General features: G+C 42.2%; 3 pseudogenes; all 3 read left to right on the top strand.

The window, feature by feature from the left end:
- Positions 1-27,442: 27,442 nt before the first annotated feature.
- On the top strand, positions 27,443-38,164 carry CYP3A208 (cytochrome P450 family 3 subfamily A member 208; annotated as a pseudogene).
- A 4,352-nt stretch (positions 38,165-42,516) lies between these two features.
- Positions 42,517-88,684, top strand: LOC105868221 (cytochrome P450 3A8-like; annotated as a pseudogene).
- A 435-nt stretch (positions 88,685-89,119) lies between these two features.
- LOC105868335 (FUN14 domain-containing protein 2 pseudogene) lies at positions 89,120-90,152 on the top strand (annotated as a pseudogene).
- Positions 90,153-106,860: the final 16,708 nt, after the last annotated feature.

Raw genomic sequence — 106,860 nt, 5'->3', positions numbered from 1 at the left:
CTGGTCTTCATAGGGCAATCTCCATCAACTCCCAGTTATTTCCATTGACTCCCTCTCCACTCTCATACGAAAATAAATATTTATCATCAGTTTTTATCAAGAATTGTTGATGAAAGTAAGAATTATTGTGGTGGCTATAATCGTGGCAGTCGTGCCACCTTTTCTATTTCTAATACGATATAATAAGTGTTATACTGAGCAAAAGAATAAACATTTCTTTACAAAATTATTATCTGACGGCTTCATGCACATTAAGGAAGAATCTATAGGACTGAATGATTGAGAACCAGCAACTAAGAATTTTTTGTCATCATAACCAGTGGTTCCCTGGGCCTATTTCAAAACTCCAATTTGATTATTAACATAGGTGAGAGTTAAGCCATTGTGACTTTGTCCATTGCTTAGAATGTATATTCCTGGTTTATTTTATCTTTCAAAGTGCAAATTTTTGTAATACTCGCAGGAGGAATTTATTATTATACTATTAGTTGTGATTTAATATCTTAATCCCATCTCCCCTGATGCTTCTGGAAGGCAGGAAGAAAGTTTTCTTATATCTCTTGTAGTCCATCTTCCACTTCCAAATGACTAAGCACAATAAACACTGAATAAGATTGTCAGTTGGTCAACTGGTTTGGCAGGAAGACTAAAAGCACTCATCAATTTCAACTGGTATCAGACAGTGCACAGTGTTCTTACTTTTCCTTTCTGCTCTTTCCCTCCACTTTCTTCTCTGAGGAATTCACTCCCAAAGCCATTAGGTGTGTTGCAGCAGGGTGGTGGCCACAGGTTAAGGTAGAGGATTGAGTCATCGTGGTGTCCACATGTGGGGGCAGCCTGGCCTAGGTGCAGGAGCCAAGCAAGGGGAAGAGGGGCCCATGAAGAGAGGGCTCAGCAAGAGCAGCCAGAACCCACATAGGGTGTGGAGAGCACAAGTGAGTTGAGGAGACATCTGTGAAGGGAAGGGATGGGTGGTGGCTATGTAAAGGATGCTGCTTCAATAAATAAATATATTAAGGATGATGGAAGCCATGGTTCTCACTATTGGGGAAGCCAGCCACTGATTCAGAAAGGGAGAAAACTACAATGAATCCTGTTCAGTATGATTTGAATGAAATATATCAGAGTCAAGAATGCCTACTAGAGACAAAGCTTCTCAGACCATCCTGGCAGAAGAGCTGAGGATTGGACAGAGGAGAGTGGAGAGTGATTACTGCTCAGAAATGGAGCACAAGGGACAGGCAAGAGTGGAGTCCAGGATCACCACCAGGAGCAACTGAGCAACAGAGAGGGAGAAGGATAGAAGGTAGTAACTGGCATGAAATAACTCCAGGGCCTTTTGAGCCCATGAAAGCCTAGGGGTTTTTTCTTCTTCCCCTAACCCAGATGCCTCAGACCAGCAAGGGACACAGGGCTCTCTTCTCATGGGGGATTGTCACGAGTGACCAAAGAGTTGGGATCCCTCATCTGGACACTTCCTCCTCTGCACCTCTTCCACTCCTGGCATCCCAGGATGTAATTTTGGCTCAAGACACTCGTAGCTGCAGGGCCACACCCACCCCACAGCAACCACCAAAGTGCCTTATGCTGAGGGCCTGGGCTCCCCACAAGGACAGTACACTTGCAGCTGAGCCTGCCTCAGTCAGCATAGCTGCCACAGAGGCATAGAGAGGAGGTCGGCCACGCTGCTGTGACTGGGGTTTGGAGAGGAGGGCAGATGGATGCCCACCAACTCAAGAGCCTTGCAGGAAGTCCACAGCCTCCAACCAAAGCAACCGGTAGAGTTCTCTCTGCTACATAACCTACTTTCACCAGTGACGATGTGTCTCCATCTCCAGCTGGCAGGGCAACCTCAGTCTCTGATCCTCCTGGCACAGGCATGTGGCAAGTTCATCTGCTGACAGCACAGATGGCTGGTGGTTTAATGTGGGAGTGAGATCCCAGTTCCAGGGTTGGCTGGCAAGTGAGAGCCTGTGCTCACCTGCAGGGTGTGAAGGAGCTCAAGAAAGCAGGGATCTGTCAGTGAGGTCCATCCCCCCTCCCCTGGTGGGAGCATCTGCCTTGCGGAGACTTCTGGGGATAGAGAGGCCTACCCTCCTTGCATTGGGTATAGTGGTGGAAAAGGAGTGCAGAATTGGAGATCCCCTATCCACCACTGGCATGTGGATATTATGTCAGGAGGCCAACACACAAACTGTGAGTGGAGAGGAAACATAAGTGGACCTATCAGAGGGGAAAGTGCCCAAGTTTGTGGAGAGGGAAGGAAAAACCTGGCTGGATACCTCAGCAATTGCATAGTTGATCTCTCCCAGCACGAGCAGCTCTCCAAGCTTGAAGAGATAACCCTGAAATACATATTAACAGCTCCATCTACTGGCTGTATAAGCAAGCATAGAAGCTCACACACTTAGGCTTTCACACTTCAGCTATGATCTGTCTTGCTCCTAACACCACCTCAGGGGGTAGCAGGGTCCAAGCAATGCCTGGGAGCCACAAGGTCTCTCCCAAAGATTGGGGCAGTCATATACCCGACCTAGGGGATGAGAGCCTACCACGGAGACAACAGATTACCTCGATAACTGGCTTTACCACACAAACTACCATCAATAAAAGGGGGTACAACCCAAGAGCTAAACATATTGCCTTCCAACTCAAGTTAATACAGAGCAGTGTATTCATACTGACAGGTACAATCCTCCAGCTTGGGGCTTAAGCTGGGAGACAAAACTCACTATGCTCTACTAGGAAGAGGTGAAGACAACAAGTCAGACATAACCCAAAAGGTTCTTCAAACTTGCTAAAACACCCCTAAGGCAATAGGGGACCTGCACTCCTCTCCATGGTGCTGTCAAGAAATGAACCTTGGGGACTTGGAGATAGGGTAATAAACCAGCCCTAACACCCCCAGTTCTTGACCAAGAAGACAGATGAGAAAGAGTCAGTGAAAAAACTCAGAAAACTAAAAATCAGAGTGAAAAGTCACCCCAAAAGAAATCATCAGCTCATTAGCAACAGATACCAACTTAAATGAAATGATTGAAATGACCTATGAAGAATTCTGAATATGATTGAAACAAAACTCAGTGGAATTCAAGAGAAAAGAAGAGGCCAACATAAACAAGCCACAAGAACAATGCAGGAAATGAAGGAAAAATTCTCTAAATAAATGGAAGCATTAGGAAAAAAAACAGACATAAATACTGAAAATGAAAGAGGCATTCAAGAAACTACAAAACACAGTGGAAAGCCTTAAGAATAGAAGGGATAATGTATAAGAAAGAATCTCAGAGCTTGAAGATAACACCACTGTGCTAGACAAATCAGATGAAGGGAAATAACACACAAGGAAAAGACATGAACAAAGCATACAAGAAGTGTGGGATTATGCAAAGAGATAATATAAGAATCATTGGCATCCTTGGGTGAAGAAAAGATTGTAGAAGTGCTGGAAAATCTATTTCTAGGAATAATTGAGGAATATTTCCAAGGCCTAGCCAGAAATCTAGATATCCAGGTACAAGAAGCATACAGGATTTTCAGTGACTCTGTGAGAAAAGGTAATCACCATATCACATAGTTATTAGGCTGGCTAAAGTAAACACAAAAGAAGAACTCCGTAGTGTGGTAAGGTAAAAATAGCAGTCAACTTACAGAGGAAAATCTATCAGACTGACTGCAGGGTTCTCAACTGAAACCTTATAAGCCAAAAGGGACTGGGCACCCATCCTCAGTCTTCTATAACAGAATAATGGCCAACGTAGAATTCTTTCCACTACAAAACCAGGATTCTTATATGAGGGAGCAAATAAAGACTTTCCCAGATGAGCAATAACTGACAGAATTTGCAAAAACCAGACATGCCCGACAGAAAGCACACACACAAGCATTATACACTGACTGACACAATAGACACATACCAGTGTCAAATGACAAAAAAGTTAAAGTTAAGAATGCTGATTCCACAATGGCTTGAGAGGTAAAGCAAAACAATCAGAGTCTACCCAACCGTATCATAAGAAATCTACCCCAAATATCAAATCTCTCAATAAATGTTAATGGCTTAAATTGCACAAAAAAGTGACATAGGCTGCCTGAATGGATAAAACAAAACACAAGCTAAGTATCTGCTGTCTACAGGAAATGCACGTTTCCCACAAGGATGCATTCAGACTCAAGGTGAAAGGATTGAAAATAAATTTCCAGGAAAATGGAAACCAAAATAAAGCTGAGGTAGCCATTCTTATATCAGATAACATTAACTTTAAAGCAACAAAAGAAAGACAAAGATGGTCACTATGTAGTGGTCGAGGGAAAACTCCAACAAGAAGACTTAACAATACTAAATAGGTATGCACTCAACACAAAAGTACCAAGATACATAAAGCAAATCCTGATTGATCTAAACAACATGATACACAGAAATGTCATAATAGCTGGGGATTTCAACACCCCACTGACAGAACTGGGCAGATCCTCCAAGCAGAAAACTAGCAAAGAAACCCTGGACTTAAGTAGAACTCTAGATCAAATTGGCCAAGATTAACAAAAAAGAAAACTTGGTTCTTTGAAAAGATAAACAAAATTGACAGTCCTTTTCTAGACTGACCAGAAGTAGAAAGGAAAGGATTCTAATAAGCTCAATTAAAAATGGAAAAGAGGTCACGACTGATATCACCTAGGCACAAAACATCATCTTTGAATAGTATCAAATATCTATGTCCAAAAACTTGAAATGGGGAGGAAATTGACAAATTCTTTGAAACACATGACCTCCTTAGGCTCAATCAGAAAGAAATAGAATTCCTGAACAGACCAATATCAAGTACCAAATTTCAAGCAGTGATAAAAAATCTTTTGAAGAAAAAAGTCCTAGACCAGATGGTGTTGACACCTGAATTTTACAAAACCTACAAAGAAGAACACATGCCTATACTGCAGAAATTATCCCACAAAAATGAGAAGGGTAGGATCCTCCCAAACTCATTACAGAAAGCCAGTATCACCTTCATACCAAAGTCAGGGAAGGACACAACCCAAAAAGAAATCAAAAGACCAATATCCCTAATCAATATAGATACAAAAATTCTCAATAAAATCTTAGCAAATCAAATTCAATTGCACGTCAAAAACAGAATTCATGGCCAGATGTACTTCATCCCAGAGATGCAAAGAAGGTTGAACATATGCAAATCTATAAATTAAATTCACCATATAAATAAAATTAAGAACAAAGACCATATGATCCTCTCAATACAAGCAGAAAAAGCATTTGAGAAAACTCAGCATACTTTTTTTTTTTTGAGACAGAGTCTCACTTTATTGCCAAGGCTAGAGTGAGTACTGTGGCGTCAGCCTAGCTCACAGCTACCTCAAACCCCTGGGCTCATGCAATCCTGCTGCCTCAGGCTCCCAAGTAGCTGGGACTATAGGATGCGCCACCTTGCCTGGCTAATTTTTTCTCTATATATTAGTTGGCCAATTAATTTCTTTCTATTTATAGTAGAGATGGGGTCTCACTATTGCTCAGAGCTGGTTTCAAACTCCTGACCTCGAGCAATCCGACTGCCTCGTCTTCCCAGAATGCTAGGATTACAGGCGTGAGCCAACGTGCCCAACCTTAACATACTTTTATGATAAGAACTCTTAACAAAACAGCCAGCCTATGTCTCTTGTGTGGGAAGTTCAAGCCATTCACATTTATTGAAAGAATCAATAAGTGGAGTGTATTTCTATTCATCTGTTTAGTATAATGTTATCATTTTGTCTTACCTTGTGAGCTATTGTACTTGAGCTCTGAACTTTAGCTTTTCAGTGATTTTTATACTGGTGGCTATTTATTGTTCTTATCTATGTATAATGCAGGCCTGAGTACTTACTGCAGGGCAGGTCTGGTCTTGACAAATTCCCTCAGTGTTTACTTGTCTGAGGAAGTCTTTATTTCTCCCTCATATAAGAAGCTTAGTTTTGCAGGATACAAAATGCTAGGCTAGAAATTATTCTCTTTGACAAGATGAAAATGGGACCCAATCACTTTTGCCTTTTAAGGCAATCGAGAACTCTGCAGTAAGTTTGCTGTGTTTTCCTTTCTAAGTTACCTGCTGCTTTCAGCTGCTTTTAAGGCTCGTAGGTTTGCTCTTTTGTGTTTACTTTGGCCAGTCTAATAGCTATGTTTTGTGGTGATTTCCTCTTCATGATGAATCCCCCCAGTAGATTCTTGAACCTGTATATCTAAATGTCTAGCAAGGCCAGCAAAATTTTCCTCAATTATTTCCTCAATTAGGTTTTCCAATGCTTGTGTATTTTCTTCTTCACCCTCAGGAGATGCTCATGATTCACATCTTAGGCCTGTTTACATACCCCCATATTTCTTGTAGGTTTTGGTTGTTCCTCTTGTTTCCCAGTTCTTTTTAATGGATTGACTTTTCTAACTCAAAGGTGTTGTTTTCAAGCTCTGAGATTCTTTAATCTGCCTGATCTAGCATTTTCTTAAGGTTTTCCACTGTGTTTTGCATTTGCTTGAATGAATTTTTCTATTCATGAAGTTCTGTTGGATTATTTTAAATAATTCGATTTCCTTAACAAATTTTTTTTTATTCCCACATTGTTCCTGTGGTTTCCTTGTGTAAGGTTTCTATTTTCTCTTTTACTTCATTATACTTCCTTATAATCCATACTCAAAAGTCTTCATCTTCATTTCAATCTTTTGATTTGTATGGTATTCATTGGTAAGGAGTAATTGTGATCTTTTGGGGCTATCCTTTTGCTCTGATTTTTCATGTTTCCAGAATCCTTTTGCTGGTTCCTTCTCATATGGCTTCTCAGTCAAGACCTGGGGGTGCTAAGGGCCCACTTCTGGTTCCCCAGGATTGATCCCTGAGTGTTCCAGGAAGAGGAGTGCTGGTCCTAATTGTCTATGGGGTGTTCTAGCAGGTTTGATGTACCAATGTGGTTACCTCTGACCTGCTATCTTCACCTCTTCCCAACAGTGTGTAGTGAGTTAGTCCCCCTAGTTTATTCTTTGTGATAGTGGGTAGTACTTGTGGGTGTAATTCAGCCACACCCTCTTTCCTTGAGTTGGGAGATGCCCTGATGGGTTATATCACTGTGCTCCCTGGCATTGGTTGATGATGTGATAGAGCCAGCTCTGAGATGTTCTTTTCTGTCTACGGTAGACGTTGGTCTCCCAGGTGGAGTACTTAAGTGCTCCAGGAATTAGGAGGGACCCTGTAGCTCTGAGGGGGATTCTTTGTAACCTCCACCTCCAAGGAGCTGGGAGAAGAAAGGCAGTCTATGGGAACATAGTGTGAGCCTGAAACCTTTGCTAAGCCTCAGCAGGGTTCAGATGTTGCTTTTCTAGCCACTAGGGGGAGGCACTGGTAGGAGGGTCAGGACAAGCTCTCCAAACCAGGAGAGCTGTTCACAGGGGAGGGGGCTAAATGCTTGTATGCTAAGGCCAGGGCTGGGTTTGTTCCACCATTATCAGTAGCACAGTCTTTCAGTGGGGAGGGGTAGGTGCTCACCCAAATGGCCACTCCTTGGACACCCACACACACCCTGTACTATTGAGTCACTAAATGCTATAAAGGGCATGCAAATTGACCTCCCTGTTAGTAGATGGAGCTTGCTAGAAGGAACAAGCTTCAGTGATGTTTATGGGTCCTGTGACTGGCTCTAGTCCCCTGGGAGAAGCAGTTGAAATCTTTAGGTGGTGCTTGGGGCCCTGGAACTTGCAGGTGAGTCCTTATTCTCTGTCACAGTAGAAGCAGGTTGGAGAATGTCGCTGGATGGGGCTAGCTTGGGTGAGCCTGCCTTTAGGCTTCACAAAAGCTTCCAAGGTAGCTGTTTTTGTAGGGTTCAAAGATCTGCTCCCAGCCTCTGGACAGAGCTGTCAGGGAGTAGCTGAAGGGGCAACCAGAAGACTGCTTGTGGAGGGAGGTCTATCTAAGCTTCATAGGCTGATACTCTGCAGTGGGCCTCACTCCACTCCCTCTTCCTCTGCTCCACAGTCTGTCTCTGCAGTCTGCTGGCAGGCAGGAGCCCAAGCCAGCTGAGCTCCCCGCCAACTGTGAGGTAGTCTGGGAGGTTCCCCACCCAGGATCCCAGCCTGAGCTGAGAGTATGGCCCTCCCATGGGGGAAGCGGATACCCAGAGAGCACACCACACCTAGGATCCACGCTGCACTCTCCCCTTGATCTCCTCATGTGGACTTCCTTACCTCCTGGGATCAAAAAGGTCAATCCCTGACCATACCAGGGAGAGGTACTATGAACCCAAGTCACCCACAGGATACCAGAGCAGGATCAATGTTCCTTCACTGTTGGGCATGCCCTGCTTGATGGAGCTTCCAGGCAAGTAGCATGAGGGAGGGTTGGAAAGCAGCAAGATCACAGTCTGAGCACCTCTTAATGTGCTACACCAGGAAAGGTCTGGGCCCCACTCTCTGTGGAAGCCTTGGTGTGGTGGCTCATATATTTCTCGCAGCAAGAGATGGTGGGGAAGGGGAATGGGGAAAGAATGTCTTAACAGATGTTCACAGGCACTCTGGTCATCTCCAACCTTCTCCCTGGGTGGCATGCTGCCCAGAACATCCAGGCTTTGGAGTCACACAGACCACCCGGAAACCACTGAACACCTGCAGCTCTTGCAGTCTGGGCTGGAGTTGGGAAATGTCTGTGTGGAAAAGGGCAGGATGAGACCTGGGGTTTGAAGACTCCTGGGGAGGACAAAGGTGCATGGTGGATGCACAAGCAGTTTGGCACCTGCTGTCCCTGCTTGGGTTTATGGAGGCGGGAAGAGTCCCAGTGAAGCTTAGAGCCTGGTGCCATGTCCACAAGCAGTGCCTGGCTCACTGGTGGCAGAAGCCTCTTGCTTTGTGTTTTGAGAGAGTCTCTCCAGCAGCTAGGGAGCCCACCAACTTTCGGAGGTGCAAAGGAGAGAGAAAGAAACCACTCTGTCCACCCTTCTCGCAGAACTCCAAGCCTCTCAGGGGTTCGTCTTTGCTGATATGTTCTTCTTGTTCTGCACTGAAACTTCTTCCCATGAAGTCTACTGAAGTTTCTGGCACACATCCTTCAGACCCACATTTGATCTATGTGTATATGTGTGTTTGTTTTCTCTCCTTCATCTAAAACTTCTTCCTGCTGAGATGCTCTGGCAGCTGGTACCTCTGGTCAGCCATCTTGCCAGAGGTCCACTGTTTATATTATTGATGTCACAAATTACATCTTTATATATTCTGTACCCATTAATATAGACTTACAATTATTTTATGGCTTGTCTTTTACTTGCTATGACAGAATAAAAACTGGTGCGAAAAATCAAAATTGCAATAATACAGGTTATTTGGGTTTCCACATGTATATTTTTTACCTAGGAACTCTATATTTTCCTATTATTTCCAGTGACTGTCAAGCAAGAAACAAAAGAGAAGAATCCACATTTCTACCTCTTTGAGTGTCATAATAATCACAGAATGCTACACAGCCCCTGCTTCCTGTCTAAAAATATTTCAAAAATAATCACTGTTGCTAAAGTAACTTCACCAACTGTAAAATTTATTGATAAAGTTCCTCCCAATAATTTAATGGTTATGAATACATTATGTTTCAGGTAGCATCTATAGGTCTTTTCTTTGACAAATATAATTTCTGAGCATGCAACTATCTGTCTTTCAGGTTCTACTTTGATTACCTATTCTGAGACAGTTGAACTACCAAGAAATCTTGATTTTTAATGGCAGCCACAAGAGGAGACCCTAATAGTGTGTTCCTGGGATAAGCTGCATTTATATTCTCAACCTGCCTAAACTAGTCTGATCAAAACCTGAACTTCCTAAGTTTCATATGCTCAGTTGAGGGCATTGTTTAATATTTAACCATATCATACCAGCAAGGTGGTGCTGTAGAGAAATATCAGATATGTGTCATCATTGGTTGTTTTATTTGAATTGCAACACACTCTAGCAGGCTGCTGATCACAGCTACCGTGTCTGTATTTTACCTCTCTTCAAGGTCTGCAACCTGGAAAATTTTCGACTTAGCTCCTGGACACCGAAAACATGTGGGTCCAAGGGCCAGATGCGTAAGCTGCGCGTGAAAGGATCTTGCCTATGGTCAAATGAGTGAAGGACAGATTTGCAATGGATCCCTGGAGTCTAAACTCCTGTGATTATTTCATTCCAACAATACTGTTCCAGTTGTCTTTTCATTTTCTCCTAACCTCATGTCTGGTCTGATCTGGCTATTCCCATCTTTCATTCTTAGCCTGCCTTCCACAACATCCTTTTCATAAGTCACACTGTGGCTCAGAGACCCTCTGTGCCCCTTGACTCCATGCTTTCAATGAATGCTTACACTTCATTTGCAAAGCTGTCGTGGGAGAAGCTAATCAGGCCTGGGCCTTGTCCATTTGGCATCACTTTCTTCTGACATTCATTTTCCACCACTGATGGTGACCCCTGATTTAAATGAGCTGATGCAGAAGGTCAAGTATAACCGTAGCTGACCTTGTAGAGATCAATCTAACTGCCACCTGCTCCTTCCAGGTCTGTCAGTCACCCATCCGAACATGTCTCCCTGCTTGAACCCAGGAATCCTGCTTTTTTCTCTCTGAGGGGCTTTTGCCTCGAGGAATGTGCTGGGCTCCATGGAGAGTCCTGTAAGCTATTAAGAGTGGCTTATGGAAGGCTCTGGAACAGGTTTCAATGCAGCATCACAGCTAGCAGGTCAGGAGGGAATGGCTATGCCTAGAAAGACCCTAACTGTCATCCAGTTTAAGAAGTTCATATTCCTAAGCTCTTTTGCTAGGCATGGTGCTTGCTGGGGGAGAAATACAACAGTCTTACCTCTATCAAGTTTCCAATGCTGTATGTATAAATCCATTCTCCTGAGAGAGTTGAGGTTATATACTCCAGGCAAAAACGGACAAGGAAGAAGAAAATTAACATTCAGTTATGCATGTATTGTAGCACATGCTTGTGGTGCCCTACACACATCCCTGAGAGGGTTTCCAAGCTGAGGCCTTCCCATGCCTTAGTGACTGAGGACACTCTCTGCCCACTGGCATGTGCTTGGCTCACTGAAGGATGGGCAGAGAGAGCCACCTAGTTAATTCCCAAAGGAGCAATCCTTCACAAACAAAGAGTGAAAATTGGTTGGAGAGCAGCCCAGCATCCCTGAGCTTCAACCCAATTCCGCTGCACATTCCACATAGTCAATGACAAGTGGGAGGGTTCCAGCTGCCTATAGCAGTGCCCTGCTCATTAACATACACGTTCCTACCTTCCTTGAGTCACAGCCCCATCCTCTGAAAATGCTTCCTGGAATTCACTCCCAAATAACAATATATATTATCCAAATATTAATCACAGGGTTGCTTTCAGGGAAAACTCAAACTAAGAGCTCTGGGGATTTTACATTCACTATGTCTGTTACTTTTCACGCAAACCATGAAGTATGCAGCAAACCCTTTGTCAGATGAAGATGCTGAGGTTGAAAGAGGTTAAACAGGTTCATTAGAATCACACAGCAAATAAGGTTAAAGTCAGGATTTGAGATTATGCCTGTGTGGCTGGTAAACCTGTCTGATTTCTACCATTTCAGGTTGCTTCAGATAAAGCCCTGGTTTGGGTCTCAGCACACCTACCTTTTGGGTCAAGTCTTCCTTCTCCTTGATGTGTGACCTTGGGGAGACTGATGACCGATAGAGGTTATTTCTATATGTCCATTTAAATGTTGATCAGTGAAACCAATTTGCTGGTGAGTACATGTGGTGCCTATTTTTCCATTCTTGCTATACTTCACTTAGTAGAATGGGTTCCAGCTCTATCCAGGAAAATACAAGAGGTGCTATATCACTTGTTTCTTATAGCTGAATACTACTCCATGGTATACATATATGACATTTTATTAATCCACTCATGTATTGATGGGCACTTGGGTTATTTCCACAACTTTGCTTCTCTGAATTGTGCTGCTATAAACATTCAGGTGCAGATGTCTTTTGATGAAGGAATCGGGACAATAAGCAGATTTCAAATTTTTTTTTTATTTCGGCATATTATGGGGGTACAGATTTTAAGGTTTCAATAAATGCCCATTTCCCTCCCTCCAGCCAAAAGTCTGAGTCTCCATCATGACCATCCCTTAGATGGTGCACATCTCACTCATTATGTATGTATATACCCGCCCCCCTCCCCCCTCCCACCTGCCCAATACCCTATTACTGTAGTACCTATGTGTCCACTTAGGTGCTACTCAGTTAATACCAGTTTGCTGGAGAATATATCTGGTGCTTGTTTTTCCATTCTTGGGATACTTCACTTAGTAGTATGGGTTCCAGCTCTAACCAGGAAAATATAAGATGTGCTATATCACCATTGTTTCTTAGAGCTGAATAGTACTCCATGGTATACATATACCACATTTTATTAATCCATTCTTGAATTGATGGGCACTTGGGCTGTTTCCACAGCCTTACAATTATGAATTGTGCTGCTATAAACATTCGAGTGCAGCTGTCTTTTTTGTAGAGTGTCATTGGATCATTTGAGTAAATGCCCAGCAATGGGATTGCTGGATCAAATGGTAGATTCACTTGTATCGCTTTAAGGTATCTCCATATTGCTTTCCACAGAGGTTGAACTAGTTTGCAGTCCCACCAGCAGTGTAGGAGTGTTCCTCTCTCTCCGCAACCACGCCAGCATTTATTGTTTGGAGATTTTTTGATAAAGGCCATTCTCACTGGGGTTAAGTGATATCTCATTGTGGTTTTGATTTGCATTTCCCTGATGATTAGAGATGTTGAGCATTTTTTCATATGTTTGTTGGCCATTCTTCTGTCTTCTTTAGAAAAATTTCTGTTCAAGTCCTTTGCCCACTTTTTAATGGGGTTATTTGATTTTTTCTTCCTAATTTTCGTGAGTTCTAAGTATATTCTAGTTATCAATCCCTTATCGGATGCATAGGATGCAAAAATTTTCTCCCATTCTGTAGGTTGTCTGTGTACTTTCATGACTATTTCTTTGGCTGTGCAGAAGCTTTTCAGTTTGATCATGTCCCATTTCTTTATTTTTGTTGCTGCTGTGATTGCCTTTGGGGACTTCTTCATAAACTCTTTGCCCAGGCCAATGTCTAGGAGAGTGTTTCCAACTTTTTCCTCTAGAGTTCTAATAGTTTCATACCTTAGGTTTAAGTCTGTTATCCAGCGTGAGTTGGTTTTTGTGAGAGGTGAAAGGTGTGGGTCCTGTTTTAGCCTTCTACAGGTGGCTATCCACTTTTCCCAGCACCATTTATTGAAGAGGGATTCTTTTCCCCAGCGTATGTTTTTGTCTGCATTGTCAAAGATTAGATGGCTATATGAGGATGGTTTTATATCAGGATTCTCACATCTGTACCACTGGTCAATGTTCCTATTTTTGTGCCAATACCAGATTGTTTTAATTACTACAGCTTTGTTGTATAGTTTGATAACTGGCATATTAATGCCTCCCATTTTGTTTTTGTTGCCTAGAATTGCTCTTGATATTCGGGGTCTTCTTTGGTTCCATACGAAGCGTAAAATTATTGTTTCTATATCAGTGAAGAATGCTGATGAGATTTTAATAGGAATTGCATTGAATCTGTAGATCAGTTTGGGTAGTATAGACATTTTGATGATATTGAGTCTGCCGATCCACGAGCATGGTATGAATTTCCATCTGTTTACATCCTCTGCTATTTCCTTCCTCAGTGTTTCATAGTTCTCCCTGTAGAGGTCTTTTACCTCCTTGGTTAAGTATATTCCTAGGTACTTTAATTTCTTTGTTGCTATTGTGAAGGGAATTGAGTCTTTGATTTGGTTCTCAATTAGACTGTTGTTGGCGTATATGAATGCCTCTGATTTTTGTGTATTGATTTTGTATCCTGAGACTTTACTAAATTCATTGATCAGTTCCAGGAGTTTCTTGGTTGAATCCTTGGGGTTTTCTAAATACAATATCATATCATCAGCAAACAGTGAAAGTTTGATCTCTTCTGCCCCTATTTGGATACCTTTGATTCCATTTTCCTGTCTGATTGCTGTAGCCAACACTCCCAGTACTATGTTGAACAGAAGTGGAGATATTGAGCAGCCTTGTCTGGTTCCAGTTCTCAGTGGGAATGATTTCAGTTTTTCCCCATTCACTATGATGTTAGCTATGAGTCTGTCATATATGGCTTGTATCATTTTTAGGTATGTCCTTTCTATGCCTATTTTCTTAAGTGTTCATATCATGAAAGGGTGTTGAATTTTGTCCAAAGCTTTTTCTGCATCTATTGAAAGAATCATGTGGTCTTTGTTTTTGCTTCTGTTTATGTGGTGAATTGCATTTATAGATTTACGTATGTTGACCATCCCTGCATCCCTGGGATGAAGCCCACTTGGTCATGGTGGATTATTTTTTTGATAAGTGTCTGGATTCGGTTAGCTAAGATTTTGTTGAAAATTTTTGCATCTATATTCATTAGGGATATTGGTCTGTAGTTTCCTTTTTTTGTTGCATCCTTTCCTGGTTTGGGTATCAGAGTAATATTCGCTTCATAAAAGGTGTCGGGGAGGTTTCCGTTCTTCTCGATGTTGTGGAATAGTTTCTGCAAGATAGGTACTAGTTCTTCTTTGTAACTATGGTAAAATTCAGGTGTGAAGCCATCTAGACCGGGACTTTTCTTTTTAGGGAGATTTTTTTTTTTTTTTTTTTTTTTTGAGACAGAGTCTCGCTTTGTTGCCCAGGCTAGAGTGAGTGCCGTGGCGTCAGCCTAGCTCACAGTAACCTCAAACTCCTGGGCTCAAGCAATCCTCCTGCCTCAGCCTCCCAAGTAGCTGGGACTACAGGCATTCGCCACCATGCCCGGCTAATTTTTTGTATATATATATTAGTTGGCCAATTAATTTCTTTCTATTTATAGTAGAGACGGGGTCTCGCTCTTGCTCAGGCTGGTTTCGAACTCCTGACCTCGAGCAATCCGCCCGCCTCGGCCTCCCAGAGAGCTAGGATTACAGGCGTGAGCCACCGCGCCCGGCCTTTTAGGGAGATTTTTAACTGCTGTTTCTATTTCAGCTGTTGAGAATGGTCTGTTCAGGGAATCTATTTCTTCCTGGTTGAGCCTAGGGAGGCTGTGTGTTTCTAGAAATTTGTCCATTTCCTCCACATTTTCCAGTTTGTGTGCATAAAGATTTTTGTAGTATTCATAAATTGTATCTTGTATCTCTTTGGGATCAGTTGTGATATCTCCTTTTTTGTTCCTGATGGAGCTTATTAGAGATTTCTCTTTTCTGCTTTTCGTTAGCTTAGCCAATGGTGTGTCAATTTTGTTTATTTTTTCAAAGAACCAACTTTTTGTTTTATTAATCTCCTGAATAGCTTCCCTGTTTTCAATTTCATTTAGTTCTGATTTGATCTTGTTGATTTCACCTCTTCTGCTGGGTTTGGGGTTGGTCTGTTCTTCTTTTTCCAGCTCTTTGAGTCATTTCATTAGATTGTCTATTTGTGATCTTCTTGTCTTTTGGTTATAGGCATTTATGGAGATAACTTTCCTCTCAGAACTGCTTTAGCTGTGTCCCAGAGGAGTTGATAACTTGTCTCTCCATTGTCGTTTTCTTGATAGAAGTTTTTTGTTTCCGTCTTGATTTCTTCATTTACGAAGTAATCATTTAGTAGGAGGTTGTTTAATTTCCACGTTTTTGTGTAGAAACGTGCATTTCTGTTAGGGTTGATTTCTAGTTTTATTCCACTGTGATCTGAGAATGTATATGGTATGATTTCTATTTTTTAAAATTTCTTGAGATTTTCTTTGTGTCCTAGGATATGGTCAATCTTAGAGAATGTCCCATGAGCTGATGAGAAGAACGTATATTCAGTGGATTTTGGGTAGAATGTTCTGTACATGTCTGTCAGACCCAATTATTCTAGAGTTTTGTTTAAGTCCATTATTTCTTTATTAATTTTCTGTTTGGAGGATCAGTCTCGTGCCGTCATTGCGGTGTTGAAATCTCCGGCAATTATGGAGTTGCTATTACTCCATTTGCTTAGCTCCAGTAAGGTTTGCTTTATGAATCTGGGTGCACCTAAATTGGGTGCATATATATTTAAAATTGTTATCTCTTCTTGTTGGACTGTGCCCTTCACCATTATGTAATGACCCGCTTTGTCTTTTACTACTTTTGTTGGTTTAAAAACTAAATCGTCTGAAATTAGAACTGCCACACCAGCCTTCTTTTGGCTTCTATTTGCTTGGAATATTGATCTCCACCCTTTTATTTTTAGTCTATATGCATCCTTGCATGTTAGATGTGGTTCCTGAAGACAGCATAGACTTGGCCTATATTTTCTTATCCATTCAGCCAGGCTATGTCTCTTGAGTGGAGAGTTTAAGCCATTCACATTTATTTAGAGAACCGATAGGATTTTGTAGTTCCTTGAATTGATTCTTCATTTCCAGGAGTTCGGTTACACTTTTCTTCATTGTGTCTATTTCTTTTCCCATATCCTGGAGGCTCTTTGTGGTTTCTTTGTGTTGGTTATTGAGTTGTTGTTGCAGCTGGGTGAGTGTTCTTATGATCCACATATGAAATTCCTCTTCTGTCATATTGGTTGCCTGATTTTGGTTGGTGTCCGTTTCTAGGGGGCTGGTGCTCCTCTTTAGGGGTGTGTTTTCCATTTGGTTCTTCATATTTCCTGAGTTCTTTTGCTGATTTCTTCCCATGTCGATCAGTTGTTGTTTCTTTCCTTAAGTTATTGTTTGGGTATTCATACACCTTGTTTAGTTTCTGAGGCGTCAGGTGGTGTCTGTGGGTGAAATTGGACCACTCCCTCTATATTGAGTCAGTGGGTGCCGTGGAAAGGCTGTGCAAGACGCCGTCCCTGTCAGCAGGTGGCGTTTGCTTGGAGGAACAGGCTATACTGTTGATTTTGTGTCCTTTTATCTGCTCTTGTTCTGGGCGGAGCTGGGTTGGTTAAGCCTGCCCTCAGGCCGTTAGCAGGGGTCAAAGTTCTGTTCTCTGCTTCCAGGAAAAGCTGTCAGGGCGGGGCTGGAATGGTCCTGCTCAGCCAGAAAGTCTGCGTGTGGGGTTGGGGCTGTCTGAGACCCGCAGTCTGGAGCAGGCCTCGCTTCTTTCCACCCTCCCCAACTCTGCAGCTACTCCTGGGCCTCTGCCAACAGGCCAGACCACAAGCCACCAGGCCTCCCCGGACTGTGATGCCGGCGGGGAGGTTCCCTGCACAGGAACACCACTTGGGTTGGGCGCACGGCCTCCTCCTGGGAGGAGGGTTGCCCTCTAGGACGCCGATCCGCCCCTGGAGGCACACACACCTCAGTAGGCTGTTCACGTATAACCCTTCTGTGCCCTGGGCATGCTAGCCCTCGGTGCAGGGGATCTGGTCTGCAGGTCTGACCTCTGGGTCCCAGAGTTCAAACTGTATCCCCACCAGGGAGAGGATTTCCGGTCCCAATTCACCCACAGGGAGCCCAAGCTGGGTCTATGTCTCTCAGCCTCTGAGTCGGCACCATTCTCCTGGGAACACCGTGCCAGCAGCACCTGGGAGGGCAGGCGGGTAGGGAGTTCACAGTCTGAGTTCCCCTGAGTCAGCTGTAGGGTCCCAAAAGGGAAGGTCCCATTCCCTGGAGGTGCCTCTGGCTGGTGGCTGTATTGTCTCTCTGGGCAGCCGCGGGTAGGGTTGGCGGAGGGGAGAAGGAGGCAATATGGCACCTGCCGCACGGCTCGGGTCTGTGCACACGGAGGTGCCCGGAGGAAGTTGGGAACCTGGTGCCACATCTGCTACAGGCTCACTGTTGGCTGGTGGCGGCAGTCTCTGGGCTGGTGTCCGCAGGTGTCTCCACCCGCTGGGAAGCCCACCAGCAGTCCCAAATGCAGGAGAGGGGAAACAGCAAATCCACCTTCCCTTGCCGCTGGTCTCTGGCCTGCTCCGGTGCTCTCAGCCTCCAGTCCTCCTCCACAGGCTCCTCCCGTGGAGTCTCCCGGGGTCTCAGGTACCCCTCCTTCCGGCCCTTGTCCGCTATATGCTTGTCTTCTTGCTTCTTTCCTCTAATTTCTGCTAGAATCTGTCTTTTCTGCAGAGACACTCTGTCTAGTGGTGTTATTCGTCCGCCATCTTGCTCCGCCCCTATCCCTTTGCCCACTTTTTAATAGGGTTATTTGATTTTTTCTTCCTGATTTTCATGAGTTCTAAGTATATTCTAGTTATCAGTCCATTATCAGATGCATAAGAAGTAAAAATTTTCTCCCATTCTGTAGGTTGTTGTTTACTTTCATGACTATTTCTTTGGCTGTGCAGAAGCTTTTCAGTTTGATCATGTCCCATTTATTTATTTTTGTTGCTGCTGTGATTGCCTTTGGGGACTTCTTCATAAACTCTTTGCCCAGGCCAATGTCTAGGAGAGTGTTTCCAACTTTTTCCTCTAGAGTTCTAATAGTTTCATACCTTAGGTTTAAGTCTGTTATCCAGCGTGAGTTGGTTTTTGTGAGAGGTGAAAGGTATGGGTCCTGTTTTAGCCTTCTACAGGTGGCTATCCACTTTTCCCAGCACCATTTATTGAAGAGGGATTCTTTTCCCCAGCGTATGTTTTTGTCTGCTTTGTCAAAGATGAGATGGCTATATGAGGATGGTTTTATATCAGGATTCTCACATCTGTTCCACTGGTCAATATTCCTATTTTTGTGCCAATACCATATTGTTTTAATTACTACAGCTTTGTAGTATAGTTTGATATCTGGCATATTAATGCCTCCCAAGTAATTGTTAAATCTTCTTGTTGGATCTTCCTTTCCACCATTGTAAAGTAGCCGTCTTTATCCTTTTTTTACTTTTGCTATTTTAAAGCTTATGTTGTCTGCAAATAGTATAGCTATCCCTGCTTTCTTTTGACTTTCATTTGTCTTGATGATAGTTTCCATCACTTGACCTTGATCTGGGAAGCATCTTTGTGGGTTAGATGTGTTTCATGTAGGCATCAGGTACTAGGCTTCTGGATTTTTATCCACTCTGCCAGTCTATGCCTCTTCAGAGGAAAGTTTAAACTATTTACATTTATTGAGAGGATTGAAATTGGAGGAAGATTTCCATTCACATTGTTGGGTGAAGTTCTGTTGTTTTGTCTTATTCCTTGAGCCATCATGCAGTTCAAGTTCTAGCCTTTAAGTCTTTGAAGATTTTAGTTTAAGGAGTGTCCATTTCCCTCTTTGGTGTGGAAGACAGGTCTGAGAACTTCCTGTAGGGCTGGTGTGGTCAGTGCCAATTCCTTCAGTGATTGCTTGTCTGAGAAGGACTTTATTTCTCCCTCATAGATGAAACTTAATTTTGCTGGATAAATAATTTTAGGTTGGGATTTATTCTGTTAGAAGATTTAGGATAGGCACCCACTCCCTCCTGGCTTGTAAGGTTTCAGATGAGAAGTCTGCTGTTAGGCAGATAGGCTTTCCATTATAGGTTATTTTGTGCTTTCATCTTGCTGCAGCATTGTTTCTTTCATGTATACTTTGGTCAGCCTAATAACCACGTAATGAGTGATTGCCTGTGCATGTTGAGTCTCCCAGGAGATCCGTGTGCTTCTTGTATTTGTATATCAAGATTTCTAGCGAGGTCCAGCATATTTTCCTCCAGTATTCCATAAAATAAGTTTTCCAGCCCATGGGAATGTTACTCTTCCCCTTCCAGAATCCTGATCAGTCTGAGATTTGGTTTTCTTACATAATCTCACACTTCTTTTAAGCTTTGGTCTTGTCTCTTGTTTCTGTGTTCCCTTTCTTTCTCTGATTTGTTTAGCACATAGGCATAATCTTCAAGTTCTGAGATTCTTTACTCTGCATGGTAATTGCCCATTTGATTTATATTTTGACCCATTGTTATTTAGAAGTGCATTATTTAATTTCCACATATTTTTTACTCATTTTTTAAATTTATTTTTTTAATTTATTTCATTATATTATGGAGGTACAAATATTGTTAGGGTTACAAATATTGCCCCTGCCTCCCTCCCTCCCCCCAATGTGTCCAATCCCCTGGTGGTGTGCATCACACACGTTATGGAAGTATACACTCCTTTCCTCCTCCCTCCTCCCGCCTGCCCACCACCTGATAAAAAGTTTTGTTTTGATTTTTTTTTGACATTTTGGTTACATTGTATATCTTTGCCTTTCCCTAAGAAGGGTTAGAGTTATGCCCTTCCCTTCGAAAATACTCGCCACCTCCCTAAGATTGGGTCCCCCCATCCCGAATCCCTGGTGAGCATTGTCACCATTTGAAAACCATAGTTTTAATCAGTCAGTACCAATTTGATGGCGAGTAGCTATAGGGCCCATTTTCCATGTCTTGTGTCACCTCACTTTGGATAATGGGCTTAAGCTTAATCCAGGTAAACATAAACGGTGCTAGCTCACCATCATTTCTTAGGATTGAGTAATATTCCATTGTGAGGACATACCACATTTTAATTATCCACTCATGAATTGATGGGCTCTTGGGTTGCTTCCATGACCATGCAATAGTGAATTGTGCTGCTATAAACATTTGGGTGCAGATGTCTTTATAATAGAATGTCTTATGCTCTTTTGGGTAGATGCCCAACAATGCTATTGCAGGATCAAATGGTATTTCTATTTCTAGCTGTTTGAGGTATCTCCAAATTCTTTTCCACAAAGTTTGCACTAATTTGCAGTCCCACCAGCAGTGTAGGAGTATTCCTGTCTCTCCGCATCCTCGCCAGCATTTGCTGTTTTGGGTTTTCTTGATATAGGCCATTCTTACTGGGGTTAGGTGGTATCTCATTGTGGTTTTGATTTGCATTTTTCTAATAATTAGAGAAGTTGAACATTTCTTTATATGTTTGTATGCCATTAATCTGTCTTCTTTGGAGAAGTTTCTTTTCATTTCTGTCGCCCATTTCTTGATGGGATTGTTTGCTTTTTTCTTGTTAATTCTTTTAAGTTGTAGATATATTCTTGTTATTAGACCTTTATCAGAGGTGTAGAGAGCAAATATTTTCTCCCACTCTGTGGGTTGTCTATTTGCTCTATTGATGGTTTCCTTGGCTGTGCAGAAACTTTTTAACTTGATCAGATCCCATTTGTTTATTTTTGATGCTGCAGTGATTGCCTTGGGGGTCTTCCTCAAAAATTCTTTGCCTAGGCCAATGTCTGATAGGGTTTTCCCAACATCTTCTTCTAGGATTCTTAAGGTTTCATGCCTTAGGTTTAAGTCTGTTATCCATCTCGATTGAATTTTTGTGAGAGGTGAGAGGTAGGGATCCTGATTTGCTCTTCTGCATGTAGCTAGCCAGTTTTCCCAGCACCATTTATTGAAGAGAGATTCTTTTCCCCAATGTATATTTTTGTCAGCTTTATCAAAGATTAGATTAGCATATACTGATGGTTTCATCTCTGGTATCTCAGATCTATTCCCCAGATATCTATGCTTCTGTTCTTGTGCCGGTACCAGGCTGATTTAACTATTATTGCTTTATAGTACAGCTTGAGGTCAGGAAGACTGATACCTCCCAGTTTGTTCTTTTTATTTAAAATTGCTTTGGCTATACAAGGTTTTTTCTGGTTCCATATGAAGTAAAGAATTATTTTTTCTAGATCTGTAAAGAATGCTGATGGTATTTTGATGGGGATTGCATTAATTCTGTAGATCACTTTAGGTAATATTGACATTTTAACTATATTGATTCTGCCAATCTATGAACAAGGTAGATTTTTCCATCTGTTTAAATCTTCTGCAATTTCTTTTTTTAGTGTTTCATAGTTCTCCTTGTATAAATCTTTTGTATCTTTCATTAGGTATACTCCTAGATATTTAATTTTCTTTGGGGCTATAGTAAAGGGTGTTGCGTTTTTGATTTGAGTTTCTGCTAGATGGTTCTTGGCATATATGAATGCTTCTGACTTGTGTATATTGATTTTATAACCTGAAAATTTACCAAATTTGGTTATCAAGTCTAGAAGTCTCTTGGAAGAGTCCATGGGGTTTTCTAGGTATAATATCATATCATCAGTGAAGAGCAAGAGTTTGATTTCATCTGTCCCCACTTGGATGCCCTTAATACCCCTCTCCTGTCTGATTGCTATTGCTAGGACTTCAAGTACTATGTTGAATAGGAGAGGAGATAGCAGGCACTCTTGTCTAATTCTGGATAGAAGGGGGAAAGATTTCAATTTTTCTCCATTTAGAATGATATTAGCAGTGGGTTTGTCATAGATGGATTTAATAAGTTTAAGATATGAGCCATCTATGCCTATTTTGTTAAGAGTTTTATCATAAAGGTGTGTTGGACTTTGTCAAATGCTTTTTCTGCATCTATTGACAGAATCATATGGTCTTTGTTCTTGAGTTTATTTATGAAGTGAATTGCATTTATAGACTTGCGTATGTTGAACCATCCTTGTATCTCTGGAATAAAGCCCACCTAGTCATGGTGAATTATTTTTTTGACGTGCTGCTGAATTCTATTCACTAAAATTTTATTTAGGATTTTTGCATCTGTATTCATGAGGGATATTGGTCTGTAATTTTCTTTTTTTATTGTGTCCTTTCCTGGCTTTGGTATCAAGGTGATATTGGCTTCATAGAATGAGTTAGGAAGGATACCTTCCTTCTCAATGGTGTGGAATAGTTTCTGTAGTATAGGTATGACTTCATCTTTGTATGTTTGGTAGAACTCTGAAGTGTAACCATCTGGCCCAGGACATTTCCCTTTGGGCAGGTTTTTAATTACTGTTTCAATTTTTGAGCTTGAGATTGGTCTGTTTAGGAATTCTGTTGCCTCCTGTGTGATCTTCGGGAGGTTGTATGAATCCAAGAATTTGTCCATTTCATCTTCGTTCTGTAGTTTTTGGGCATATAGTTTTTATAATAGTCAAATATAATGTTTTGTATTTCTTTGGTATCTGTTGTGATCTCTCCATTTTCATTTCTTATTGAGTTTATTACAGTCCTTTCCCTTTGGGTCCTTGTCAATCTAGCAAGAGGGACATTGATTTTGTTTATCTTTTCAAAAAACCAGCTTCTTGTTTTGCTGATTTTTGGTATAGTTCTCTTGCTCTCCATTTCATTCAGTTCTGCTTTGATCTTTGTTATTTCTTTTCTTCTATTAGGATTGGAAATTGTTTGCTCTTCTTTTTCCAATTCCTTGAGTTTATTCATTAGGTTGTCAGTATCTAAGCTTTCTGTTTTTTGGATGTGAGTGTTAATTGCTATTAGTTTTCCTCTCAGGTAAGCTTTTGCTGTATCCCACAGGTTTTGGTAAGAAGTATCACCGTTATCATTTTGTTCGAAGAAATTCTCGATTTCCCTCTGACTTTCTTCCTTTACCCAATAATTTTTCAATAATAGATTGTTTAGTTTCCATGATTTTGTGAGGGGTTGAGTGTTTCTATAGGAATTGAACTGTAATTTTATACCGTTATGATCAGAGAAGATACAAGGTATAATTTCTATTTTCTTGAATTTTTTGAGATCTGATTTGCGGCCTAGGATGTGATTAATTTTGGAGTAGGATCTATGGGCTGCTAAAAAGAATGTAAATTCAAGTTTGTTTGGATGGAATGCTCTATAGAGATCTGTCAGACCTTTTTGATCAAGGGCTTTATTCAGGTCCATTATTTCTTTGCTTATTTTCTGTTTGGAGGATCTATCCAGATCATTCAATGGGGTGTTGAAGTCCCCTGATACTATGGTAGTGTTATGTAACAAGGTGTTTATATTAGTCAAGGTTTGCTTTAAGTAATTGGATGCTCCTGTAATGGGTGCGTAGATATTAAGAATTGTTAAATCTTCTTGTTGGATCTTCCCTTTCACCATTATATAATGGCCATCTTTATCCTTTTTTTACTTTTGCTATCTTAAAGCTTATATTATCTGCAAATAGTATAGCTACTCCAGCTTTCTTTTGACTTCCATTGACTAGATGATAGTTTTCCAACCCTTGACCTTCAGCTGGTGGGCATCTTTGTGGGTTAGATGTGTTTCCTGTAGACAGCAGATGCTAGGCTTGTGAGTTTTTATCCACTCTGCCAGTCTATGTCTCTTCAGAGGACAGTTTAAGCCGTTTACATTTATTGAGAGGATTGAAATTGGAGGAAGATTACCATTCATATTGTTGGGTGGAATCTTGTTGCTTTGTCTTACTCCTTGGGCCATCATTTAGTTCGAGATCTAAACTTTAATTATTTGACGATTTCACTTTGAGGAGTGTCTACTGCCCTGTTCGCTTAAAAATGCAGCTCTAAAAACTTCCTGTAGGGATGGTCTGGTCTTTGCAGATTCCTTCAGTGATTGCTTGACTGAGAAGGACTTTATTTCTCCCTCATAGATGAAACTTAATTTTGCCAGATAAAGAATTCTAGGTTGGGCTTTGTTCTGTTTTAGAAGGTTAAGGATAGGCACCCAATCCCTCCTGGCTTGTAAGGTTTCAGATGAGAAGTCAGCTGTTAGTCTGATAGGCTTACCTTAATAGGTCATTTGCTGCTTTCATCTCGCTGCACGGAGAATTGTTTCTTTCACATTTACTTTGATCAGCCTAAAAACCACGTGGCGAGGTGATTGCCTTTTCACATTGAGTCTCCCAGGAGTTTTGTGTGCTTCTTGTATTTGGATATCAAGATTTCTGCCGGGCCTGGCATATTTTCCTCCAGTATTCCGTGAAATAAGTTTTCCAGCCCTTGAGAATGTTCCTCTTCCCCTTCCGGAATCCCAATTAATCTGATATTTGGTTTTTTAACATAATTCCACACTTCTTGTAAACTTTGGTCTTGTTTCTTGTTTCTGTGTTCCCTTTCTTCCTCTGATTTGTTTAGAGCATAGGCATAATCTTCAAGTTCTGAGATTCTTTCTTCTGCATGGTCCATCCTGTTCTTTAGGCTTTCCACTGAATTATGGAGATCCTTGATTGTTTCCTTCATTGCCAGAATTTCTGTTTGGTTTTTCTTGATAGTCTCAATTTCTTTGGAGAATCTTTCATTCATTTCTTGTATTGTTCTTGTGGTTTCTCTATGTTGTGATTCTATTTTCTCTTCAATTCCATTCAGTTTTGTAGCAATCCATATTCGGAAATCTTCCTCTGTCAGTTTACTCATATCATGTAAGTTGGTGTCAGATGATGGAGAATGAGTATTTTGCTTTGGAAGTGACTTTTCTCTCTGGTCCTTCATGTTTCCTGTAAACTTTCGCTGGTTCTTTCTCATCTGGACACTTCATTGAGGATTGGAGATGCAGGGAATGGATTATGAGCTATGCTTGGGCTGCCAGTGACCACTGAGAATCTCCACTGAGGGGTGATGACTGTCCCTTTTTTGTTTGTCACCAGTGGAGCTTTAGTCACTGCAGACTCCTGGGGAGGATCCACGGAGGATGGCGCTAGCCCCCTTTACGCCCCTTCCTGGGCAGAGCTCAAGCAGCTGGGGGCCACAGACAAGTTCCGCTGAGGGGTGAAAACTTTCTGCTCCCGGTTGGTGGGGCTTGGGCCACTGGAAACCCTTGGGGAGGGTCCGCGGAAGATGGCTCTCACCCCGCTTTCTGTCCCTTCACCGAGAGAGTTCAAGCAGCTGGGAACCATGGACAAGATCTGCCGAGGAGTGAACACTATCCACGTGTCCCCGCATCAGCAGGGCATGGGATGCTGGAGACCTCTGGGGAGGGTCCACAGAGGATGGCTCTCACCCCACCTTCTGTCCCTTCACTGGGAGAGTTCAAGCTGCTGGGAACCACGAACAAGTTCCATGGAGGGGCGAAAAATATTTGTGTGTCCTTGCGGCAGCAGGGTGTGGGATGCTGGAGACCCCTGTGGTGGGTCTGCAGAGGATGGCTCTCACCTCGCCTTCTGTCCTTTCACTGGCAGAGCTCAAGTGGCTGGGAACCACAGACAAGTTCTGCCGAGGGGTGAACACTATCGGAGTGTCCCCGCAGCAGCGAGGCGTGAGACACTGGAGACCCCTGTGGAGGGTCCGCAGAGTTTGACTCTCACCCCGCCTTCTGTCCCTTAACTGGGAGAATCAAGGGGCAGGGAACCATGGACAAGATCCTCCAAGGGGTGAACACTATCTGAGAATCTCCACGGTGGCGAGGCGTGAGACGCTAGAGATCCCTGGGGAGGGTCCGCAGAGTTTGGCTCTCATCCCACCTTCTGTCCCTTCACCGGGAGAGTTCAAGGGGCTGGGAACCTCGGACAAGTTCCACCGAGGGGTGAACACTATCTGCGCGTCCCCACGGTGGCAAGGCATGAGACGCTGGAGACCCCTGGCGAGGGTCCGCAGAGTTTGGCTCTCACCCTGCCTTTTGTCCCTTAACTAGGAGAGTTCAAGGGGCTGGGAACTGCGGACAAGTTCCACCGAGGGGTGAAAACTATCTGCACGTCCTCAGTGGCAGCGGGGCTTGGGATACTGGAGACCCCGGGAGGGTTCCGGAGGATGCCTCTCACTCCCCTCTTCCACTCCCTCCCTTACAGGGCTTGGGCCGCGGCCCAAGTCCACCGGGCAACTTAGTCAAATGAGCAATCTGTCTCACTTTTCTGTCCCTTCACAAGTGAGGCATAAGCCACTGGCGTTTATAGATCTCCCAGCAAAGGCGACCCCACACCGTGCCCTGGAGATTTCAAATTACTTTCCACTCTTGCCTCCTCTCCAACCTGCCTGCCCATCTGTGTTACCTCTTCATGCTGTCTTCAGGCACTTTCCTGCTTGTGTGGGCATGGAGGTCGGTGAAGGAGAAGTCATCCCGCTGTGGGAAGGATCACACAGCTGTTTGGCTGGCCGCTGAGCGTGGCCAGCTTACACTCCAGTCTCCGCAGTACCACTTGGATTCTCGGAACTTCACAGTAAATCCACTGAGACACTTTATTCCTTTTCCCGGCACTGCTGCCCCTCGAAGCTTCCCTGCAATTTCGTGAAGCTGATCCTGTGGGAGAACTACCCACTTGAATGATCTAGGCCACCTTCTTCACCCCCCACTCCAAGAACAGAGGGCAAGGAGGTCATCCCTAGTCTGCCATTTTTAACAAAGACAATTTCCACATATTTTTGAGTTTCACAAATTTCTTTTAGTTATTGATTTCTACTTTCATCCCACAGTAGATGAAGGACATAGGATACATTATTTCTGTCACAACTACTATTTCACGAGAAGCACAATTAATTAAAGCAGCAGACCATAGTCTTGCATAAGGGCTATGAGGTTGGGGAATTTAATCCTGGTAACTTAATCCTGTCACCTAAAATGCAGAAGAGGTAATTGACCTCACAGCTATAGTCGTGGCCCCTAAGTGTGGATGTGCCATTGGTCAGCCATTTGCCTGGATTATGAGCAAGGTCATGGAGTCAATGGTTCCTGGTTGAAACAATGAAGTTTATTTCTTTTCACCCTTGTCGAGAAAATTATAATTGTTCCAGGTAAATTTTGTGTTTACATGATGGTTTTCTTTTTTTATCCTCTATAGCACTCTTTCCATTCCTTACCCCAATTTTTGAAGCATTAAATATCTCTATGTTTCCAAGAGATGTTACAAACCTTTTTATAAACTCTGTAAAAAGGATGAAAGAAAGTCGTCTCCAAGATAAACAAAAGGTAATATCATGTGGTGGTTACATGAGTGGTACACTTTCTGATAATTTGGGAAATTGTTTTGTCACAATTTGATCACTTATGTGTATTTTTCAAGGAAGACAGCAAACTTAAGTAAAGAACAAAAGAATTCATTTTGTAGGCATGGAGAAGGTGGAGGATGGGAAGCAGATATAAGAATGAGAAAAACTACATTTAAAATTTAATACCAGGCACAATTGGCATGTCATAGCATAAGTGTTGGTGAGAAAATACTTAACCACTTCCCTTCACTTCAGTAAATTTTTAAAGGAAAATAATTACTCTTCAACAATGATTTTACTGCTATTATAATTTCCCAACATCGTAGACTGGTAAGGAATCATTTCAAGTTATTTCCAACATTCTTCAAGGAAAGCCCTCTCTGGCTACCTGCTTAGTGTAGCATATGTTAAATATGAGCATGCTCAATGCCTGAGGTGGGCCAACGTCTTCTCTGGGCCTTGTGGCTACAAGCTGGCTGACCCAACGTTGCCCTCATGAGGCCTCCCAACCAGGCCAAGGAAACCTACAGGTCACAGAGGCAAAATTTGGTGCCCAGATGTCACTGATGATTGTATAGAGTTATGAAAGTCTTGAGCACTTGAAGATGCTACCACAAAAAAAAAAAAAGTGAAAGAGCTTTGAAAATGTCACAATATTAATCTATGTGGCCATTTGTTCAGAATGAATTCATCCGGACAAAAAGAACTTACATCCTGAGCAAGCAGGTGTAATTGGAAAAGGAGCAGGCAACTCTTTGGCCAAGAAACAATATCCAAAAGCCAGAGATGTGAAGGATCAGGGACAGCATAGACCAAAAAGCACTTGCACATGATAGCTTGAATTCTCCCAGGGAAAAATGCTGTCCTTCAGTGTCTTACATTGGTATTTTTGTTCACTGGTGACCTAGGCAACACCTCTCAGACTCTAGACTTCAGGGGCCCATATTATCAGAAGGGAGGTTGAACACTGCACTCCTGATTTACTTCTGCCTTCACAAGTCACCTTCTGCCACTGAAATTTCTGTTTCTGCTTCCAGCATCGAGTAGATTTCCTTCAGCTGATGATCAACTCCCAGAATTCAAAAGAAACTGAGTCCCATAAAGGTAACAAAGGGGACTACTGGAGACTCCTGCTGGGGAAGCCCAGAAGGAGAGACTTATTCTGAAAATGTACAGAAAGCTTACCAGTAAGAGGAGAATTTCTGCCACTGCAGAATGACACACATTAAAATATTAGAAATGGTAGCTTGATGTACCTTCTAGAATCACACAGAAATAGCCATTTTGAAAGCAAGAAGTACAGCCCTGAACAGGTCTCTCATGCCTGGAGTTAGCCAGCGGTCTGAGGATCACCTACATCAGTACAAATGCAGGTTCTCAGCCTCCTCCAGGTCCACTGAGTGAGAACATCTGCCAAGATATTTGTATCTAACATCAAATCAGGAGGCACACTGGCCCAGTAAGGCTGATTTTTAACTAGGAATACTTGGTAAAAGTGTGTTAACAAGCTCAATCTACTGTAAAGATTTACTTTTCCCTTCATAATGAGTAAATAACCTAAGGGGAAACATTTTAGACTATGTAAATATCTTATTCCTCCTGACCTTTCACCAACAAGTTTCACCATCAATGGATCGTTCTGACTCAAATTATAATAACTATGATGGTGGCAAAATAAGGATCATGGTCAGTTCCAAACTGCAAAGTTTAACAACCATCTTACAAAATTCCTGAATATTTAACAACTGGTTCTCTAGAGCAAAGATGGACTTGCTCCAGCACACTAGTGTACATGTGTCTATGTGTACATCTATTCTGTCATCTGTCTATCCATTATGTACCTATCTATCATCAATCTACCTATCCCAATACAACTTTCTGTGATGAGGTAAATAGTCTATCATTTCCCTGTTCTACACAGTAGCCACTGGACATATGGGGGTCCTGGACACTGAAGAGGTGGCTACAGCTGTGCAAGAAGAATTTTAACATGTATTTAATTTTAATTAATTAAATTTACATTTAAACAGGTACATGTGTCTAGTGGTTATCTCACTGAACAGCATAGCTCTAAACTTTGAGATTATAGTGCAAGTTCAACTCAATTTCATGGCATTGACACTAACTGCATAAAAATTTGATAGTTGAATTTACCCACTGAAGAATCACAGAATTATCACTGGAAATCACAACTGTGCAGATACTTCTCACACTAATTTTGTTTGTTTGTAGTAATAAATTACATAGGTGGAGTGGGCAGCATATGTATTTCAGTAGTTTGGGTATATAAAGGACCTAATCCAGTCCCAGTGAAACAGTCCAAATCGTGACTATGCTTTGCTTCTCTCCAGAGAAACAATCAAGGATGAGGCCAACTTGTAATCATAAATGCTTCTGCTATTTTAGTCCATTCATCAGACTAGGGTGAATCACTACCCTGTGAGCTTTCTGTCTCTTTCTGTAGTTTCTGTACATCCTGAGATAGTCTATTTTGAAAAATTGTACCCTAGATCTTCTAGTACCGGATGTCTCTTAAAGGTAAAATCCATGCTTCTCAGGTACATATGATGTCTCAAGAAAGTTCAGGTACTGATTCTGTAGGTCTAGTTGGGGCTTTAGATTCTGCCTTTCTAATAAGCTGCCAGATCGTGTTGATGCTGCTCATCCATAGACCACACTTGGAGTGGCAAGAGTTTATCTGTAGCTCAGCGTTGTTCCCTTAAGTTCCCTCAACCATGTGTAGAGAAAAGATCATTCAATTTTCCCTGAAGCCTCAGTATTGCAAATTCTCAAAAATTTTCAAACTCTATTGTAATTTAAATACTTTAAATTTTTCCTGGCGGAGAATGCTACCCTATAGTTCACTTACAGCTGAAGTACTTTTATGATCTTTCAAGAGACAACCCATAACACTGAGTATGTTAGACAGAAATGCTCTCCGGAAATAGCCCAGATGTCTTGCTGGTGAGGATGGCATAATGAGGAGTGGATGGGCCACGATAATATACACCTCGAGACAAACTCGGTTAATACAATGTTGCCTTGTTCTGTCCCTATAACACAGACATCAGAATGGAAACCACTCCCAGTGTGACTCAGAGTTACTGTTCCTATTTTTCACTAGGGATTTGGGAGCTCACTTGGAATTTTCTTCCCGTAAACTGTGATCTTCTACATTGACCTGCTTTACCCTAACATATCCTTTCTCTCCTTTCAGTTCTGTCTGATCTGGAGCTCGCAGCCCAGTCAATGGTCTTCATTTTTGCTGGCTATGAGACCACTAGTAGTGTTCTTTCCTTCATTATGTATGAACTGGCCACTCACCCTCATGTCCAAGAGAAACTGCAGAAGGAGATTGACGCGGCTTTGCCTGAGAATGTGAGTGGATGGTAAATGGAGAGGGAGGGAGAAGGTGAGGCCTTAGCAAGAACGCCTGCTCACCACTTCCTAGGAGGAGTTTTCCCAATGTGTAAGCCTTGATTTTTTCACAGACACTACTTAGGAGGCTCTAAAGAGGAAAAGAAAGGGAGAAATATACATAATGGACACTGCTAACAGAAATAGAAGGTATTTGTAAAACAATGCTGGTGCTCGTGCATCTATTCTCAGTAACCACAATCATGAAAAAAAAAATCCAGAAAGCCCTAGTGGCATCTAACAATAAGCATTTATTGCTCACATGTCTGGATAGATATCTTAGCAGGCTCTTATCTGGCTATTGTCTGATCATGCTGGTCTCAGGTGCACTGGGCAGGTGGACCCATCTCTGCCAACACCTGTCTCATGTTGCAGTCATGCAGCTAGTGATGAAGAAGCCAAGTAGGAATCAGGGTGTCTGGCTCCTGGAATCTCTTCACCTCTAAACTATTGTCTCCAAATGCAAGATGAAGTGCTAGTGACATATCACCCACACTCTTTTCAGATCTCTGCCCAACTGGGATCCTTTGTGGTGTGAAGAGACCCGGCCTCTGGGGCTGGTAGGACTGGTCGGGCAGTGAGGTGAACACAAAGGGATCTTTTATAGAGCTGATAGCCAAGCCCTCAGCAGAAAGTACTAGACTGTTTGAGCAAGAGGAGTGGGGCTGAATGAGGGATTTCTATCCCCTTTATAACTTTTACTGGAATTGAAATTGTGTACGCTGGTGGCGTCCAATGTTAACCTTATTCTGTCCTGTTTCGGCCAGATAAACTAGTTTATCCTAAAATTATTTATACAGCTTCTTATAGTGTGTCTACCCATATTTTATATAAAAAATCAAAAGGGTAACCAATCAGGATTCCAACTAAAAAGCCTTATGTGGAACAGGAGGATTTGCTCTTATCATACTCTTTTCCTTTCTGGGTACACATGTGGACTCATTTTTGCAAGGTGACATCGACTTTGATATATTGTAGTGAAATGTAATGTTCACCCTCCTTTCTTCACATCTGTTCACAAGAGAAGAAGGGCCACTATGTGGTGATGTTCAGGATTTCAGGCCCTGGGTAGGGGATGTCCCCACAGGTCTCCCATATCTGTAACATCTCCACATGTCTCTTGGGACAGAGAGCAGATCAAGCACTTGATGGTTATTAGAATGCCTTATGGATGTGAAGGTCCTTTGCCAATATGCTTCTTTTGATTCCCTCTAACACTTCAATAATACTCAATAGACTGTGCTGACAGTTGATTCCAAGTCTCAATTTATTAAAATACAGGCTTTTATTCTTCCCAGACACCTTTCACCTATGATGCCTTGGCACAGATGGAATATCTTGACATGGTGGTGAATGACTCTCAGATTATTTCCCATTGGTGCAAGACTTGAGAGAGTCTGTAAGAAAGACATTGAAATCAAGGGAATGTTCATTCCCAAAGGGGTAGTCGTGATGATACCAACTTATGTCCTTCACCGAGACTCAAAGTACTGGCCAGAGCCTGAGGAGTTCCGCCCTGAAAGGTACAAGGCCCCTGGGAAAGGTATCCCACCCTGAACCAGGCTGGTTCTAGCACATTATGACATCTCTAAGTGTATATAATCATGTGTTGTATAGTCATTTTATTGTAAGTATTTTTATTTGTAAAAACATACTAATTGTGAATGTTTATAAACAATAGATTACTAAAAGGAAAACTATAGCCACACACAGTCAAAACACCATAAGATAATAAGCTTCAGTAATTACATGATGTATTCCCTAATGGACATTGTTCTATGCATACGTAACTTTTTAAAAACTAGAGTTTTATCATGTTTTATTTAGGATTGAACTGCCTGTTACTTTAAGAGTAAATTATACAATATCTACTATACTTTTTTACTATATATTTTGATATGGATTTGTCATAATTCATTTCCCTCCTATTTTATGTTACTATAGGCTTTATACCCCTTTTATCTTTTCTGTGCTGTTCCGTATATCTCTCTGAATTTATCACCAACTTTAACAAATGTTTCCACATTCCTTTGTATTCAACATTGATTACTGCTTCCTCAAGGGTAATTGTAAAGGTGCAGGCTAAGGACCTAAGAAGTCCTCATCTCTGTTGGTGTTAGCCACTCCATTGAGGACAGAGGAGAGCACAGGTCTTCCTGGTCCTGTCTGTGGCTGCAGCCATGTGCTAGGTCCCTTGTGCTCTCAGTGGTCAGTGACTCTTCCAAAGCACAGTCATAGCTCTCTAGACATCTCAGACATTCCAGCAAGACTGTGTGTGGGAACTCTGGAAACGGTTGATGCCTTTTCATTATTCTATTGGTAATCAAATTTAAGATTACAGTTTTTAGGGCACTGGCTGGTGAGTCAGGATCTCGACTTTTATTGACCCAGGATCCCAGGCCTGGGATATCGACTTTTATTGACCCATCAGTACAAGCCTGATGATGTCAGGGAGCTTGTCTTGTTGACCATGGTGTTCCTGGTGTTCCATGAGGTCTGCACATATGTGTTGGAAGAGTAATGAGAATTGATGAAGTCATCTGTTTTCTGGAGCAGCAGAATTCTGTGTTTCTTTGAACCTGAGCAATTTAACCTCCTCTAGCTGCACAGACAGAAAATCAGAGACCCCTCTCTGTACTCCCCTTTGATTCCTTCTGTCACCAAACAGAGAATAAGTCCTTCCTTAGAGTCAGGAACTGGGCCAGGATGTGAGACATCCAAATGTTTAAAAAAAATCTATAATGCAAAATGTTTCACATATATGCATGTATATCCTATACAAAAAATACTATAGAGTACTTTTAATGCATCTGCATGTACCCATGACCTGCCATAAGAATGATCAACGTGTGTCAGCTGCCCCATCCACACAGCTCGACAACCATCTCCCAAACTCATGTTATTTTGAAGTATTTGCCTTTAAATCTTTCAGAATGCTCCCCAAAATATAAAGACATCTCTTAAAATACCACACTATAATGTCATTATCACTTTATGCATAACAACATCTTTTCTTAATATGATTGTGTAGTGAGGAACCAATTTGAACAAAGAGTTTATAGCCTAGTGGAACAGATAGACAAGGAATGTTGTGATTATGTCACAGGAGTGTAGCATCAAATGCCCATGTAAATTACCTGATTCAAATTATGCAATGTAGGGGAAAGAGAAGGGGGGGAGGTTGAGAGGTAAGAAGGAGGAAGACAGGAAGGAGTAGGAGTTGGATGACAAGGAGGAGGAGGACTATGAAGACAAAGAAGAAGGAGGAGGAGGAGACAGGGAAGAGGAGGAGGGAGCAGGAGATTTACAAAGAAAAGAAAGCAGAGGAGGGGTGAGGAGAAGGAAAAAGAAGCAGCCCAATTTAAACAGTGCTAAATATTTTCTCCTGCTCTTTCCTCAATGCACATATGACCAACATAAGTATGATTTGAGGAAGGAAACTACTTTTCCATTAATCATTCTCATTACTTATGTGCCTTTTAGAGTGTGAGCACATCACAACCAGGAATATAATTTTAGAACTTAGAGGTAAGTCATCTCATCAAAATGGACAGCCCTGATAGGATAAGGAAAATGGGGAGAATCTATACCTTATGATTTTCATAGCAAAACAACCATAGCTGGATGGCAGTGAGTAACGCACAAGAGTATTTTGTTTAATACTGCTTGCAGGGACATGAGGTCTAAGTCACAATTCCTAATATATAGCCTTTGTGTTTTTTCTCTCATTAACTTTTTTTTTTGAGAGAGAGTCTCACTTTGTTGCCCAGGCTAGAGTGAGTGCCATGCATCAGCCTAGCTCACAGCAACCTCATTCTCCTGGGCTCAAGAGATACTGCTGCCTCAGCCTCCTGAGTAGCTGGGACTACAGGCATGCGTCACCATGCCCAGCTAGTTGTTTGTATATATATATTTTGTTGTTGGTGGTGGTGGTAGTCAATTAATTTCTTTCTATTTTTAGTAGAGATGGGGTCTCACTCTTGCTAAGGCTGGTTTTGAACTCCTGACCTTGAGCAATCCTCCCACCGTGGCCTCCCAAAGTGCTAGGACTACAGGTGTGAGCCACCACGCCCAGCCTCTCATTAACTTTTTTATCTACTATTGTGGAGCCAGGTTCAGCAAGAAGAACAAGGACAACATAGATCCTTACATATACCTGCCTTTTGGAACCGGGCCCCGAAACTGCATTGGCATGAGATTTGCTCGCATGATCATGAAACTGGCTCTCATCAAAATACTGCAGAACTTTTCCTTAAAACCTTGTAAAGAAACACAGGTCAGTAAACTTTTTGTGTACATAATGTTCTATTGGGAGTATTGTTCACTGTGAAGTCTATATTTTAAAAACATAATATGCTTGTTCATCTTTTTAGTAATTTAGTTTATGGGGCAAAAAATTTATTTGGAGCCATCCATGATCTTTAAGGGTGCTTCAGTTCTGCAGTTCAAAACATGACTTTATAAAGACCAAACTATAAAGATCATCTAAACTCAATGCAGATTACCATGACATAAGTATGTCTAGTTTCCATAACATAGCCAGTTAGCAGTGGCAAGAAAAATACAATTTAAGAATTAAAAAAAAGAATTATGTGCAGTGTCTTTCAACTTGAGCAAGAGTTAAATTCAGTTTCAAATCAACTGCAAAGAGAAGGAAGTTTTTTGCACAATCACACAATACAATGGTTTTCTCACCATGGCTTTCAAGGGGTACTTTCCTCCACCCAAATGTAGAGAAGCTCCCTCGTGACAGTGTGTCTCAACCACTAGCACCATTTTGGAATCACCAGGGAGCTTTAAAAAATCAATCTGCCTTGGGTCACCTCAGAAACTCTAAAATAACTGACCCAGAATGTGGCTTTAAAAGCTCCCCCATTGTTCTCATTTGAAGCCAAGTTAGAAAATCACTGATTTAAGGCACTTATTCCAGATATGAAGGGTCCCACAGACTAGTCCCTGAATGTGTGAATTCACCCTTTAGGTGCCCTCATCCACACCAGGCTGCTTCCTTTTCAACCAATTAGTAACTCCATAAATATTCTTCCCACTCTCCTCCTCTTTCTGTATTTATCTTTCAAGTATTACTTCAAACTCCACTCCCTCCAGAGAATCTTCCCTACATAGTCCAGGGTCCACTCTCTGATCTGTTCTTGGTTACTGCAGGATGTTATCAAAGCCTAATACCTTGTTGTTAATCATCAAGTTTTGTTCTCCAAATTTTCCCTGTATCTAAGAATACCTTTGCCACTCCTTATCTATATCAACTCATTTTATTGCTTTCATAAAGTCATAATGGTATCTGGATGAAGACATCATCCATTGTGAATATTCAGTAAATGTTTAAGGAGTGATCTGCAGTTTATTTGGATCTCATGGATACAAACTTTAAGCTTTTAATTATAAATTTAACAAATGACATTTGTTTCAGTTCGTGTCCATCTGTCTTTCTACAATCAAAATATGTTTATTCCATTTGGAATTAAAAATAATAAGGTGTTGCAGTTATGGAAATATTTGGGTATTTCATCTGGAGACCTTTAAGAACAGCTGTCATTAATTCATATGGACCAAGGCCCTATAAGTCTTACTTCTAGACTCATGCATTCCATATGCAACTCCTCCCCTAATGTAGGCTTTTAGCATAGGAGAGGAGATGGATGGAAATACTTCCGCCTTATTTGTGGCTTTAGGGCAGCTGTGTAGCTGTCTAATAAGTGTGTACAGATAGGTGGCTCAGGTCTGAGAGAAAGCTGGCTGCTGACATGCCACGGATGGGGAAGATATGCCCAGGCAAGCTCCCAGCCATCTACAGGCTGGCATTTCTCAATCCCCATGATAGTTTGTTTGCCGTGCAATTAACTAAGATCAGAAGGTTACTCTATTGGTGACTCCCCCATCACAGAAGGAGTGACTCTGTGAGAATTGTGCCCAAAGTATTAATCAAAATACTGTAGGCCGGGCGTCATGGCTCACACCTGTAATCCTAGCACTCTGGGAGGCCAAGGAGGGAGGATCCCACAAAGTCAGGAATTTCAACCCAGCCTGAGCAAAAACGAGACCTTATTGCTACCAAAAATAGAAAGGAATTAATTGGCTAACTAAAAATATATATAGAAAAAATTAGCCAGGCATGGTGGTGCATGCCCGTAGTCCCAGCTACTCAGGAGGCTGAGGCAGAAGGATTGCTTGAGCCCAGGAGTTAAAGGTTTCTGTGAGCCTGGATTACACCACCGCACTCTAGCCAGGGTAGCAGAGTGAGACTGTCTCAAAAAAAAAAAAAAAAAAAAAACACTGGAGAAGTTCCCAATTTGCATTACATTTTTAAAAACTGGATTAGATATTAGAAAACAAACGCATAATACTTTCTAAAGGCAACTTACCATCATTAGACTCCATGGTTTTAAAGACAACTTACCATCATTATACTTCATGGTTTAAATTGAGAGGGTTGATTAGAATTCAAAGATTGATTGATTAGAATTCAAAGACTGCCCATGTGATTAAAGTGTATAATACTTACCCACAAGAACATTGCAAAATTCAACACACACAAAATGAACTTTATATGGCTGTTAAAAATAGTTTGCTGTAATGCCTAAGAATTTGGAATAAATTTTTAAGACTCATTCATTTTACATAAAATTTAATTTTAAAAAATTCAAGCAAACATTTATTTGTCTCAAAGTTGGCATAAAAGAGGTGCTCAATAAATATTGTATTAAATGATAGATGCAAGATTGCTTTCACTATCCAATCTTCACGCAGCTTATAGAATTAGTATACAAAATCCAAGATATATGATGCTAAAAGAAGGTTTTATAAATTTGCAAAGCATTATTGTCCTTAATGTATCTTTTCTACTTTGCTTCTATCTTTTTTTCATTTGCTTTATTTATTGCTTCCCAATATGCTTGTTTAACTGTTGCAGATCCCCATTAAATTAATGCCAAAGAGATTGCTTCATCCAGAAAAACCTATCATTCTAAAGGTTGACTCAAGACATGGGACCATGGGTGAAGCCTGACTTTCCCTAAGGACCTCGCTTTCTTCTTCTAAAAACATCTAAGAACACCAGAGACCCCAATTTACATTTTAAATAAAACTCAGAAATAAAGAGGAGCTTAACCTAGGAACTTGATCAATGACTAGGAATTCTGTATATTCATTGTGTTCTCTCAGTGTCTTTGGAAGAGTATAGATTGTGTGATATAAAGGAGGTAGTAACTAAACCAAAGCCACATATATGAATTCAACTTGTCTGGTCCTCATAGGACAATCTCCACCCACCGGAGTTAGTACCATTGACTCTCTCTCCATTCTTATAAGAAAATAAATATTTCTCCATAGTTTTATCAAGAATTGTTGATAAAAGTAAGAGCTATTGTGGTGGCTATAATAGTGGCATTTGTACCACCTGTTCTATTTGTAATATACTATAATAAATATTATACTGAGCAAATGAATAAACATTTCTTTATAAAATTATTCTCCGATGCCTTCATGCACATTAAGGAAGAATCTATAGGACTGAGTAATTGAGAACCAGCAACTAAGAATTTTTTGTCATCATAATCACTGGTTCCCTGGGCCTATTTCAAAACTCCAATTTGACTATTAACATAGGTGAGAGTTAAGCCATTGTGACTTTGCTCATTGCTTAGAATGTATATTCATAGTCTAATTTTATCTTTTGAAGCACAAATTTTTGTAACACTCACAGGATGAACTTATTATGATACTATTAGTTGTGATTTAATATCTTAATCCCATCTCCCCTGATGCTTCTGGAAGCCAGGAAGCATGTTTTCTTATATCTCTTGTAGTCCATTTTTAACTTCAAAATGTCTAAGCACAATAAACACTGAATAAGAAATTGTCAGTTGGTCAATTGGTTTGACAGGAAGACTAAAAGCACTCATCAGTTTCAGCTGGTATCAGACAGTGCACAGTGTTCTTACTTTTCCTTTCTGCTCCTTCCCTCCACTTTCTTCTCTGAGAAATTCATTCCCAAAGCCATTAGGTGTGTTGCATAAGGGTGGTGGCACAGGTTAAGGTAGAGGATTGAGTCCTAGTGGTGTCCACATGCAGGGGCAGCCTGGTCTGGGTTCAGGAGCCAAGCAAGGGGAGGAGGGGGCTATGCAGAGTGGACCCTGCAAGAAGAGCCAGAGCCCACGTAGGGTGTGGAGAGCCCAAGTGAGGTGAGAAGACATCTGTGAGTGGGGAGGGATGGGTGGTGGCTATGTAAAGGATGTTGATTCAATAAGAAATATATTAAGGATGATGGAAACCAGGGTTCTCACTATTGGAGAAGCCAGCCACTGATTCAAAAAGGGAGACAACTAGAATGAATCCTGTTCAGTAAAGCTTGAAGGAAATACATCAGAGCCAAGAATGCCAACTAGAGACAAAGCTTGTTGGACTGTCCTGGCAGAATAGTTAAGGATTGAACTGAGTAGAGCAGAGAGTGATTACTGCTCAGAAGTGGACCACCAGGACAGACAGCAGTGGAGTCTGCGATCACCACCAGGAGGAATTAAGCAATGGAGAGAGAGGAGGATAGAAGGGAGTAACTGGCATGAAATAACTCCAGGGCCTTTGGAGCCCATGAAAGTCTAAGGGGTTTTTCTTCTTCTTCTCACCCAGATGCCTCATACCAGCAATGGGACACAGGGCACTCTTCTCATGGGGGATTGCCACGAGTGACCAAAGAATTGGAGTCCCTCATCTGGACACCCCCTCCTCTGCAACTCTTCCACTCCTGGCATCCCAGGATGTAATTATGGCTTAAGGCACTCGTGTGTGCAGGGCCACACAACCCCACAGCAACCACCAAAGTGCCTTATGCTGAGGGCCTGGGCTCCCCACAAGGACCTCCATCTGAGCCTGCCTCAGTCGCATGGTCACCACAGAAGCATGGAGAGGAGGGTGGCCACGCTACCATGATTGGGGTTTGGAGAGGAGGGCAGATAGGTGCCCCCAACTCAACATTGCAGAAAGTTGGCAGCCCCCATCCAAAGCAACCGGTAGAGTTCTCTCTGCCACATGACCTACTTTCGCTGCTGAGGATGTGTCTCCATCTCCAGCTGGCAGGGCAACCTCTGTCTCTTACCCTCCTGGCACAGGCATGTGGCACATTCATTTCTGACAGCACAGATGGCAGATGGTGCAGTGTGGGAGTGAGACCCCAGTTCCAGGTTCGGGTGGCAAGTGAAAGCCTGTGCCCGCCTGGAGGGTGTGGAGGACCTCAAGAGAGCAGGGCTCTGTAGGTGAGCTCCATTCCCCTTCCCCTGGTGGGAGCATCTAACTTGCAGAGACTACTGGGGATAGAGAGGCCCGCCCTCCTTCTCTTGGGGTCTAGTGGTTGAAAGGGGGTGCAGAATTGGAGATCCCCCTATCCACCACTGGCATGTGGAAATCATGTCAGGAGGCCCGACACACGAACTGTGGGTGCAGAGGAAACACAAGTGGACCTATCAGAGGGGAAAGTGCCCAGGATTGTGGACAGGGAAGGAAAAACCTGGCTAGAGACCTCAGCAATTACACCACTTGATCTCTCCATTCAGGACCATCCCTCCAAGCATGGAGAAAGAGCCCTGAAATCCATATTAACAGCTCCTCCTAGTGGCCGCATAAGCAAGCATAGAAGCTCACACACTGCATGGACCCCCTAAACACACCCTGTACTATTGAGTCAGTAAATGCTATAGAGGGGCGTGCAAATTGACCTCCTTGTCAGTAGGTGGAGCTTGCTGGAAGGAACAAGCTTCAATGATATTTTTGGGTCCTGTGACTGGCTCTAGTCCCTCAGGAGAAGCACTTGAAATCTTTAGGTGTTGCTTGGGGCCCTGGATCTTCCGCATGAGTCCTTATTCTCTGTCACAGTAGGAGCAGGTTGCGGAGTGTCAATGGATGGGGTTAGCTTGCGTGAGCCTGCCCTAAGGCTCCACAAAAGCTGCCAACGTAGCTGTTTTGGCAGTGTTCAAAGGTCTGCTCCCAGCTTCTGGACAGAGCTGCGAGGGAGTAGCTGAAGGGGCCCCACCCAACCAGAAAGACTGCTTGTGGAGGGAGATCTATCTAAGATTCACATGCTGATACTCTGCAGTGGGTCTCCCTCCTCTCCCTCCTCCTCTGCTCCACAGTCTGTCTCTGCAATCTGCTGGCAGGCAGGGGCCAAGCCGGCTGAGCTCCCCGCCAACTGTGAGGTAGTCTAGGAGGTTCCCCACCCAGGATCCCAGCCTGAGCTGAGAGTACGGTCCTCCCATGGGAGAAGGGGGTACCCAGAGAGCACGCCACGCCTAGAACACACACTACACTGTCCCCTTGATCTGCTCATGTGGACTTCCTTACCTCCTGGGATCAAGAAGGTCAATCCCTGACCATACCAGGGAGAAGTGCTATGAACCCAAGTCACCCACAGGATACCTGAGCAGGATCAATGTCCCTTCACTGTTGGGCATGCCCTGCTTGATGGAGCTTCCAGCCAAGTAGCATGAGGGAGGGTTGGAAAGCAGCAAGATCACAGTCTGAGCACCTCTTGATGTGCTGCACCAGGAAAGGCCTGGGCCCCACTCTCTGTGGAAGCCTTGGTGTGGTGGCTCAAATATCTCTCTCAGCCACAGTTGGTGGGGAAGGGGAAGAGGAGAAAGAGAGTCTGAATGAATGTGCACAGGCACTCTGGTCATCTCTAACCTACTTCCCGGAAGGCATGCTGCCCAGAATATCCAGGCTTTGGGGTCACACAGACCACCCAGAACTCACTGAACACCTGCAGCTCCTGCAGTCTGGGCTGGAGTTGGGAAATGTCTGTGTGGGAACAAGCAGGATGAGACCTGAGGTTTGAAGACTCCTGGGGAGGACAAAGGTGCATGGTGGATGGAGAAGCAGTATGGCACCTGCTGTCCCTGCATGGATCTATGGAGGTGGGAAGGGCCCCAGTGAAGCTTAGAGCCTGGTGCCATGTCCACAAGCAGTGCCCAGCTCTCTGGCGGCAGAAGCCTCTGTGTTTGTGTGTTGAGAAAGTCTCTCCAGCAGCTGCAGAGCCCATAAACTTCCAGAGGTGCAAAGGAGAGAGAAAGAAATCACTCTGCCCACCCTTCTCACAGGACTCCAAGCCTCTCATGGGTTTGTCTTTGCTGATATCTTGCTCCTTCTTGTTCTGCACTGAAACTATGTCCCGTGGAATCTCCTGAAGTTTATGGCACCCACCCTTCAGACCCACATTTGATCTATGCGCCCTGTGTACTCGTTTTTGCTCCTTCATCTAAAACTTCTTCCTACTGAGATGCTCTGGCAGCTGGTATCTCTGGTCGGCCATCTTACCAGAAGTCCACTGTTTATATTATTGATGTCACAAATTACATCTTTATATATTCTGTACCCATTAATATAGACTTATCATTATTTTTGTGGCTTGTCTTTTACATGCTATGACAGAATAAAACTAGTGCTAAAAACCAAAATTGCAATAATACAGGTTATTTGGGTTTCCACATGTATATTTTTTACCTAGGACCTCTATATTTTCCTATTATTTCCAGTCAGTGTCAAGCAAGAAACATAAGAGAAGAATCCACACTTCTGAGAGAGCACGGTGAGACACGCAGAGGCCAGTTCCCGCGGGGCCCGTTGGGCGCCCTGGGCCTTCCAGGCCCTCCGGCTCCGGGTGACTGGGGGACCCCGGGAGGGGCCGCGGCCTCTGCCCTGCAGGTATCCGGAGCCCTCGCTGTGGCTGCCCTCCGGCCTAGAAGCAGCGGCGAGCGTCTCTGGCAGCCCCACCTCGGTGACCTGGTGACGGCGGCGGCCTCTCTGAGGCCGGACTCCGCCGGCCGCCTGGTCTTTTGGCCCAGCCCTGCCCGGCCGAGGCTCAGCCCCTTCCGAGCTTCCAGAACGCGGCGCCTTCGGGAGGCGGCGGGTGTGGCGGGCGAGAAGAATGGCGACCGCCAAACGCTGCGGAGGGCCGTTAGGGCTTGGAGAGCCCGAGAAGGCCGGTCTGTGGGCGCAAGCTCGCTCACCTTCTTGGGCCGTGGAGCTGGGTGCCAAAAGGGCGCGCCCTGCTTAGTCCTGACAAGGACGGACAAAGGCCTTAACGGGCCTGCAAGGTGAGCGGAGCCCGGGACCACGACGCGGGGAGCGGTTAGCGGGCCCTCGGGCGGGCGGTCTTCGTTCTGCCACCAGACAGAGGAAAAAAAACATAACCACATTTGGAAATGCCCACCACCCTTTGGAAGATTTACTGGCCGATTATAGAAGAAGGCCTGTGTATATAATATGAAAAAGCTGCTCTCAACTTTCCCCCCAACCTTTTAAAAGAAAACGTTTACTACATCTAATCCTTCTAGATGTAAAGAAGTTGCCGACGTATGATAAAGTAGAGTTAGAAAATAACACATCTTGTAAATGCCCATTTGTTAAAAAAAAAAAAAAATCATAGGAAAAAAATGTCTTCTGGAAATGACTTTTTGAAATGGAATTGTTAGACCACCTCTGGAAGTGGCACTTGTTCACGTTTGTTCAGTGGGTTAAAGGACATGGAGTGGAAAACCTTGAGAAGGAAGAGAAGATTCTGTGCCAGACTGGTCATGTTTAGAAGACATTTTCATATCATAAGCATTGTTTTGTGTTTGCATTTTATTCCTCATTACTGTATACATAGTTCACAAAACTAAGTACTTTTTAAAAATATCTAGTCTTTCTAGATGTTCTGAAGTGCCTGATATGTGTTAAAATAGAAGTAGTAATACCCTTTGTGAATACCTTTTTGTTAAAATTCATATGAAATTTTAGGGGGGAATGGCTAAACCACCTCTTGAGTAGTACACATTGTGTTTGTGCAGGGGTTCAGGGGAGGAGGGAGGACAAGGAAGAGCTCTATACCAGTGCGCTTATAGTGAGGCAAGATTAACCATAGTTCCTATGTTGTGCATTTTGTCTTACCTGTGTATATAGTGTATATAAAGGACAAACAAGTCCTAATTTACATCTAGTCTTTCTAGATGTTAAAAGAGGTTGCCAGTGTATGACAAAAGTAGAATTAGTAAACTAATATAGTTTGTACATTTTTGTTTTTAAATTCTTAGGAAAGATTGTCTTCTGAAAAATCTGAGCATTAATAGCCCACTGGGTTGGTGGAGGAGGGAAGGGTTCTAGGCGAGAATGTTCATATTTTGAAGACACTTTCAAATTATAACTGTTACATGTGTGCAGTTTATTCACAACTTCTGTGTATATAGTGGACAAATAAAATCCTTACCCGAAACATCTAGTCTATCTAGATGTTTAGAAGTTCCCAAAGTATGTTAAATGTAGAGGTAGTAAAATATCACTTTGTAAATATCTTTTTGCTAAAGTTCACAGGAAATACTGTCATTTGGAAATAGAATTGTTAAACCATGTCTGTGAGCAGTATAGTACCATCTATACTCGTTCAATAGTTTGGAGGAGGTGGGAGACAAGGAATTGGCAAAAGGACATTATCAGATATCAGTTTTCTTATGTTTTGTGCATTTTGTTTTGCTGTGTGTATATATGAATATACATAATGGATATAATGGATAAGTGAGTCCTAATTTTGCAATATCTAGTCTCTAGATGTTAAAGAGGTTGCCAGTGTATGATAAAGTAGTTAGTAAAATTAGCACATTTTGTACACTTTGTGTTGAAATTCATAGGAAAGCTCATCCTCTGTAAATTACTTTTGGATATGAATTTGTTCGACCATTTCTAAGCATTACATATGCCTGTACTTGTCCACTGGATATAAGGCAGAGAGAAGGAAATGGAATGGTTCAAGGCCAAAATGGTCATATTTAGACGATACTTCAGATTATAACCATTGCTATGTGCGTGCAGTTTTATTTAACAGTGCTGTGTACATAGTGGACAAGTTCTTATATGAAATATCTAGTCTTTCTAGATATTTAGAAGTGCTCGATGTATTTAAAAGTAGAAGTAGTAAAATAACACTTTGTAAATAGATTTAAAAACTGATGGGGAGAGGCCGGATCAAGATGGCGGACGAATAACACCGCCAGACAGATTGTCTCTGCAGAAAAGACAGATTCTAGCAGAAATTAGAGGAAGGAAGCAAGAAGACGAGCATACAGCGGACAAGGGCCAGAAGGAGGGGTACCTGAGACCCCGGGAGATTCCACGGGAGGAGGCTGCGGAGGAGAACTGGAGGATGAGACCACCGGAGCAGCCCGGAGACCAGCGGCAAGGGTAGGTGGATTTGCTGTTTCCCCTCCCCTGCATTGGGGACTGCTAGTGGGCTCCCCAGCAGGTGGAGAGACCTGCGGACACCAGCCCAGAGACCGCCGCCACCTGCCAACGGTGAGCCTGTAGCAGACGTGGCACCAGGTTCCCAACTTCCTCCAGGCACCTCCGTGTGCACAGACCCGAGCCACGCGGCAGGCGCCATATTGCCTCCTCCTCCCCTCTGCCGACCCTACCCGCGGCTGCCCAGAGAGACAATACAGCCACCAGCCAGAGGCATCTCCAGGGAACGGGACCTTCCTGTTTGGGACCCTACACCTGACTCAGGGGAACTCAGACTGTGAGCTCCCTAACCACCCGCACTCCCAGGTGCTGCTGGCACCGTGTTCCCAGGAGAACGGTGCCGACTCAGACACTGAGAGACATAGACCCAGCTTGGGCTCCCTGTGGGTGAATTGGGACCGGAAATCCTCCCCTGGTGGGGCTACAGTTTGAACTCTGGGACCCAAGGTCAGACCTGCAGACCAGATCCCCTGCACCGAGGGCTAGCATTGCCCGGGGCACAGAAGGGTTATACGTGAACAGCCTACTGAGGTGTGTGTGCCTCCAGGGGCAGATCGGCGTCGTAGAGGACAACCCTTCTCCCAGTAGGAGGCCGTGCGCCCAACCCAGGTGGCGTTCCTGTGCAGGGAACCTCCCCGCCGGCATCACAGTCCGGGGAGGCCTGGTGGCTTGTGGTCTGGCCTGCTGGCAGAGGCCCAGGAGTAGCTGCGGAGTTGGGGAGGGTGGAAAGAAGCGAGGCCCGCTCCAGACTGCGGGTCTCAGACAGCCCCACCCCCACACACAGACTTTCTGGCTGAGCGGGACCATTCCAGCCCCGCCCTGACAGCTTTCCCTGGAAGCAGAGTACAGAACTTTGACCCCTGCTAACAGCCTGAGGGCAGGCTTACCCAACCCAACTCCGCCCAGAACAAGAGCTGTTAACAGGACACAAAATCAACAGTATAGCCTGTTCCTCCAAGCAAACGCCACCTGCTGACAGGGACGGCATCTTGCACAGCCTTTCCACGGCACCCACTGACTCAATACACAGGGAGTGGTCCAATTTCACCCACAGACACCACCTAACGCCTCAGAAACTAAACAAGGTGTGTGAATACCCAAAAAATAACCTAAGGAAAGAAACAACAACTGATCGACATGGGAAGAAATCAGCGAAAGAACTCAGGAAATATGAAGAACCAAACGGAAAACACACCCCCAAAGAGGAGCACCAGCCCCCTAGAAACGGACACCGACCAAAATCAGGCAACCAATATGACAGAAGAAGAATTTCATATGTGGATCATAAGAACACTCACCCAGCTGCAACAACAACTCAATAACTAACACAAAGAAACCACAAAAAGTCTCCAGGATATGGGAAAAGAAATAGACACAATGAAGAAAAGTGTAACCAAACTCCTGGAAATGAAGAATTAATTCAAGGAACTACAAAATACAGTGGAAAGTCTCAAGAACAGGGTAGATCAAACAGAAGAAAGAATCTCAGAGCTTGAAAATAACACCCTCCAGTTAAATAAATCAGTCACAGAAATAGAGCAGAGAAACAAGAGAAAAGAGCAAAGCCTACAAGAGCTGTGCGATTATGTGAAGAAACCTAATGTGAGGGTCATAGGGTTACAAGAAGGGGAAGAAGACAACACTCAAGGGTTGGACAAGCTGTTTGAAGATATAATAGAAGAAAATTTCCCAGGCCTTGCTCAAAATCTTGATATACAAGTTCAAGAAGCTCAGAGGACCCCTGGGAGATTCAACGCAAACAGGAAGACGTCACGACATGCAGTCATCAACTGACCAAAGTATCAACTAAAGGGGCCCTTCTAAGAGCTGTAAGACAAAAGAAGCAAGTGACATACAAGGGAAAGCCAATTCGAATAACATCAGACTTCTCTAATGAGACTTTACAAGGAGGGAGAGACTGGGGCCCCATTCTCACTCTTTTGAAACAAAACAATGCCCAGCCTACAATATTATTCCCTGCAAAACTAAGCTTCATATATAAAGGAGAAATAAAAACATTCTCAGACAAGCAAAGGCTCAGAGAATTCACCAAGACAAGACCAGCCCTACAAGAAGTACTTAAAACAGCGTTACGCACGGAACATCATAATAATAACCCACGAATATAAAAACAACCAAAACCCAAAGATATTAAAGGCCAGAAATTACAATGGCTCAAGACAGAAATCATAGCAACAACATCCAACCCAACAGAATGATCAGTAATCTACCTTGCCTATCAGTTCTCTCAATAAATGTGAATGGCTTAAACTCTCCACTCAAGAGACATAGGCTGGCTGAATGAATAAGAAAATACAGGCCAAGTATATGCTGTCTTCAGGAAACACATCTAACCTGCAAGGATCCATATAGACTAAAAATAAAAGGGTGGAGATCAATATTCCAAGTAAATAGAAGCCAAAAGAAGGCTGGTATGGCAGTTCTAATTTCAGACGATTTAGTTTTTAAACCAACAAAAGTAGTAAAAGACAAAGAGGGTCATTATATAATGGTGAAGGGCACAGTCCAACAAGAAGAGATAACAATTTTAAATATATATGCACCCAACTTAGGTGCACCCAGATTCATAAAGCAAACCTTACTGGAGCTAAGCAAATGGATTAATAGCAACTCCATAATCGCCAGAGATTTCAACACCCCACTGATGGAATGAGACATATCCTCCAAACAGAAAATTAATAAAGAAATAATGGACTTAGACAAAACTCTAGAACAATTGGGTCTGACAGACATCTACAGAACATTCTACCCAAAATCCACTGAATATACGTTCTTCTCATCAGCTCACGGGACATTCTCTAAGATTGACCATATCCTAGGACACAAAGAAAATCTCAAGAAATTAAAAAAAATAGAAATCATACCATGTACCTTCTCAGATCACAGTGGAATAAAACTAGAGATCAACCCTAACAGAAACTCACATTTCTACACAAAAACATGGAAATTAAACAACCTCCTGCTAAATGATTACTTCGTAAATGAAGAAATCAAGATGGAAATAAAAAAGTTCTATGAAGAAAACGACAATGGAGAGACAAGTTATCAAGTCCTCTGAGACACAGCTAAAGCAGTTCTGAGAGGAAAGTTTATCTCCATAAATGCCTATAACCAAAAGACAAGAAGATCACAAATAGACAATCTAATGAAATGACTCAAAGAGCTGGAAAAAGAAGAACAGACCAACCCCAAACCCAGCAGAAAAAGTGAAATCAACAAGATCAAATCAGAACTAAACGAAATTGAAAACAGGGAAGCTATTCAGGAGATTAATAAAACAAAAAGTTGGTTCTTTGAAAAAATAAACAAAATTGACACACCATTGGCTAAGCTAACGAAAAGCAGAAAAGAGAAATCTCTAATAAGCTCCATCAGGAACAAAAAAGGAGATATCACAACTGATCCCAAAGAGATACAAGATACAATTTATGAATACTACAAAAATCTTTATGCACACAAACTGGAAAATGTGGAGGAAATGGACAAATTTCTAGAAACACACAGCCTCCCTAGGCTCAACCAGGAAGAAATAGATTCCCTGAACAGACCAATCTCTACAGCTGAAATAGAAACAGCAATTAAAAATCTCCCTAAAAAGAAAAGTCCCGGTCCAGATGGCTTCACACCTGAACTTTACCACACTTACAAAGAAGAAGTAGTACCTGTCTTGCAGAAACTATTCCACAACATCGAGAAGAATGGAAACCTCCCTGACACCTTTTATGAAGCGAATATTACTCTGATACCAAAACCAGGAAAGGATGCAACAAAAAAAAGAAAATTACAGACCAATATCCCTAATGAATATAGATGCAAAAATTTTCAACAAAATCTTAGCTAACCGAATCCAGACACTTATCAAAAAAATAATCCACCACGACCAAGTGGGCTTCATCCCAGGGATGCAGGGATGGTTCAACATACGTAAATCTATAAATGCAATTCACCACATAAACAGAAGCAAAAACAAAGACCACATGATTCTTTCAATAGATGCAGAAAAAGCTTTTGACAAAATTCAACACCCTTTCATGATACGAACACTTAAGAAAATAGGCATAGAAGGGACATACCTAAAAATGATACGAGCCATATATGACAGACCCATAGCCAACATCATACTGAGTGGGGAAAAATTGAAATCATTCCCACTTAGAACTGGAACCAGACAAGGCTGCCCACTATCTCCACTTCTGTTCAACATTGTGCTGGAAGTCTTGGCTACAGCAATCAGACAGGAAAATGGAATCAAAGGTATCCAAATAGGGGCAGAAGAGATCATACTTTCACTGTTTGCTGATGATATGATATTGTATCTAGAAAACCCCAAGGATTCAACCAAGAAACTCCTGGAACTGATCAATGAATTTAGTAAAGTCTCAGGATACAAAATCAATACACAGAAATCAGAGGCATTCATATATGCCAACAACAGTCTAATTGAGAACCAAATAAAAGATTCAATTCCCTTCACAATAGCAACAAAGAAATTAAAGTACCTAGGAATATACTTAACCAAGGATGTAAAAGACCTCTACAGGGAGAACTATGAAACACTGAGGAAGGAAATAGCAGAGGATGTAAACAGATGGAAATTCATACCATGCTCATGGATCGGCAGACTCAATATCATCAAAATGTCTATACTACCCAAACTGATCTACAGATTCAATGCAATACCTATTAAAATCCCATCAGCATTCTTCACAGATATAGAAAAAATAATTTTACGCTTCGTCTGGAACCCCGAATATCAAGAGCAATTCTAGGCAACAAAAACAAAATGGGAGGCATTAATATGCCAGATATCAAACTATACTACAAAGCTGTAGTAATTAAAACAATATGGTATTGGCACAAAAATAGGAATATTGACCAGTGGAACAGGTGTGAGAATCCTGATATAAAACCATCCTCATATAGCCATCTAATCTTTGACAAAGCAGACAAAAACATATGTCCTGGCCCGCGGGACCTTCTGTTACTCGCGGGGGCGAGGGGGACCGTGCCTGAAAGAGATGAGCGAGAGAGAGAAACGAGACCAAGCAAATGGTTGTCAAGGTCTGCTTTACTTAGATTTTTAGTGGGTTTTATAAGCATACAAAAACAAGGAAGTCAAAACAAAACATAGAGTGGTGACGATGAGGCTTGGGTCTGGGTTGATTAGCCCTAATCAGTGTCTTATCAGTATCTTGTTTTTGACTGATTACTCATCTCCAACCGGAACATTTGCAGTCAACACATCCTGGAGCATTCCGTGGTCAGCACGTCATGGACTGCGTTCTTCTCGGAGCTATAGCTGGAATTTTCCAGGGCGAAGTTCGTGCGTAGGACGAGTCATAGGGGAGTTGAGGGTCTTTGAGGGTCCTTGCCTCTAACATCTCCCCCTCTCTTTATTAATATGAGGGAGGTTTATATAAGTGGGTGGAGAGCCTGTCTTAGGCTACGCGATGTGCTTCCGCGACCAGCACCCCAAATATAAGATCTGGCGATTAATGTGAAGGTGAGGCCTCTGTCTTAGGCTATGTAGGTGGCATCCAGCTCCGGCACTTCTAATTATGAAGTGTGCCCCCGGGCATGGACCTACAATATTCCCGTCATGGAGTTACCTCACAGCTGGCGGGGTGTGCACCTGGTACACGGCATCGCGATAATCCCGTCATGGGCGTCTCCACAGCCTTTGGAACCAACTGCGTTCCATGTCTGAGGCAAGGTCTGAGAAATTTAAACCCTCTATGGCTGAATGGGGAGACTCTGTATGGAGGTCTTCTCTGGAGCCTCTTTGTTCTAGCCGTTGGTGAAGCACGGAGACCGATTTTTGTGTGGCTGCGTCTACTGCCATGTATAGTTGTAGATCTGATGGATGTTGGTTGCGATGGTGCTCTTGGTCACGACTAGAATCAGGCATAGGAGAGGCAGCACCTTTTTTCGGGGAGTCATTGTAGTTCTGGAAGAGAACAGAATTAAAAATTCTTCTCAGGGGATTCCCTGGGTGGGTTATATAACTTAATCGCTCTCTCTGGTAGCCATCTGGCGTTTCCTGCCTGGGTATCATAGATGCAGGCATGTCCTTTTCCCCATATGAGGACAGGGTCAGGCCCCAGCCATTTGCCTGTAAGCGGCTCTTTCCATAAGGCCTGTGCATAAGTATCTGTGGTGGATGGGTGCCAAAGGCGGTCGGCAGCTGTTTTACCGGCAGTGTCAAAGGTGAGAAAGTTTAAAATGAACAGGGCATGATTAAGTAGGGTTTTGGAATTACCTGTTAAAGGGTACAAAATTCCTCCTCCCGATTGTAGTTTGGAGAGCATATTTTTTAACGTCTGATGAGCTCTCTCTACAATACCTTGGCCCTGAGGGTTGTATGGAATGCCTGTAATATGCTTGATGCCTAACTGAGCACAAAAACTTTTGAAATTGGAGCTGATATACCCCGGGCCATTGTCAGTCTTAATAACTTTAGGCTGAGGGAGGGAGGTGAGACAGGCTATAACATGGCTGATAACGTGGCGGGTGGCCTCGCCTGTTTGTAGGGAAGCAAAGATAAATCCACTGCAAGTGTCTACAGAGACATGTACATATTTAAGCTTTCCGAAAGGGGGGTAATGAGTGACATCCATCTGCCAGAGCTCCCCAGGGATCAGGCCTCGAGGGTTGACTCTTAGGTGTGGCTCAGGGAGAAGGGTAAAACAAGCCCTGCATTGGCGGACGATTTCTCTGGCCTGTTCTCTAGTAATGGAGAATTTAAGCCTGAGGGTATGGGCGTTGAGATGGTGTAAATCATGAGCCTGGCGTGCAGCGCAGACAGGATCAACAGTGATATTGTGAACAGCGCCTGCAACGCGAGTCGCCTGATCAACAAGATTATTTCCAGCTACTAGAGGCCCAGGAAGGCCACTGTGGGCGCGAATATGGCCTATAGAAAAGGGCGCAGAACGAGAGTGAATGAGTCTTTGTAGTTGCTGGAACATTTGAGTAGTATTGTTGGAGGGCCGAATATGAGGCACAGTTTCTAAAGTGGCGACAGCATGAGCAACATAAGAACTATCAGTATACAAGTTAAATGGTGACTGATCTACGTATTTGAAGACTGCGACTAAGGCTGCTAACTCAACCAGTTGAGCAGAGGAGAATCTGGTGGGAAAACTGCGGACCTGGCCATTAATGCTATAGGCCGCGGTGCCTGAGGAGGATCCATCGGTAAAGACTAAGACGGCTCCTGGAATGGGGGAGACTCTTGTTTTTTTGGGAAATATTACAGGTGTCCGATAGAGGAACTGAATTAGTTTATCAGGGGGGTAATGATTATCTAGTTTGCCCTGGAAAGACGTACAGTTAACTGCCCAGTCATCATCATTCTGTATTAGCCACTGAATTTGGGAAGCATTGTAAGGGAGTATTATGATATCTGGATCTTTTCCAAAAAGCTTAAGGGAGTTTTCTCGCCCCAATCGAATAATCTTAGCTACTAAGTAAGGGTAGGTGGGAAGGACTTTAGGGGAGGAAGCCGATAGGTGAACCCAAAAAAGAGGCTTGCCCTGCCAGAAGAGTCCCGTGGGCGAAAAGGGGGTGGGGAGGACAATGAAGTACAGGTGGGAATCTGGGGAGAAGTAGCCAATGGCCTGGGCATTTATGGCCTGCTCGACTAAATCGAGTGCTTGCTGCCCTTCTTTAGTTAGGGAGCGGGGAGAGGTTGGGTCAGTATTTCCCTGCAGGATGTCAAATAGGGGTTTTAACTGTCCTGTGGTGAGTTTTAAATATGGGCGAAGCCAATTAATGTCGCCTAGAAGACGCTGAAAATCATTAAGGCATTGAAGAGAGTCTTTTCTGATCTGTACTTTTTGGGAGAGGACCTTGTTGGGGAATAATTCAAAACCTAGGAACAGGTGAGGGGGGTAGACCTGAATCTTTTCGGGGGACAAGCGGAGGCCTCGAGCTTGTAAGGCCGAGACAACCTGCATAGTAACTTGATGTAAGGTTGCCTCGTCAGCTCCGGCTAAAAGAATGTCATCCATATAATGAATTATATATAGTTGAGGATGTTGAATTCTAAAAGAATCAATTGTCTGAGCTACATATTTTTGGCAAAGGGTAGGGCTGTTGGCCATGCCTTGAGGCAATACTCGCCAGTGGAAACGCGGGGAGGGTCCTATACAATTTACTACCGGAAGACTGAAGGCGAAGCGCTTACAGTCATCTGGGTGCAATGGTATGGAGAAAAAGCAGTCTTTCAGGTCAATGACTATCTTATAGTAGCCTCTGGGGATAGCTACGGGCGAAGGCAAACAGGCTGGAGTGCCCCCATGGGAACCATTGTTTGATTAACAGCCCGCAAGTCTTGTAGTAGCCGCCACTTGCCAGTCCTTTTTTGAATGACAAAAATGGGGGTGTTCCATGGTGAAGTAGAGGGCTCTATGTGTCCGGCAGCTAATTGTTCCTGCACCAACGCTGTAGCTGCAGCTAGCTTGTTAGATGGGAGGGTCCACTGATCGATCCAGACAGGTGAGTCACTTTTCCAAGTGATTTTATCTGCCTGAAGTGCAGGGGGATCAATGGCCCTTACAAAAAATGTTCTTTGAACCCTAGTCCTGATCTGTCTGACTTAGGGAGGGTGGTTAAGGGTGCTCTTAGTCCCTGACCCTCTTTACCTAAACCCTGTCCTGGGAGGAATCCCTGTGTAAGCATTTGGCTGGCTACAACTTCATTGGGGCTGCACATAATGACATTCATTTGTGCAAGGATATCACGCCCCCATAAGTTAACAGGCAGGTTTGGGACTACAAAGGGTTGGGTGGTGCCTTTGTTTCCCTCAGGGTCTTCCCATGTTAAAATTTTTGAGCTCTGGAGAGTATTATTAGACTGTTCTATACCTTGTAAGTGTGTAAGTGAAGGCTGCAATGGCCATGATTGGGGCCAGGCGTCCTGGGCAATAACTGTGGAATTGGCGCCAGAATCAAGAAGGCCTTCAAAAAGTTTACCATCTAACTTTAACCGCAGGGTGGGTCGTTTTTTGGTGATAGCTTGGACCCAATAAAGATCAGAAGAGCCAGGGCAGGAAGCACCTTGGTTAGAGGCGATGGCTGGGAAGGATGTATTAAGGGGCAAGGGCAATGCCTGAGCTAAGCGCTGTCCCTTAGAGACACACACAGGGCCGGTGAGCGCACTGGCTAAGATGTTGATCTCCCTGGTAAAGTCACTATCTACTATGGAGGGGTGGACTATGAGCCCTGCAAGGGTGGAGGAGGCTCGGCCCAGAATAAAAAAGAACATGTTAGCCGGTGGGGGTCCAAATGAGCCAGTAGGCAAAATTTGAACACCATCTTCAGGTTTTAATATTGTGTCGGAGGAGGCACACAAGTCCACTCCTGCGCTCCCTGTGGTCGCTCGGAGGAGTCTAGGGGCTGGGGATTCTCTTGTCGGCTGTTCCCTGAGGCCGACTGAAATTGAATAGGACAAGGGGCCTGGGGCTGGCCCCTCAGGCCGTTTCCCGAAAGGGGTGGCAAGGGATTTCCAAGGGCATCGGTCTTAGAACGGCACTCACTAGCCCAATGGTATCCCCTCTTGCAGCGAGGACAGAGGGAGGGGGGCCAGGTTGGCCTGCCTGGTGGTCTACTGAGGTTAGGGGCAGCAGAGGAGGTGGCTAAGGGGCATTGCTTCACAAAGTGTCCTGGCTGACCACACTTAAAACAGCCTTTTTGTGCCGCAGTGCCTTGAATGGCGGCCCCGATCGCAAGCTGCACAGCCTGCGACACCTTATGGGCGAAGGGGTCAGCATCATTACACATTCTAATCATGTCATTAAGGTCTTTATTTTTGAGTTTGCCCCTGAGGATGGCCCTGCAAGCACTGTTAGCATTTTCATAGGCCAATTGTTTAATAAGCCTATTATTCTCATCCTCGTGCCCGAGGGTTCGTTCAGCAGACTCTAAAAGCCTGCCCACAAATTCACTAAAGCCCTCCTGAGCTCCCTGGGTAATTTTTGTCAGGGGAGTGAGAATAGATCCCGTAGAGGGAAGTGCTCGCCAGGCGCCGAAAGCGGCTGCGGCGGTCTGAGACAAAAGCCCGATCGGGAGTCCCCTTTGGCGCTGTTCAGTGGCAAATTTCCCTTGTCCGCTAAGTTTTTCAACGGTCCAAGAGGCAGAATTGAGGTTTTTTAAATTATTAGTAGCCGTAGTTTGACAGCGGTCGAGAAAATCGGCTTTCCACGAGAGGAACTGTCCGCGAGAAAGGACTGCCTGAACCAGCTTGGTCCATTCTCCGGGGAGCAGGTAGCCGCCTCCCGAGGCTGCCTCTAGGAGGGAGTAGGTAAAGGGTGCATTGGGCCCATACGCCCTAACAGCAGAATTTAATTCTTTTAAAGTCTTAAGTTTTAGTCTGCGGAACTCAGTAGGCTCTGCAGTGGGCCCCGGGACTGCCTCCTCTGGGGGGTCATCACTATCACTTTCCTTTTCTCTCCCTTCCGTATCTTCATTATCTGAATCTTGGGGCGGGGACTGGCTCGAAGAAGGGGCGGCAAGGTCTCCTTGCCTATTAGACCTGGTAACTACCGGGAATGCTAGGGCTTTATGGGAGGATTTTAAGGATTTTTTATGTAAGGTGGCGTGAGACTGGGCGGTCTCATGACGTGGGTGGCTAATGAAAACCGAATCTTTAAGCGTATCTTGGAGGGAGGACAAGTCTTTGGAAAGCTGGGCAAACTCTTTTTGAAGTTGTAAAACATCCTTTAATTGCGTAATCCTTTGACTTAAGTCTTCTTTGGTACGCAAAAGTAAGGGCATTGTAAGGGGGGGTATTAACGAAGGTGCGTAAATCTGGGGTATGTAAGGAGGCGGCCATTTGGGATCGTAATATTGGACCGCTTCCTCTCCGAGGGTTGCCTCTTCGGCGGGGTCGAGGGACTCTCGGGGGGATTGTTTTTTGAATACCGGGTAATTGAATGCATGAAGAGCCATAACCTCGGGTAAGGGAGGGTAAAGGGCCTTGGTGTCTGGCCTACTAACCGAGGGCTCGTCTCTAAATGTCTGGAGCTCAACCGATGGGTCTGGAGGGGGCATATTAATACAAACTGAGGGGCAAGGGGAAGGGCATGTTGATCTTTTAGGATTATCAGGGGGGGCCGACCCTTCGGCCGCTTCTAAAGACATTTTTGAAGCGGACCGCGACACGGGTCGGAGGCAGAATTCTGCTACTGAGAGCAGCTGTTTTTTATTGGGGTCTGAATCTGCCCCTTCAACAATATCTCTGATTAGTCCCCAGTAAGAAAAAACAGATCCAGGGACGGCATCTGGGCCCTGACTTAGAAGTAAATCGTTTAAATCTCTACCTACTTTTTGCCATTTGTGTGGGTGAATCTCAGGTCCACCAATAATAAACCAAGGACAAGCACGATCAATGAACACAAAAAATTTTACTAGATCCTTTTTCTTAACTCTAATTCCTCTCTCTCTGAGTGAGGCCTTGAGATCCTTAATAAAAACGGCCTCCTTAGACAATGAATGGCCCATCTCGATGGGGTGACAATGTAAAATTTTACTCACCAGACCGTCGACTCTGTGAGCGGCAGAACGAGGGTCTCTGTAGGGTTTCCTTCGGCCGAAGAGCACTCCGTGGCGTCACCCGACAAAGGTCCGTACCTCGAGCCCCACGTTGGGCGCCACTTGTCCCGGCCCGCGGGACCTTCTGTTACTCGCGGGGGCGAGGGGGACCGTGCCTGAAAGAGATGAGCGAGAGAGAGAAACGAGACCAAGCAAATGGTTGTCAAGGTCTGCTTTACTTAGATTTTTAGTGGGTTTTATAAGCATACAAAAACAAGGAAGTCAAAACAAAACATAGAGTGGTGACGATGAGGCTTGGGTCTGGGTTGATTAGCCCTAATCAGTGTCTTATCAGTATCTTGTTTTTGACTGATTACTCATCTCCAACCGGAACATTTGCAGTCAACACATCCTGGAGCATTCCGTGGTCAGCACGTCATGGACTGCGTTCTTCTCGGAGCTATAGCTGGAATTTTCCAGGGCGAAGTTCGTGCGTAGGACGAGTCATAGGGGAGTTGAGGGTCTTTGAGGGTCCTTGCCTCTAACAAACATACGCTGGGGAAAAGAATCCCTCTTCAATAAATGGTGCTGGGAAAAGTGGATAGCCACCTGTAGAAGGCTAAAACAGGACCCACACCTTTCACCTCTCACAAAAACCAACTCACGCTGGATAACAGACTTAAACCTAAGATATGAAACTATTAGAACTCTAGAGGAAAAAGTTGGAAACACTCTCCTAGACATTGGCCTGGGCAAAGAGTTTATGAAGAAGTCCCCAAAGGCAATCACAGCAGCAACAAAAATAAATAAATGGGACATGATCAAACTACAAAGCTTCTGCACAGCCAAAGAAATAGTCATGAAAGTAAACAGACAACCTACAGAATGGGAGAAAATTTTTGCATCCTATGCATCCGATAAGGGACTGATAACTAGAATATACTTAGAACTCACGAAAATCAGGAAGAAAAAATCAAATAACCCCATTAAAAAGTGGGCAAAGGACTTGAACAGAAATTTTTCTAAAGAAGACAGAAGAATGGCCAACAAACATATGTAAAAAAGCTCAACATCTCTAATCATCAGGGAAATGCAAATCAAAACCACAATGAGATATCACTTAACCCCAGTGAGAATGGCCTTTATCAAAAAATCTCCAAACAATAAATGCTGGCGTGGTTGCGGAGAGAGAGGAACACTCCTACACTGCTGGTGGGACTACAAACTAGTTCAACCTCTGTGGAAAGCAATATGGAGATACCTTAAAGCGATACAAGTGAATCTACCATTCGATCCAGCAATCCCATTGCTGGGCATCTACCCAAAAGATCCAATGACACTCTACAAAAAAGACAGCTGCACTCGAATGTTTATAGCAGCACAATTCATAATTGCAAGGCTGTGGAAACAGCCCAAGTGCCCATCAATCCAAGAATGGATTAATAAAATGTGGTATATGTATACCATGGAGTACTATTCAGCTCTAAGAAACAATGGTGATATAGCACATCTTATATTTTCCTGGTTAGAGCTGGAACCCATACTACTAAGTGAAGTATCCCAAGAATGGAAAAACAAGCACCAGATATATTCTCCAGCAAACTGGTATTAACTGAGTAGCACCTAAGTGGACACATAGGTACTACAGTAATAGGGTATTGGGCAGGTGGGAGGGGGGAGGGGGGCGGGTATATACATACATAATGAGTGAGATGTGCACCATCTAGGGGATGGTCATGATGGAGACTCAGACTTTTGGGGGAAGGGGGGGAAATGGGCATTTATTGAAACCTTAAAATCTGTACCCCCATAATATGCCGAAATAAAAAAAAAAAGTTTTTCCACCCTAAAAAAAAAAAAAAAAAAAGAAGAAGGAAACGCCCTTCTCTTTCAGCTAAAAGTGCCTGTGGGAAATGTGGAACCATTTACACACACCATACTTCTCAGCCACACTTTCCTCAGTTGCCTCTATAGGGTCAACCTTCTTGGCCTAGAAGCCTCATGGTTAGCTCAGTGCCTGAGAGGCTCTTTCTTCGGCCTCTCTACTTCCTCCCATTTGCAATGACTCAGTAGCACCAGACTGGGAAGGTCTGCAGGGACCAGAACCCCCACTTGGAGGCCATACATGACACACCAATGATGTATGCAGCAGCGTTAAGGGATTTTCCTACAGAGGAGTTGATATGCAGAGGCAATAAAATGACTGCTTTGAGGCCAGGCACGGTGGCTCACGCCTGTAATCCTAGCACTCTGGGAGGCCGAGGCGGGCAGATTGCTCGAGATCAGGAGTTCGAAACCAGCCTGAGCAAGAGTGAGACCCCGTCTCTACTATAAATAGAAAGAAATTAATTGGCCAACTAATATATATATATAAAAATCAGCCGGGCATGGTGGCACCTGCCTGTAGTCCCAGCTACTCGGGAGGCTGAGGCAGGAGGATTGCTTGAGCCCAGGAGTTTGAGGTTGCTGTGAGCTAGGCTGACGCCACGGCACTCACTATAGCCTGGGCAACAAGCGAGACTCTGTGTCAAAAAAAAAAAAATGACTGCTTTGTAATTGGCCACCTGGGAACAATGAGTGTGCCTGGCCCTGTGCTTCTCAGGGATCACCTGTTGTAGGACCACATTCCACAAGGGGAGGAAGGGCCTGGAATAGGTTCTGTAGTCATTGGTTTCTCCGCAGAATGTCATTCTGGGAACATGCAGGTCAACCATTCTTCCCTATAGCTCAAGTTAACCAGATGATCTGATCACAGACACTTGGGTATAGATAAAAAGTGCTCGCTTTTTTAAATTTCAGCATATTATGGAGGTACAAATTTTAAGGTTTCAAAGAATGCCCTTGCCCACACACACACACACACAAGTCTGAGCTTCAAGCGTGACAGTCCCCCAGATGGTGCACATCTCATTCATTAGGTATGTATATACCCATCCCCTCCTCCCCCCTCCCACCTGCCCAGTACCCAATAAATGTAATTCCTATGTGTCTACTTAGGTTCTGATAAGTTAATACCAATTTGCTGGTGAGTATATGTGGTGTTTGTTTTTCCATTCTTATGATACTTCAATTAGTGGCATGGGTTTCAGCTCTATCCAGGAAAATACAAGATGTGCTATATCACCATTGTTTCTTAGAACTGAATGGTATACATATACCACATTTTATTACTACTCATGTATTGATGGGCACTTGGGTTGTTTCTACAGCTTTGCAATTGTGAATTGTGCTGCTATAAACATTCGAGTGCAGGTATCTTTTTTGTAGAGTGTTCTTTGCTCTTTTGGGTAGATGCCCAGTAATGGGATTGCTGGATCAAATGGTAGATCTACTTGTATTGCTTTAAGGTATCTCCATATTGCTTTCCACAGAGGTTGAACCAGTTTGTAGTCCCACCAGCAGTGTAGCAGTGTTCCTATCTCTCTGCATCCACGCCAACATTTATTATTTGGGGACTTTTTGATAAAGGCCATTCTTACTGGTGATAAGTGATATCTCATTGCAGTTTTCATTTGCATTTCCCTGATGATTAGAGATGTTGAACATTTTTTCATATGTTTGTTAGCCATTATTCTGTCTTCTTTTGAAAAGTTTCTGTTCGTGTTCTTTGCCCACTTTTTGACAGGGTTGTTTGATTTTTTCTTGCTGATTTTCATGAGTTCTAAGTAGATTCTAGTTATCAGCCCCTTATCAGATGTGTAGGATGCGAAAATTTTCTCACATTATGTATGTTGTCTGTTTGCTCTCATGACTGTTTCTTTGGCTGTGCAGAAGCTTTTAAGTTTGATCAGGTCTTATTTATTTTTGTTGCTGCTGTGATTGCCTTAGGACAGACATCCTCAAACTACGGCCCACGAACCACATGCAGCCCTCAGGACATTTATCCGTCCCACTGGGTGTTTTTGCCACCGCTGCTTGTCCTGCTTAGCAGCCAACTCGTCCCAGGCCGACAGTGCACGAGTGGAATATGCACTGCACTCTCCAATGGCCCTCCAACGGTCTGAGGGACAGTGAACTGGCCCTCTGTTTAAAGAGTTTGAGGACCCCTGCCTTATTCATCATAAATTCTTTGCCTAGGCCAATGTCTAGGAGAGTGTTTTCAACATTTTCCTCTAGAATTCTAATGGTTTCATACCTTAGGTTTAAGTCTGTTATCCAGCATAAGTTGATTTTTGTGAAAGATGAAAGGTGTGGATCCTGCTTCAGCCTTCTACAAATGGCTGTCCAGTTTTCCCAGCACCACTTATTGAATAAGGATTCTTTTTCCCAGCGAATGTTTTTGTCTGTTTTGTCAAAGATTAGATGGATATATGAAGATGGTTTTATATCAGGGTTCTCAGTTCTGTTCCACTGGTCAATATTCCTATTTTTGTGTGAATACCAAACTGATTTAATTATTAGTGCTTTGTAGTATAGTTTGAAATCTGGCATATTGATACCTCTCATCTTGTTTTATTCCCTAGAATTGCTTTTCATATGCAGGGTCTTCTCTGCTTCCAAACAAAGCGTGTAATTATTTTTTCTATATCTGTGAAACATGATGTTGGTATTTTAATAGGAATTGCATTGACTCTGTAGATCAGTTTGGGTAGTATAGACATTTTAACAATGTTGATTCTGCTGACCCACAAGCATGGTATGGATTTCCATCTGTTTACGTCCTCTGATATTTCCTTCCTCGGTGTTTCATAGTTCTCCCTGTAGAGGTCTTTTACCTCCTTTGTTAAGTATATTCCTAGGTACTTTATTTTCTTTGTTGCTATTGTGAAGAGTATTGAGTCTTTGATTTGGTTCTCAATTTGACTGTTATTGGCATATAAGAATGCCTCTGATTTCTGTGTATTGATTTTGTATCCTGAGACTTTACTAAATTCATTTATCAATTCCAGGAGTCTCTTGGTTGAATCCTTGGGACTTTTTAAATATAATATCATATCATCAGCAAAGAGTGAGAGTTTGATCTCTTCTGCCCCCATTTGGATACCTTTAATTCCACTTTCATGTCTGATTGCTATAGCCAGGACCTCCAGCACTATGTTCGATAGAAGTAGAGATAGTGGACAACCTTGCCTGGTTCCAGTTCTAAGTGGAAATGCTTTCAATTTTTCCCTATTCAGTATGATGTTGGCTGTGGGTGTGTCATATATATGACATATATATGACACATATATATGTTTATACACATATATACAGTTTGTATGTCATATATGGCTCATTTTTAGGTATGCCCCTTCTATGCTTATTTTATTAAGTGTTCGTATCATGAAAGGGTGTTGAATTTTGTCAAATGCTCTTTCTGCATCTATTGAGAGGATCATATGGTCTTTATTTTTGCTTCTGTTTATGTGGTGAATTACATTTATAGATTTGCGTATGTTGAACCATCCCTGCATCCCTGGGATGAAGCAACTTGGTCATGATGGATTATTTTCTTAATAAACACCTGGATTTGGTTAGCTATGATTTTGTTGAGAATTTTTGCATCTATATTCATAAAGGATATTGGTCTGTAGTTTTCTTTCTTTGTTGCATCCTTTCCTGGTTTGGGAATTAAAGTAATGTTGGCTTGGTAAAATGACTCTGGAAGGATTCCATCCTTTTCAGTGTTGAGGAATAATTTCTGCAGGATAGGCACCAGCTCTTCTTTGTAAGTGTGGTAAAATTCAGGTGTGAAACCATCTGGGCTGAGACTTTTCTTTTTAGGAAGCTTTTAAATTGCTGTTTCTATTTCAGCTCTTGATATTGGTCTGTTCAGGACTTCTATTTCTTCCTGGTTGAACCTAGGGAGGCTGTGAGTTTCTAAAAATGTGTCCATTTCCTCCTCATTTTCCATTTTGTGTGCATAAAGTCTTTTGTAGTATTCATAGATTATATCTTGTATCTCTGTGGGATCGGTTGTTATACCTCCTTTTTTGTTCCTGATGGAGCTTATTAGAGATTTCTCTTTTCTGCTTTTCATTAGCCTAGCCAAAGGTGTGTCAATATTACTTAGTTTTTCAAAGAACAACTTTTTGTTTTATTAATTTTCTGTATAGTTTCCCTGTTGTCAATTTCATTTAGTTCTGATTTGATCTTGTTAATTTCACTTCTTCTGCTTAATTTGGGAGTGGTCTGTTCTTCTTTTTCCAGCTCTTTGAGTCGATTCATTAAACTGTCTATGTGATCTTTCTGACTTTTGGATATAGGTATTTATGGAAATAAACTTTCCTCTCAGTACTGCTTTAGCTGTGTCCCAGAGGTTTTGATTATTTGTCTCTCCATTGTCATTAAGTTCAAAGAATTTTTTAATTTCCATCTTGATTTCCTCATTTATGACATAATCATTTAGCAGAAGGTTGTTTAATTTCCACATTTTTGTGTAGAAATGTGAGTTTCTGTTAGGGTTGATTTCTACTTTTATTCTACTGTGATCTGAGAAGATATAGGGTATACTTTCTATTTTTTTAAATTTTTTGAGACTTGCTTTGTGTCCCAGGATATGATCAATCTTAGAGAATGTCCCATGAGCTGATGAGAAGAACATATATTCAGTGGATTTGGGATAAAATGTCCTGTAAATGTCAGTCAGACCCAATTGTTCTAGAGTTTTGTTTAGGTCCATTGTTTCTTTATTAATTTTCTGTTTGGAGGATCTGTCCTGTGCAGTCAGTGGGGTGTTGAAATCTTCAGCTGTTATGGGGTTGCTGTTTATCAATTTGCTTAGATTCAGTAAGATTTGCTTTATGAATCTGGATGCACCTAAGTTGGGTGCATATATATTTTAAATTGTTATATCTTTTTGTTGAACTGTACCCTTCACCATTATATTATGACCCTCTTTGTCTTTCACTACTTTTTTTGGTTTGAAAACTAAGTTATCTGAAATCAGAACTGCCATGCCAGCCTTCTTTAGGCTTCCGCTTGCTTGAAATACTGATCTCCACCCCTTTTCTTTTAGTCTATATGCATCCTTGCATGTTAGGTGTGTTTCCCGAAGACAGAATATACTTGGCTTGTATTTTTTGTCCATTCAGCCAGCATATGTCTCTTGAGTGGGGAGTTAAAAGCTATTCACATTTATTGAGAGAACTGATAGTTAGAGCAGATTACTGTTCATTCTGTTGGGTTGGACATTGTTGCTTTGTTTTCTCTCTTGAGCTATTGTGATATCTTCCCTTTAATCTTTAGGTTTTGAGTGTTTTTACGTTCATGAGTATTATTATGCTGATCCGTGTGTAACACTGTTTTGAGTACTTCTTGTAGGGCTGATCTTATCTTGGTGCATTCCCTCAGTCTTGGCTTATCTGGGAATGTCTTTATTTCTCCTTCATACATAAAACTTAGTTTGGCGGGGTACAAGCTTCTAGGCTGGGCATTATTTTGTTTCAGAAGAGTGAGAATGGGGCCCCAGTGTCTCCTTGCTTATAAGGTTTCAGTAGAGAAGTCTGGCATTACTAGAATCCTTTGTATGTAACCTGCTTCTTTGGCCTTACAGTTTGTAGAAGGGTCTATTTTATTGATATTTTGGTCAGTCTGATGACTATGTGTTGCCGTGTTTCCTCTCTGTTTGCATTGTATTCCCAGGGGTCCTTTGAGCTTCTTGTACTTGGATGTCTAGCTTTTTAGCAAGACCTGGGAAATTTTCCTCAATTATATCTTCAAATAGCTTATCCAACCCTTGAGTTTTTTCTTCCTCCCCTTCTGGAATCCAGAAGAGCCTCAGGTTATATTTCTTCATATAATCCCACAATTCTTGTAAGCTTTACTCATGTCTCTTATTTTTCTGCTCTATCTCTGTGATTAATTTATTTCATTTGAAGGTGTTATCTTCAATCTCTGAGATTCTTTCTTCTGTTTGGTCCACCCTATTTTTGAGGCTTTCCACTGTGTTTTGTTGTTCCCTGAATATATTCTTTATTTCCAGGAGATTGGATTGATTTTTCTTTAAGATCTCTATTTCCTTAGAGAATTTTTCTTCCAAGTACTGGATTTTTGTGTGTGCTTTCTTTGTGTTGGTTATCTATTTTTTCTTGCATATCATTGAGCTTTCTTACAATCCAATTTTGAAATTCTGTCACTTTAGTGTTTTGAGTTTGGTTAATATCCATTGTGTGAGAGCTGGTGTATCTCTTTGGGGCAGTGTTTTCCATTTGATTCTTCATAGTTCCAGAATTCTTTCGCTGAGCCCTCTCCATCTGGATCATCTGTTGTTTTTTCATATGATAGGTAACAGACTCTATGTATGCACTATTTCTGTGGGTGATATATGAAGGAGGCAACCTGGGCATCCTCCCTTCTATGTTTTCTTGATCTGCCACTGGAGGGAGCTCTTCCACCACACTTGGGAGGCTACCCCTGATGGGAGGGGTTCTTTGTGGAGTCTATTGTAGCCACTTGCAGGGGATTTGTTCCTTGACCATGGCCCTGACTATGGGCAGCTGACCTGGGGAGGAGATCCAGCCCCAGCGTTTTGATCGACTGGGTGACCTAAACTGTTCTGGATAGCAAAGTCATTAGGCTATCAGCTATTGATCTGTGCCAAGGCCCAGCAGATTCACCCTAGATCAGGAAAACAGTGGCTTTTCTTGTCTCATCCTGTCTCTAGGGGTAGAGCCTACTGCTTTTGGCTCGAAAGATGCAGGATAGGGGGAGGAGGTAGCACCCTGGTCTGCCCTACACCCAGGCACCCCAGTGGCTGTAACTCCCCTTGGCATTAGACTTCTCAGTACTAGAGTTTACAGTTCCTTGATCAAGGCAGGACTGGCTAGTTGATCATAGATTGTATAAGGGCAGAATTTCTCAGGACAGTCTGTGGGGTGGGGGAGGGGATCTGCCTGCCACACCATATCACACCATGGTGGCTGGGCTGTGGATCCCCACAGTGGTGACCACCTGCCCACTTGCAGAGTACCAGCACTAGGGGGCGACTGTTCAGGAAATGGCAGGTGCCAGATTGGGGAGCTGGGTCATTAGGAAGCCCCGTTGCCTCCTTTATGCCCCCTTCCCACCGACTCACGCCTGTTCAGCCATAGCTCTCATGCTCTTACTGGCCGACCCTGGGCTGGCCTATTCGCCTGAGTCCTAGTCACCCTGAGGTGGTTCCAGCTTAGAGTCCCTGACTTAGTGATCACCTCTGTAGGACTGGCCCCACTGGTTACCAGAGGCAAGATATCTAACTGCCTCCCCTAGCAGATCAGAATGGTTTCCTCCCCACTTGGTGCCGTCCTAGCACGGAGCTCCGGGAGTTCATGGTGCTTTCCATTAATGACCACTCTACAGCACCCACTACTCCTGCCACAATTTTGCACCAACTTCAGGCAGATCCCTGGCTGAGTGGTTGTGGAGGTCAATAGGGAAGCAATAAGTTCTCCTGTGGGTCTGATCACACTTCACTCTCCGGCCTGGTAGGCCAGTGCCCTCCCACACTCTATGCCCTATTGTTTGTTTTGCACTGTCCAGGAAACACGATCTTATCTCCCGTTCACCTGGTTTTGTCCATTTTTGAGGGTCACATGCTGAACTTCTGCTGATTCACAATGCTCTTCTTGTGGGGGAGAGATCCACTCATGTGTGGGAGACCAAGATCTATGCCTCTTTCTCTGGGAGCAAGAATCCGAGGGTTACCTTTACTCCACTATTTTTCTCTCCTCCAAGTGCTCACTTTTCTACATGTCCAGTGGAAGCTTTGAACACTGTTGTCATTCCATAAAAATAAGAACACTGTGACTCCTCTAAGACCTCCTATGAAGGCAGTGTTACAAAGAGCCAGATCTGAAAACAGGGTCAGATTTTAGAGGGAAGGGAAAGTATAACCGTCAGAGCCAACTATAAGAGCAGTGTCACCATAGACTATTGGTGACCTTCTGTGATTGAGCGCATGCACTCACACAAAAACACATCATCAGAGCAGAAAAAAAATAATTTGCACCTTTTCTATGAGAACTAGAATTTCCAAATCATAGAAGAGCTAATTTACTAAATGATGGATATAAGAGAATGAAAACCCTGGAAGAATTCCAGTCTGAACCACTCAAGGAGCATTCAATCTGGGGGACATTTATAAAGCATTCATACCAGGATTAGAACCCTAAAGATTTCAGTTCCTTTAAGCTGATCATTCTGACTTTCAGGAGGTAGGAAAGAAGATGATGGGTGAATGTTGCTGTTGGTGTTGCAGATGTTAGGTATTGGCTAGGCAGGACTTCTCTGTATTGGCCACTGCAGTTCCTTAGTCAGTGACAGGAAAGCTCCCATATCTATAAAACCACAATCCCTGTTACTTGGCTTTCTCTTTCACTTTATAGATATAAGACTCATTCACATGGACTGTTTAAGAAGCTGAGAATTCCTGGGCCCACACCTTTGCCTGTTGTGGAACATGTTCTATCTTACTGCAAACTGGGGTTTTTTTTAACTCTCTCTTTTGCTTCTTATGATTGCAAACAACAGCTTATTCCATTGGGAAAAAATGTCCCTCCTTTCTGATGTTTGACGCTTCAGAAATGATGTATATACCCCAGGGGATAGCCAGGTTCACCCTAGGGGTCTGTTATCTTCTCTTGGGAGCCTCAGGTTGGGCTCAGCTGAACAGCCCAGATCTCTGAACAGTCAGTCCTAGACCTAATGTTCAGGGCTTCATGTTGAGACTTTGGTAGCAAAGTCTTTTTGTCTAGTGTATATTCACAGGGAGGTACAGTCATACTTACTATTAGGAGAAATGCAGGAAGGGAGACCCTCAGTAGTAGCTCATTAAGCTGTGTGCTTCATTTTCAAACTTTCTTGTTTAGCAAGAGCAATTGAGTAGCCTTGTTTCCCTTACTTCTGCACAGCTTGGAAACTTCAGCCCTTGTATTCATGGAGTAATTTGCACCTACTTGAATTATCTCAAGAACTGCTAAATTCACTCTGGGTACTTCATAGTTGTACCCTAGATTTTGCTTTCCATGGTATATTTTGGAACTTTACCAGGCAGAACAAGAGGTTCTCCTTTGTTTCTTTTCCTTGAAGGGGGCACCCTCTGGGTGAGTCTGAGCAGGGAGTGGATATAACTGAGACAAGGTGTTGGTTGTCCATTGACTTCAGATATTTAGGCATGAAATGAACTTTGTTTTGTTTTGTTTTGTTTTAAAAAAAGCAGACTCATGTTTGCAAAATGTGTAGAAAGGAGATGAGTTGACAAAATTCTGAAGAATTGGTCGGGCCTGGTGTATCAGACTCATAATCCCAGCACTCTGAGAGGCTAGGTTGGAGGGTCCGTTGAGGTCAGGATTTCGAGACTAGTGTGAGCAAAAGTGAAAAATAGAAAAAAATTAGCCAGGCATGGTGGTGTGCTCCTGTAGTCCCAGCTATGAGGGATGCTGAGGGAATAGGATTTCTTGAGTCCTGGAATTTCAGGTTGCTGTGAGCTAGGTTGACACCACCACACTTTAGTGAGGGCAACAGAGCAAGACATTGTATGAAAAAAAAAAATTACCAAGAATTTAAATTAATTGTACTATAAGTGTGATGAGAACTGTGAGTTTTGGGCAAGCCACTGGGGCTAATTCTTCACCCAGGGCCTGGCCCCTGAACATAAAGTCATCAGCTCACACCCATGAGGTGACCAGCAAAGCCTGTGTACAGGCTGGTCTCTGGCCCCGATTTCATTTCCCACACACCTCAGGCTTCTTGCTCAGATTCTAATTCTCCCAACTCAAGTATTTCTTGCCTAAATACAGCCTAAGATTCCATATTTTTCCCTCTGCAAAAGCCATAATACACTGTTCACCTTGCTCAGATCAATGCTTTACTAAGTGTATCCCAAGATCCATATTTGTGGGACATTCTTTCACTCAGTGATAATATCACAACTGAAACATAGCACCAGGAAGATTAGTTTTTAAGCTGCAGAAGTGAGGACTTGCAGCAAGTGTAGTAATTTGTCCTATGTGAAGAAGCTGCATTTCCTGATCTTTTCCATTTTCAATTGGACAACAGGAGGCAAGGACATTTTGCCATTTCCTCAGTCACTCGTTACTGATTTTCTCACTCAACATGCCTTAGACTGAGATAAATCTGTAGACCAAAGAGGTTCTTGATGTCCTTGACTTACCAATTCCACTTGAATTCTAGAGAAAGTTCCTCAGATAAATGAAAAGGATGCTGAATGAGATGAAAGAATGTGCATCTCCCTAGACACTTGCTCACTCTCCCTCAGCCTCAGTTTCCTCACATGCCCATGGGGGTGATCATTCAGAAGGTTATGAGACATTAGAAAGAATACGTGCATGTGCAAAAACACTTCAGAAATATGAGGAGTTGTATAGTATTGATAAACAAGGGTAAATCATTCTGTATCTACAATATTTGGAGAAAATTCAAGAGTGACATTAAATCATCCATTGCAATTATTTCCTCTATATCCCCCCATTCCCCTGAACATCTCTGAACAAAAGGTTTCCTCTAACTTCCAGTGAAACATACCCTGATGTCTTCAGGTTTCACTTTTTTTTGCCCCATTAGAGGGAGGATTGAGTATATTTAAAATAACAATTGTATTTTATTTTGTTTCTCTTCCCAGAGATTTTGGAAATTTGATGAAGAATGTTATAAAAAGTATGGGAACGTGTGGGGGTGAGTGTTCTGGATGATACACCCCACATACGAAGCACAATCTCAGCCCAGAGTCTCTTGGGATGAAGCCGCTGTCAACCGACAAAACAGAGAGAGGCTCTCTGAAAGGAAAAATATATTTATTTGGGAGTAAAGCATTCCAATGGAAATGTGCATGCTATGCAAACTATGTGCCTATTCAGGGAAGTAAAGGAAGAAAAAGGTTGTTAAAGGGAAAACTGAGCAGGATAACAGAACTATTTTGAAAACATTATCTATAGCTACAAAGATCAATAAAAAGGGATCACCAGTCTGAGGTTGGACAGGCAGTTACTGAGCAGATGTCCTCCCTGAAGTACTTTTACTCTAACCATACTATGCTCTTTGTGCAAGGTGTGCTTTCTGTAGACTATTTTGTGACAGTTTTGGTTTTTGCCATGGAAGCATGAGAATACTCTCTTCATAAGCTTACCAGGATCTGTAAGTTTTTATTTATTTTTATAACATCAGTGTGGTTCCGTTTTGTTTCTGAAAACATTCACACTCTCTACTGAAAAGCTATTTGAGACTTATCCCACCAAGAATTCCATAGGTCACCAGGTATTGAGGTCTGCAGTCTCAATGAAGCTGAGAACGTTGCAGGTGACCACTTTTCTCAAGGCTTGATGGCCCAGGGACTCCCAGCATCACATTTTGTCCAGTGTCTGACTTTTCACCTCTTCTCCTTTTTTCCTACCTTAGGTTACCTTCAATTGCACGAAGGGCATCATTTCAGACTGCTCTAACATGTGCTCATAAATGCATGGTATTAACTCTCTCCCACAGTTATTCATTTTTCAATAAAGCCAAATTCTTAAATTAAATTTTTGCATTTAATACATGCTTTTCAAAGAAGAGCTGGAAGATAGAGATGAACATATTGGAAAATAATTCATAATCTGTTTTTTTCCCTTTCTTTGCAAGTGTGGAGCTTTCTTTGTGTTGTTTTTTAAATTTAAGTGAAAACTTTTCAAGAGAAGTATATTCAAGTTTTTCTTTGTCTACTCCATTCTATTAACTTTGGAGAAGAGATATGGAATATATTAGACCACCATGTTCCCCAGTGGGCTAATCGACTTCATGATTTTGAGGATGACCTCATCCATCTGCAGCAGCTGTTTCCTTTTCAAAGCTGCTGGGGGCTTGGTGAGAGCCACAGAATACATGTGATCCTGTGTACACTACAAGCAAGTGGGAGAAGGTTTCCCCTCTTCCATAGTACCTCAGAACAAAAGATTTCCTGTTATTTCTCACCATGATCTTGTAGAAGAGCTATTTTGTATTTAAATGTGTCTTCCCCACTTAAGCCACATTTCCCTTCATTCTGTGAAGACTCCAGGGGCTTCTGTGGTCAGAACCTTGCTGTGTGTCCTACTCTAACTTGAACTAGGACCTAATGTTGCTGTGTATGGTACAACTGGAGTGTGGATTATGTAATGTCAGGATCAAAGTCTGGATTCCTGGGTGTGGCTGCAGCTGCAGAATTAGGCTTGTAGAGTCTAATCAGCTTTGTTGTCCTGACACAGGGTGTATGAAGGTCAATGGCCTGTGTTAGCTATCACGGATCCCAACATGATCAAAACAGTGCTAGTGAAAGAGTGTTACTCTGTCTTCACAAACCAGCAGGTACGCATCCATGTTTTAACTTTATAGCTTTATATTTTTATTTATTAAATTTTTATTTTGAAATACTGGTCGATTCACAGGAAGTTGTCAAAAAATGGTACAGGGAGTTTCCATGTACACTTCATCCTGTGTCCCCCAATGGTAACATTTTGCATCGGTATAAACCTAGTATACTCCTATCACTATAGTTACAGGAAATTGACATTGATTTTATCCACAGAGATTTTTCAGATTTCCTAAGTATTATGTTGCCCCATCTTTGTGGATGTGTATGTGTAGCTCTATGCAACTTTATCACATTCATAGATTTGCGTAACCACCAGCACGATGATGACACAGAAGACCTCCATCACCATGAGTGTCACTGCTGCTGTTCTTCTACAGTCATGATGTGTAGCTTGTCTTTTTCTCTTAGCAGAGCTTGTATCACAGCAAACATTTTTTAGCTTTTTTTTTTTTTTTTTTTTTTTGAGACAGAGTCTCGCTTTGTTGCCCAGGCTAGAGTGAGTGCCGTGGCGTCAGCCTAGCTCACAGCAACCTCAAACTCCTGGGCTCGAGTGATCCTTCTGCCTCAGCCTCCCGGGTAGCTGGGACTACAGGCATGCGCCACCATGCCCGGCTAATTTTTTATATATATATCAGTTGGCCAATTAATTTCTTTCTATTTATAGTAGAGACGGGGTCTCGCTCTTGCTCAGGCTGGTTTTGAACTCCTGACCTTGAGCAATCCGCCCGCCTCGGCCTCCCAAGAGCTAGGATTACAGGCGTGAGCCACAGCGCCCGGCCATTTTTTAGCTTTGAGTAGGCCAGTTCATAAATTTTTTCTCTCATGATTGGTACATTTGGTGTCAAGTCTGAAATTTCTTCCTCAGCCCTCCGATATTATTGTGGCCTTTTCTAAAGGTTGTATAGTTGGATGCTTTACAGTTAGGTCTATGATCTATTTTTCTGGAAATTTTTCTATAAAGCATGAGGTTTAGCTCTGGGTCCATTTCTTGTGGCCTATGGCTGTCCAGTTTTTCCAACACCATTTTGGAAAGGCTGTCCTCCCTCCATTGAATTGCTTGTTACACGTGTATTAAAAATGATTTGGACCTCTTTGTGTGTGCCTATTTCTCAATGTCTATTCTATTCCATTGATCACTGTATCTATCCCTCATCCAGTACCATACTTTCTTGATTACAGTAGCTGTATAGTAAGTCTGAACAGCATGTAGATTCAGACCTACCACTTTATTTTTTCTTCCAGAGGACTTACAGCAATTCCCCAAATAGGAAACAATTATCTCTTCTTTTCCCTGTATCCCTGTGAAAAAAAATTAAGAGAACAGGACGTCCAAGTAATTATATTATTTCTTCAAAATACATTCATAATCTTTCATGTATTATCTACAATTTTTAAAAAATTTCTACCTCAAGGTATTCCTTTTTAAAGTTGTTCATGTAATACTGTATGTAAAGATAGAAGTAGTCTCATGCAACCCACAGTCTGCCAAGGCTACCTGGTGAACTGTCAGCAGTCCCTTTTTTCTCTGCACAGCCCTGGAAGATGTACAAGTCTTGTTCCCCACTAGGGAATCATTTGCATTTAAAAGGAGATTCAGATTTAGAGGCTGCAAACCACACCAGGTGGCTGGGAGACCTCAGACAACACACAAACACACAGGCTCAGAGGAGGGTAGGTATTTGGGATAAATCTATAATACAATGAGCAACTAGCATGGGACCTGCCACCTGAGAGACAGTCACTTAATATTTGTTATATAAGTGGTGCCTGTTTAATACATTTTTATATCTGTAGAGATCACAAACTTATAAAGGATAAAATGTTTTTGATTTGAACTCCAGCCTTTTGTTCCAGTGGGATTTATGAAAAGTGCCATCTCTATATCTGAAGATGAAGAATGGAAGAGAATACGAGCATTGCTATCTCCAACCTTCACCAGTGGAAAACTGAAGGAGGTAAGAAAATACAAGGACTTCTACTTAGGAAATGAATGAATCTGGGAACAGGGACAAAGTAACATTATGGTCCCTTTCCAGGAGGTAGTCCACTAAGATTGAGCTTCCTAAAAGTGGCCTTTTATCTTTATGTCCAGAAGAGACATCACAAAATTCATTATAAAATACAATTTACCACTCCATGCTAGGGAAAACCATGTCCTCCTGGGACTTGAGTGTACAGATTTAACTATGTGTAGTGTTGTGTTTCATGCTTAGATGTTCCCCATCATAAGCCAGTATGCAGATGTGTTGGTGAGAAACCTGAAGCAGGAAGCAGAGAAAGGCAACTCTGTCACCTTGAAAGAGTAAGTAGGAACACAGTCTCAGGGTTCTGAGCTGTCATAGAACCCTCTAGCTGCCTGCCTCGGAGCTGATGTTCCCACTGTTAAGTTATTCCTGTGAGCAGACAGAGCAGGGGTGTGGTGTTACAACTCCAAAGGACCCTCCAGGGGTGGGGCAGATTGCATGAGAAGGCAGGGCAGCAGAAATGGGGAGGGGTCGGCCGGGCGCAGTGGCTCACGCCTGTAATCCTAGCACTCTGGGAAGCCGAGGCGGGCAGAATGCTCGAGGTCAGGAGTTCAAAACCAGCCTGAGCAAGAGTGAGACCCTGTCTCTACTATAAATAGAAAGAAATTAATTGGCCAACTAATATATATAGAAAAAATTAGCTGGGCATGGTGGTGCATGCCTGTAGTCCCAGCTACTTGGGAGGCTGAGGCAGCAGGATTGTTTGAGCCCAGGAGATTGAGGTTGCTGTGAGCTAGGCTGACACCACAGCACTCACTCTAGCCTGGGCAACAAAGTGAGACTCTGTCTCAAAAAAAAAGAAAAAGAAAAAGAAAAAAGAAACGGGGAAGGGTCTTCTCCAGTGTGCAAAAGAGCCATGAGTAATTAATCTGACTAATTGTTCTTTACATGTACTGGAAGACAAAATATGTAGCTTAGGAAGAAGAAACATGCTTGTACCAAAGTTTTGGGCACGGAGGGTATGGAATGGGGGGAGGTCACATGGCTTGGTACCTGAGTGCTGGCAGGGGCAGGGCAGAAGATTAACAATGGAAAATGTGGGAGAACTTCAATCTCTTCAGATTTTACTGAGGGTACCATGACTACTAAATATTAAACCTTCCCACCACTTCACCTTTCTTCAATTTCAAAAGAGAGAGGGCCCTGTAAAGGATAAGTTTAGAGCAATCCTGTCATTTAATGTCTAACCTGACATATTTCTGAATTATGCAGGAAAGACAGGTGTACACTGAGCCTGTCCTACACAGATTGGGGACATGTGCTCACTCAATAATGGACCCTCCCTCAATGAATTTAGTGGGATCTATTATTTTGTTATCCAATTTGTTTTTATCTAGGAACATTCTTAGTTCTTACCTTTTACAGAAATGCTCCTACCCACAGGCCAATCCTAGATCATAGGAGTTGGGGAAAATGGGCCTTTCAGGAGACTTAGAAGACAGTGTAGAGGAGAGAATATGCTCGTGGTGACTCAGAACCAGGTCTTGATATTCTGTAATGTGCCAGATCAATCAGATCTTGGCATAGACTCTCTGCTGAGGCAACGTCTCCTTTCTTGAGTCCCTAGGATGAGTTAGTTATACCACTCTTGTTCTGATGAAGCATGGTGTTTACACCCCTCTTGTCATACACACTCAACACACTCTCCTGTAGTTTGTCTGGCTTTGGATAGCTGTCCTCCTGTGCCTGAGCTCCTTGAGCTCAGAGGTAGGACTATCTTGACTTAGTGGCTCCACCACACTCAGCACAGGGCCAGCTGCATCACTGGCACATGATAACCACATCATGAGGGAGTGGGATTGGAGATGATCCAGCAGGTAGTTCTGAAAGGCTATGGTTCTTGACATCTGCTGACAGTTCACACAGATTTACACACACATCTTGCTGCATGTGCACTAGCAGAATGGTGAAGCAGTGCTCATTTCAATCTTCCATGTCTTTCTCTACTCAGCATCTTTGGGGCCTACAGCATGGATGTCATCACGGGCACATCATTTGGAGTGAACATCGATTCCCTCAACAACCCACAAGATCCCTTTGTGGAAAAGACCAAGAAGCTCTTTAGAATTTATTTCTTAGATCCACTCTTTCTCTCAATAAGTATGTGGATATTATATCTATTTCTCTCTCCTTTTTAAAATAACCACTTTATTGAGATATAATTCAAATACCATAGAATGTATATACTTAAAATGGACATTTCAATGATTGATAATACATTCAAACATATGTATAACCATCACCATTGTCAACTTTGGAATATTTTCATCAACTCAGGTACCTGTAATTTTTTTCTACTTTGTTAACATTACATTATTTTTTAAGTTTTTTATCTTTCTTCTCTATATTTCAGAATAATATGGGGTTATAAAATTTAGGTTACATATATTGCCTTGGTATCACCCAAGTCAGAGCTACTCGTGTGCCCATCACTCAGACAGTGCGTACCTTATATATTTATACCCATTAGATATAAATATACCCATCTCCTCCTTCTCCTCCCACTTGCCTGACACGCAATGTGTATTACTTCAATATGTGCATGCAAGTGTTGATCAACTAGTACCAATTTGGTGGCGAGTATATGTGGTGCTTGTTTTTCCATTCTTGTGACACTTCACTTCAGAGAATGGGCTCCAGGATAATGCAAGTGATATTAGTTCACCATTGTTGTTTTGGGTTTTATTGTGTTCTATTTTTAATTTTAGCTTTTTTGGTTTTTTTTTCTTTTTTTTAATTTTAGCATATTATGGGGGTACAAGTGTTACGGTTATGTATATTGTCCATGCCCCTCTCACCCCTTGAGTCAGAACTTCAAGCATGACCATCCCCTACACATTGCACATATCACTCATTATGTTTGTATATACCCATCCTCTCCTCCCCCCTCCCACCTGCCCGACACCAGATAAATATTATTCCTATATGTCCACTGAGGTGTTGATCTATTAATACCAATTTGCTGGTGAGTACATGTGGTGCTTCTTTTTCAATTCTTGAGATACTTCACTTAGTAGAATGGGTTCTGGCTCTATCCAGGAAAATACAAAAGGTGCTATATCACCATTGTTTCTTAAAACTGAATAGTACTCCATGGTATACATATACCACATTTTATTAATACACTCATGAATTGATGGGCACTTGGGTTGTTTCCACAGCTTTGCAATTGTGAATTGTGCTGCTATAAGCATTCGAGTGCAGGTCTCTTTTTCATAAAATGACTTTTGATCTTTTGGGTAGATGCCCAGTAGTGGAATTGCTGAATCAAATGGTAGATCGACTTGTATCACTTTAAGGTGTCTCCATATTGCTTTCCACAGAGGTTGAACTAGTTTGCAGTCGCACCAGCAGTGTAGGAGTATTCCTCTCTCTCCGCATCCATGCCAGCATTTATTATTTGGAGACTTTTTGATAAAGGCCACTCTCACTGGAGTTAAGTGATATTTCATTGTGGTTTTGAGTTGCATTTCCCTGATGATTAGAGATGTTGAGCATTCTTTCATATGTTTGTTAGCCATTATTCTGTCTTCTTTTGAGAAGTTTCTGTTCATGTACTTTGCCCATTTTTCCATAGGGTTGTTTTATTTTTTCTTGCTGAGTTTCCTGAGTTCTGAATAGATTCTAGGTATCAGCCCTGTATTGGATGTGTAGCTTGCGAAAATTTACTCCCATTCTGTGGGTTGTGTGTTTGCTCTCTCGACAGTTTCTTTGGCTATGCAGAGCTTTTTAATTTTATCAGGTCTCATTTATTTATTTATTTTTATTGCTGCTGTGATTGCTTGTGGGGTCTTCTTCATAAATTATTTGCCTAGGCAAATGCCTAGAAGAGTATTCCCAAAGTTTTCCTCTAGAATTCTAATAGTTTCACACTTAAGGTCCAAGTCTTTTACACAGCATAAGTTGATTTTTGTGAGAGGTGAACGATGTGGGTCTTGTTTCAGTCTTCTACATGTGGCTATCCAGTTTTCCCAGCACCATTTATTGAATAAGAATTCTTTTCCCCAGTGTATGTTTTTGTCTACTTTGTTGAAGATTAGTTGGCAGTATGAGGATGGTTTTATATCTGGGTTCTCAGTTCTGTTCCACTGGTCAGTGTCTCTGTTCTTGTGCCAGTAACAAGATATTTTAAAAGCTATAGCCTTGTAGTATAGTTTTAAGTCTAGTAAATTGATACCTCCTATTTTGTTTTTATTGCCTAGGATTGATTTTGCTATACAGGGTCTTCTCTGGTTCCATATGAAGTGTAAAATTATTTTTTCTATATCTGAGAAATATGATGACGGTATTTTGATAGGGATTGCATTGACTCTGTAGGTCACTTTGGGTAGTATAGACATTTTAACAATGTTGATTCTGCCTACCCATGAGCATGGTATATTCTTCCACCTGTTTACCTCCTCTGCTCTTTCCTTCTTCAGTGTTTCATAGTTCTCCCTGTAGAGGTCTTTTACCTCCTCAATTAAATACATTCCAAGGTACCTTATTTTCTTTGTTGCTATTTTGAAGAGAATTGAGTCTTTGATTTGGTTCTGACTTTTACTGTTGTTGGCGTTTATGAATGCCTCTGATTTCTGTGTATTGATTTTTACCCTGAGACATTACCAAATTCATTTATCAATTCGAGGAGCCTCTTGGTTGAATCCTTGGGGTTTTCTAGGTATAATATCATGTCATCAGCAAAGAGTGAGAGTTTTGTCTCTTCTGCTCCCATTTGGATGCTCTTAATTCTGCTTTCTTGTCTGATTGCTGTAGCAAGGACTTCCAGCACTACATGGAATAGAAGTGGAGATAGTGAGCAACTTTGCCTGGTTCCAGTTCTAAGTGGGAATGCTTTCAATTTTTCCCCATTCAGTATGATGTTGTCTGTGGGTGTGTCATATATGGCTTGTATCACTTTTAGGTAAGCCCCATCTATGCCTATTTTGTTGAGCATTCTTATCATAAAAGGGTGTTGAATTTTGTTAAATGCTTTTTCTGCATCTATTGAGAGGATCATATGGTCTTTGTTTTTGCTTCTGTTTATATGGTGAATTATATTTATAGATTTGTGTATGTTGAACCATCCCTGCATCCATGGGATGAAGCCAACTTGGTTGTGATGGATTATTTTTCTGACAAGCACCTGGATTCGATTGGCTATGATTTTGTTGAGAATTTTTGCATCTATGTTCATAAGGAATATTGGTCTGTAGTTTTCTTTCTTTGTTGCATCCTTTCCTGGTTTTGGTATCAGGGTTATTTTCACTTCATAAAATGTGTTGGGGATGATTCCATCCTTCTCAATGTTGAGGAATAATTTCTGCAGGATAGGCACCAGTTCTTCTTTATAGGTGTGGTAAAATTCAGGTGTGAAACCATCTGATCCATGACTTTTCTTTTTGGAAGGTTTTTTATTGCTACTTCAATTTCAGTACTTGATATTGGTCTGTTCAGAAATTCTATTTCTTCCTGGTTGAGCCTAAGGAGGTTGTGTGTTTCTAAGAAATTGTCCATTTCCTTCACATTTTCCAGTTTGTGTGCATAGAGGTTTTTGTAGTATTCATAAATTATATCTTGTATCTCCGTGGCATCTGTTGTAATTTCTCCTTTATTGTTCCTGATGGAGCTTATTAGAGATTTCTGTTTTCTGCTTTTCATTAGTCTAGCCAACAAAGGTGTGTCAATTTTGTTTGTTTTTTTCAAAAAATGAACTTTTTGTTTTATTAATCTTCCGTATGGTTTCCCTGTCGTCAATTTCGTTTAGTTCTGATTTGATCTTAATGATTTCACTTCTTCTGCTGGGTTTGCAGTTGATCTGTTCTTCTTTCCAGCTCTTTGAGATGATTTATTATGTTGTCGATTTGTGATCTTTTTGACTTTTGGATATAGGCATTTATGGAAATAAACTTTCCTCTCAGGACTGCTTTAGCTGTGTCTCACAGGTTTTGATAACTTGTGTCTCCTTTGTCATTTAGTTCAAAGAATCTTTTGATTTCCATCTTGATTTCCTAGTTTATGAAGTGATCATTCTGTAGAAGGTTGTTTAGTTTCCATGACTTTGTGTAGAAATGAGAGTTCCTGTTAGGGCTGATTTCTACTTTTATTCCACTGTGATCTTAAAAGATACATGGTATAGTTTTTATTTTTTTAAATTGTTTGAGACATGCTTTGTGTCCTAGGATATAGTCAATCTTAGAGAATGACCCATGAGCTGATGAGAAGAACGTATATTCAGTGGTTTGGGGTAGAATATCCTATAAATGTCAATCAGGCCCATTTGTTCTAGAGTTCTGTTTAAGTCGATTATTTCTTTGTTCATTTTCTGTATGGAGGATCTGTCCTGTGCTGTCAGTGGGGTGTTGAAGTCTCTATTATGGTGTTGTTGTTTATCCATTTGTTTAGATCAAGTAGAGTTTGCTTTATGAATCTGGGTGCACCTAGGTTGGGTGGATATATATTTAGAATTGTTATGTCTTCTTGTTGAACTGTACCCTTCACAATTAAATAGTGACCTTCTTTGTCTTTTATTTTGTTGATTTAAAACTAAGTTATCTGTAATCAGAACCGCCATGTCAGATTTCTTTCAGCTTCCGTTTGCTTGAAATATTGTTTTTCACCCCTTTACCTTTAATCTAAATGCATCCTTGCAGGTTAGATGTGTTTCCTGAAGGCAGAAGATACTTGGCTTGTATTTTTTTATCCATTCGGCCAGCCTATGTCTCTTGATTGGGGAGTTCAAGCCATTCACATTTATTGAGAGAACTGATAGGTGGGGCAGATTTCTGTTAATTATGTTGGGTTGAACTTTGTTGCTTTGTTTTCTCTCTTGAGCCATTGTGGTATTTGGCCTTTGATATTTAGCTTTTGAGTAGATTTATATTCACGAGTGTTTATTGTGCTGATCCCTAGATAATACTGTTTTGAGTACTTCTTGAAGGGCTAGTCTTGTCTTGGTGAATTCCCTCAGTCTTTGCTTATCTGAGAATGTCTTGGTTTCTCCTTCATATACAAAACTTAGTTTTGCTGGGAATAAGATTCTAGGCTAGGCATTATTCTGTTTCAGAACAGTGAGAATGGGTCCCAGTCTCTCCTTGCTTATAAAGTTTCAGTAGAGAAGTCTGGCCTTTTTGGATTGGCTTTCCTTTGTATGTTACTTGCTTCTTTCATCTTACAGCTCATAGAAGGGCCTCTTTAGTTGATATTTTGGTAGTCTGATGACTGCATGTCTTGACGTCTTCCTGTTTGCATTGAATCTCCCAGTGGTCCTTTGAGCTTCTTGAACTTGTATCTGGAGACATTTTAGCAAGGCCTGGGAAATTTTCCTCTATTATATCTTCAAATAGCTTGTCCAACCCTTGAGAGTTTTCTTTTTCCCCTTCAGGTAACCCTATGACCCTCACATTAGGTTTCTTCACATAATCCCAATGCTCTTGTAGGCTTTGCTCTTTTCTCTTGTTTCTCTGCTCTATTTCTGTGACTGATTTATTTAATTGGAGGGTGTTATCTTCAAGCTCTGAGATTCTTTCTTCTGTTTGATCTACCTGTTCTTGAGACTTTCCACTGTATTTTGTAGTTCCTTGAATTGATTCTTCATTTCCAGGAGTTCTTTTAAACTTTTCTTCATTGTGTCTATTTCTTTAGTGAACTTTTGTTCTAGGTCATGGAGGCTTTTTGTGGTTTCTTTGTGTTGCCTCTTAAAGTTAAAAGCCATGCTTTTCAAGTATACACATCACAGCTCCTCAGAGTTCAGGTACTGATTTTGTAAGTCTAGGTGGGTCTTTAGATTTTGCATTTCTAATAACCTGCCAGATCGTGTTGATGCAGCTGATCCATGGACCACACTTGGAGTGGCAACAGTTTATCTGTAGCCCAGTGTTGTTCCCTTAAGTTCCCTCAACCATGTGTAGAGAAAAGATCCTTCAATTTTCCCTGAAGCCTCAGTATTGCAAATTCTGAAAAATGCTCAAGCTCTAGTGTAACTAAAATACTTTAAGTTTTTCCTGGCAGAGAAGGCTACCCTATATTTCACTTACAGCTGAAGTCCTTTTATGATCCTCCAAGGGACACACCCGTAACACTGAGTATATTACACAGAAATGCTCTCTGGAAATAGCACAGATGTCTTGCTGGTGAGAACGGCATAATGAGGAGTGGATGGGCCATGATCATATGCATCTTGAGATAAACTGGGTTAATACAATGTTGCCTTGTTCTAGCTCTATAACACAGATATCTGAATGAAAACCATTCCTAGTGTGACTCTGAGTTACTTTTCCACTTTTTTCACTAGCGATTTGGGAACTCACTTGGATTTTTCTTCCTGTAAACTGTGATCTTCAACTTTGTCCTCCTTTACTCTAACATATCCTTTTTCTCCTTTCAGTTCTGTCTGATCTGGAGCTCATAGTCCAGTCAATTGCCTTCATTTTTGGTGGGTATGAGACCACTAGCAGTGTTCTTTCCTTCATTATGTATGAACTGGCCACTCACCCTGACATCCAGCAGAAACTGCAGGAGGAGATTGATGGGACTTTGCCGAATAAGGAGAGTGGATGGTAAATGGAGAGGGAGGGAGGAGGTACAGCCTTAGCAAGAATGCCTGCTCACCACTTCCTAGGAGGAGTTTCCCAAATGTGTAAGCCTTGATTTTTTCACAGACACTACTTAGGAAGGCTCTAAAGAGGAAATGAAAGGGATAAATATACGTAATGGACGCTGCTCCCAGAAATATATGACATTTCTAAAACATTGCTGGTCCTCGTGCATCTATTATCAGTTACCACAATAATGAAAAAAAAAAACAAAAGAACAAACAAACCAGAAAAACTTAGTGGCATCTAAGAATAAGCATTTGTTGCTCACTTGTCTGGATAGATAGCTTAGCATGCTCTTGTCTGGCTATTGTCTGATCGTGCCTGGCCTCAGGTGCACTGGGCAGGTGGACCCAGCTCTGCCCAACACCTGTCTCATGCTGCAGTCATGGAGCTAGTGGTACAGAAGCCAAGTAGGAACCAGGTTATCTCGCTCCTGTGGAATCTCTTGACATCCTCACTACTGCCTCCAAATACAAGACGAAGTGCTAGTGACATATCACCCACAGTCTTTTCAGATCTCTGCCCAACTGGGATCCTTTGTGATGTGAAGAGACCTGACCTCTGGGGCTGGCGAGGCTGCTCAGGCAGTGAGGTGAACACAAAGGGATCTTTTATGGAGCTGATAGTCAATCCCTTAAGCAGCAAGTAGTAGACTGAGCAAAAGGGGATGGGGCTGAATGTGGGATTTCTATCCCCTTTATAATTTTTACTAGATTGAAATTGTTTACCCTGGTAGCTTCTAATCTTTACCTTCTTTCATCCTGTTTCCGTTAGAGATCGACTAATTTATCCTCAAATTTTTATAGAGGTTGTTATGGTATTTCTACCCATATTTCATATATGTAATCAAAAGGGTAACTGAGCAAGATTTCCAACTAAAAAGCCTTAAGTGGAACAGGGGGATTTGCTCTCTACATGCTCTTTTCCTTCCCTAGGTACATATGTGGCCTTGTTTTTGCAAGGTGACTTCGACTTTGACATATTGTAATGAAATGTAACGTTCATCCACTCTTGACATTTGTTCATGAGAGAAGAAAAGGTACTATGTGGTGATGCTCAGGATTTTAGGCCCAGGGTATGGGATGTCCCCACAGGTCTCCCATATCTGTAACATCTCCACATGTCTCATGGGACAGAGAGCAGATCAAGCACTTGATAGTTATTAGAATGCCGTATGGATGTGAAGCTCCTTTGCCAATATGCTTCTTTGGATCCACTAACACTTCAATAATGCTTAATAGACTGCACTAACAGTTAATTCCAAGTCTCAATTTATTAAAATCTGGGCTTATTTTCTTCCCAGACACCTGCCACCTATGATGCCCTGGTACAGATGGAGTATCTTGACATGGTGGTGAATGAAACTCTCAGATTATTCCCCATTGCCGCAAGAATTGTGAGGGTCTGTAAGAAAGACGTGGAAATCAAGGGAGTGTCCATTCCCAAAGGGGTACTTGTGATGATACCAACGTATGCCCTTCACTGAGACTCAAAGTACTGGCCAGAGCCTGAGGAGTTCCGCCCCAAAAGGTACAAGGCCCCTGGGAAAGGGAGCCCACCGTCAACGAGGCTGTTTCAAGCACATTCCTACATCTCTTTGTGTACATAATAACCATGTGTTATACAGTGATTATCTTCTAAGTATTTTTATTTGTGCAAATTTCCTGTTATAAAAGTATTAATTGTGAAAGTTTATAAACCATAGACTAGTAAAAGAAAACTATGGCCACTTGTAGTAAAAACACCATAAAATAAGACTCAGTAATTATATGATATATGCCCTGATGGACATTGTTCTATTCATATATAACTTTTTAAAAACTAGAGTGTTATAATGTTTTATTTAGGTTTGAACTGCTTCTTACTTTATTTAAGAGTAAACTATCCACTATCCCTTTTAACTATATATTTTTGGTATGGATTTGCCATAATTTATTTCACCCCTATTTTATGTTAGTGTAGGCTTTTTAGTCCTTACAGCTTTTCTGTGCTATTGCCTATATCTCTCTGAATTTGTCACCAACTTTAACAAATGTGTCCACATTCCTTTGTGTTCAACATTAGTTGCTGTTTCCTCAAGGGTAATTGTAAAGGTGCAAACTGAGGACCTAAGAAGGCCTCATCTCTGTTGGTGTGAGCCACTCCATTGAGGACAGAGGAGAGCACAGGTCTTCCTGGTCCTGTCTGTGGCTACAGTCCTGTGTCAGGTCCCTTGTATTTGCAGTGGTCAGTGACTCTTCCAAAGCACAGTCATAGCTCTCTAGGCATCTCAGACATTCCAGCAGGCTTCTCTGAGAATATAGCGTGAAACTGCATTTAGGAACTCTGGAAATAGTTGATGCCTTTTCATTATAATATTGGTAATCAAAGTTAAGAATACAGTTTTTAGGGCAGTTTTAGGGCTGGTGAGTCAGGAGGCCGGGGAGCTAGACTTTTATTGACCCATCACTACAAGCCTGATGATGGCAGGGAGCTTGTCTTGTTGGCCATGGTGTCCCTTGGGCTAGCATGGAGTCTGCACATATGTGTTGGAGAGTAATAAGAATGAACCAAGTCCTCCATTTTCTGGAGCTGCAGAGTTCTGTTTCTCTTTGAACCTGAGCAATTCAACCTCCTCTAGCTGCACAGAAAAATATCAGAGACCACTCACTGTACTCCCATTTGATTCATTCTGTCGCCAAACACAGAGTAAGTGCTTACTGAGTGTCAGGAACTGGGCCAGGATGTGAGATATCCAAACACTAAAATATATATATACTATGGAAGATGTTTCACTATATGCGTGTATTCTATAGAAACAGGCGTATAGAGGACTTTTAATGTATCTGCATGTGCATATCTCCTGACTTAAGAATGATCAACGTGTGTCAGCTGCCCCATCCACACAGCACCACAACCATCTCCTAAACTCCTGTTATTTTGAAGCAGTTACCTTTAAATATTTCAGAATGCTCTCAAAAACATAAGGACATCTTATAAAACACATTACGATAATGTCATTATCACTTACACACAACATCTTTTCTTCATATAATCATATAGTGAGGAATCAATTTGAACAAAATGCAGGTGTAACCTTCAGAATTTATAGCTTAGTAGAACTGATAGACAAGGAAATCGTGATTATATTATAGGAGAGTAGCATCAAATGCCCATGTAAATTACCTGACTTAAATTATTCTATGTCGGGAAAAGGGGAGGGGAGACCGAGAGGTAAGGAGGAGGAAGACAAGAAGAAGGAGGTGGGAGAGGAAGAAGTGGAGGAGGAGGAAGAAGAGAAGGAGCACTATGGGGAAGACAAGGAGGAGGACTATGAAGACAAAGACAGAGAAGAAGAATACAGGGAAGAGGAGCAGGGAGCAGAGATTTAGAAGGAAAAGAAAGTAGAAGAGAGGGAGGAGAAAGAAAAAGAAGAAGCCCAATTAAAATAGTGCTAGATATTTTCTCCTGCTCTTACCTCAATGTACATATGAACAACATAAGTATGATTTGAGGCAGGAAACTACTTTTCCATTGATCATTCTCATTATTTATGTACCTTTTAGAGTGTGAGCACATCACAACCAGGAATATAATTTTAGTACTTAGAGGTAAGTTTTTAAAACTGTACTCATGTCATCTCAACAAAATGGACAGCTCCTATAGGTTAAGGAGAACGGAAAAGATATATAGCTTCCAATTTTCATAGCAAAATAACTATAGCAGAATTCCCATGACTAACCACCAGAGTATTTTGTTTACTACTCCTGTGGGGACAGGAAGTCTAGGTCACAACTCCTATCATATAGCTCTTGGTTTTTCTCTCATTAACTTTCCTATCTACTATTGTGGATCCAGGTTCAGTAAGAAGAACAAGGACAACATAGATCCTTATATATACCTGCCCTTTGGAACCGGGCCCCGAAACTGCATTGGCATGAGGTTTGCTCTCATGAACATGAAACTTGCTCTCGTCAAAATACTCCAGAACTTCTCCTTCAAACCTTGCAAAGAAACACAGGTCAGTAAAATTTCTGTACACATAATGTTTTATTGGGAATTTTGTTTACTGTGGAGTGTATATTTTTTAAAAAGAATATGCTTGTTCATCTTTTTAGTAATTTATTTTATGGATGCAAATAATGTATTTGGAACCATCCATGGTCTTTTTTTAAATTTTTTATTTTTTCATATTATGGGGGTACAAATATTGTTAGGGTTACATATATTGCCCTTGCCATTCCTCCCCACGCCTTCCCCCCCACCCCGCCTTACCAAAACATCAAGCATGTCCTACTCTCAGATGATGCGCATCGCACCTATTTTGTAAGTGTAAATTCTTCCCCTCCTCCCCCCTCCCATTTGTCCACCACCCGATAAAAGTTAGTTTGTTTGTTTTTTCCCTTTTTTTGACCTTTGGATAACATTGTATATCTTAGCCTTTCCCTTGGAAGGTTTAGTTGTATTCCCCCCCCACACTATGCTCACCACAACCCTAAGATGTGTATCTCCCCCTCCCCTAAACCCTAGTGGACACTATCCCCATTTGAGCATCATAGTTTTAATCAGTCAGTACCAATTTGATGGCGAGTAGATGTGGAGCCCGTTTTCTTGATCTTGTGTCACCTCACTTTGGATAACGGGTTTAAGCTTAATGCAGGATAGCATAAATGGTGCTAATTCACTGTCATTTCTTAGAATTGAATAGTATTCCATTGTGAGCATATACCAAATTTTAGTTATCCACTCGTGAATTGACAGACACTTGGGTTGTTTCCATGATCTTGCAATAGTGAATTGTTTTAAGGGTGCTTCAGTTCTACAGTTCAAGACATGGCTTTATAAAGACCAAACTATAAACATCATCTAAAGTAAATGCATATTACCATGACATAAATATATCCAGTCTCTATAACATAGCCAGTTAACAGTGGCAAGAAATAAAAAAACAATAATTGTGTTCAGTCTCTTTGAAATTGAACAAGAGTTAAATTCAGTTTCAAATCAATTGGAAAGATAAGAAAGAGTTTTGCACAATCACACAATACAGTGATTATCTCACCATGACTTTTGAGGGGTGCTTTTCTGACCCGAACTTAGAGACGCTCCCTCGTGACACTGCGCCTCAACCACTGGCACCACATTAGAATCACCAGGAAGCTTTAAAATATCAATCTGCCTTGGGTCATCTCATAAACTCTAAAATAACTGACCCAGAATGTGGCTTTAAAACTTCCCCTACTGGTTCTCATTTGAAGCCAAGTTGGAAAATCACTGATTTAAGGCACTTCTACCAGACATGAAGGGTCGCACCGACTAGAACCATCCTGAATGTTTGAATTCACCTTTTCGGTGCCCTCCTCCATACCAGGCTGGCTCCTTTCAGCCAGTTAGTAACTCCATAAATATTCTTCCCACTCTCCTCTTCTTTCTACTCATCCTTCAAGTATTAGTTCAAACTCCAAGTGCCTCCAAAGAATCTTCCCTGCCTAGTCCAGGGTCCAATCTCTGCTCTGTTTTTGGTTAGTGCAGGATGTTAGCACCACCTAATTTAATACCTTGTCATTCATTATCCAGTTTGTGCTGTATATTTTCACTGTGTCCAGAATACTTTAACTGAATACTGCCTTAACTCAATCACTTCATTTTATTGTTTTCATGAAGTCATAATGGTGTCTTGATGAATACATCATCCATTAGGAATATTCAGTAAATGTTTAAGGAGCGATCTGCAGTTTATTTGGATCTCATGGATACAAACGTTAAGCATTTTGCTTTTAAAACTTAACAAATGACATTTGTGTCTGTGTGTGTCTATCTGTCTTTCTACAAGGAAAATACGTCTATTCCATTTGAAATTAAAAATAATGTGTTGCAGTTATAGAAATATTTGGGTATTTCATCTGAAGACCTTCAGGAACAACTGTCATTAATTCATATGAACCAAGCCACTATAAGTCTTCTAGACTTATGCATTCCATATGCAACTCCTCCTCTAATGTAGGCTTTTAGCATGGGAGAAGAGAAGGATGGAAATAGTTCTACCTTATTTGAGAGTTTAGAGCAGCTGTGGAGCTGTCCAAGAAGTGTGTACAAATAGGCAGCAGAGGTCCTAGAGAAAGCTGGCTGCTGGCATGCCTGGGATGGGAAAGATACTCCCAGGCAAGCTCCCAGCCATCTACAGGCTGGCATTTCTCAATCCCCATGACAATTTGTTAACCCTGCAGTTAAATAAGATCATAAGGTTACTCTGTTGGTGGCTCCCCCATCATGGAAGGAGTGACTCAATAAGAATTGTACCCAAAGTATTAATCAAAACACTGTAGAACATGAGAAGTTCTCCATTTGCATTACATTTGAAAAAACTGGAGTAGATGTTAGAAAACAAAAACATGATAGTTTCTAAAGGCAACTTTCCATCATTATACTGCACCGTTTCCCTAGAGAAGAGTGACAGGATTGATTAGAATTCAAAGACTGCCCATGTGATTAAAGTGTATAATATCTGTTCAGGAGAACATTGCAAAATTCAACATACATAAAATGACCTTCATATGGCTGTTCACAAATAGTTTGCTATAATGCCTAAGAATTTGGAATAAATGTTTAAGCCTCATTCATTTTACATAAAATTTAATTTTAAAAAACTCAAGCCAAAATGAGTTTGTCTCAGACTTGGCACAAAAGAGGTGCTCAGTAAGTATTGTATTAAGTGATGGATGCAAGAATGCTTTCACTATCCAGTCTTCACACAGCTTAAAGAATAAGTATACAGAATCCAAGATATATGATGCTAAAAGAAGGTTTTATAAATTTGCAAAGCATTATTGTCCTTAATATATCTTTTCAACTTTACTTCTATCTTTTCTTTATTTGCTTCATTTATTGCTTCTCAATATGCTTGTTTAACTGTTGCAGATCGCCATGAAATTCAGCCCAAGGGAACTTATTCCAGAAAAACCTATTGTTCTAAAGGTTGAGTCAAGAGATGGGATCATAAGTGGAACCTGACTTTCCCTAAAGGATTTCTGCTTTGTTCTTCTAGAAACGTCTAAGAACACCAGTGATTCCAATTTACACTGTAAATAAAATGCAGAAATGAAGAAGAGCTTAACCTAGGGCACTTGATCAATGACTAGGAAATTGTATATTCATTGAGTTCTCTCAGTGTCTTTTTTTTCCTCCTTTTATTTCATCATATTATGGGGGTACAAATATAGTTGGGGTTACATATATTGCCCCTGCAGTGTCTTTTGAAGAACGTATGTTGTGTGATATAAAGGAGGTGACTAAACTAATGCATTCCAATTCTCTGGTCTTCATAGGAAAATCTCCACCCATCCCCAGTTAGTACCATTGACTCCCTCTCCACTCGCATAAGAAAATAAATTTTTATCAACAGTTTTATCAAGAATTGCCAATGAGGACATCACCCTCTGAGTCTTGTGACGCAGCTGTTTGTGGGAATAAGAAGCTGCCGCCACGGCCCCAGCCCGTCCTCTTCCGCTGCCGCCGTGGGGATGGAAACATCTGCCCCACGTGCCGGAAGCCAGCTGGTGGCGACGACAGCGCGCCACTCCACGTCCTACAACGCCGGTCTTCTGCGAGTGCCCTCGAGAGATTGGCTCGCCAAAATGGCCACCTCTGGTCAAGGAAACTTTGAGAGAAATTTTGAGTCACTGGACCTTGCAGAATTTGCTAAAAAACAGCCATGGTGGCGTAAGCTGTTTGGGCAGGAATCTGGGCCTTCGGCTGAAAAGTACAGCGTGGCAACCCAGCTGTTAATTGGAGGCGTCACTGGATGGTGTACAGGGTTCATATTCCAGAAGGTTGGAAAGTTGGCTGCAACAGCTGTGGGAGGTGGATTTTTTCTTATTCAGCTTGCAAACCATACTGGTTACATCAAAGTTGATTGGCAACGAGTAGAGCAGCTGAAGATCCGTAAGAGCAGCCAGATACCTACTGAGGTCAAGAGCAAAGCTGAGGAGGTTGGTTTCATTTGTGAAGAAGAATGTTCTAGTGACTGGGGTATTTTTTGCTTGGCATGGCGTCCTAAGAAGGATGACTTCACTTCCATTGTTCCTGGTTTTTTACAGCCAGCAGCCTCTGCACTCCATCATAGGACACCGAGTCTCTCATCTTCTCCCATGCCTTCCTCCCTGCCGTGGCAATTCTGAATGGCTTCTATAGGCATCTGTTGGTACAAGTTATTACAGCCCTACCACTTGATGGTGGCGGAAGAGACAATAGACGTTAGCTCTCCTTCCAGTACACTCTCGACTTGGCCAATCTGTAGGTTAGCAAGAATGTTCCTTTTCCTCCTACATAAGATACTTATCAGAACATGTTGCAAGATGGTTCACCATGGAGGATGAGTGGATCCTCAAAGGTTGTCCCAAATTATTGATTTGGAAAAGAAATAAGCACATAGCTTATTATGTGCTGCATGGAAAGGAACTGAATACATTTGCCTTTAAGCATGAAAGATTTTGGTATCTTGGTGTCTACTTTTTTTTAGTTGGTTTTAGATTGCCGAAAGAGAGCTATTTATACCTGCTATAATTACGCTGATAAAAGTGGCATCATAAGTACTATAAATGAAAAATCTGAATATGGAAAGGTATGTGCTGTGTTGAAGGTACTATATTTGGTGGGAAGGTCTTTAGGGAAACCAGCTGCTAGAAATACATTGTTGGATGGTCAGACTTAGTGAATCATTTAGGGGCATGAAGATATTGTCCAAGAATGTTTTCTGCATCTCGCTGTTTCCAAAGGGTTTATTTATGGCAAAACAAGTGATTTAGGTGGGAAGAAGAGCTCTTGAATTTTTATTTCAGATAAAAGGTTTTAAGTTTTGAATGTGAAGTATTCTTCACGTCTTGTCAAAACATTTAGGGTAGCCATAGATCTTCTGTGCCAATTCTATTTTTTATATAGTTAAGTATAAAATATAACATTTAATTTTTTTTTTGAGACAGAGTTTCACTCTGTTGCCCAGGCTAGAGTGCCGTGGTGTCAGCCTAGCTCACAGCAACCTCAAACTCCTGGGCTCAAGCAATCCTTCTGCCTCATCCTCCCGAGTAGCTGGGACTACAGGCATGTGCCACTATGTCTGGCTAATTTTTTCTATATATGTTTTTAGTTGGCCAATTAATTTCTTTCTATTTTTAGTAGAGACAGGGTCTCACTTTGGTTCAGGCTGGTTTCAAACTCCTGACCTTGAGCGATCTGCCCGCCTCGGCCTCCCAGAATGCTAGGATTATAGGCATGAGCCACCACGCCCGGCCTATAACATTTAATTTTAAAGAAGTAGCTATCCAAACATTCAGAATTGAGAAAGATAATGATAGTACATGTGAAATAATTTCCATCAAGTGTAATTTGCTGTCTCATGACCACAGCTCTTCCAAAATTATTTTTTGAAATAAAAGTTTATACACATACACATTTAGAATCTTAGCACATTTTGTTGTAATGGTATGTTGCTATGTCTGCAACTCCAACTAGAATATCAGCTTCCAGAGAGCAAGGCTTCTGTTGTCTTCAATATTATATGCACAGGTCCCAGCACTTAACAGGTGCTATTTGTTGAATATATGAAAAATGACCTTATAGAAAGAAAACTCATTGTTAAAGGTTATTTTTACTAGTAATTAATTCTTAAACTTGCAGACGATCCTTTGTGAAATAATGTGTGTGTTTGTAAGGCCATATGTTTAAAATGTTTTTAACCTATCCTGAAAATGATTTATTGAATTTTAAAATTGAAACTAGGCCGGGCGCGGTGGCTCACGCCTGTAATCCTAGCACTCTGGGAGGCCGAGGCGGGCGGATTGCTCGAGGTTGGGAGTTCGAAACCATCCTGAGCGAGACCCCGTCTCTACTAAAAATAGAAAGAAATTAATTGACCAACTAAAAATATATATACAAAAAAATAGCCGGGCATGGTGGCACATGCCTGTAGTCCCAGCTACTTGGGAGGCTGAGGCAGGAGGATCGTTTGAGCCCAGGAGTTTGAGGTTGCTGTGAGCTAGGCTGACGCCATGGCACTCACTCTAGCCTGGGCAACAAAAGTGAGACTCTGTCTCAAAAAAAAATAAAATAAAAAAATAAATAAATAAATAAATAAAATTGAAACTACCAGTGGCTATGCGGAACTTTATAGAAATCACCTGTTTGCATTTTTTTCTTATTACATTTAAGGCAAGATAAGTTACTTTGCTTTGCAGTATGTGTGAATCATCTCAATCATAATGGTATGAACCTCTTTGCTGCATATTTTTTATAAGAACTTAAATTTTTCCCACTGTTCATTATGAAAACTTTGAAACATATATAAAAGTAAAGAATACAGTACAATGACCCTCCGATGTATTCATCACCCACCTATAACAATCATTAAATTAATAGCTATACATGTTTTATCAATTGTGAAACAGACCAAAATATAATTTTATCTCAGTAAAAAAAAAAAAAAAAAAAAAAAAAGAATTGCCAATGAAAGTAAGAATTATTTTGGTGGCTATAATCATGGCAGTCGTACCACCGGCTCTATTTGTACTATACTATATAATAAGTATACTGAGCAAACCAACAAACATTTCTTTACAAAATTATTATCTGATGCCTTCATGCACATTAAGTAAGAATCTATAGGACTGAATGATTGGGAACCAGCAACTAAGAATTTTTTGCCATCATAATCACTGGTTCCTTGGGCTTATTTCAAAACTCCAATTTGATATTAACATAGGTGAGAGTTAAGCCATTGTGGCTTTGCCCATTGCTTAGAATATATATTCACAGTTTAATTTTATCTTTTGAAGCACAAATTTTTGTAATACAGGACGAACTTATTATTATACTATTAGTGGTGATTGAATATCTTAATCCCATCTCCCCTGATGTTTCTGGAAGCCAGGAAGCATGTTTTCTTTATATCTCTTGTAATCCATCTTCAACTTCAAAATGTCTATGCACAATAAACACCGAATAAGAAATTGTCAGTTGGGCAATTGGTTTGGCAGCAAGACTAAAAGCACTCATCAGTTTCAGCTGGTATCAGACAGTGCACAGTGTTCTTACTTTTCCTTTCTGCTCCTTCCCTCCACTTTCTTCTCTGAGGAAATCACTCCCAAAGCCATTAGGTGTGTTGCAGTAGGGTGGTGGCCACAAGTAAAGGTAGAGGATTGAGTCCTGGTTGTGTCCACAAGCAGGGGCAGTCTGGCCTGGGTGCAGGAGCCAAGCAAGGGGAGGAGCAGCCCATACAGAGCAGGCTCAGCAAGAGCAGCAAGAGCCCACGTAGGGTGTGGAGAGCCCAAGTGAGGTGAGGAGACATCTGTGAATGGGGAGGGATAGGTGGTGGCTATGTAAAGGATGCTGATTCAATAAGAAATATATTAAGGATTATGGAAGCCATGGTTCTCACTGTTGGAGAAGCCAGCCACTGATTCAGAAAGGGATAAAACAAGAATGCATTCTGTTGGGTAAGATTTGAATGAAATATATGAGAGCCAAGAATACCGACTGGAGACAAATCTTGTCAGACCATCCTGGCAGAAGAGCTGAGGATGGGACTGAGGAGAGTGGAGAGTGTTTAATGCTCAGAAATGGACCACAAGGGACAGGCAGCAGTGGAGTCTGGGATCATCACCAGGAGCAACTGAGCAATGGAGAGAGAGGAGGATAGACAGGAGTAACCAGCATGAAATAACTCCAGGGCCTTTGGAGCCTATGAAAGTCTAAGGGGTTTTTCTTCTTCCTCTCACTGAGGTGGCTCAGACCAGCAAGGGACACAGGGCTCTCTTCTCATGTGGGATTGTCATGAGTGACCAAAGAGGTGGGATCCCTGCATCTGGATACCCCCTCCTCTGCACCTTCTCCATTCCTGGCATCCCAGGATGTAATTTTGGCTCAAGACACTCGTAGCTGCAGGGCCACACACACCCCACAACAACCACCAAAGTGCCTTATGCTGAGGGTCTGAGCTCCCCCTAAGGACAGTGCACTCCCCGCTGAGCCTGCCTCAGTCAGCATAGTCACCACAGAGGCATGGAGAGGAGGGCGGCCATGCTACCATCACTGGGGTTTGGAGAGGAGGGCAGATGGGTGCCCCCAACTCAACAGCATTTCAGGAAGTCCGCAGCCCCCATCCAAAGCAACAGGTAGAGTTCTCTCTGCCACATGACCTACTTTCACTGCTGAGGACATGTCTCCATCTCCAGCAGGCAGGGAAACTTCTGTCTCTGACCCTCCTGGCACAAGCACATGGCACGTTCATCTGCTGATAGCACAGATGGCAGATGGTGCAGTGTCGGAGTGAGATTCCAGTTCCAGGGTCGGGTGGCAAGTGAGAGTCCATGCCCACCTGGAGGATGTGGAAGACCTCAAGAGAGCAGGGATCTGTAGGTGAGCTCCATTCCCCCTCCCCTGGTGGGAGCATCTAACTTGCAGAGACTACTGGGGATAGAGAGGCCCACCCTCCTTCCTTGAGGTCTAGTGGTGGAAAAGGGGGGCAGAATTGGAGATCCCCCTATCCACCACTGGCAAGTGGAGACACATGCCAGCAGCCCCAACACACAAACTGTGGGTGCAGAGGAAACACAAGTGGACTTATCAGAGGGGAAAGTGCCCAGGATTGTAGACAGGGAAGGAAAAACCTGGCTGGAGACCTGAGCAATTGCACCAGTTGATCTCTCCCACCATACCCTCCCTCCAAGCATGGAGAGAGAGCCCTGAAATCCATATTAACAGGTCCCCCTAATGGCCGCATAAGCAAGCATAAAAGCTCACACACCCAAGCTTTTGCACTTCAGCTGTGATCTGTCTTGCTCCTACCACCACCTAAAGGAGTAGCAGGGTCCCGCAACCCTGTGGGAGCTACTAGGCCCCTGGCAAAGCTTGGGGCATTCATGCACTTCACTTGGGGGAGCAGAGCCAACCACGGAAACAACAGGTTACCTCGGTAATTGGCTCCTCCATGAAAACTACCATCTATGACAGGGGGTACAACCCCATAGCTACACATATTGCCATCCAACTCAAGGTAATAGGGAGCAGTGGATTCATAGCAACAGGTAAAATCCACCAGCTTGGAGCTTAAGCTTGGGGACCAAACTGACTATGCTCCACTGGGAAGAGGTGAAACAACAGGTGAGAGGTAAGCAAGAGGTTCATCAAACTTGCTTAAAACAATATGGGACCCACACTCCTCTCCCTGGTACTGTAAAGGAATGACACTTGGGAACATGGATTTAGGGCAATAAACCAGCCCTAAACCACTGAGTTCTTTAACAAGAAGCCAGATAAGAAAAATTCAGTGAAAAAACTCAGGGAACATAAAAAATCAGAGTGAAAAATCACCCTAAAAGAAATCATCAGCTCATCAGCAACAGATACCAGTTTAAATGAAATGGTTAAAATGAAAGATGAATAATGTGGAATATGATTGAAAGAAAAGGCAATGGAATTCAAGAGAAAATAAAAGGCTAACACAAAGAAGCCACAAGGATAATACAGGAAATGAAGGAAAAATTCTCTAAAGAAATTGAAGTATACAAAAAAATCCAGACAGAAATGGTGGAAATGAAAGAGGCATTCAAGAAACCACAAGACACAGTGGAAAGCCTTAAGAATAGAAAGGATAATGCAGAAGAAAGAATGCAGAAGAGTCTGAAGGTAACAAATATGGGCTAGAAAAAATTAGATTAAGGAAAAGAACACAGAAGGACAAGACATGATAAAAGCATAAAAGAAATACAGGATTATGCAAAGAGATGAAGTAAGAATCATCAGCATCCCTGGATAATGAAGAAAATGCAGAAATGCTGGAAATTCTGTTTCTAGGAATAATTGAAGAATATTTCAGAATCCTATCCAGGAATCTAGATATCCAAGTACAAGAAGCACACAGGATTTCCAGAAACTCAATGAGAAAAGTCAATCAACACATCACATAGTTATTAGGCTGGCCAAAGTAAACACAAAAGAGGCACTCCTTCAAGCAGGAAGCTATAAACAGCAGTCAACTTACAAAGGAAAACCCATCAGACTGATCGCAGGGTTCTCAACTGAAACCTTATAAGCCAGAAGGGACTGGGCACCCATCCTCAGTCTTCTAAAACAGAATAATGGCCAACCTAGAATTCTTTCCACTACAAAACCAGGCTTCTTATATGAAGGAGCAAATAAAGACTTTCCCAGACAAGCAATCACTGACAGAATTTGCAAAAACCAGACCTGCCCAGCAGAAAGCACTCACACAAGCATTATACACTGACCGAAACAATAGACACCTACCAGTGTCAAATGACAAAAAAGTTAAAATTCAGAACCCTGATTCCACAATGGCTTGAGAGGTAAAGCAAAACAAGCAGAGTCTACCCAACCTTATCATCAGAAATCTATCCCAAATATCAAATCTCTCAATAAATGTGAATGGCTTAAATTGCACAAAAAAGTGACATAGGCTGCCTGAATGGATAAAACAAAACACAAGCTAAGTATCTGCTGTCTACAGGAAATGCACCTTTCCCACAAGGATGCATTCAGACTCAAGGTGAAGGGATGGAAAATAAATTTCAAGGAAAATGGAAACCAAAAGAAACCTAGGGTAGCTATTCTTATATCAGATATCATAAACTTTAAAGCAACAAAAGAAAGACAAAGATGGTCACTATGTAGTGGTGGAGGGAAAACAACAAGAGGACTTAACAATCCTAAATATGTATGCAGTCAACACAAGAGCACCTAGGTAAATAAAGCAAATCCTGATTGATCTAAACAACATGATACACAGGAATGACATAATAGCTGGGGATGTCAACACCCCACTGACAGAACTGGACAGATCCTCCAAGCAGAAAACTAGCAAAGAAACCATGGACTTAAATAGAACTCTAGATCAAATTGGCCTAACAGACATCTATAGAACATTCTGCCAAAACAACACTGAATATACATTCTTCTCATCAGTTCATAGAAACTTCTCTCAAACTGATCATCTCCTAGGCCACAAAAAGTTCTCAAAACATTTTTTAAAATAGAAATTATATCATGTATCTTCTCAGACCATAGTGGAATAAAATTAGAGATCAATTCCAACATAAACACTCAACTCTATACAAAATCATGGAAATAAAACAATGTATTGTTGAATGTCAATTGGGTGAAGAAGGAGATCCAGATGGAAATCAAAACATTCTTCCAACTAAATCAAAATGGGTTATTAAAATCTATAGGGTATGGCAAAAGCATTCCTCAGAGGAAAACTTATAGCATTAAATACTCACACCCAAAAGACAAAAAGATTACAAATGAACAAACTAATGAATCAGCTCAAGTTACTCGAAAGGAAAAACAAACCAATCCTAAACCCAGCAGAAAAAAAGAATTACCAAGATCAGAACAGAACTAAATGAAACCAAGGACAAAAGAAATATACACAAGATTAATAAAACAAAAACTTGGTTCTTTGAAAAGATAAACAAAATTGACAGTCCTCTTCTAGACTGACCAGAAATATCAAGGAAAGGATTCTAAGAAGCTCAATTAAAAATGAAAAAGAAGAGGTCACAACTGATATCACGGAAGCACAAAGCATCATCTTTGAATAGTATCAAAATCTCTATGCCCAAAAACTTGAAACGAGGAGGAAATGGACCAATTCTTGAAATCACATGACCTCCCTAGGCTCAATCACAAAGAAATAGAATTCCTGAACAGGCCAATATCAAGCACCAAAATTGAAGCAGGGATAAAAAATCTTTTCAATAAATAAAGTCCCAGACCAGATGATGTTGACACCTGAATTTTACCAAACCTACAAAGAAGAACTCATGCCTATACTGCAGAAATTATCCCACAACATTGAGAAGAGTAGGATCCTCCCAAACTCATTCTACGAAGCCAGTATCACCTTGATACCGAAGTCAGTGAAGGACACAATCAAAAAAGAAAACAAAAGACCAATATCCCTTACCAATATAGACACCAAAAATTCTCAATAAAATCTTAGCAAAACAAATTCAATTGCACATCAAAAACAAAATTCATGACTAGGTGAGCTTCATCCCAGAGATGCAAAGAAGGTTGAACACATGCAAATCTATAAATGTAATTCACCATATAAATAAAAGTAAGAACAAAGACCATATGGTCTTCTCAATACAAGCAGAAAAAGCATTTGACAAAATTCAGCATACTTTTATGATAAGAGCTCTTAACAAAACAGCCAGCTTATGTCTCTTGAGGGGGAGTTCAAGTCATTCACATTTATTGAAAGAATCAATAAGTGGAGTGTATTTCTATTCATCCCTTTTAGTATAACGTTATGATTTTGTCTTACCTTGTGAGCTATTGCTGTACCCGGGCTCTGACCTTTAGCTTTTCAGTGGTTTTGCACTGGTGGCTATCTATTGTTCTGATCTATGAATAATGCAGGTCTGAGTACTTCCTGCAGGGCAGGACTGGTCTTGACAAATTCCCTCAGTGTTTGGTTGTCTGAGAAAGTCTTTATTTCTCCCTCATATAAGAAGCTTAGTTTTCCAGGATACCAAATTCTAGGCTGGGAATTATTCTGTTTGAGAAGATGAGAATGGGGCCCCAATCACTTCTGCCTTATAAGATCTCAGTTGAGAAGTCTGCACTAAGTTTGATGTGTTTTTCTTTCTAAGTTACCTGCTGCTTTCACCTTAAGGCTCCTAGGGGTGCTATTTTGTGTTTACTTTGGCCAGTCTAATGGCTATATCTTGTGGTGATTGTGTCTTCATGATGAATCCCCCAGGAGATTCTTGAACCTGGATATCTAAATGTTTAGCAAGGCCAGCAAAATTTTCCTCAATTATTTCCTCAAATAGGTTTTCCAACCCTTGTGTATTTTCTTCTTCACCCTCAGGGGATGCTTATGATTCACATCTTAGTCCTGATTACATATCCCCATATTTCTTGTAGGGTTTGTATGTTCCTCTTGTTTCTCAGTTCTTTATAATTGGCTGATTTCTTTAACTCAAAGGTGTTGTCTTCAAGCTCTGAGATTCTTTCTTCTTGCTGATCTAGCCTATTCTTGAGGCTTTCCACTGTGTTTTGATTTGCTTGAATGAATTTTTCATTTCCTGAAGTTCTGTTTGAGTTTTTTAAACAATTTGATGTCCTTAATAATTTTTTAAATTCATTTCCTGCATTATTTCTGTGGTTTCTTTGTGTTGGATTTCTAGTTACTCTTGTATGTCACTGAGCTTCTTACAATCCGTATTCAAAATTCTTCATCTTTCATTTCAATCTGTTGATTTTCTATGGTATTCATTTGTAAGGAGTTATTGTTATCTTTTGGGGGTGTCCTTTTGCTCTGGTTTTTCATTTCCAGGGTCCTTTTGCTGGTTCTTTCTCATATGGCTTTTCAGTCAAGACCTGGGGGTGCTAGGCCTGACTCAAGGACCTGTCTCTGGTCCCCCAGGATTGATCCCTGAGGGTGCCAGAGAGACAAGTGCTGGCCCTAAGTTGTCTATGGGGTGTTCCATCAGGTTTGAGGTAGCAATCTGGTTACCTCTGACCTGCTGTCTTCATCTCTTCCCAACAGTATGTAGTTAGTTCGACCCCCAGCTTACTCTTCGTGATGGTGGGTAGTACTTGTGGGTATAATTTAGCCACACCCTCTTTGCTTGAGATGGAAGTTGCCATGATGAATTATATCACTGTGCTACCTGGCATTGGTTGATGATGTGACAGAGCCAGCTGCTGAGATAGTCTTTGTCTGTGATAGACTTTGGTCTCCCACGTAGAGTACTTGAGTGCTCCAAGCATTAGGAGGGGCCCTGTAGCTCCCAGTGAGTTACTTTGTCTCTACCACCTCCAAGGAGATGGGAGAAGAAAGGCAGTCTGTGGCTACATTGTGTGAGCCTGAAACCCTTGGCAAAGCCTCAGCAGGACTCAGATGTTGTTTTTCCAGCCACAAGGTGGAGGCGCTGGAAGGAGGGTCAGGACAAGCTCTCCAAACCAGCAGAGCTGTTCAAAGGGGAGGGGCTAAATGCTTGTATGCTAGGCCAGGGCTGTGTTTGCTCCACCTTTATCAGTAGCATGGTCTCTCTGTGGGGAGGGGTGGGTGCTTACCCAAATGGCCACTGCTTGGACCCCTACACACACCCTGTACTATTGAGTCAGTAAATGCTATAGAGGGGCGTGCAAATTGACCTCCTTGTCAGTAGGTGGAGCTTACTGGAAGGAACAAGCTTCAATGATATTTTTGGGTCCTGTGACTGGCTCTAGTCCCTCAGGAGAAGCACTTGAAATCTTTAGGTGTTGCTTGGGGCCCTGGATCTCCCGCATGAGTCCTTATTCTCTGTCACAGTAGGGGCAGGTTAGGGAGTGTCAATGGATGGGGTTAGCTTGGGTGAGCCTGCCCTAAGGCTCCACAAAAGCTGCCAACGTAGCTATTTTGGCAGTGTTCAAAGGTCTGCTCCCAGCTTCTGGACAGAGCTGCCAGGGAGTAGCTGAAGGGGCCCCACCCAACCAGAAAGACTGCTTATGGAGGGAGGTCTATCTAAGATTCACATGCTGATACTCTGCAGTGGGTCTCCCTCCTCTCCCTTCTCCACTTCTCCACAGTCTGTCTCTGCAATCTGTTGGCAGGCAGGAACCCAAGCCAGGTGAGCTCCCTGCCAACTGTGAGGTAGTCTGGGAGGTTCCCCACTCAGGATCCCAGCCTGAGCTGAGAGTACGGCCCTCCCATGGGAGAAGGGGGTAACCAGAGAGCACACCACACCTAGAACACACACTGCACTCTCCCCTTGATCTGCTCATGTGGACTTCCTTACCTCCTTGGATCAAGAAGGTCAATCCCTGACCATACCAGGGAGAAGTGCTATGAACCCAAGTCACCCACAGGATACCTGAGCAGGATCAATGTCCCTTCACTGTTGGGCATGCCCTGCTTGATGGAGCTTCCAGGCAAGTAGCATGAGGCCGGGATTCCAAGCAGAAAGATCACAGTCTGAGCACCCCTTGATGTGCTGCACCAGGAAATGCCTAGGCCTCATTCTCTGTGAAAGTGTTGGTGTGGTGCTCAAATATCTTTCTCAGCAACAGATGGTGGGGAAGGCAACAAAGAGAGTCTGAATGAATGTGCACAGGCACTCTGGTCATCTCCAGCCTTCTCCCTGGGAGGCATGCTGCCCAGAATATCCAGGCTTTGGGGTCACACAGACCACCCAGAACCCACTGAACACCTGCAGCTCCTGCAGTCTGGACGGGAGTTGGGAAATGTCTGTGTGGGAACACACAGGATGAGACCTGAGGTTTGAAGACTCCTGGGGAGAACAAAGGCGCATGGTGGATGGAGAAGCAGTATGGCACCTGCTGTCCCTGCTTGGGTCTATGGAGGCGGGAAGTGCCCCAGTGAAGCTTAGAGCCTGGTGCCATGTCCACAAGGAGTGCCCAGCTCTCTGGTGGCAGAAGCCTCTGTGTTTGTGTGTTGAGAAAGTCTCTCCAGCAGCTAGGGAGCCCACCAACTTTCAGAGGTGCAAGGGAGGAATAAAGAAACCACTCCACCCACCCTTCTCACAGGACTCCGAGCTTCTCAGGGGTTCATCTTTGCTGATAGTTTGCTCCTTCTTGTTCTGCACTGAAACCTCTTCCCATGTAGTCTTCTGAAGTTTCTGGCACCCATCCGTCAGACCCACGTTTGATCTATGTCTGTCTGTGTGTTTGTTTTTCTCCTTCATCTAAAATTTCATCCTTCTGAGATACTCCGGCAGCTGGTATCTCTGGTCGGCCATCTTGCCAGAAGTCCACTCTTTATATTACTGATGTCACTAATTACATCTTTACATATTCTGTACCCATTAATATAGACTTATCATTATTGTTGTGCTTTGTCTTTTACATCCTATAAAGAATAAAGACTGGAGCTAAATTCCAAAATTGCAATAAGACAAGTTATTTGGGCTTCCACATGTATTTATTTTTTACCTAAGAATTCTATATTTTCATATTATTTCCATTCAATGTCTAGCAAGAAACAAAAGAGAATAATCCATACTTCTACCTCTTAGAATATCATAATAATCACAGAATGCTACACAGCCCCTACTCCTGTATAAAAATATTTCAAAAAGTCTAGCTTTTGCTTTTGCTTAATTTCTTCACCAGCTGTAAAATTCATTTATAAGGTTCTCCCCGATTATTTAATCATTAGGAATCTATTATGATTCAGACAGCATCTATAGGTCTTTCATTTGACAAATATAATTCCTGTCTGAATTCTACCATTTCAGGTTGCTTCAGATAAAACCCAGGTTTGGGGCTCAGCACAACTACTCTTGTAAGATACTGGGCTATAAGGACAATGGATACCTTCCAGCTTCTGTTTACTGCTTGTTTGCTAACTGCAAGGCATTATGAGTACATTATGGGATGCAGAGGAAAAAGACAAAGAACACGGAAACCAGTCTCTCAGCTAGGACCCGGAACAGGTTAGAACCTATCAGGGGCAGGATGAAGTAAGAATCACTGTGGGGGCAGACGCATGACCAGTGTATAAACAATTTAGTTATAAAAGGGCACTAGCACACAAAAGAGGGTCCCTGCCCGAAGAAGAGGCCACTGCACTGGCACTCTGGGGGCTTGGACCCCAGCTCGATCTAGACAATAAAACTCCTTGTGATAATTACAGCCTCGGTGACTCTGTCTCTCTGTCCTGCAGCCTTGCAAATCTCGAATATAACACTCTCTGGGTCAAATCTTCCTTCTCACTGATGTGTGATATTGGGCAGACCACCCACCCCCCTTGCTGTGTTTGGTCTAAATCTTATTTGCATCCCATCTTGGGATTTTTATACAAGCTATTCACTTACCCTAGAATGTTCTCCCTCCAGTGTATCTGTGTGTCAAGTGTCCCCAAAGTTACCCTCAGGCTCAAGGCTACTCTACAAGGACTCACAGAACTCAAAAGCTGTTATATTCATGGTTATGCTTATTAAACAAAAGGATATACATTAAAATCAGCAAAGGTAAAAAGGCACATAGGATGTAAGCCTCCTGTTTTCCCTCTCATATTGGAGTTTTATGACAGCACTTAATTCTCCAGGGAATAATGTTGACAACATGCACATGTGTTGCCAACCAGAAAAGCTCAGCTGAATCTTGACATTCAAGCTTCTTATTTGACATCAGTCAGGTAGGCATGGGGCACACCTGTGACTGACATTAGTTATTCAGTTTCATGCCCCTACAGTGGTTATAGTTACACAGCATGACCCAAGACATCACCCTAAATCACATTGTTACCAAAAACCTATCTGGCCTGGCTACACCTGCCAGTTATACAAAGATACTTTTATCAGGCAGGATGTTCCAAGAGCTTAAAGGTTGTCTTCCTGAAGGTGGTCATGGGCAATCTCTTTTTCAGGAATGTGAAGTGTTTGTGCAGCCCAGAACTCCTGCGTTGATCCTTTGCTGGACATTCTCATCCTTTGCTGGACATTCTTTGTTGTCATTTAAGATTCAGTACAAACATGACCTCCTCAGAAAGTCCTTTGCTGACCAACCAGCCTGAACTGCTACTCGCCATCACTTTCTGTCACTTTCCCTGGACTTAGTTTCATCACTCTTCATATGACCACGGTATATTTTCCAGTTTGTTTATTATCTACTTCCACCCTCCACAATGTAATCTCTTTGAGGTAGGGAATGGTTGTATGGCATCTCTAATGCCAAAACAGAGAGGTCAAGCAATAAATGTTTAAAAAAAAAAAAGTGTTCATAACCACATTTTGATAAAGGAATCTGGACAATGAGCCAATTTAAAAATGTTCTTTCAAGTTAATACGTATTTTAACTAGATTTTGAGTTCTTATTAGCAAAGATTATTTTTCTTATGATTATTCTACCTGAGAGTTCCCAAGGCAGGGTTGAGCAAGAACAGGTAGTTGAGAAAAGCTTGTTGAATGTATGACATCTTCCATCCTGTAATGTGCCACACCCCTCATTCTCTCCTTGGGTTTTCCCTTCCCCTGCCCTTCCCCTCTTTTTCTCTTGTTTTCCTTCTAGGACTTGTGAATCATACTATTTTCCTAACCTGCACTTGCTCTTGTTTTTTTTTATCTCATTGCAATAAACTGGCCATTCCTGAGATGACGGGCAAGTCTCTCCCATAAGATGTGTGACTCTCTGGTGATTCAACCCTACCAGGAAGTTCATGTAACACTTTAAAGCAAATTTCCATCTAGAGTGGCTACATTTCAAGTCCTCAATAGCTCGTGGCTATTGAGAGTGAAAGAACTTTCAACCATTGAGGGCTTCTAGACCCTGAAGGCATGGGGAAAGGGAGGGTGAGTGGACTCACTCAAAACCTGCACCCACACAGCTGGGCAGACACAGCCAGCTCCAATTAGAAGTGAGGAAATGAAGTTCCAAAAACTGTGTGACGTCTGTGTCCTCACACAGCTACCAGTATGAGAGCTGTTGTTATTTATTTATTTATTTATTTATTTATTTATTTATTTATTTAGAGCTGTTTAAACATGAGTGACGAGAAGGAGAAAGTTCAACAGTCCACCCTCAGAAAAGTTCCAAACCATTAATCAATCTTGCTTTTTTGGTAAAACTTGAACTCATATCTCTCCTTTTGATTAAAAAAAAAAATACATGCTGTTCTTTGGGGTTACTCTATAACTTTTGTCCTCTCTCAGCCACAAGTTGAACTTTGTTCATTCAGCCCACATGTATGGTTGGACAGCCAAGGGGCAGGTATCAGGCTTGACCATGTGCCCTGTTCCCTCCAGCCAGGGCCAAAACCAGCTACACTCACAGATCTAGATCTGAAGCTCCCTGCAGGCCACAGGACAGAGTCTGGGCTAGGCTGGGCTCCTTTGGGAGGGAAACACGTGATCATTAACACTCATTTTATACATTACGCAACTGAGGCTGAGGGACCTTAAATAGTTCACACAGGGCCTGTACATTGGTCATGTCTCAGGATCCCAACCTGCCAGCTGTCCACAGAGCAGAAAGAAGAGCTGTCCCTGGAGTCCAGAGAAAGCCCACAGACCACCTGTTTCAGATCTGTACCACCCCCTTTTTCTCTCGCCTTCTATCTCTCACCTGTTCTCACTGATTTTTACCCAGTCAAAATCACAAAAAATTTACCACTTTACACCCACTAAGATGGCTATTTTTTTTCATAAAGGAAAATAACAACTGTTGGAAAGGATGTAGAGAAATTGGAACCTTCACACATTGCTGGTGAAAATATAATATGGTGCAGCCACTATGGAAAACAGTTTGGAAGTTTGTGAAAATGTTAAACATTAAACTACCATATGACCAAACAATTCCACTTCTATTTATATACCAAGGGAAATTAAAAACAGTTACTTAAACAAATAAATGTGTAATATGTTCATAACAGCACAATTCACAATAGGCAAAAGCTGTCAGCAGCAGCTAAAATGCCCATCAACAGATGGGTGGGTAAACACGTTGTGGTCTATCCATACAATGGAATATTATTTGGCTACCAAAGGGATGAAGTACTGACACATGCTACACAATAGATGAACCAAAAAACATTATGCTAAGTGAAAGAAGCCAAACACAAAAGTACATCATGAGTATTATATGAAATATCCAGATGGGTAAACTCACTGAGACAGAACACACAGTGGTAGTTACCAGGGGCTGGGCATAGGGGAGAGTGGGAAGAAACTTCTCAATGGGTACAGGATTTAATTTTGGAGCAATGGAATTTTTTGGAACTAGATAGAGGCAATGACTGCACGACACTGTGAATGTACTAAATCTCACTGATTCGTCCTCTTTAACATAGTTAATTTATGTTACATAAATTTTACCTATATGCATTTTTTAGAATCTCCAAAATATTTGCATGAAACATGAGACATGTCACTATGGGTCCTGCCAAGCCCAGTCACTTTATCAAGGGCCCTGCCCAGCCTCAAGCCTCTTGCTGACCCCAGGCGTACAAGGTCCATAGCATGGCCTGTAACTGGATTACTCCCTGATAAAGACTGATTAAAACCAGCTCAGTTCAGACACTGTACTTTGCAACCAAGAAATGACATATTGAACAATGATAGTTATGGTTAAGTGGGCCACTCTCACAGCCTGAAATGCTTCTCTCCTTCCCTTCTGTCCAAGCACCTCTCTGTCCATGGCTCTGCAAGCTGAGTGTCACTCATTTGGAAAGCGCTATCCCACACCAGGAGGCTCCGCATCCCCTTATCTCTGCCCTCCCTAACTCCCCAGATCTTTCCAGTCATCTCCTTGCAGTAGAGAACCCCACCTAGGGTCTCAGGTTATGAATCCCTCTGTGACAGTCTTGTCCACACTTTGCTGTATGGTTCTTTGCCCCTGCCATGGATCAGCACTGGACACAGAAAGAACCAATGCAGACTTCAGGGAGGGCCCCATGGTTCTGGGGATAACCATGGAACAGATCAGATGAGGGCAGAGTTGGTCTGAACGTGGCTGGGATGGGCCCCTTGAGAAAGTCACAGGGCTTGGCAGGCACCATAATGACAAGTCTGCTGGATATTGCATTCAAAAACGCTGGGTGCTGGCTGGGCGTGGTGGCTTACGCCTATAATCCTAGCACTCTGGGAGGCCAAGGCAGGCGGATCACTCAAGGTCAGGAGTTCAAAACCAGCCTGAGCAAAAGCAAGACCCCGTCTCTACTATAAATAGAAAGAAATTAATTGTTGACCAACTAAAAATATATATAGAAAAAATTAGCTAGGCATGGTGGCACGTGCCTGTAGTCCCAGCTACTCGGGAGGCTGAGGCAGAAGAACTTCTTGAACCCAGGAGTTTGAGGTTGCTGTGAGCTAGGCTGACACCACAGCACTCTAGCCTGGGCAACAGAGTGAGACGCTGTCTCAAAAAAAAAAAAAAAAAATGCTGGGTGCTTGTTTATTTCCATTACTTTCCTCTGATCATCAAAAGACTCCATGTCCCAACTACAGGTCAAAATTTCCAGCTTTTAGACAGAGGTGATCTCAGCTGAATGAACCCACTGGCATTTTCCTTTCCCCCTGAAATCAGGTCAGTTCAAGTAGCCACACAAGAAGGAAATCTCTAATTTTTTCTGTGATTACCAAACCTTGCCCTCTTCACCTGGGGTGAATCACAACCTAGATTCAAGACAAAAACAATTAACTACATTTTTTTAATTTACA

Source organism: Microcebus murinus, chromosome 19 (genome assembly GCF_040939455.1).
Source record: "Microcebus murinus isolate Inina chromosome 19, M.murinus_Inina_mat1.0, whole genome shotgun sequence".
NCBI classification, from domain to species: Eukaryota; Metazoa; Chordata; class Mammalia; order Primates; family Cheirogaleidae; genus Microcebus; species Microcebus murinus.
Note: the sequence above shows the minus strand (reverse complement) of the source record. Positions and strands in the feature narration are given on the sequence as shown.